The sequence below is a fragment of the Lepidochelys olivacea genome (genome assembly GCF_965140295.1).
Source record: "Lepidochelys olivacea isolate rLepOli2 genome assembly, chromosome: 3".
In the NCBI taxonomy this organism is placed as follows: Eukaryota; Metazoa; Chordata; order Testudines; family Cheloniidae; genus Lepidochelys; species Lepidochelys olivacea.
Genome location: NC_140413.1, coordinates 158,485,015 through 158,629,193, shown reverse-complemented (window position 1 = coordinate 158,629,193; position 144,179 = coordinate 158,485,015). Strand labels below are relative to the sequence as shown.

Here is a 144,179-nt window from a genome sequence, read left to right as displayed (position 1 = left end):
TCCAGTAACTGGACACTTCAGGGGACACTTCAACAGGACTGTGGGTTTGGGGTGCATCGACTGTTAACCTGCAAGGCAAAGTAAAGGTTGGCAGAGCCCTTAGGAGGTTGTCTGGGTAGTAAACAGACTGATGGCCTCAGGGAGCTGACCACCCAGTTAAGCATCAGCAAGTCTTATTCTTGCTGGAGGCAGGGTGAGTAACAAAGTGACTCACCGGCCTGAGAAAACGTCACAATCCCCACTGCATTATTTGCAACACTTGCACTTCAACTCCCCCCTACCCCCTCGATAGGCCAGCCAGCTGGAGCTTGCAGCACCATATAACTCAAACTAGAGATTTTTGTGTGCGGATGGGAGTCATGTTGAGGCAAAATGTGAGTTATACTTTGAGTTAACACTGTAGTGAAGATGAAGACAAGGCCTAAGGTACTTATATTGCACCCATTATAACAATGTCTGAGCACCTCACAGTTTTTAATGTATTTATTCTCAAATCGCCCTATGAGGTAGGGCAGAGCTATTATCCCCATGTTACAGATGAGGAACTGAGGCACAGACTTGCTCAAGGTCACATAGGAAGTCCACGCTGGAGCAAGGACTTGAATCTAGGTCTTCCAAATGCTACACTAGTGCCCTAAATAAACCCTTACCTACCCTTTGTATCTAACACTCGCAGTGTAAAACAATGGCAAATATGAAGCTGTGAAATCATTTGATTGCTATTATAGCAAGTGAAAGATCACAGTTCATTTCTATACATTGTAATGCCATGGGGCCAGATTCTGTTCTCCTTTATGCCAGAGAAACTCAATGGATTTACACTGGTGTGTTTAAACTAGACAGAGGCTCAAGTTTGGAGACAGAGCAAGATGCGACTCAAAATCCAAACTTCAGCAAAGTTTTAGGGATATTTGGGTCTGAAGAATTGGCTGGACCATTACAGTGGTGGGGGTAGCAAAATGAATTTGCTCCTTCTTGCTTTAGAGTCTGAAAGCCATTTCCCCACTTATTTAGACACATAAAAGTTGTTGCTGACACCATCTGCAGTGGCTGATAGAGTTGCAGTCATACTATTTTAATTATATATCCAGTACCAATCCCAGGCAATTCATCGTTTATTGAGCACCAACACTGTGCTAGGCACTGTACAGACTAGGAATATAGCCAATGAATATTAGTCCCTGTGTAAATCCTTAATTCGAGCGCTTGGAGAATTGCTTAAAACATTACCCAAATATATGCTTGAATACAAATGTAAATTAGATTTGGTTGCATTCATGACTCATTCTTTTACCATAAATATTCTAGGAAACAAGCTTCCTGTCTGGTGTTTTCATGGAAACAGAAATTTTAAATTAATATTAGAGAATATTTACAGTAAATTAATTTTGAATCAGCAAATGAAATAACTTGCACCAGAATCCTGATTCCTAGTGTTATGCTTATCTAGATAGGGAACAAAAATGCTATGTGACCTCTGCATCCTGTCAGAGCTAACTAGCTCATCTGAATTTCAAATATTGAATACTTGCTAAGAATTGCTTACAAGCAATCTCTACACCAAGAATCATTCTAAGAAATAATGAGTGAATAAGTCGCAACAACCTCCCCACCACTTTTCTCAAATGTAATTGTTGTTCAATTCATGAACAAAAGAGGCAAAACATCATCAAATTATCCACTTTCAGTGATTTACTTGGCTCTTGCTAATACAATATTCCTGATGTCAATAGTTTACAGAAGTAAACAGGAAGAAAACACCCGCCTTAAGTGTAGGGGAAAAGAAATTTTGATCCAAAATGTGAGACCTGCCTTATTACAAGGTATAGCTATATACTATAATCTGCTCTGAACTGGTATATCCTTCAGTTAAACTTTGTTTTCCAACAACCTGTAATCCCACAACTACAACCCATATTTTTCTGTTATTTAAAATTATAACTGCAATCAAAATTCATGGAGCTGCACAATAATCACTGGGAGAGAAAAGGAGAGCAGAAATGTGCGTATTTGCAGACTGCACAATTTTATCATTTTGTCCCCTTATTTCCCCCCGTCACATTTTGTATTTCTGGGTAAAAGTCACAACTAACGGTTAATACATTTTAAGAAGAAAATCACTGGGTTAAAATGGATCAGCCAAGTACATGAGTGCCTGTCATTATAGTATGGTACCCGATACCTGTGAAGTACAGGACTCGGTAGGCTTTACCTTTCTATGCCTATACATTAGGGGCATCATTTTGTTATAGACTCATCACCTGGGCTGAGAGACTCCAACTCCTTTCACAAAAGCCACCCAACTACCATCAGAAGGTAACATTCAGTGACTGCCATCCTAGGTGGCAGGCTGGCGGTGAAGGAATTCAAATCCCATTACTAATCCCCATTAGATGGTTAGTTTGAAAGAGAACTAGACCAGATGGATGCTTAGAGAAAATCCATTTTGCAGTGTAATAACCAATCACAAATAATCTCGGTTTCCTCAGAACCAATTTTTTCCCCCCAAAGGAAAAACTCATTGAGGTAGGAATTAGAAAGAACAGGAAACCTATTTGTGCATGTCTCAGCTTTTGGGTCATTGGGCTCCATATGTACTTGCTAATGGGGTTACTTCTCTGACAAGTAATTGTTTGTGAGGTTTCTGCAAATATGTTATTTGTGTAAGGCATAGCTTGCTGCAGAGACCATTTGTTCTTTTGAGAAGTCACCTTGTTATTATTGCAGTTAAATTATTCGCATACTGGTATTGTAATGGCTGTTAAAAACTTGCTATTAGAATTTCTATAGGCGCCCTCGGTGCCACAAAAGTACATTCATTTATAAGCTGTGTGTTTCCATCAAAGACTTTCACCTCCTGGAAGTGGGTTTCCACAGTGTTTATCCAAAACAGCTTGTTTTAGCCAGATAGTTGCTAGGAAGAAAGGGTTTAGATATGGCAGTAGTTATCATGAAATTATAACCTGGTGGCAGCTGGATCCATCTACAACCTCTGTTTTATAATGTTAGGAGGGTCACCCCACCTGAAGATTTCTTACTGCAACTATGGAAAGAAATCTTCACTGGTAGGGGAAAAAAGTAGAGCTGAATCAGTCCGTCTATAGTATTTAGACAGTGATGTCTACCTTTATCTGGATTGCAGAGAGAAAGGACAGTCTTGTGATTACATTAAGCCACTGGACCAGCATTCAGGTGGACTAATTTCTATTCCTGCCTCTGCCACAGATTTGCTGTGTGATCCTGGATAAGTCGCTTAATTGGTGTACCTCAGTTTCCCCAACAGTAACATGGGAATAATAATATAACCCTACCTCACAAAGGTATTGTGAGGCTCAATTAATTAGTGGTAATAGACACCATAGAAAAATCTCTCCATAAATGACCAGCTACACAAAGACTGTCAGGACTCCCGGGTTCTGTTCCTGCCACTGCTGCTTCCTAACTGTGTGACCTTGGGCAAATCACTTCTGTCTCTTGGTGGTTTGGTTTATCCATCCGTAAAACGGGGGGTAATATATTTTACCTGCTTCAGAGGAGTGTTGGTTGGGAGGCTTAACTAAAATTTGTGAAGTGCATTGATATTCTCAGAGAGGGATGCTATATATGGATGTATGAATTATTAATTATTATGATAACTCAGGTTTTGCTAAAATTGCCCTGCGATTATATTTTTCGGGGATGTATTCAAGCATACTTTTAACATACAATCTGGATTTATTCCCTACCTCTCCTACTTACATTATATTGTTGAAAAAGCCAAAGGGTTAGTAAGAAATCTGAATATTGCCAGTATATTTTATATGGAGTGGGAGGTCTGGCAAATGTAAATAAATGCCATACTTTTTATTTATTTATTTTTACAGCCTAGGGCTGCCAGATCTTAGAAGCTAGGCAAGGGCAATCCCTGGATGGAGGCCTTAGAAGAATATCTACATGCTGTGTGACATAATCTTTTGCCTACTGAATCCCCACTCTTCTCCCAAATCCTTTCTGAAGCAGTGGCCTAGCTGGGTGTTCAGGATCATGTTGCTAATGGTTAACGTTTTAAAAGATGTTAAGCTGCAGCTCTTACTGTTGGTGGTCATTAAAGAGCCTATGGGTTTGTTTTTCCGCCCCACAAGAGTGGGAGCATTAACTCTGGTCTCTTGCCCATGTAATTAGCTCCATTTTGAGCTAATTACATTCTGAGGGTGGTTTCACTGGCCTCCCATATTCTTGTCCACTGCTTGCCCCGAACTGCTGTGTACTGTTAAAGGTTTCATTTCTCCCAGCTATTCTGGAAGGATGATTATTAACATAGGGCCAAATTCTCAACACCTGATGAGCTCCTGCCACTTCCATAGTATACAATGGGAGATACAGAGGCCCAACACATCTTTTGATTTGGCTCACAGGTGAGCTAGTGTTGGAAGTTGCTGAGTGCCTCTTACAACATTCACAGAACCTTCTGCTCCTAATAAGTTCAGTGAGATCAGCAGGATTGGAAGCAGGCCCGTGGTGTGGGACTAATTCTCAGAAGTGGCCTTCCAATTTGCACACGTATAGTGGTCCGCTTATGTTTGTGCGTTCACTTTTTGGCACCTAAATGTAGGCTTTGGTGTCTAACACACAGCCAGACAAGTCCCATACCCACAGCCAAGCTCCAGTGTGAACATAAGAGGTGCCAAGAGTGGGTGTACAAAAGCACAGCCGTACACTTCTAAATGCCCACCTTTGGAGACCAGGGTGAACCCCTTTGTAAATCTGGACCTGTAGGATTCCCATTGAACTGAAATAGGTGGGTCCACAGCTGGATCTAAAAGCTTCCATCTGAAGTTCAGGTGCTTTTGGATTCAGGATTTTAAATAAGGGTTGTTTCTATTTTTCCACATTACTAGTGTAAAGAGGCAAGGTTGCTGTTCCTTCTTGTCAACCAGTAAAGCTTAATTCAGCTAGAAATATTCCCTTGTTACTGCTTCAGCCAGACAAATGTTAACCTTCACTTTTTAAGTATCCATGTAAGCCATAGAAGCTATTCTGTCCTCTGTTCATTCAATGCTTTAATGGGAAGTATTACATTGTTCCTGTATGGTGCATTTATAATTTATTCTTTAATTTGTACGTATGACTCAGTTTTGTCTGGGGAGCCTGCTCTTGCAGCTCCTGTAATGTAATATTTCAGTGGGATTAGGATAAAACAATGGCTGAGAGAAAATATCTAACAGCTTCATTACTTGGCTATTACTGTAGCCATGAAAGTCAACCCTGGCCACTCTTCTCATGGGTTTTGTTTGTTTCTTACCCATTGGGGACATAGGCTTGTGACATGGATTTATACAGCTGTTTGGCTGATTGCTAGTAGAATAGTTTATCAGTGCTGAGATATAGCACAAGCCTTTCCTGGAAAACCGTGGTGATCAAACACACAGCTGAAAAAGTGACTATTTATCACTTTTTTCCTACAAACCCTCAAAGCCAGAGAATGAAAAGCCAGAAAAAGCAGCAGCACTGCATCATCAAAGTCTTGTGAGACTAGGCAAATATTATTTCTTATTTATATGTTAACTGTTTGTTGACTCCATCTTGCTGTCTGACAGGAATAATATTTGTGGTATTGGGTTCCTCAGCTTCGCTTGAGCATTTTAAATTGCTCACCAAGGATATTTACTGTCTTCTCTACTCATCTGACATGACTGCTGTCCCTTAAATATACTGTGAGAGGGAAGGTAGGGTGGAAAGTGGGGGACTGGAGGACTCAAAGGGTTGTCAATGCCATAAAGAGATGGAGAACCTTTTGTTTCTTCATCACTGGTTTAAATCAAGCCCAGGTCAGTAACTATTTAGATTGCAAGCTCTTAGCGGCCAGGACTATCTACCATTCTCAGTGCCTAGCACCATGGGGCCCTGATCTTAGTCGGTCCCTACGCACTACCATCATAAATCATAATAATGTCAGACCCATCTGTTCAATGGTCAATATGAAATAGCTTGGGGATCTCAGTCCAGTTCCTAGTGGACATATGTCCACATCACAAAAAAACACCATCACACATAGATACTCTTATCAGCACTCACAGCAGAGATGGCGAGGACTGATTTGACACAGACTAAATGCATACAGAACTTTATTGCGTTTGTTGCTTCTCACCCCTCTTCTGAATTTGTGAATTATCATCTGTGTAGGCCGCAAGCTTTTTCGGGCAACAATCTTATTATTAAACCTGTCAAAGCCCTTTCCCCCCCCCCCAACACTATATAAATAATAATAATAATGATTTGGAGGGTCTAAATATTCTAGATTAAGTATGACCTGCCTGCAATGGTGAGGAAATTATCCGGGGCTCCAAATGGACACACTTTTTGCCTGTCTTAATTGAGCCATGCGGAGACATTGGAAGACAAGCTCTGTAGCAAATGATTCCATCCTGAAGGGCCTATTAACACAAAAACTGAGAGTCACTCTGCTAAATGCATTTTCCTGCTCCAATTAAATGCTCCTTTGCTCCATGTGAGAACTGTACAAACTTCCACTCTTGGACACAAATTAAACCCAAATTAAACTAAGTCAAACAACCTTCTACCTTCAAATCTAACTCTGTCAGGGGGCCTGTATTCAGGGCTCCCTTGATTTATCGACTGTACAGCAAATTGTTATTAAATCGCCTCAGTGTTTCTATGGAAACAGCAAAGTGGCTGTTAAATTTAAAACACACCAAAGGTTATGCCTTCCAAGCATATAATTTTATATACTGATTGGGTGTTTTACCGGCTATACTATCCCCCTATACTTTTCCAATGTGGTTTTGTCTTTAGAGCTGGAACAATATTAACTGCCTCTGCCCTTGCAACTTGCTGGATTGGTCTTCTTAGTGAATTAGGTCAGAAAAGCTCAGAAGCCCCATACAGATATTAAACAACTGGAACTTCTGAGATCTGCCCCTGACTAAGCATCCAAACTCTCCAGCTCAGTTTCACAGGTTCTTGCGTTTCAGAACCTCAGTCCTGAACCTCTGAACTGAGCTTTCAAAATGGAGCTGGACAGCTTCTGGGAACAGGCTCTCCTGTGAATTCTGATGCTTCCTGCTTCTGGTCATGCTGGAAATAGAGCAAAGATAGCCTCTGTCAAGGCAGATTCCCCACTCTGGCACTTTGAGTGCAGAAGGTGGGGGCCCGCAAAGATTCTAAAAATGAATACTGGCCACTCCAGGCTGGTATTAAACTCCCAAGGTCAAAGCTTCTCTCTGACCTTGGATGGGTAGATGTTACCACTGCCCAAGTGCAAAAAAAAAAACCCTTTAGACACAGGAAGGCGTATTGGGAGTTCCTCCCTGTGGGGTACCCTCAAGCCTTTCACCGCCCCACCGGGAAGAGCTGAGAAAGAAAACAAAGGAAATCAGCTGTTGCCACCAGCTAATTAAACAACACGTGTACAAACCTCTTAGGATACAAAAACCCAGTCCTGTTCTTAAAAAAGGTAAATTTTATTAAAAACAAAAAGAAAGAAAATACATTTGGAACTTAGGCTATTGCTAGATATAAAAAGAGCAAATATAAAAATAAGCATCAAGAATGGTTTTCTTGAGGTCCAGCTTAATGGTTACAAGCAAAACAAAAGCATTCAGGGGTTAGCACAAGGAGTCCACAAGCTAATAAGAAATAAAAGAAATAACCCTAATTGCGTCTTTCTAGACATTCCCTGATTTACTTACATATCTGGGGTTTCAAATAAGTAGTTCTAGATATGATCTGATGATTTTCCATACCTGGCTTAAAGCTTCTTATAACATTGCTGCTATGTGTCTCCTCTCTCCAGAGAACAACCACAGACAGACAAAGGGAACGTCCCTCCCACCCCAATTTTAAAAAGTTCTAGCCCTCTCATTGGCTCTTTTGGTCAGGTGCCCACTCCCTTCCTTTTACCTGCAGGCTTGTTAACCCTTTACAGGTAAAGTAAGTAGAGAACAGCTACTAACAGGGATTTTATAGCTAACTGGCTGTCCATAAAAGGGAACGATCCTCCCTCCTCTCCTTCATTTATCACAGCCTCTCTCTTGGGATTTGGGTTCTTCCACTTCCCATTGTGCTAGTGCAGAAGAATTTTCAGTAAAGGAAAAAAATGGTTCATCTGTGCCTGTTCAGAGGACAATCTCTGCGGAGGAAGGGGAGGAGGTAGAAATTGGGGAGGGGAAGGGAGTAGGAAGGAGGAGAGAGTGAGAGGAGACCAGCACCACAGATCTCACCCAGCTATATGATGCTTTCTATACAAAGGGTCAAAGAATATTTGATTAGGAAGATGTACACTTAAGTAGCAGCACTTATGTAGTCTGAAGCTTTATTTTGTCTTTGGTTTATTACACTAACTTGTTAAGGAAAGCACGTTTTTGTGTCTGTACTTGACAAATCAGAACAGCTTGTCCTCCTTTGGGCACTCCATGTACAATAGCCAGTAGACATGTCCTCACGTTCTGCAAGGTCCCCTGCGCTACGTATGCCCTTCTTTCCTTGGGACAAAAATTTAGGATTCTAAGCAACTTAGATAAAGCATGTCAAATGCACTGCAACCATTTTGCAAAAGGACAGGGAACCAAGTCAGGCAAACTGGCAGTGGCAAAGAATTGCAGAGCATCTCAGCCCACTACTGTTAAAAAAAAAAAAATTATGAATCCATTTCCAGTTCATTGACCCTCTTGGCATTCCTATCAAATATGTGCATATATTTTTATGCAAACCCAATGAAAAGCAAAATATTCAGCTGTGCATTATTTATGTTTGATCGTCTACGGATGACTCTTAAATCTAAAGCTAAATTCCTTCCCCAATTAAAGCCCCAAGTCTTTGATTCTTGACTTTGCAAACCCCTTAGTGACGTTAATGGTCCCTGAAGGAGTACTGAATTATTGAACTATTGACTAGTTCTTTTTTAAAATACTTATGAAGGTTCAGATTCTATAGTGGCCATATAAACACCTGGATAGATGAATAGTTGAGAAAGCAGTCAGTGGGACTATTCCTGTGAATGGGGACTATTCATGAGAATATGGGTTGATAGGATCCAGTCCTTAATGATGTACCTATAATAAATGGGATATTCTGCATAAGAATCCACCCAGACGTTCCAAGTGAACATAGGATTTTTTTCACTTCCCGTTCTACATAGCATTGTAGCATACCTGCATAGCATTGCTGAAAACTATTAAACAGCTGTTGAATTCTACCCAAGATAAATGTTCCCTATATCCACTTACTCACCTCACATAGGTACTTTCAAGTTTAATTAATTAAAGTTCCTAGAGAGTCGTCTGAGCCTCAGATGAAAGGCCTTATAGCAGTACAAATGGAGTGGTATTCATGATTATAATAACTAGCCTGTGACAGCAAAAGGCAAGTTATAATTTGAAGGTGCGGGTAGAATTAATTGTGTGAAGGAGGGGCCTATGCAGAGCAATAAGGCGACTGGACAAAATAAGCCAGAGGTGTGACTCCAATGAAGTACTGGATTTAGCACACCAATTAATGTCAATAGGGTGTTATTATTGGTAGGGAAATAGAGTTTGACTTTTCTGGTTGGCGTTTGGCTGAAATCCTTACAGTAACAGAATCCTGTATAGTCAAAAGCTGCCGAGTGAAGACTGAAGGTCCAAATGCTGATGGAGCCATGTTTTTATGTTTAGAAAAAGTTGCTTTTCTTTTGGCATTACACCTTCAAAAGAAAACGATGCCTAATCAAAATAATTTGACATGGGCAAACAGCCAAGTCAGACAAAGAAAAGGTCAGTGTCTAAAAAGGTGATGTTTAATAGTACAGAAGAATGGAGAGTTACAAAATAGGTTTTCCATCTAATGGAGCAAGTTAAACATGACAAAACTGGAGTTAACCATCTTCCATCTACGGTTCATAGACTTTCATATGAGAAAGTGTGGCAAGTCTAATTGTAGGCAAGTATTGGCATTCCATGTGCTCAGGAATACGAACCAACACAAAGATGATGGTTGTACAGGTTTCAGAGTGGTAGCCGTGTTAGTCTGTATCAGCAAAAAGAAAAGGAGTACTTGTGGCACCTCAGAGACTAACAAATTTATCTGAGCATAAGCATGAGTCGGAATATTTCCGACACACCTCTGAATAGCATACTAACCCACAGAGACCTTCCTTCCAACACTTCAAAAAGAAAGATTCTGGGTGGACTCCTCCTGAAGGTCGAAACAGACTGGACTTCTACGTAGAGTACTTCCGCCGACGTGCACAGGCTGAAATTGTGGAAAAGCAGCATCACTTGCCCCATAACCTCAGCCGTGCAGAACACAATGCCATCCACAGCCTCAGAAACAACTCTGACATCATAATCGAAAAGGCTGACAAAGGAGGTGCTGTCATCATCATGAATAGGTCAGAATATGAACAAGAGGCTGCTAGGCAGCTCTCCAACATCACTTTCCACAAGCCATTACCTTCTGATTCCACTGAGGGTTACCAAAAGAAACTACAGCATTTGTTCAAGAAACTCCCTGAAAAAGCACAAGAACAAATCCTCACAGACACACCCCTGGAGCCCCAACCTGGGGTATTCTATCTGCTACCCAAGATCCATAAACCTGGAAATCCTGGATGCCCCATCACCTCAGGCATTGGCACCCTGACAGCAGGATTGTCTGGCTATGTAGACTCTCTCCTCAGGTCCTACGCTGCCAGCATTCCTAGCTATCTTCAAGACACCACTGAGTTCCTGAGGGAAACTACAATCCATCGGTGATCTTCCAGAACACATCATCCTAGCCACTATGGATGTAGAAGCCCTCTACACCAACATTCCACACAAAGATGGACTACAAGCCGTCAGGAACAGTATCCCCGATAATGTCACGGCAAACCTGGTGACTGAACTTTGTGACTTTGTCCTCACCCATAACTATTTCACATTTGGGGACAATGTATACCTTCAAATCAGCGGCACTGCTATGGGTACCCACATGGCCCCACAGTATGCCAACATTTTTATGGCTGACTTAGAACAATGCTTCCTTGGCTTTCGTCCCCTAACGCCCCTACTCTACTTGTGCTACATTGATGACATCTTCATCATCTGGATCCATTGAAAAGAAGCTCTTGAGGAATTCCACCATGATTTCAACAATTTACATCCCACCATCAACCTCAGCCTGGACCAGTCCACACAAGAGATCCACTTCCTGGACACTACGGTGCTAATAAGCGATGGTCACATAAACACCACCCTATACCGGAAACCTACTGACCGCTATACTTACATGCCTTCAGCTTTCACCTAGACCACACTATATGATCCATCATCTACAGCCAAGCTCTACGATACAACCGCATTTGCTCCAACCCCTCAGACAGAGACAAACACCTACAAGATCTCTATCAAGCATTCTTACAACTACAATACCCACCTGCTGAAGTGAAGAAACAGATTGACAGAGCCAGAAGAGTACCTACTACAGGACAGGCCCAACAAAGAAAGTAACAGAACGCCACTAGCCGTCACCTTCAGCCCCCAACTAAAACCTCTCCAGTGCATCATCAGGGATCTACAACCTATCCTGAAGGACGACCCATCACTCTCACAGATCTTGGGAGAGAGGCCAGTCCTTGCTTAAAGACAGCCCCCCAACCTGAAGCAAATACTTACCAGCAACCACAGAACAAAAACACTAACCCAGGAACCTATCCTTGCAACAAAGCCTGTTGCCAACTGTGTCCACATATCTATCCAGGGGACACCATCATAGGACCTAATCACATCAGCCACACTTTCAAAGGCTCGTTCACCTGCACATCTACCAATGTGATATATGCCATCATGTGCCAGCAATGCCCCTCTGCCGTGTACATTGGCCAAACCGGACAGTCTCTACGTAAAAAAACAAATGGTCACAGATCAGACATCAAGAATTACAACATTCAAAAACCAGTTGGAGAACACGTCAATCTCCCTGGTCACTCAATTACAGACCTAAAAGTCACAATACTAGAACAAAAAAACTTCAAAAACAGACTCCAACGAGAAACTGCTGAATTGGAATTAATTTGCAAACTGGACACCATTAAATTAGGCTTGAATAAAGACTGGGAGAGCATGGGTCATTACACAAAGTAAAACTATTTCCCCGTGCTTATTTCCCCCCCCCCCACACACACGGTTACTCACACCTTGTTGTCAACTGTTGGAAATGGGCCATCCTGATTATCACTACAAAAGGTATTTTGTTGTTGTTTTTTCTCTCCTGTTGATAATAGCTCACCTTAACTGATCACTCTCATTATAGTGGGTATGGCAACACGCATTTTTTCATGTTCTCTGTGTGTATATATATATATATATATATCTTCCCACTGTATTTTCCACTGCATGCATCTGATGAAGTGGGGTTTAAACCATGAAGGCTTATGCTCAAATAAATTTGTTAGTCTAAGGTGCCACAAGTACTCCTTGTTCTTTTTATTGTTGTACAGGCTACTTCACTTTCACCAGTAGCCTAGTCATTGGCTCAGTGTGCAAGGACAAATTATGCTTTGTTTAACTTGGGTATTTAGAAGAAAGGGAGTGTGGTGACCAGGTGTCAGGATCCTGGCGTTTGGGCCCACATTCTCTCTCCAATATCCTGGGACCAACATGACTACAACAACATTGCATGCTACTTCTTCTGTCATTCCAACCATGCGTATTTAAAATCATGTTTCAGGCAATGATCCAGTAGCTGCCAGTTCCTCAGATCAGAATCAACTAACTGGGAAAACCACAGCCTGTTTCACTGATGAAAGAGTTGCTGAAACTTCAATAAATTCACCTCATCTCTGTGTGTGATTCAGGGAATGACAACTCTGAGGAACATTCATGTGGGTACAGGAATAGTATAGTTGGGGTTGCCTGACACTTTCCATTGTAAGACCCTGTTTTCAGTTGCTTATAACTTTGTCAAACTTAAGTGTTTGGGCTGGAGTTTTCTATGCCAGGTGTCTGCCTGCAGCTGAATTTTTTTGAAAAGTTTCAGCTAATATGGTTCAGACATTTCCAAGAATGAGATTAGAGAAAGATACATTGTTTTGTCCATGTAATTTTTTTTTACAGCCCTTTCAGTGAGAAGCTCTATTGCCTGCATGCTACCTGTGTCACCTATAATAAAGATTATGGGTAAGACCCTGAGCCCATTGAAGTCAAGGCAAAACTCCCATTGACTTCGATAGGGTCAGGATTTCAACATATAGGCATAAGTAGAGAACATAATTCTGTGCTAGACAGGTTTGTCACAATGAGACTTGATTTCATTAACAAGAAAATTAACAATAAATGGTGTTAAATTCAGCTCAAGACTTCTCAGCTAGGCACACACATTCCTATGGTGTGGCCCTTGGGACTGCTCACTAGATTCCATTGAAATATACCAATGATTTTTTTTTTTAATTCCTCCCTAAATTTTTCATGAAAAGCCAAATCCCCAAACTGTACATGGAACATGTTTTGGTTTTTAAAAAGTATTTTTGGTAAAAGTTTTAGTTTTTCAATAGCCAATAAAGAACATTTTTACCAAAATCCAAAAAAAATTTACTGAAAAATTTCAGCTTCCATTTTCAAAATAAATTAGATTTAAAAAAAATCAAAATGAAAATGTCAAAAAAAAGTTTTCAGTTTGGTCAAAAAAGCCATTTTTTCAATCAAAAAAGTGTTCTGATGGAAAAATTTCAACCAGCTGTATTGCTCTGCTCATAGCCCAGTTCCTGCTCCCTTTTCTATCCAGGTGAGGTAATGAGTTACCTGCCTCAGTAAGTCAGCACAACCCATGTAACTCGTTCCCTATCGGATCAGACCCTACTCACAGGGTGTGTGCTCACTACAGGCGAAACAATGACAATTTGTTACAACAGCACATGAACACTAACGTTTGTCTTGTGCACAGCCTCTAAACATACCCAGGTTTCAGAGTAACAGCCGTGTTAGGCTGTATTCGCAAAAAGAAAAGGAGTACTTGTACTTGTGGCACCTTAGAGACTCTAAGGTGCCACAAGTACTCCTTTTCTTTAAACATTCCCAGTATTGCTTGTCATCTCCTCATGCATGCAGAGATATGTCCTGATGAAATGAGATCTTTCCAACTTTGTTGCAAAAATACCAAATGTAACACTTTTACATCCCTACCGCTTTCCTCCAGAAGGATACAGAGAAGAAACTATCTGTATTGGGGAGAGGAAATGTTGTATCATCTCTTAGAACTTCCTACTCCTTTTGCCATTAGGATAATTTGTCTCCCCTTCAGAAGCAGCACAAAGTCCTCTCCACTAACCTAGATGCCTGGAGATCTGCATAAAGGGCACTTGTGCCACCGAATGAAAGTTGCAGTGGGGGAGGTTTAGGTTGGATATTAGGAAAAACTTTTTCACTAAGAGGGTGGTGAAACACTGGAATGCGTTACCTAGGGAGGTGGTAGAATCTCCTTCCTTAGAGGTTTTTAAGGTCAGGCTTGACAAAGCCCTGGCTGGGATGATTTAACTGGGAATTGGTCCTGCTTCAAGCAGGGGCTTGGACTAGATGACCTTCTGGGGTCCCTTCCAACTCTGATATTCTATGATTCTATGAATGCCACTTGTGTTAACTTGTGCTCCTTCCCCTCCTTGACTCTGGGGGAGTGGTTCTGGAGCAACCTCTTCCAGCAGCAACCTCCTCCAGCTCCATAGAACAGATATGGAGTCCCCATGAATGGGAGCAGGTTGGGGCAAAAAAAGGCTCGTGCCAAAGTGGCAGAATTCTCCCCTTCCTCAGCTGCAGGCTCCCTTCCATGTGAAATCCATGGAGTCTTCAGAGCCTGCAGTCATATTTTCCCCACCATTATCAATTTTATTTTAAAATACTTCCCAGACAAATTGCATTCACTTGATGAATTGTTCATTTCAGGACAGGTCTGAGACCATGCAAGATACTGCTGTTGAGTTAAAAAGAAAAAATAAACTAGTCTTGTGAAACCTCATAGTAGAGAATCATAAGCCACTGCTGTCCTTTAATCTTCTGGGTTTTGGGGAGTGAGCCAAAGAGTGTTTAAAAAGCAGATTGGTCTCAGCATGGTCCTTTTAATGTACCTTGTATGTGTAGTGTTTGAGCAAATGCCTACCAGCACTGTGGGTGTTAACATACTGCTGCTATCTAGATTAAACACTGCTGCAGTGTCGGTATTTTAAAGGGTAAAAAGTGTTTTTGTTGTATTTAAAAAGAGACTAAGTCAAATTGTTGTGTTCCTCATTTAAAAAGGAGGAAATGCTATGTTAAAATTACCTTTTTTTAAAGGAGAACAAAATTAGGAGCAACTCAAGGCTTCCAGATTGACAATAATAATGCAGACGACAGAGCACTATGTGTAAGAGGAGACAATACAAAGGACTGCTTGCATTTCTTAGCAATGTATTACATGGCAACAGACAGTTTTGGAGATGTTGCGAGGCTGAATCTATGGCCAAGGCTTGAAAGAAGATGAGAAACACAGCTGTACATTATGTAGTTGCATCCACTTTGTGACCTTAGAAGCTAATGAAGGTGTACTATGGGGGAATGCCAGATGCAACGTGCAGAGCTGAATCCAGGTTTGGATTTTACACCTCTTCAAATTTCTGGGGTGTGCAGAAAGATTCAGAGTTCTGGTTCAGACCCATGCCCAATTTAAAGGGGACCATCTCAGATCATTTCAGTGCATCACAATGTGAAAATTGCAACTCTAGCTGTGATAAGGAAACTCGGCTTAGGGTCTGAAGCTGGTCTATGGAAAGTTACATCACTGTGAAGAGAGGTCCTTTGTGTTCCTTGCAGCAGAACTTACTCAGACTTCAGTAAGACTTCTGCCCGAGTGTGGACTCCAGGGTTAGACCCAGTGGGTGTTGAATTTAAATAAAAGGTCATTTTCCCTCTTGGTATTAATTTACTTTATATTCATTAGGTATTAGTTAGATCTCACATTCTCTTATGAATAGATTGGATTACATCAGAGAAATTCCCCTTTGCTCATGGAAACAATATAGAGAACCTTTTCTCTGACTGGTTTCAGAGTAACAGCCGTGTTAGTCTGTATTTGCAAAAAGAAATCTTGGGAGACAGGCCAGTCCTTGCCTACAGACAGCCCCCCAACCTGAAGCAAATACTCACCAACAACCACATACCACACAACAGAACCACTAACCCAGGAACCTATCCTTGCAACAAAGCCCGTTGCCAACTGTGCCCACATATCTATTCAGGCGACACCATCAAAGGGCCTAATAACATCAGCCACACTATCAGAGGCTCGTTCACCTGCACATCCACCAATGTGATATATGCCATCATGTGCCAGCAATGCCCCTCTGCCATGTACATTGATCAAACTGGACAATCTCTACGTAAAAGAATAAATGGACACAAATCAGATGTCAAGAATTATAACATTCATAAACCAGTCGGAGAACACTTCAATCTCTCTGGTCACGCAATCACAGACATGAAGGTTGCTATCTTACAACAAAAAAACTTCAAATCCAGACTCCAGCGAGAAACTGCTGAATTGGAATTCATTTGCAAATTGGATACTATTAATTTAGGCTTAAATAGAGACTGGGAGTGGCTAAGTCATTATGCAAGGTAGCCTATTTTCCCTTGTTTTTTTCTACACTCCCCCCCCCCCCCGACATTCTGGTTAAACTTGGATTTATGCTGGAAATGGCCCACCCTGATTATCATGCACATTGTAAGGAGAGTGGTCAGTTTGGATGAGCTATCGCCAGCAGGAGAGTGAGTTTGTGTGTGTATGGGGGTGGGGGGGGTGAGAAAACCTGGATTTGTGCTGGAAATGGCCCACCTTGATTATCATACACATTTTAAAGAGAGTGGTCACTTTGGATAGGCTATTACCAGCAGGAGAGGGAGTTTGTGTGTGTGTGGGGGGGGGGGGGCAGAGGGTGAGAAAACCTGGATTTGTGCTGGAAATGGCCTAACTTGATGATCACTTTAGATAAGCTATTACCAGCAGGAGAGTGGGGTGGGAGGAGGTATTGTTTCATGGTCTCTGTGTATATAATGTCTTCTGCAGTTTCCACAATATGCATCCGATGAAGTGAGCTGTAGCTCATGAAAGCTTATGCTCAGATAAATTGGTTAGTCTCTAAGGTGCCACAAGTACTCCTTTTCTTTTTTCTCTGACTGTTTCCTGCACAGTACTCTTAACTACTAAAAGCTACTGTAACTACTGAGAGCTCACTAGAGTTCCCGTAAAGTGCAAGTCAGAAATCTGAGAATATAAAAACAATTTAATGCCAAATATATGCTCCATGTGTTTCTTTTAATCATCTCTACTATCTCTGCTACCAACGAAAGAGAAGCTGCAGGAGAGAGGTAGATTCTATTCTCTCTCATGAATCATCAGTACAATTGTCGCTTAAGCTCTAGTTGCAGATTCTCTCTTACAAGTGGTGGTGTAAGAGGCAGAACGCAGCTGGATTCTCAGAAAGTGAGTTGAGGCTGTGGGCCAAATTCTCTGTTGTATAAACTGACACAGCCCCATTGACTTCAGGTTGCAGAGGAAGCATTAAAGTGCAGTTATGCTCTGAATAGTGTCTGCAAAACAGACATTGTGAGGCTCCATATTCCTTCCCTCACAGCGGTTTTCAGATCAGGTTCTCAATTTACAACATTTTGTTAAACTGTCAGAGCTTCAGGCTTCTGTCAGAGCCAAATTCTCTGCTGATGCAATGTGGAGCTGCACCAATTTACAATGAGTTAGAAGCAGGATTCTTTCCTCCTTGCTGTTTTCCCACTCTCATATCTTGTTCAGCTCAGTGTTTTGTCATTCAGTATTTAATTAGTATCCCAACCACTTTGTCTGTTAGTGAAGTAAGCCTTATGGGTGTGTAATTCCCAGGATCACCCCGAGAGCCTTTAAAAGGACATTTGCTGTTTTTCAGCACAGTAGCTGATTTTAATGACAGGCTGCACATCTAGTTAGCAGCTCAGCCTCTTGCATGAATACTCCTTTGTCCTGGTGACTTGTTGCTCTTTAAATTTATCATTTTGTTTCTGTGCCTTCTTTTGACACCCCAGCCTCTGACCGTGGCTCACGTTTGTTGCCTGAAAAGAATACCTATCTCCCAAACACCCTTTCTTGTGAAGACTGATGCAAAGAAATCCTTTTGCTTCTTTGTAGTATGCTTATCATTAAGGCTACGATTTTGTCACAGAGGTCGTGGAAGTCATGGAATCTGTGACTTCCAGGAGAACTCTGTGACTTCAGCCCGCAGTGGCTGGGAGCTGCAGGGTCCCCCCACGACTGTGGGGAACTCCGAGCTGCTGTGGATGGCAGGGGTACCCCACAGCTCTTGCCCACTGCAGAGCCTCCTCACAGCTCCCAGCTGCTGCGAGCAGTGAGGGCCCCTAGAGCTCCAAGCTGCGGTGTGAACCTGGAGCTCTGGGCAGCGGGGGGACCCTAGAGCTCCAAGCCACCTTGGATAGTGGGGGCCCTTGGGCTCTCAGCCAGGCCCCCATAGCTGCCCAGCCACCATGGTTTGTGTGGGGACTCTGCAGCTCCCCATTTTGTCATGGATATATTTAGTAAAAATTAGGGACACATCACAAGCATCTGAATTTTTCTTTTACTAAAGATATCGGTGAGAGAATCTTAGCCTGACTTAGAATCATAGAATATCAGAGTTGGAAGGGACCTCAGGAGGTCATCTAGTCCAACCCCCTGCTCAAAGCAGGAGCAATTCCCAATTTTTGGCCCAGATCCCTAAATGGCCCCCTCAAGGATTGAACTCACAACCCTGGGTTTAGCAGGCCAAAGCTCAAACCACACTTATCATCACTCCTACTATTACCCAAAGTTCCACTGGCCCCGCTATTCTCTGACAGTGCCGTTAAGTCACAGGATCAACAGACCAAAGGAAAATTTAAATCTGAAACCTGGTAGTGAGCTCTATTCGGCTGGCACAAGCTACCCAGGGGAGCACCGAAAGCTTCATCACTGGATTGTGAACTGGCCAAGGCATTTGGGATTTTACTGCAAGGACTGATCCACCATTGCTCAGGGAGAGCCTGGATTAGAGGACCTAATACAATAGGTCTTTTCCCATCTCATTTCAGTCGGCCAGATTCTACCCTCAGTTACACTGAAACAATTCCCACTAATGTCAGTGGTGGCTGCAGACACAGATGGTGGGCAATGGAGAATGTATCCCATAGACACTGATTTGGGAAAGGCTTAGGCTATGGCTACATGACAGAGCTGACAGCGGGGTGCAGCTGCCCCAATACAGCTGCCCCACTGTAGCACGGCTAGTACAGAAGCTTCAAGTCAATGGGACAGAGCTCTCCTGTCGACTTAATTACACCAGCCCCTGCGAGCGGTGGTAGCTGTGTCGGCAGGAGATGCGCTCCTGCCAACATAGTGCCATCCACACCGGCATGTAGGTCAGTATAACTTATGTCGCTCGGGGCTGGCTTATTCACCCCCCAGAGGTGACAGAAGTTATACCATCTTAAGCTATAGTGCGTACACAGCCTTCATGTACCAAGTCATCTAGCTCATTGTTAAGGGTAAAATTTTGTCATGGTTATTTGCAAATAAAAAAAGTCACAGACAGGGCAATAAACAAAAATTCACAAGAGCCCGCAACCTATCTGTGGGCAGGAGGGGAACTGACTGCAGCGGGGAGGCTGAAACTTGAGCCCTGCCATGGGGACTGGAGGGGAAGGACTGACAGCTCCAGCCCTGCCGCCCAGGGGCCGACAGCTCCCGCTGAAGAGGTCATGGAGGTTCATTAAAGTCATGGAATCTGTGACGAAATCGTATCATTACTCATCGTCTCCACTGACCAGCGAGAGCAGAATTATTCCCTATAGTCTTATACTAAGTGCATTATCCAGTCACTGAAAAAATGTTTTAGGGAATTTTTTTTTGGGGGGGGGGGTGGAGTGGTGAGGACAGGGGATGGTCATATACTAACTTTGGTCCTAAGACAAGCATCAGCATGTTGAGTAAGAAATCTGATGGCAAGAGAGGGAGAGCTCAGATCTAGAACTGGATTAGATCTAGGAGAGAGTTCAAGGCTCAAGTCTGAATCAAAGCTAAGGTTTGGGTTTGACAGTGCCAAATTATATGAGCAAGAATTGAATCCAGCTCTTTGAAATTCAAAAAGGAATCGACTTCAAGGTTCTGGTTTTGGCTCACCTAACACTTTACATACCATTACTCCTAATGGGAGAGCCAGTTGCTGAGTCTAGTGATGTATTAGAAGACATCAAGAATACTTTTCTCCCCCTATTCTACGTGTTAATGTAGCAGTAGAAGAAAGAGCTTTGAAAACATGGTGGGGAATAAGACCTTCCATTACAAAGATGCTTTAATTTATTGTCAGCCTGGCTGTTGTGAAATAGACGCTCCTCAGCCGCACGGTGCTGCTTTTGTGCCATCATCATTTGTAATGTTTCATAATGGCTTAACACAATGCCTTACCAGCTATAAAGATTCACATGGCACATATTCAGAGGCAAGAACATGCCAATTTATTCCAGTTAGAGGAAAGAGTTTAAGCAGAACCTTTTAACTCACATCTCTCATCTATTTTTTTCAGCTCAATTTACCTTTGAGATTTCTGGACATTGTAAACAGGTGAAGGGGAAAAACAGTCTACTTGTTAGACAGAATGTTTAACTGTGTTACAATTTCTTAGAAAATAGATAGAGGTTGGAAGTGGCTGATGGTGGTCTGCAAACGTGAGCCTCAGTACATTTTCTAGCAGCCGTGATGGCATCACAAAAGTCACAACTGTAGTCCGAACACTTCGCACTCAGGGTGATGGCTGCTACAGAAACTGAGGCACACAGAGATGAAATTACCTGCTCTGGGTCCCACAAGCAACCAGTAAAAAAGCTGGGCTCAGTTCATTAGAACATGCTCTATGTCAGGATTATGGCACATTGGCAGGGCAGTAGATGTGGGAAGCTTGCACTGCCATTGCCCATCCTGTACCTGTTCTGTGGTTAAACGGGAGACTTGTATCACTAGGGCTGTTAATCTGGCAACTTTCACCAGCACTAAATTCACTAAAAAAAGTTAAACAAACCCAAAGCACACTAATCAGAGTACAGGGTGCATGATCTCAGCCGGGACAAGCACTGTGTTTCTGGGGCCAGTCAAATAGTGGCTTTGATATTAATTAATGATCTCTACCTATGGCAAAAGCTTTAGTTGGAAGCAATAGGAAAGGTTGGGAATCTTTCCCATAGAGAGGCAACCAGTATATTGCACACATGTATTTCCTCAAGAAAGCCCATGATTCCTTTTCTAAAATGCATCCCACAGCTAATAAAATAATTTGTCATTGAGGATTAAGAAAAACATCTTTTGTAACTGCCTTTGGACTTTTCTCCTGGGACTCTGTTCCTGAGTTAAAGGTTCATGGGTTTGTTAACTTTTCCCTTCCCCTTAATCTCTTTCACTCTTCCTTGTCTCATAATAAGGAGTTGTACACATTCAGTAGTTTTATACCCATCTGTCACAATTGCTCCCAAGACAGAAAGACCCTGTCCATCATGGTTCCTTCTCTCCCCTAACAAATTTCTGACATTGGTACTTCCAGATCTCACTTGGTTGAGCAGATCATGCAGTTCTGGCACCATCAAATCCAAATTTTAGCTCTGAATCAACCATAAACTTTATTCAAAATCTAATTCAGCTTTGGATGTAAGTGCTGCCTTCTTCATTATTCAGTCACACTGTTTGTTCATGGCCTCCCATTCCCCCTTCTTATGCTTGTACACGGTTTAGATTGTAAACTCTGCCGGGCAGGGATCTTGTTTTTATTCTTGTCACTAGAGTGCCTGGTACTGTGGCACTAACAAGTTAATAAATAATAATAATAAAACCCAGGGAGAGCCAGGAAAAAAAACTGTAAATGTTGTTTTTTTTCAGTCTAAGGGTGTGTCTACACTGCAATCAAAGGTGTGACTGCAGCTTGTTTAGACTTACCTGCATTAGATTTAATCTAGCTAGCATGGCTACAGATTGCAGTGAAGACGCAGTGGGACTGGCTTCAGCGTGGGCTGTACAAGCCCACCTAGAACTCTGAGTATGTGTTCATGACCCTAACCCACCCTCAGGTCTGTGCCCCCACATCTTGGTTGCGATTTTTAGCAATGCTAGCTTGATTAAAAACTAGTGCTCGTATGTCTCCCTGAGCTGCAACTGCACCTCTGATTGCTCTGTAGACAAATCTTAAATATGTTCCCCATCACACCAGGGGCTGAAGCCGCATGTTTAGGATCATTTAAAAGTGAACTGGAAACATTTCTGAATAATATACTGTAGGGAAAGGAGGACTTGTGGCACCATAGAGACTAACCAATTTATTTGACCATAAGCTTTCGTGAGCTACAGCTCACTTCATCCTGTCTTGGCAAAAGGATGGATAGATGTGACTGTAATGGAATGTTAAGCTGTATTATACTGTTCAGCCGCTAGGTGGCACTAGGTATAAATACTGTATCTAATAAGCTTACAGCCATTCCAGGCAGAGCATTAAAGGATCTTATAGTGCAGTGGTTCTCAAACTTTTGTACTGGTAATCCCTTTCACATATCAAGTCTCTGAGTGTGACCTCCCCCTTATAAATTAAAACACTTTTTAATATATTTAACACCATTATAAATGCTGGAGGCAAAGTGCGGTTTGGGGTGGAGGCTGAAAGTTCATGACCCCCAATGTAATAACCTTGCGACCCCCAGTTTGGGAACCCTTGTCAAAGTGAACACATCTGGTGTGTCTCTGAGAAGTGTGCTCTGTAGTCAGTCCATATCTGATGCAGAAGCTTGACCTGCTGGTAGCAGCCCTGCAACCAACCGTGTACAAGTACATGATAGCGACTTATAAGGGCTTTTCCATCTTTAACTTCAGTGAGTCTGTGATGCGGAGACACAATTGCTTGGAAATGGGATGAGATGCTGGGCATGCAGCTGTAAAAGCCATTTAAAAAAAACCTTACCTCTCCTCCCCCATAAAAATGGATGCCTATGAACAAATACTAACAAATTATCCCATAGGGACTGGGTAAGGGCTATACTGGTCCTAGATCATTTCAGACACCGAAGAAGGCTTTCCTTGTAAGAAATAACTGTTCAGAATATTTTTGATGAAAGATTTGCTGTTGTTGAAAAATAGGATTTCAGCAAAATGATTTTCTGTGAAGAATCAATCTTCACTTAAAATAGTCAGGTTTTTGTTGAAAACCTCCAACTTTTCCCCCTCCCTTATGAAAACCCAAATTGTGTGTGTGTGTGTGTGTGTGTGTGAGAGAATCCCTTCCTGGTCAGCTCTAGTGATAAGCCTTGGCATGTGGCGAGCACTACAATAGTGGGTATGTCACTAGGGGAATATTGGTGACCCACTTCTGAATAATTCTCCCTTCTGTGAGAAATCAGTAGAGTCAGAACAGACATAGGATCTTGGCACAAAACTAGCAGGCCTGGCATGGGCCAACTGTAACATTCATACAACTATACCTGGAAAGCAGGGCCTAGAATCTGTTTGTTACAAGTCCCGACTTGTAGGGGGATGGAATAAGTGATCTATTACTGTACTGTAGAGGCCCTGTCAAATAATTATGATTTTATTTCAGCCCCATCCCTTTGAGTGGATCCGCCCTTCAGGCCTCATATCCATTCCTTTCCACTTCCCTCACCAATCCCATTACACACATAGGAGTTTAGTCCCACCAAGACCTTGCTGAAATCTTCACCAGGCTGGTAGGATATAACCAGCTGATTGAAACCAGGTGGACAATAAATGTGAAGGGGCAGAGAGGACTTTGGCATGATCTCAGGAAGGGCCAAGGATTACAAAAGAGAACAACACTGAGAAAAGAAAATCTCCAGGCCTGAGTATAAATCCTAGAGAATAAGTGAAGCAAATAGCTTGTAGAGTAAGATCAAATGAGCCTAAATGTGCCCAGAGCATTCTGTGAAGTAATAGAAGCTGCATGAAAGCAGATACTGATGTACTGCAAGTAAGCAGAAGTTACATAGATTGGAATGCTGATTCTAATAGTAGCTCATCTTAATCCTCAAGAAAGAAAGTGGAGGAATGTGTCAGTGGATGTTATGAGAATCATATTGCGAAGGAAGAATATTATTGTTTTTGCATAAAAAGGACTCTGGGTGTATTTGCAATTCAAACCATAGTTGCATGTGATCTGCTTTGTTTTTAAAGAAAAAGGGGATTTATTTAATTCACACAACAAGAAAACACCCTTTAAAACAGGTTTAATAATTAAAAAAACACTCTCATCTGTCTGTAGTTCATTATGCACAAAATACCACACTTTGGTCATTTGTCGTACACTGCTGGAATCATGCACTGGCAGGTTTTAAGGGTCAGAGATATGCCTGAAAGTTAGGGCTGGTCTACACTGAAAACTTACATCAGCATGGCTACGTCTCTCAGGAGTGTGAAAAATCCTCATCCCTGATAAACATAGTTGTGCTAATCCAGCACACGGTGTAGACAGTGCTGGGTTGATGGATTAACCACAGTGACAGAAGGAACCCCTCCTGTTGCTATGGTGAGTGTCTACACTTTAAAAGGTTCAGCGGCACAGCTGCTGCAATTAGGGTTGCCAACCCTCTAGGGTTGTCCTGGAATCTCCAGGAATTAAAGATTAATCTTTAATTAGGGTTTATGTCACATGCTGAAACCTCCAGGAATACTTCCAATCAAAATCAGCAATCCTATGCACTGTGGCCTAAAACTTTGTGAGTAAAATAGAGCACCTATGTTAATTTTGCCTTTCCAGGGGGTGAATAAGGGGAACAGACCAAAATTAATTTCTCCACAGATGACAATGATACACTAGAACTGAAATCCAAAGTGAATCATGGCTGTGCTTTAAAAATGCAGGCCGTGTCAGCAAAGCAACTAGCCCTGCCATGAACTGGCTGAGAGGATAAGCAGCCAGAAGAAGTGGGGAGATAATGTAATGAATGCGCAGGCAACAAATGCTATAAAATAAATACCAGTCTGAGTGAACAGCCCTATCTTACCTTCACAGGGCCTGATCCTAGGAGCTGAGGGAGCTCAGTACTTCATAGGATTGGCCCACATAGGGCCTCTTATCCCAGAGCTCTTCACGGATACATATGGCTTCACTTCAGAGATGCCGCATCTGTGGTTTGAAGGGCAGAATCTGAACAGCATATGTCATATGGCACAACAAGGGGGGTGTTGGTGGGGTGAGGGGGAATGGAGGAAGGAGCATTTTTGGTCATGGACACAGCAGTACTCTTACAGGAGGTAGTTTAATGTCCCCACAGAACCTCAGGTCTTGAAGCCTCAGTGGACAACATGAAATTGCCTGAGAATCTTTCCAACCTATGGCTCATCTACACTGGCACTTTACAGCACTGCAACTTTCTTGCTCAGGGGTGTGAAAAAACACACCCCTGAGCGCAGCAAGTTTCAGCACTGTAAAGCGCCAGGACAGACAGTGCACCAGCACCAGTAGCTACGCCCCTCATGGAGGTGGTTTTTTTTTTTTTTTTTTTTTTTAAAAAGCGCTGGAAGAACTCTCTCCCAGCGCTCTGCTGTGACCACACAAGCCACATTAAAGCGTTACCGCAGCAGTGCTTTAGCGTTGCCCATGTAGGCTAGCCCCTAGATGCATTAAGGAGTAAATCCACCATGCTGGAGTTGGTATCACAGGAAGACTAGTTATTGCAAAACTAGAAACCACTAGCCCACCTCTCCACTTTTCATGTGGCAGCAGGTAATCTGGGCCTATGGGAAGTGTCACAGTTCAAGACAACTGCATCTGTATTCTCCCTCTGTGGGACACCCACTTTTAGGCTTCTGGCTCCAAACCATAACCTCTCTTGGCTGAGAGAGGGTTTCTCCAGGCTGCCCAGTACATTGTGAGTTCCCCATTATGCCAGACTGCCTAGACAGCCAGCACCTATGCTTTGCTTTCTCCTCAGAGTCTATAAACAGCTTAATTCTACAGTTAAGTTACCACACAGCTCTTTCTAAGCAAGCACGTGTAGTCTTAAGGTGAAAGCATTACAGAGAAAACATATTAAAAACAATAAAAATCTACACACATGCTAAAAAGCTTACCAGAGGTCATCTCAACTCCAGCCTCAGGCTCTGGTAGGTGTTGGTCTTTTCAACCCTTCCCTAAAGATTGGGGCCTCCTTGTGGACAGAAGGTTCTGTCTGTTGGCTGGATCAGAAGGAAGGTCTTGAGTCTATTTAAACTCCAGCTACTTATTCAAATGTCCTTTTTTTGTCAGTTGGTCTCTAGTGAATCCAGCCTGAACTAGTATATGTGAGCCTCTCCAGATGTGGGTAGTTATCTAGAAGTGTTACAACCTGAGTGAATTTGTCTAATCACTTCCCACTGTTCTTGGTTCCTGGAGGTCTGTGGTCACCATACCCCCATGTAATTACACACTACCCCAGGCCCACAATGATACATAAACTTAACACAGTAAGAACTCCCAAAGATATCGCAGGAAATGGCCATATCTGTCATATGAGGTACTGCAGAAAACATGAAAGGCAGGAGAAGACTGCAAGAAAGACAAAGAAACTGAAAGTGATTGAAAGGATGATGAGAGAAGCAAGGGTGGAAACTAACCAAAAGAATGTGCAAACAATCTAAATGGAGGAGAAAGGTTCCAGTTACACAGAGAACAAGAGTTCATTTAAGGAGACAGGCAGGAGATAAATGGGTCAATTATAATAGACAAAGAAGAAGCAGACTACTTAGTAAAAAATCATTTGCCTTGTGTTTACAAGGAGGGATGGAGGCCATGCCAAAAACAGCCATACTTTTTCTAAGGGAGACAGTAGAAATACTGTCAGTAGTTGAGCTCATGCCAGAAGTAATGATCAAGAAATTCAGAATGTCACAAAGCTGACACAACATCAGGACCAGGTGGGATCTATCTCAGAAAAATCAAGCAATTAACTAAAAAATTACAGCAGATGGTTAAGCAAAGGAACTCAGGAGACCAGAAAGACCAAAGTTCACCCATTCCTAACCCTGACGATTGCACACGCTACCTGATCAGAGTAATGACTCTGATCAATGTTTCAGAGGCAGGTAAAACTCCCAAAGTTCCTGGTAATATATCTCAGGGAAAAACTTTTGACTAAGTCTGGCAGTTAGCTGAAACCTGTGCATGTGAGCTAGTCACCATAAAAAAAGAAAGAAAAGAAAGAAAGAAGAAGAAGAAGAAAGGATCTAATCCAGAAGTGAACAAATTACAGCCCACATCTGGCCCACGGGTCCGTCCTGCCCAGCCTCTGAGCTCCTGGCCCCTCCCCCACTGTCCACCCTTCCCCGCAGCCTCAGCTCACTGTGCCACCAGCGCTCTGGCCCACCGCTCCTGCCGGGCAGCGTGGGCAGTGTGGCTGGCTCTGGCCGGGCGGCTGGGCTGCGAGCTCCTGCTGCTCTGAGCGGCATGGTAAAGGGGCAGGGCTGGGGTTGGATAAGGGGCAGGGAGTCCTGGGGGGCAGTCAGGGGACGGGGAACAGGGGGCGGTTGGCTAGGCATGGGAGTGGATAGGGGTCGGGGCAGTCAGGGGACAGGGAGCAGGGGGATTGGATAGGGGGTGGGGTCCTGCGGGGAGGTGATTAGGGGCGGGGTCCTGGGAGGGGGTCATCAGGGGACAAGGAGCAGGGGGGTTGGGATGGGTCGGAGGTTCTGAGGGGGGTAGTCAGGGGATGGGAAATGGGAGGGGGCGGATAGGGGGCAGGGGCCAGGCTGTTTGGGGAGGCACAGCCTTCCCTACCCGGCCCTCCATACAGTTTCGCAATGCCAATGTGGCCCTCAGGCCCACCCCAATCTAATCTCATGTATACGCCATGGGAACACTGGTGTCCGCTGTCCACAATATTGCCTATTACCTCTTGAAGCCTCATAAGAGGGTTTCTGATATCTCAGTGGCAAGAGCAGTTTAAAAACTCCCAAAGGAAACAGGGGAGAAGAGAAGTTAACGGGCCGGAGAGAAGTTAGTGTTATGCCTAGATTTATGAAGGGATCTAAAAAAGAACCAGAAAGCCACAGCTTGACTTCCACAATGAGGGGGTAGATGCATAGAAGAGGTAAATAAGTATCACTCAGGAAATTATGACTTCATTAAGGATAATGAATAGATGGAGAATTATACCTAACAAATCTGATGATAATGGATTTTCCAATTTAATTGGACTTTAGGGAAGCTTTTTCAAATGCATAGAGTCTAATATAAAAAGGTTATGCCATAAGATAAGCCTGGCAGGGGTCTGAGTGTTGCTCAATGGGCTAGCGAATGGGTTTGGATACAGGAGAAGAGGAATTGTGAGAACTGTAAGCAACTTCTGGAGATAAACCACTAATGCTTTGGGTGAGATTGAGACTGTCTGTCCCTGGCGGTCAGCTTGAGCAGGGCAGCACGGCCTTTACGAGCAGGTCATTGGTGGCAGTCGCAGGAAGAATTCCAGCTGGCTTAGGCTGGATGCCAGTGAGGCAGCATGGAAGTGTATGCTGGAGTGACCGCTTTTGTGGTACCAAGTCCAGCACAGATCCCCTGTGAGGAATCCAGTTCCACAGCCCACAGGAGGTGCTTTTTAGCACAGGAAAAGCCTCTTTGCGCATGGGTATTTGTTTTAAAAGGGCCAGTGTGCAGTGGTTATAGAATTTCCTGGTTAGGGAGTTCTTTAGTTGCTGCTGAAAGCATGGCCCTTTGTGTTCATGTCCTCACACTACACAGGGTCAGAAGTGACGTGAGTGACTCCCTCTCCCTAAAGAAGGAGGAAAGGAAAGGAAAGAGACCCCCAGACTGCAAGACTGGTGAGTGAGTGGACAAAGTGGAAAATCAGGGAGGAGACCTGTGAAAGCAACAACAGGAAGGAGGTGCCCAGCCCTGTCTTAGCAAGGCAATGGAGCCCACAGTGCAAATGGTTCTGTTACAGATGTTTGGTTTTGGCAGCTCAGGCAGCTGACCTTGCTGGATCCATAGATTTGAGCAGTTCTGGATGGCTTTTGATTTAGCAGAGAATGCACAAGAATAGCAGATAAATGCCCTGATATTTGTCACTGGTGATGCTGCTGATGATATTGTATGTGCCCTACCCCTCACTGATGCGGAAAAGAAAGAATACTCCAAAGTGAAAGAGACTGCTAATGCCCATTTCACAGGCAGACAGAATATTATACATAAAAGGGCCAAATTTAAGAAGAGATTCCAGGAACAAGAGGAAACAGCCGAGACTTTTATTACTGCAGTTCATAGTCTTGCTGAACATTGCAAATATGGAATGTTAAAAGAAGAACTAATAAGAGACAGATTAGTTGTCGGTATAAGAGAATTTATCTGTATAGCTTCAGCTAGATCAGATCTAACACGAGCAAAAGAAAGAATGTAACTGTGTGACTTGCATGCTTGCAGCACAGGGGAGACCTCCTCAAACAATACTGACACAGTAGCAAAGAGAAAAAACACAAATGTGAAAGGATCAGTCAGACCAAATTTACACCATAACACTGCACAACTAGAGAGTGGGAGACCAAAGAACCTGAGTTGGAAAGAAGGTTGGAAAAGCTGTGGAAGATGTGTCAAGACACTAAGACACCAAGACCAGCAAAAGAGGCAGAATGTAGGAGATGGCAGAAAATATGACATTTTGCAATAGCATGCTGGTCACCAAGAGCAGTGGAAACACTCCAAGAGGGAGTGTAATCATCAGATGACAATGAGTGCATATTTCTAGGGACTATATTCTCAGTAGACCAGAAGCATGGATCTAAATGGTAGGAAACTTAAATTAAAAATGGATACAGGGGCAACAGGGGCTGAAATACCAAGAAAATATTCTAATGGAGTGTTAGACTTCCTCTGGCAGATGTGACCATGTTGCCCTCTACTAACTGGAGGCTGAGCATACAAGTCTTACTACCACACCCAACTGACATGCTCCTTTAGTTCACGGGGCAAAAGGTTCCTGAGTTTTATTCAGACTGAAAACCATCAAGTCCATTGGGCCACAGCATAGGTGGCTGTGAAATCATTCCACACACTGTGCTGTCAGCGACCTGTAGAAGCCACCTTTCAGGCAAGAGCCTTCATCCTTCCTTAGTATCTCTACTAAACATGCCCATAGAGGTACCAGTCGAGATGATTCTATTTGTCATGTGGAGTCCCTGTCCCTAGGAACAGAGATCCAGCAACCTATGTCACTGACATCATTAAACAGCCGTTGGGCTAGATCCCAGCCAGTTACAAAACAGTGAAAAGGCTCCATATCCCAGTCTGAATCCCCTGAGACATCCAGCCCCCCTTGCAGTGTTTAATATTTAGATTTAAGGGTATCCTTGCTGGTAGTACATAATTCTGCAGGATCTACCCTACTGGTTTGAACACAGTAGAGCATATTCTATCATTGTGGATTACAGCAGCAGGGACTGAACGGAGAGGTTTTAGCTCTTCTGCCTGTGGGTGAAATACGTCTGAGAGTGTTTGCCCATTTTTTTTTTTTTTTTTTTTAAGATTAGAAAGACATACAAGCAGGTTACCCAGTCTCCTTACCGACGGGGACGAGATGGCTCAGAAGATTGCTAATGCACTACAGGTACTTTTATTTCTAGGTAGCCGGGTGAAATCCAGCCCAGGTTGTTTGTCACCAAATGCCACCAATTGAGGCCTGTTCAGCGCCTTATATAAAATTAGCTGGTGGTCGCAGTCCAACAGGCCCTACAAACCTGTAGGCAGTCTCAGCAGAGAAACGCGGATTGATTCCTGGTTATTAAACATCTCCCTCATTCCTTAGACCAGTCCCTCCAGATTAGGGGTGAAGCAGCATAAGGGAAATGGGCGCTGCGGCAGTTCCTGTGGTGATAAACAGAGGACTTCAGTCCCCCTACCAGGCATTCAGACTGGCAGCTTCCACCAGCATTACACATTCACATCTACAGACAATGACTGAACTGTGGTTCAAGTTCAAAAAGAGAGCAACACATTCTTTTTTCAGTTTCCCAACTTTCTGAGAGAGCTGCCATATAAAATAGAACATTTTGTCTTGTCTGGAACACGGTATATTGAGCACGTAATTTGTAAGTGGCAATCAATTTGGACTGAAACAGTTTCATTTAATGTAGGGTATAAGGCTCTCTAATAACGTACCTCATAGCTAGACCTCGGTTCTGTTGCTATCAAGCCACCAGGGCTGGATTTAGGGGCAGGTGACTCAGGCGACCACCTGGGGTGCCAGGCTTGGAGGGCACCGAGCTTGGGGTGCTGTTTTTGTTGTTAGCAGCAAAAGGAAAAATAGAATGTTTGAAGTAAAATGTTTCAGGTATTCTGTATATGGGTTCATTTTGCACAACCACCTAGAATGTTCTGGACCTTTATAGACCTTTCTTTGATGCAGTGCTTCAGCTCGCAAGGGCAAAGGCGAGAAAAGCAACCTTTTGAATTAAAGAACTAGTGTTAACATTCTAAGGCTGTCACCTACCGTAACACTATTTAATACTGCACCACCCAATGTTGGTGCACGGTTCAATTTCTTGATGTTAGTACATTTCAGTTATTCTTAAATTTAAGAAGTTTCTGTAAGCTTATTTGATTATATATGGCATGAATCAATAAAGATTTACAGATCCCAGTGTGCAAATTTATTGCCTGATATGACAGGGATAAATCATGCGTGCAAATCGTGCATCAAAGTTGTAAAATGGTCTACAAATGCAATAAAAAATAAGGTATTCAAAAGTTTAACAAATGGGCAGCAGGGCACTGAAGATGCTCCTTGCCAAGGGCACCATTTGGTCTAGGGCTGGCTGTGCAAGCCCCAGCCTGTAGCTTGGCTAATTCAGATGTGATCCTGAGAGAAATGGCTCATAGTGTAATTTTGAAAGGTTTCCATTTCACCTCATAGTCACACCTGCAACCAGATAGCCAGCAGCTCCTAGCACAACAACATTCTTCAGTGGATCATCCTAAATCTACAAACCATTATTAACAAAACAGTTAAGAACTAGCTCTTGTGAAGGAGTGGATGGCTGAGGGAATTGGTAATGGGACATACAGCCATTTATCTAAAAGACACCTGCTTGATTTCAGCCTAAGGAGAGAGCAATTAATAGTTGTGAACCTGTGATGCCTTTTTGGTGTCTGATGTGAAATGAGTTTGGGATCTCAGTTTAGTTTGTAGTGGACAGGTGCTCATGTCACAACTGTCAATAGTTGGTTCTCTCACTGGCAAAGAGGCTAAGAATGTAGTGCAATAATGGTAGAGGGCTCCAACTGAGATTGGGCCCCACCATGCTAAACACAATACAAATGCATAGTAAGGGATAATCTCTGGCTTATCTAAAGAATTTGCAATCTATGCAAGGCAGACAAAAGATGAGGGGAGAGCAGCAGGACAGAGAAATGAAGTGACTTGCCCATGGTGTCACAGTCAAACAATGGCTGAGATGGAGTCCCAGCAGGCCAGCATCCTACCCACAAGACCAATATGCCTATAGACTATTATTTATAGGCAAAGCTGATACCCTTAATAATAGGTGGTGTTATCTGACACATCCCATTATAAGACCCTGTTTGCGGGTGCTTATTACTTTGCCAAACTCTATCTGTTCTGGCTGAAATTTTACATGTCAGGTGTCTTCTTCACACTGTGGTTTTTGGAAAATTTCAGCCATAACAGATCAGCTGTTTCCAAGGACAAGGCTAGGGAAAATGATGTTATGTGACCTATTCTTTGAGAAGCTCTAGTGTCCTCATGTTTTGGGGTGGGAACTTGCAATTTTGTGGGAGTGAGGGTGGCCTTTGTGTCAGTGTCATGCCTTTTGCCATCCTTCTGAAAATCTGCCCAAATTTGGCCAAGGTATAAACCTTTGAAAAATTGCAGTACACACATGCTGAGTAGAGACTAGCTAGAGCTTCACAGCTTAATCCCCTGTAGATTCCATCAGCAATGGGCATGCTCCAGCCCGGGTCTGAGCAGGACTTTTTTTGTTCTTGCAGCTCTGGGCTGCTATGAGCTGTGCCAGGTCTAGGCACCTGAAATGCGAGAAGGGAGACTGTGTCTCATGTGCTCTTAAAGCTCATCCTGCTGGGGCCAGGCTGTGTGGAGGAGGAAGCTGCCTGAATCAATTCAGAGGGGACAAGAGCCAGGCATGGGAGGGGAAAAGAGACTGGGACAAGGAGCCAGGGAGGTGGGCTGGAGACTGAACTGGAGGCTGATAGGAAGGAGAGAGGAAAATTGACTGGGGGGTGGGGTTACGGGAGACTGGGACTGGCTGGAAAGGGAGAGTAGGAACCAAGGGGTGGTGGGAAAGAGGTTGGGAAAGCAGCAAGACAGATTTGATGGGAAGCTCCTGTAAGAAACAAACTGTTTAGAGAAAGAGAGTCTCAGGACACTTCCAAATACAGCAGCTGCTTTTCCTGAAGAAAAACCGCAACCAAACTGTGGTGTAAAGAGAACTAAATGATTCAGGAAACAAATAATTAAAGCATCTAGCCCCTAGTACCCTGGTATTTTCCATACTTCCAAGCAAATGAATACTTGGGAGGACCATATAATACGGTCTGTAATCTCAGAAGGATTCATACTAGGCTTGGCAGAAAGGAGAAGATTGCTTAAAGCAAGTGGCATGAAAAGAGAATCTAGGAATGTCAGCTGAGGGACAAAATGGTTTGTGAAGTGCTGTAATAGATACACTTCCCTGAATAGTGCAGGCAATTAGAGGGGAGAGGAGGTGGTTAGGTGCAGCGAAAAGGGTTAAAGGGCCTTTTCAACACTGTCAACAAGAATATCTAAATCACTCCCTCTACACTCCATTGTCATCCAAGCATCAGATGGCAAGAGTCCTAATAAGGGATGAAGATGTCCAAGGCTACTGGAAAATAAGCAAGTGGCAATGAGAATGACCCATACCTCAATAGAACCCAGTGATCAGCTGTGCAGACAAGAATCTTTGTGCAAGGCAGTGGCAGCTGCATGTGTCACATACAAAAATCTTTAATCCCAGTGATATTCCCCATGTGCTCTTGAAAGAAGTCAGACATTGTCACGCAATCACAGACATGAAGGTCGCTATCTTAAAACAAAAAACCTTCAAATCCAGACTCCAGCGAGAAACTGCTGAATTGGAATTCATTTGCAAATTGGATACTATTAATTTAGGCTTAAATAGAGACTGGGAGTGGCTAAGTCATTATGCAAGGTAGCCTATTTCCTCTTTTGTTTTTTCCTAACCCCCCCCCCCAGATGTTCTGGTTTAACTTGGATTTAAACTTGGAGAGTGGTCAGTTTGGATGAGCTATTACCAGCAGGAGAGTGAGTTTGTGTGTGCATGGGGGTGGGGGGGATGTGAGAAAACCTGGATTTGTGCTGGAAATGGCCCACCTTAATTATGCACATTGTAGGGAGAATGGTCACTTTGGATGAGCTATTACCAGCAGGATAGTGAGTTTGTGTGTGTGGTTTTTGGGAGGGGGGTGAGGGGGTGAGAGAACCTGGATTTGTGCAGGAAATGGCCCAACTTTATTATCATGCACATTGTGTAAAGAGTTGTCACTTTGGATGGGCTATCACCAGCAGGAGAGTGAATTTGTGTGGGTGGGTGGAGGGTGAGAAAACCTGGATTTGTGCTGGAAATGGCCCACCTGATGATCACTTTAGATAAGCTATTACCAGCAGGACAGTGGGGTGGGAGGAGGTATTGGTTCATATTCTCTGTGTATAAATAAAGTCTGCTGCAGTTTCCACGGCATGCATCCGATGAAGTGAGCTGTAGCTCACGAAAGCTCATGCTCAAATAAATTGGTGAGTCTCTAAGGTGCCACAAGTCCTCCTTTTCTTTTTGCGAATACAGACTAACACGGCTGTTACTCTGAAACTTTTAATCCCAGTGATATTCCCCATGTGCTCTTGAAAGAAGTCAGACATTGTGTGTGATATAGTGATAGTTACACGGGAATGGAGAAGAGATCTGGGTAGGGTGAAATTGCAGACTTTTGCAGCTGGAGTAGAAATGGACCCAAACTGCTGGGTTGCTGAACCTGAGCTTGGAGTAGTTTAGAACTGGATCAAGAGCAGCACTGAATTTTTTGACTCAGGCTCATCTCTAATAAAAAGCTGCCTGAAAAGGGAGAACAAAAGGAGTAGAGAACCAGGATCTTAATCCTGTGGACAGAGGCTGTGCTGGTGTCGGATGGCTCACACTGACTCCGTTGTCACAAACAAACAGCAGTGAAGCCGCAGCTGCACAGGCTCGACCCAGCCACCCGGGACTCTCGGTACCACTTGCGTGGCTAACCCATGCTGCTGCCTGTGTTACCACAGCTTTACTGCCATTGTTCCTCTCAAGCTAGCTTTGATGTAGCTAGCTCAAAGCTGTTCTGGATCTATATACACGTGCTGCAATCACATCTCCCAGCTGCAGCGTGGACCTTAGAGGTGGCTGTTTGGCAAGCAAGAGCAATGAGTAGACAACATCGGTAAAGATAGATATCCAGTGCAGGTTATTCTCTCTATTCTGAGTGATTCTTCTCCCTGACACTTATGTAGGTTTCATTAGCTAACCTCTTTGTTAGTCTGTAACAGTGACAGGTAAATTATAGAGTGGATCTGTTTGAGCATTTGGAGATCAGGCTAAATGCACTAAATCGGTCATTTAGAGTAGCACAGGCTGTCAACAAGTCTCTGTGTATCTCAATAGCCTGAACTTGTGATTTGTGGGTAAGTCAGAAAAGCGTTTGAACTAGAGACAGCCTAAGATTTAAGCACGTCTGGACTGTGGGTGAGGGAACCAGAATCTGAACCCTGATCTGCACCTGTGTTTCACAAAGGGACTCTTATCCTTTGACTAAACCAAAACCCTAGGTCTGAACAGCTCCGGTGTGGAGAGTTTAAAATCTAGAACCTGATCCAAATGCTCTGGCTTGTGCTTAGCTCTCACCTCAAACTCTGAACCTCTTGACCTTCAGCTATCACTAATATGAAGGTGTTCTTCATCCCAAAGAATGCTTGACATGTGTAAAATTCTTATATGAGATGAACTGCCTAGGGCTGGTACTAGAATCTGTGCAAAGTGAAGAAAGGCAGGATGGGCCCGGGAAACCATCACTGGCTGACCTCACATGTTTGTAGGATGCAATGTCATTTGGGCAGTTAGGTGGGGAATCAGAGTGGTGGTTACTGGGGTGCTTGTCACTGTGGGTTCATCTTTCAAGGCAAGTGTGGATCACCCCCATAACTAGGGGAGGGCATAGCCACAGAGGTTTGGGCTAGGAGAAATTGCTGAGCAGCGTGCCTACACGTGAACTATTATCTGCATAGTTCTCCACTGTGACACCAGACCTGCCAGCTAGAATAGCATCTCTGATTCTCCCTCCATAGTGCCAAGGTCAGTAGAGATTGAATTTCCTAGCTGTCCTCTCCCATTCCCTGCTTGGACAGTTTTGCTTTGTCTCCCTTTCTCTCTGGGCTTTCTGGTCCACATAGGGGGACATAACAGGCCACAGAGCCTGACAAACAGATGAAGAGGGGATTTGCCACAGCCAGAAGCTGTTGTGGGTAAGAGGGAGCAGTGGATACCCAGAGATAGCAGGACCCTGTCACAGGTACAGAGGACAGCTAGATGCATGAATTCAGGAAGACCCCATTAAACCTAGGGTCTGCCTTGTGACAAGAGCCTACAGCTTCCTTTAACTGCTTGGATATGTACAGGAATTGAAGGTGAAGTGATAATTCAAAATCGTAGACCTGAGGATTTAACTGGCTGAGAACAGACAGCAGAAATCTGAAGCTTAGTGGCACTCGCACCATTCACTCTTAGAACAGAGATGAACACATCCACAAATGCCACCATTAAATCACGTAGGCCAGCTGGCACTGAGGCGGAAACCAGTGTTTTCTGTCATAATGATGGAAACAAACCATGTGACACAAGAGTAGGTTACAAATATAGGGCCAAATCCTGGCCCCACTTGAAGTCAATGGAGGTCTTGCTGATAACTTTGGGGAGACCAAGATTTGGTCCAAAGGGCCAAGTTCTGCCAGAAGTTTTTTATGTACGACTCCCATTGCTGTTTATTACATGGACTCCACAATGACCAGAATTTGCCCCTGTATTGAAGTCAGTGGGCCAACTCCTGTTTTCAGTTGCACCAATGTGAGCCCATGGGCATCAGTGGAAAGGCTCTAGTCTTACACTGGGGTGACTGGGTGAGATTCACCCCTGTGCAGACAGCTCACATCTAGGCCCCATTTAAGTCAAGTTAACATAGAGCTGAAGTGGTGCTTAGGCCGGAGGCTGGTTTTCTGCACAGGAGTGAGGCAGGTTTTGGCACAAGGAGAATAACACCTGTGTAAGTCAGGGCAAATTGGGGGCCCTGTGCTTAGTTTCTCTGTTGACCAGCCTGATTATCTGACAATATTGTAATGTTTGTGTACTATGAATATAATCCCCTCCATTGTAGTAATTAATTGACTTTTTATATTAGGAGCAAACTGGACTCCTGGTGCCAAATTCTGCCCCCAGCCACACTGGTGTAAATCCAGAGAAACTATTCAAATCCATGGAGTAACTCTGGATTTTTGGCAGTGTAACTGAGGGCAGAATGGGGTTGTGGCTGTTTTCCTGCCCCCAGGGGTTTGTTAGTGAGCAGGAATTCTGCTGGGTCCCTTCGTGTCCCTGTTAATAACATTCTTCTTTTGATTTGTCTTTGGGCCTATTTTTGTATCTCTCCCTTAAAATGTTTCTATAGTATGTAAGACTGACGTGGAAAGAATTCAAGCTCTGTGGTGTGTGGGGGGTGTATTTTAAAGGAACAGTGCCCTGTTCACTTCAGATTTGCTAAGCAGTGGGTATTAGGATTTGACACTTGCCTTGGCTTAGACGGAGAAGACAAACTGCACTACTTTCACTATTAATAATAGTACAACATACAGTGCCTTTCATTCTCAAGGATCCCAGAATGCTTCACGGACTGGCTGCATAGGTACATCTGAACTAGAGCAATCAATGTGGTGGAAGGTAGCACAAGGGTGGAATGGAAAACATTTGGGCAAAAACGATAGGGCAAACACCTGCACTTCAGCTATTAGATCTTTAAAGTCCATCCTGGGCTCAAAGGACCATTTTTTAAATTGAGCTCTCACTGAAAAGGTCCATGCAGTACAATGTATGGGGTTCAGTTTATCTTCCTTTCCGAGTCTCAAAAGGATGGGAAAGAGGGGGTGGGGGAACAGTTGTCAGAGTAGTGCAAAGTCCTGTAGAAATTCTAGACTCATCGTTGCTCCTTGAGAGCCAGGTAATGACTGTAACAATTAATGCCTTCTCCTGCCTTCACTTACGTAGGAGACTACAGACTGCAATAATGATCCACATGTCAGACACCTCAAGACGTGATTAACGCACATTCCTTAGGTTGTTGATCAAGGTCAACCACAAGCTCCAGCTTGCCACTGGAACAAATGGGACTAACCACAAAAAGATCATTGCAATGCTCTGTGCCCTGCGCTACCTCCCTGTCTACCAGCAAGTCCAATTCAAATCTTAATCCTTAAAACGCTTAATGGACTCAGACCAAGCTACCCTTAGGGATGGTCTCTCCATTCACAGCCCTTTGAGACTGCTGTGCTCATCAAGGACACAGAAGCAAAGGTATGGCTACACCTGCAGGTCTCCACATGCTTAAGCCTGACATCTCCCCCCCCTGCCCCGCTGCCAACATATACCCCATCCACACATAAAGCCCTCGGACATGTGCCTGTATGTCCTCAGAACATGCGCTTGCTGGCTTGTCTGAGTGTAGAAGTACAAGCTTGTGACCCACTGTAGTGCATGTCTCCACCCGCCCACTTTGCAGTAGGCCCTACCACTACAGAAGCCTTGTCTCTGGCTCCTATTGGTCTCATCTTAGGCACAGCACCACTACCAACCCGGCCTAGTGCCTTTAACAACTGTCTGCCCACACAAACAGAAGTCAAGAAGAACACAGAGAACAGGTATCTTAAGACTGATGCTTAGACTGCTAAGTCATGCCCTCTAGTAAAGCTATAATCCTGACCTTCATTTTTGATTGTTTGCCTTCTACAGCACTGCTGCCGTAAAGTCTGGGGATGGGGAGGGTTTAGGGAAGATGTAGTCCCAGTCAGGGACAGATTAAGAGATCTACACTGATACAGGGATGTTTGTGCTGCAATGCACAATGGAAGTAATGCTGTCAGCTGGGGGCCCCTTTGAAACACGGGCCTGTTTCCGCCTCCAGTCTGTTTGTGATTATAGTGCAATGGTTTTGTGTGTAACTAAACCAAATCTGAGGGCTGTTTCCATGCTAAGAGGATGAAGTGAGACTTCTATTTATTATTAATCTGAGTAAAATTTTTGGCGATTAAAAATCCCACCTTTTGTCTGAGTAAGAATGTTCACCCATTATCCTGGCCAAATTCCAGCTCTAATAATTACACTCTTCTTAGATTCCTGCTGTAGGTTTTCACTTTAATACTGTGTCCTTCCTCATTTTAAACCCTTCAGGGCAGGGAGCTTTTTTCCTAAACATCCATAAAGCACCTACACGCTGGTGCTACATGAATAAATAATCTGTTGTGTAGTGTTGCTGGGTGTTACTAAATTAATGATTCGTTCCACTCCAGAAGTGGCTGCATTTCAATGGTGTGTAAAGTAATCCCTACAGATTCCTTACCCACCTCAAAGGAATATTATGAAATTTAATTAATTTCTGTTTGTAAAGCACTTCAAGACTCTCCAAGGAAATCTTCCATAGAAGCACAAACATATTATTAATAAAATATTTTTTAAATTGATCTCTGCTCCTGTTGTTGTATTTTATCTAGTCTCTTTCATGAAACACAATGGTTTACTATTTGTCTATTTTTAGTCTACATAATGTAAACTCACCCTCCCACAAATACCAGAAATGTTAGCAGTTTATCACTTGGTTGAGAATGAAGAGAATGATACTACTATTATTAATTATTATTATTATTGACTGAGTTCCAAGAATGCACTTAGCCTAGTGTACAACCTAGCTAGACAATCTTCTTGGCCTGAGGATCTTACAGTGTAAATGTAATCTTATTGCCCAGACACTGGAGAGATTGATAGATCCAAAAATCATTTCCAGTAGATCCTTCTAAAAACAGGTGCATACCTGAGATAGCCTTCTAATCTACAGCATTTAAAGTCCTGTGGGGTGTCAAGCTCTACTGTGATACGAATAAATGATGTCACCATAAGTATTCTAGATGCCTAAAGAATGTCAATTACTGTAGTCCAGAAAAATGTCCAGATTAGCTACTTAATCAAAAGAAATGAGAGAAATTTGCAGATCAAATACACTTCCCGAAGCAAGAGCTAACAAACGTGGTTATAATGTCAGAGTTTACATTGGATGTCTACATTTTGGGGGGATTGTTGCCCATGTAGTTGAAAAATAACACCCAAACTTGAAATTTACACAGTTACTAGAAAATACAGTGTAGGGAACAATCCTGCTCTGGCAATGGGATTACTTAGATTAACAGTCTTCTCCACACTAATTTCTGTGATCCTCATCATATCGTTAAACTGTATGTTTACATTAGATGGGGTTCCGATTACACATACAAACCACTTAAGCTTTGCTGTCATGGTTAAAATTCTTAAGAACCCTTAAGGCAAATGCAGCTTTGAACTGTATAGTGGCACAAAGGTTATTCTCTATTGATCATTGCCATAGAAATATAACATGCATGTCACGCTTACACTTTGTACTGTGATTATTGCCGCTGATCTTTCCCCTGGTGTCTTCACTCAAGACTGTCTGCAATGATCAGCATTGTCATCACTTCCAACAACAGATACCTTCAAGTTCTATTACCGATTCATCCATCAAACTGCATACTGAATGGTAATCACCAGCCATACAAAAGGCCTTATGCTAATGATATAAACTAAGATATATTTTCACTCCGTTCGAAACCCAGATTAACTTCTAAGGGGCATATATTTGGGTTTTTTTTACATTTTCAGAATCACTTTTTTCCCCCTAAAGCAACATTTTGCAGACAATAAATGAGTGTATGAGTGGGTTTAACTTTCAGCTCTACCTACACCCCCAAGAACAACTTTTTTCTAATATGAAAAGCTATCAGTTTTTGTTATTTTTGTGCTTTTTTGCAATGGATTTCCCCCTCAGAATGATCAAATCAAATACCTTTCTGCCCTGCCTTTCTCTTATCTCCATTTGCCAGCTGTGCAGCGTCTGAGAGACGGTCTTGAAGCGTTTATGTATGTGCAGCATATATTTGAGATTGGGGGAGAGCATGTGTGACAGTGGGCCTGCTTTTCTCACCACGAGCCATTTCACACCAGTGGGGCTCTATTGATTTCACTAGAATTACTCTTGGTTTATGCGAGTAGAAGCGCTTTCTCTCTCTCTCTCTGTGTATGAGAGACAGAGTGCGTTGTAGAAGTGTAAGGGTATGTCTACACTACAGCAGCACAGCTAGGGTGGTGCTGCTGTAGCACGATAGCATAGATGCTTCCTGCACTGATGAAAGGGGGGTTTCCACCAATATACCTAATCCACCTCTCTGAGAGGTGGTAGCTAGGTTCATGGTAGCTAGGCTTCTATGGACCTAGCCACATCGATGGTGGTGGTGTAGGTTAGGTTTTCACAGCCCTGAGCAACATAGATAAGTGAATCTAATTTTTAAGTGTAGACCAGGCCAAAGAGAGCCACAGGTAGGTAATGTGCGTACATGACGAGGTGTATGTCGGTATGCGGATGTCTGTGAGTGTAGATGGACATGCAGGAGGCTATGTGGGTGGGTTTCAGAGAATGTGTGCGTGAGACTGTGAGCATATGGAGATTAGGAAAAAGGGGCATGTTTTAAAACATTAGTTAACATGCCCATCTGACTCCCTTCAGTGTTGACCAGGATCAATTAACCTGTTTTAACTAATATGATTTTAAACAGGACTTTGCACCCAGTCTACAAAGGGCAAGTCATGTCTGAAAATATGAGCTGGCCCTGCTCAACCTTGGGGGGGTCAGCCTAGGCTTGTCTACACAGGCAAGACCATATAACTATATCACTTTGGTTTTACCACTCTAAGGCCTTGTCTACACTGGCAAGTTTCTGCACAGTAAAGCAGCTTTTTGTGGTGTAATTCCCGAGGTGTACACACTGCCAAGCCACGTAGTGTGCAGAAACTGCACAGCTGCAGTGCTGTAAAAAAAAAAACAACAACACCCCGACAAGAGGCGTACCAGCTCTCTGCGCTGGGGCTACAGCGCCATGGTGCCAGTGTAGACACCCTGGTCGATTACACCGCTACAACTGTTCTCTGGGAAGTGTCCCACAATGCCTGTTCTCGCCTCTCTGGTCATCAGTTTGAACTCTACTGCCCTGCCCTCAGGTGACCAACCGTGAGTCCCACCCCTTAAATTCCTTGGGAATTTTGAAAGTCCTCTTCCTGTTTGCTTGGTGACGCATGCAGTGGTCTCAGCACATCTTTCCGGGTGACCATGCCTGCTCCATGCACCAGGCAATCCCCCGCTGGACCTCATCACCATTTGGGGGGAGGAGGCTGTCCAGTCCCAGCTGTGCTCCAGACATAGGAATTATGATACCTACAGACAGATTTCACAATGCATGACAGAAAGGGGCCATGACTGAAACACATTGCAGTGCAGGGTCAAAGTGACGGAGCTACAGAATGCCAACCACAGGGCACGGGAGGCAAACCACCGCTCTAGTGCTGCACCAACGAGCTGCCGGTTCTACAAAGAGCTGCACATGATACTCGGTGGCGACCCCACCTCCACTGAGAAGGCCACTGTGGATACTTCGGTGGCTCACGTGACAGTTGAGAGTGGATTGAGCCAGGAGGAGGAAATCTTGGACAAGGATGTGGAGGGGGACCCAGAGCCAGAGGATGACTCAGAGGTCAGAGATGCATGCAGCCAGGAGCTATTCTCTATCCCGGAGGAGGCTAGCCAGTCACAGCTATTGGAGCTTGCCAAAGCGCAAACAGGAGAGGAGGCCCCTGGTAAGTGGCTTTGATTTTGGGAATAGCTAAAGCGAGTTGTTGGGGGCAGGAGAATTGCAGAAAGCAGGCTTGTGTCTGGATGATGCACCTACCACCACATGCCTAGTCTAGCGGCAGAACAGAAACTCTCATGGAGATACTGGGCAATCCGCTGCTGCAGATTCTTTGGCAGAGCTGCTTTGTTTCTTGCCCGATTAACGGTACCTTTCCTGTACCACTCTGTCGTCATGGGGCAGGGGGAAGGGACCACTGCTGCACACAGGCGAGCCGCAAAAGGTCCAGGGCGGAAGCTGCAGTCTTGGAGAAGACCCTCCCTTGATTCCCTGCTCACCCTCAGCAGCGAGATATCTTCCATAATGAACACAACCTGTGGAAGATGTGGGGACAGGAATGATTATAAGACCCCACCTACAGTGCTGGCTCTCCCCAAGAGCCACATGCCCAGTGTACAGTACAGTCCTGGAACACTGATTTCCCCTGCCCCTGTGGTTACTCACTATTTTGGGGGTCTTGTGGTTCATATGTGCTTGCCCGGGGTCAGCCAGTTAGTGACAGGTATGTGAATAGTGACTGTCTTTTAAATCACTGAATCAGTGGTCTGTGCATTGCAAACAACACTGCTTCTGTAAAATGTTGCATTCTGGCTTCATAGATATGACCTTGGGAGCCCAGCCTCCCTCTTTGTTATCGCAGGCTGAATGGCTGCGCAGAATTAGAAAGCGGCCATGAAAAACTAAAGAGGACTTCCTGCATGACGTCATGATGCACTCCGCGGCCGAAAAACAAGAATCGAAGGAGTGGCGGGACAGCGAGAAGAGGGACCAAAAGGAGAACGCGGCACGCCAGAATGAAGCCACCGAGCGGCTCTTAAACGTTACGGAGCGCCAAGCAGACACGCTCCAGGTGCTACTAGCACTGCAAACTGAGCAGCTCCGCGCCCGCCCTCCCCTGCAGCCACTGTCACAATACTCTTTCCCATGTGCCCCCCATTCATGGCCAGCACACTCTTATCAACCTCCTGGTTCCAGTCTGTACCTGCTGCATTCCACTCCTGCCCCGTCACAGTCGAGCCCTGCAGACGCCCAGTACCCACTGCACTCAACACCCGTCCCTCTGCAGTTTAGCCCTGCTGAAGTACAGTACCTGCTGCACTGCACTCCAAAGGACAAGGTTGCATCGGGTACCTGGACATACACAAACCTTTAACCATCCCAGGAACCCACCTCCTCCTGGGACCGTTCCTTCCCCCATCCCCCATGGTGCTGATTTGGTTTTTTGGGCTTTTTTTTTAATAAAAGAATTGTTTTGGGTTGAAAGCAATCTTTATTCCATTCACTGAAAGCAAACAGAGCCCTGCAAAGCAACAAGCAATTTTCTTAAACCTTCACAGTGCATCGTCTGCACCAAGCACAATCACCTCCTAGCATTACAAGCACTGCACTCCTGAGCATAGCGACAAATATCAGTGGCTTTCAGCTTCAAATTGCTGCCTCAAGGCATCCCTGATCCTTATGGCCCCACGCTGAGCCCCTCTAATAGCCCTAGTCTCTGGCTGTTCGAATTCAGCCTCCAGGCACTGAGCCTCAGCAGTCCACCCCTGAGTGAAGCTTTCACCCTTCCCTTCACAAATATTTTGAAGCATGAGGCATGTGGCTATAAGCATAGGAATATTGTCATTGGCCAGGTCCAGCCTCCCATACAGGCAGCGCCAGTGGGCCTTTAAATGGCCAAAAGCACACTCAGCAGTCATTCTGCACTTGCTCAGCCTGTTGTTGAACTGCTCCTTGCTGCTGTCAAGGTGCTCCATGTATGGCTTCATAAGCCACGGCATTAAGGGATAGGCAGGATCTCCCAGGATCACAATGGGCATTTCAATTCCCCTACGGTGATCTTCTGGTCCGGGAAGAAAGTCCCTGCTTGCAGCTTCCTGACAGGCCAGTGTTATGAAAGATGCATGCGTCAAGCACCTTTCCGGACCAGCCTGTGTTAATGTCCGTGAAACGCCCAGGGTGATCCACAAGTGCCTGGAGAACCATAGAGAAATACCCCTTCTGATTAATGTACTCAGTGGCTTGGTGGTCTGGTGTCAGAATTGGAACATACGTGCCATCTATCGCCCCTCCGCAGTTAGGGAAGCCCATTTGTGCAAAGCCATCCACAATGTAACGCACATTGCCCAGAGTCACGGTCTTTCAGAGCAGGATGTGATTAATGACCCTGCACACTTCCGTCAACACAAGTCCAACGGTCGACTTTCCCACTACGAACTGGTTAGCGACCAATCAGTAGCAGTCTGGAGTAGCCAGCTTGCACAGTGCAATCACCATGCGCTTCTCCAACAACAGGGCAACTCTCATTCTTGTGTCCTTGCGCTGCAGGGCTGGGGCGAGCTCATCACACAGTCCCATGAATGTGGCTTTCCACATCTGAAAATTCTGCAGCCACTGTTCGTCATCCCAGACTTGCATCAAGATGTGATCCCACCACACAGTGCTTGTTTCCTGAGCCCAAAACTGGTGTTCCACTGTGGTCAGCACCTCCATGAATGCCACAAGCAATCTCGTGTCATAGCTACTACACGTGGTGAGATCAATGTCAAACTCCTCTTGCCTTTGTAGTTTAAGGAATAACTCCACTGCCATTCATGATGTGTTAGTGAGAGCAAGCAGCATATTGGTCAACAGTACGGGATCCATTCCTGCCGACCGAAGGGGCAGAGTGTGCAGTACATAAACCATTGAAAGATAGCGCCAAATGCGGACAGAAGCACAGGGATTGCTAAGATGCGAAGCAATGCATCACAGGACATTAGGACAGGACCCAGGATGCCCCATGACCCCCTCCACCTTCTCACAACTCTTAGCAGCAGAAGAGGAAGAAATGCTCTGTGGGATAGCTGCCCAGAGTGCACCGCTCCAAATACTGCTGTAAGAGCCACAAGTGTGAACATGCTATTGCTCAGGCAGCTCACAGTGTGAACACACAACAGCGGTTTCCCTTCAGTGCTCTCTGAGTGGCGCTGTAACTGCCGGCGAGGTAACTCTGCCAGTGTAGACAAACCCTAAATCCCTATGCAGACCTGTATTTCAGAATCAGAATGCCCTTTTCCAGCTTAGTTAATAAATTTTAAACATGACCATCTATCTTAGTCTAGAGAGAGAAACTGAGGAGTGAGATTAGATGTAGGTGTGAGGGGGAGTTTGTGAGAGAGAGAAAGAGAGTGTGTGTTGGAAGGAGTGTGTGAAGAAGACTTTGTGTGTGTGAGAGAGAGAGAGGCTATGTGGGGGGAGTGTATGGGAGAGAGAAAGAGGGTGTGTGTTGGTGAGAGCATGAGGGAGACTCTGTGTGTGTGTGTGTGTGAGTGTGTGTGTTGGAGGAAGTGTGTGGAGAGATTTTGTGTTGGAGAGTGTATCTGAGAGATTGTGTATGAGAGAAAAGGTGTGTGTTGGAGGAGAGTGTGTGTGAGCAACTGTGTGTGTGAGAAAGAGAGAGAGAAAGGGCATGTGTGGGAAAGGGACTGTGTGTTGGGGTAGAGTGTGTGTGAGCAACTGTGTGTGTGAGAAAGAGAGAGAGAGAGAGAGAGAAAGGGCGTGAGTGGGAAAGGGACTGTGTGTTGGGGGAGAGTGTGTGTGAGCGACTGTGTATGTGTGTGTGCGTGGGAGAGAAAGGGCGTGTGTGGGAGAGAGAGTGTGCGTTGGGGAGTGTGTGTGTGTGTGGGGGGGAGACTGTGTGTGCCTGAGTGCGTGTGGCAGCGCACTGTCTCTTTAAACCGAGCACTCAGGAGCCGGAGCGCTAGTTCAGTACAGCAGCCGCCGCGGCTCCCAGCACAGACAGGCTCCCCGTGCCCCCAGCCCCGGGCGCGGCCGCCTCTAGCAGCGGGCGAGCTCCGCCAGCGCCGCGCCAGCCATGGATCCGCTTCCCAAAGAAGGGGAGCCTGCCCCGGCGGCGGCGGCGGCGGCCGCGGCCGGGGAGCCCAGCAGGGGCACTGCCTCCTCCAGCGGGGTGGTGGTGCAAGTCCGGGAGAAGAAGGGACCCCTGCGCGCTGCCATCCCCTACATGCCGTTCCCCGTGGCTGTCATCTGCTTGTTCCTCAACACCTTCGTGCCGGGGCTAGGTAAGGAGCCCCCCGAGCTGCCCTTGGTGCCCGGCCGGCGGGGGGGTCACTGCAAGGGCGCTTCTGTGCTTGCAGACCAGGGGCGGAGGGTCACTCGTGCTGGGGGGCGCGGAGAGAGCTAAGGGCTGCTGTGTGCACAGGTGGCGCCGGATAGATCTGTCCGGTACGGGGGCGCGTCTGTACCTAGCACGGAAGGGTTACGGGGTGTAACGGGGGTTACTGTGCAGCTGGGGGGGGGCTGCATGGAGGGGCTCGCGGCTACAAGGGCTCCGGGGTGAAGCCAGGGGATTTGCGGTCATTGTTATTGCTACTGGGGCGAGCCACCTTCCCTTCTAAGCGGACCAGAGCCAGGCCCCGTCCCTGATTCCCCCCAAGCTCCGGCTCCGGTCCGCTCCCTGCTGCTTGCAGATTTTGCAAGCGGTTAAGTGCACGGTGGGTGCTGAGAGTGGCCGCGGCGTGGTAATGAGGCGATCGCGGCCGGGGGAGCCGGGAGCGGGTTGGAGGACTGGACTGCACCCCGCTCCTCAGCCTGGCTGCTGCTACCGCTACTTTCCTACGACATCCCCCTCCCAACTTTTCCTGACCCGATCGAACAGGGAAATCGGGAATAGTGCCCTGCCCTCCCTCCTCCTGGGGCAGCCGCTTCCCTCGCTCCGTAACCCCAGGCGGATTTCGCTGAGCTCGGATCAGGGCGGCTGATGCCAGGTGAGGCCGCCCCTCTTTTGGCACTTCACACGGCTTCCCCTCTCCAGCTGGCCACCTTCTCGCCCGAAGCAGTGCGGGAGATCGCCCCAGGCTGGGCTGGGGGCGGAGCTGCTCCGGGCACTTAGTCTAGTGTGTGTCACTTCTGCTTTAGTTTTGCAAGAGGGGAAGCCGGGGGTAGGAGCTGTCTAGACCCCCTGGCTCTTAGGGGGCCGCCTGCCTCTCCCTCTCTCTCGGACCCCGCGAAGATCTGCACCTTGGCTGGCCCTGGTGTGTTTTTCTGCTCAGTGCTAGCTTCGGATTGTGCAGCGCTGCAACCCGCTCGGGAGAGAGGCAGGTCTGGGGCTCACGCAATACTCCGCGGACCCCCCCCACCCCGGGATGTGGCAGACAGGGCCCTGCTGAGCGCAGGAAAGGACCAGCTGGCTCCAGAGGCGCCAGCCCTCGATTCCACCCATGCACCAGCGTCTGTGCCGCGGGGATGGCACAAGGTGGGGGGTGTTCGCGCTTTTAGAAGGTCCTTCCCTATTGCACGTCACCCTCTGCAAAATGCCTTTGCAGAGATGGCGAATCGGGGGGTGGGGGGCAGGAGTCCTGAGGAACCCCTGTGCCGCTGAGCCCTGAGGGCCTAAATCCCTTCCCCTGGCTTCCAAGGGCTTTGGATCAGGCACCCTGGAAATTTTGCCAACCTGCTGGGCTTTGGTAGAGAAAGTGCTTATAGATCGGTCTCCTGAGGTCACTACTTTTCCTGGCAGAAAGTTCTTCTTAAAGGGGTAGAACTAAAGATCAATATTTTGTTGTAGATTGGGGGTGAGGACAGCATCAGAGAACCCTCTCCAGCCCCAGCTCTGGCTGAAATCTTGGCTCCACTGAAGTGAGTGGCAAGACTCCCCTTGTTTTCAAGGGGGTCAGGATTTCACCTTCTGTTGCCTGTTCCTAGTTAGGGAATGTATTTATCCCTTTCTCCTTTCTTTGTATTCTTGTCTGCTTGGCATTGTTCTACATGATGACACACAGGAGCCTGTGGCTTCCCCCATCCGCTTTAAGAAGTGGCACAAAAATGAACTGTTGCTTTTTTTAATACTCAAAAGAACTGCCTTCTGAAAAATCAGTGTGTTCGAACAAGTGACATTCAACTGGGTCTCACTTCCTGCAGCTCTGAGCACAGACAAGGCCTAGACACAGGAAGCAGGAGAATGTCATTTTAGTCACAGCAGAATTTTCCACCTGCTAGAATTAAAGCATATTTTTTTCTTCATCTGTTAAAACAGGAATTAATAGCATCCACTCTACTACATTTATATTTCATTTATTTTTTAAAAGTAAAGATGGAAATGCCAAAATATGAATTTTTACAGCAGCCAGGAAATGATGCCAAGACTGAGATGACATCCTTCTGGCTCCCCTACTCTGTGCTCACTCTGTGGGGTTCACAGCTGAAGTGGTGGCTGCACAGAGACCCAGCAATGTAGTAATTATTCTTAACAGAAAGCTCTCAGGAATTTCTACCCCTTTGGGCCAGTTAATGTGCCCTTTAGGCAGGGATTTTCCACAGACTGTTTGGAAGCTGTGCAGTCTAGTGCTTAGAGCAGAGGACTGGGACTTAGAACTCCTAGGTTCTAATATCCTCACTTTGATAGTGACTACACTAAGTGACCATGGTCAAGCCACTGAGGTCAACATTTCTGGAAACTCCCATTAATTTCGTTGGCCTCTATTTTTAGGTACTCCCTTTGAGGCACATTGGTGCTTATTCCACTTCAATCAACAATGTCCATGGAAGATGTGGACGCTAATGTCTTTGAATATCAGATGTCTGGTTACTCTAGTACTAGGACAGTCCCCAACTGAGGCCGCTCTTGAAAATGTTAGCTTTAACCCTCATTTCCTCATTTGTAAAATGGGGATACTTGCCTACTGCAATGCAGAGCCATATGGATCCCTAAGCCTTAGCAGTACAAGGATTCAAGGAATGCAAGGCCAAATCACAGTTTAACAAAACCAAAAACCAGGAACAACCCATACCTCAGAATTCCCATTCTGGGCTGTAGACTCCTTACTGCTGTTCCTGCTGATCTTTCCTTCATCAAAGCCTCCCCTCTGGAGATTATTTTATATCCTAGAAAGTTTTCCCACCTTGCCCTGCTCTTAAAGGGATAGCACCCTGCCACACGTATTTTGCAGGTGTGTTTGTATGGTTTAATGCATGCATAATGACTGAGTTCCTGAGATGAAAGTAGATACCTTAAGTGCAACACCATATACAAACTAATGTCTTTACAACACGTACAATATTTTAAAAAACCCAGGGATCTATTTCAAGGGAAAACATTCAATTTTTTAAAGTTTTGTTATATAACTATGACACTGGGGTATATGCTTCCATATCACACCCTTCAGGTATGTTACGTTAGTGTTCCTTGTACTCAGCCACTTCAAGAACATAGATTAATGGACCACGTAGAAGTACTCCAGTTGAGTGCCTCTGTATCTTTATCACATGACCCTTTATCATGTAACATTTTCTCCACCTCTCCCCCCCCCCAAATATTTTGAAAACCAAAGTTTTCCTTCTATCTTTCTGAAGATATCTTTCTATCACAGGAGAAAATACCCCCTCCCCCTCTCTGTAGAATTATAAGAAAATCTGGCAAGGGAGAGGCTGTCAGTACCCTTTCCGCTATTTATTAGACTACATTATTTGGGGACTACAAGCTACTCAGAACCCTAAAAATTGCCTCATCATTTTCCCTGGGCCACCATGGGAGGGCATAGGGGAGCTTTCTTTATGGATCTTTCATTTTTTGTATAGGGTTTCCCCCCTGACCAAACCCTGTAGAAAGCCCTCTGTAGTTCATCAGTGCCATTCTTTGCAGAAGGCACTCCCTCCCTTCTAAGGTCCGAGGCTTCTACCTGCACAATACTTCCAGTCTTTGCCAGGCTGGGAGCTTTAGGCTTGGACTTGGATCTCTGCATCTGTGCCTATTATATTACCATGAGATTGCTAGGCCAACCCAAAGTCCTTTTTTCTTAAAAGCCTTAGATTATTCAGACCCCTCTTCACATTGATCTGCTCATTTCAATGGTACTTTATGGCTGGACCACTTTCCACTTGGATTTTCAGCTGTAAAAGCAACAGCAAAGAAAAAATACCAGCCTTCTATGTCTGTGCATGGGGTTCTGTGAAGGGGTTGTTCGTCTCTAAGGTGCCACAAGTACTCCTTTTCTTTTTAAGGGGAATTGAGTTCACAAGTAAAAGGGATTGATTCCTTCTCAAAGTCCATTAGCATTTGGCCCTCCCTTTTCTGAGGAGGGGACACCGGTCAACTGTCAGCTAGGGAGTGCCTACCTTCAGTCAGCCCTCTCTTCAGTAGCTTAGCACTGAAGATTTGCTCTCCTCCTTGGTCTGCCATCAGCTGAGCAGGGGCTTTTCCTCTTAAGTGTCTCCCTCCGGTCCTGTCATTTCTCACAGATGCAACAGATTGGAACCACCTGAGCCCTCTTTAGCTCATTAAGCCCACATTGTGCCATGTGGGGTTTGTAGAACCCATCACAGGTTCCTGTTGACTTTGGTCAGAATAGTACATTTGTATCTGAGGCAGATTTTGGCTCTGAATTTGACTAATTTACATACAGTCTGTCTTGTGATGAAGCTGGTAAAATCCTACACATTTCAATGGGAATTTACCCAGGGGGCATAAGGTCACTAAGAATGTGACTTTTGACTGTCCTGGCCAAATCCTGGCAATATGTCTCAGGCTACACATGATGTGAAGCAGTAGGTGCCTAAATGTGTTGCAAGGGGCATCCAGTACAAGAGATCCCACCATCTCATCCCACTATAACATCCTAAGCCATCTCTACTTACTGTTGGGTATTTGTTACTGCTTCCTCTTCAAGTGTTTCCTCACTACTAGTGTTGCCCTTTTATCTCTTGCCTAGGCACTCAGACTTATGGCTTGAGGAATTAAGGGCATGGCTGGCCCTATTTCTTGTGTGCATGGTACATTTCCAGTCATGTGTGCTTGCTTCAGCTCTCATGCCTCATGATGCGCTACCATTTGGGATGCTAGCTCATTGACTATGCAATCTTAATATCTTCCTGTGTTATCCAACAGACCTTGCATTTTGGTCCCATTGATCCACATGGGGACTGTTGTTTTGGTGGGTCCTTTTGTCCACCAGGGGACAGTCTCTTCAGATGTGTCTCAGTAGCCCACCTGAGAAACCCTGTAGTGCTTTGAGCCTATTGTCTCATCTGGCTGGCTTCACATCAGGCTGGGTTAGCTTCTTAGCCCCAGGTTGTCCCTTCCCCCTAGTTCAGGGGGTTCCCCAGAGGCCATAAAGTTTTCTCATCAGCTGCACGGCCTTTGATAGAGACCCTGGGTGACGTCTCAGTATCCACCAGTGGGGAGTATTTGTATGAACTGTTCAACCAGTACTAACTCAGCCACTTGGGCTGCAGTCTGCTCGGCTGGCCGTAACCATCAGCAGCAACATTCCTTCTGGTTTTGGGCCACCCCCCGCCAAGCAGGGCTCCCATTTCCATCCAGAAGCGGCAGCAGTGCATCTCTTGTCAGATATTGAGAAAGTTCAGGGTGGCACCCTTAACCTGCATAATCCCACAGGGTCAAACACTCAGTCGGCTGCCTAGGCTGCACCAGTCAGGTAGGCGGCCAGCACAAGGGCTCAGGGTTCTGAAGGCCATTGGGAGGCCACTGCCACTCACTCAAAAATGGTCCAGAAAGCCTCAGGGAGTCGCCAGGCTCCATCTTAGTCAGCGTCATTGGTACTGGTGGGAGCACAGGCCCCAGGCTCCCACTCTGGCTGCCAGACTCCGGCTGCCCCGGCAGGCTCTAGCTCTGTCAGTCGTAGTGGTAGCAAGTTTGGTTGCAGGTCCTTCTGCTGGTTGCCATCTCACCTAGCAGCTGCTGCTGGTGGGCTGTTTGTAGCTGTTGTTGAGTGGCCCACTGTTGTAACAGTTGCTGCGGAAACTGCTGTGGCTGGGCTGCCTGTTGTCACAGGCTCTCTGTCAGCCATTTGCATCCCTGCTCTGGATCAGTGCTGCTTGGATTTTCTGTCTCTCCTGTGCATGGGTTTCCCAGCTCCCACTGATTTACTCGTGTGTCTGGGTTGGGAAGCGCTCACCTGCATTCACTGCCATTTGTAGCAGGCTATACCTCTCTACTGCCCCCTTGTGGAGAGGGTGGGCACCGCTCCTGTCAGAGTCAGGTCAGGGCAGGGCCCTCTGGCTGTGCTGCTGAAAAGTACTGACCCTTTTGCAGGGGATGGGGGGGCAAAGGGGAAGAAGCGGGGAGTTAAAGTTGTCCACACCAAAAGTCAGTGTGATTCCTCAGGCCACAAAAAGCAGAGTCCTAGGCCCGTGGGAAGCCAATGACAAAAGAGGTATCAGCTCTTCACCTTTCTGAGAGGGCCAGGGCCGCCCAGGCTCACGAGCTGTTTTGCAGGTCCGCATCCCCTGCTTCAAGGAGCTGTGGAGCTCTGAGTTACAGTCCTGCTCCTCTCAGTGTCACACTATGCTGAGATCCTCTCCTTTAAGGACCTGCCCATTTCCAGGCTTGACAAGTCTGCCAGGTGCACCAGGTTGAGGCTGATTAAGTGCAGAGGAGCTCTTTAACCATTTCCTGACTGGGGTAGGGCTGTGGCCCACCACAACATGTACTCAACCAAACTTGATCACCTTAGATTGTGAAATCTGAGAATTTTTAAACATCTAATTTACTTTTCACTGTTAATGCTAATTGCTCCATTTGGGGCAATGAAAATAGGTTCGTCACTTCCCCTTGCTTTGCCATAACTTCGGGCCACATACGACCTTTAGGATCATCACATTGTATTCTGGCATGGCAGAACATGAGGTACTTACCTTCCTACACTGCTCGGATTCATCTGCGATATTTAGACATAAAAGCTTGTGGAGGTGCTGGGTCAGAATTTTCCATCTGCCTTAGCTGCATCTCTCCTAGCTCTGCCTTTCTGAACATGGAAGGAACAATCATAGAAATAATGGAGGTGTCACAAGTTCAAGGTCAGAACAGGGGAAGATTTAGGCTGAGAGAGAGAGAGAGAGAGAGAGAGAGAGAAAAGGGAGAGCCAGAGTCCAGGCACAGGACTGAGCATCAGAAGATCTGGCTTTTGTTTCTGGCTCTGCTTGTGGCCTGTTGGGTGACCATGGGCAAGTCACTTCCTAGCCCTGTGCCTCAGTTTCCCCATCTGTAAGTGGGGGTAATGATAGTGCTGTGCTATGTATAGTGCTTTGAGATCTACTGCTGAAAAACATTATCTAAGAACTAGTTGTTATTTCTAGTTGTGTCACAGGCACTTTGAACTGAAGTCAATGGGAGTTAGCTGTATCCTGCAGTAAGAACCTCAGGAAGAGAGGCTGTTTTTAAGCCTCAGTACCAAATCCTGCTCTGGTGAGCCCTGAAAGTGGCAGCCAGAGGAGCCAGAGACACTCCTCAGGTGCATCTTCTGCTCCACAGATCCTGTAGGTGCTGGAACTAGGGATGCGGGGAGTGCTGCTGCACGCTCTGGCTTGAAGTGGTTTCCATTATATATAGGGTTTACAGTTTGGTTCAATGGCTCTCAGCACCCCCACTATACAAGTTGTTCCAGTACCTGACAGATCCTGCTGGATTTCACAGTGCAAGCCTCCAGCTAGCATGTGCTGCAGATGGCAGCTGAGATGAGGGGTTGGCCAGGCCCTTTTGCTGGCAGACTGTGTTCCCTTGGAGCTGCCATGTGCCAGCCAGCGTGGGAGTGGATATGGCTCCCTAGCATTCCCCCTGAGCCAATACACTGAAGTCATGGCCCCCTCCCTACACATATCTCCTCCACTAAAACACATGGTGCTGTGAGGGGCGTTGGAGGAAATATGAAAAGTGAGTGGAATGATCTGAAAGTGTAAGATATTCTCTGGTATGAAAACCCCCTTTCAGATTGGGGGCGGAGGTTTGGACCACATCCTGTATTGTTCAGACTTGGTGGTTTTAAAGAGAGCATCTTTGTGCATTAACTGAAAGAAATGGCTTGAAATAATGTGAGGACAAGATGGGGGAGCCACCATCAGGTAACCACTGAAGGTCCCAGTTGAAGGATGTGCAGTCCATGGCCTCCCACAGATATGCAGAGAGGCAGGGAATGATTCTCATCCCACTGAATGTTTTTCATTAGTGCTGTGCAATTCTTGTTTATCCTGAATGTTTCCACTCTTGATCACAACTCTTCTCTTCTTCTCCAACTGTTTATTCAGTTTACAGTCTCCTTGTTGAAGTTTAAGGGCCGGATACTTAGCTGGCATAAATTTGTGTAGTACCATTGACTTTAATGGAGCTACATCCATTTATTCAAATGGATGATCTGCCTGAGGGCTCTAATTACAACTCTGTGGCAGAGAGCCCCGTTGAGTTCTCTATGCATAAACTGAATAAGGGCACAAATCATCACCTGCAACAGTCAGAAGAATGAAATCTGCATGATGATATCAATATCCTATTTATTTCTGCTGTCATATTAATTAAATGGACGTCTCAAGGCAAAGTCTCCTCCCTTTGTTACCAATACTAGGGTGACCAGATAGCAAGTATGAAAAATTAGGACCGGGAGTTGGGTAGGGTTACTAGGTTCCTATACAAGACAAAGCCCCTAATATTGAGATGTCTGGTCACCCCATTACCAACAACACTTCAGTTTATTAAATTGAAGAATTTTAAAACATTCTCATTGTCACATCTAGTATCTGGCAAATAATACAAGAAGAAAAAAGGACTTTCAAACCTCTGTGCACTAAACTCAGGAACTCATTGTGGTATTTTTTCCCTTTTTGTCCACAAATGTGGAAATGAGTGATTTTGTTTAGTCTGTTTGCAAGCAAGTTTGTGGAAAGCAAACACCTGTGCACGTTTGGGTTCATGTGAAGGTTCATAGTGGAACTCTCAGTACAGAACTCTGGCTGAATTTGCACTGTCAAAAAAGAAGACCTGTAATTCATCATTGGTGCCATCAATGGTGGAAGGTGTAGTATAGCTGGATCGCACGGTTAGTTTAACACAGTGACAGTAGTAAGAACTTCTGAGTCTCGTATACACTACAGCTTCCACCATTGCAGGTCCCATTTTTTCCAGTGTAGAGAAGGCCTTGGATTTCTCTCCTCCTGTTTACAAAAGTTTCAGTCAGATCAGAAAGAATACCATGTGTCTAAGGGCTTGTCTACATTTACTGATGGAATTGACCAGCAGCAATCGATGCATCGACAGTCGATTTAGCAGGTCTACTGAAGACCCGCTAAATCGACCACAGATTGCTCTCCTGGCGACTCCTGTACTCCACTGGATCAAGAAGAGTAAGAGGAGTTGACGGGAGAGCGTCTCCTGTCAACATCATGTAGTCAGACCCCCCGGTTAATAGATCTAAGCTATGTCAACTTGAGTTACGCTATTCACGTAACTCAAATTGCGTAGCTTAGATCGACTGTTCCCTGTTGTGTAGACGAGACCTTAGGCTGCTGATTGCAAATAATGACTGATCGAAGATCTGGTCAAATGGGTCTGGAATATGTTTGTAGCAATGAAGAGTTTGGACGATGTGGAATAACAAGCAAACTCATAAAATCAATGTCTGTTCAGATAATTTGTGTACAGAAGAAAGGGCAACATTCATCCAATAAATGATTTGTTACAGAGTCCTCCTGGCTCCAGCCATGTCTCAGGTCAGAAAGGGCTGAGGTTTTAGATGTGCTGTGCGCTAGATGGAATTCACTTCCCATTGATAGCCACCTCCATCCATCTCTCCCCATGTCTAAGAAACATCTCAAAGCTGTTTTCCACCCCATTGATGTATTTCATTATGGCCACTGCTGCCCCAATACTTATTACCTTCCTCTTTCCCACTTTTTATTTATTGGACTCCTTCAGTTGGGTTTATCTGTTTGGCTTTAAGAGATTATAAATTTATTGTGTATTATAGGGCACAACACTCCAAGCACTTGAACAAGGACAGGCATATACAGTTCTCAGGTCCCTGGGACAGGGACATGGCTGTCTATGTATGGTGCCTAGCTGAAGGAGGTCCTGATCGGGGGCATGTAATCGGGCAAGACTCACCACCCGCAATGCCTCCTGCTGGCTGTGCTGGGAATTAGCTCTTGGGTTGCCGGTGCGCCTTCCCCTAATGGTCTCTCACCGCCATCGCTTCTGCTCCACCTCTAAGATCCACATCACTCCCCAGACCACAGCATCCTCTTCTGGGCACAGCCCACCAGTTGTGCCCCGCTCCCTTTTTCCCCCTTCCAGGGGGACCGGCTGTCTCTAGTCCATCCACCTGCTGCTGTGGCCTACTGCAGCCTTCAGTCTAGCCCCTCACCTCAACGGGTAAACTGTAGTCCGAATACTGGACACCCCCCTCTGTGGCAAGTGGGCCTAGCTCCCTACTCCAGGCCCTGACCCAGGGACCCGCTAGCCGGCAGCCACGTGCTGCCATTCCTCCAACTCTTGCCGCCTATTTCCCTGGGCCACTTCCCCATAGCTCTAGCATCTTCCCAGCCCTTTGTACCAGGAGCCTCAGTCTGGCAGTCCTCAAGCTGGAGCTCCCTATTGCTCCCCTGACACTGCTCTAGCTAAAGTACTCCTCTAAAGCAGCCAGTCCATCTCCTTTGCATTCCTGGGGGAAACTCCCCTTGCTCTGTTGAGCAGCCCTTTTTATGTGGCCCTCCCTGGCCCTGATTGGCTGCTCCAACAAGCCTTTTCCTGATTGGCTCTCTACAAGCCTTCCTCCCATTGGTTGGGTTTTGTGCAGCCTCCTTGAGGGCTGCTTTAACCCTCCATCTACCTGTCTAGGGCAGCTGCCCCACCACAGAGCATTATCACAATACAAATAATGATATTTTTATTTATGTTGTTTATTTTTTTCACTGACCAGTGAAAGTAGTCTGGACAGTTTTACTCTTGATTATAGTGACTCTCTAGTCAGTTGCATTTTCAGGCTATCAAGCACTAGCCCAGTACCACAGTATTTGGAGTGTAGCCACTCAGGGCTGGATTTACACCTGCGGTACCCCAGGTGCATGGGCTTGGAGCACCCCCTGGCCATCCACAGCAGCTTGGAGCACCCCCTGCCACCTTCAGCAGCTCACAGCCCCACCCTTCCACACTCGCTGTGGTGGCCGGGAGCTGTGAGGTGCCCCCTGCTGCCCATGATGGCTCGGAGCACCCCCCGCATAGCCCCACTACAACTTCCCAGTGCCCCCCCACAGAACTCCCACTGCCCAGAGCCACCCACAACCCCCGCCACTGCCAAGCGCCCCCCACCGCCTTACTGCCCAAAGGCCCCCCCCAAAGCCCTCCAGAGACCCACTCTCGCAAGCCCTGCCCCCCAGCCACACTCATGAGCCCCACTGGGAGGTGGTGACTGTCCACCGGGCTGAGTGAGGAGCACTCCAGCAGGGCTGCATGGGGCTGTCTCCCCCTCAGCCGGCCCTGCCCCTGCCCCTGCTGGACCCAGGAGTGGCAAAATTTGAATGTTTAGGCACCCCTAGAATGCCAGCACCCTGAGGCATGTACCTACTGCCTAATGGGTAATCTGGCCCTGCAGCCACTGAAGGGTCTGGTTAAATCCAAACAACCCCTCCTCCCATTTTCATCAAAATGGGAAAAGAAAAAAAGGAGCGAATAAAAGTACGTCTGTTCACTGCTGTTGTCTATACAATAGCATAGGTGTACATTGCACTTAAACAACCAAGAAGACAGAGTTTGCTGAACATCTCTTGCAATCCAATTCATTCTCTAATGTAATTTAGACAGATACTTTAGGAAGATTAAAGGTGAAGGTGGGAGCAGACAGCAGGAAGAGGAGATTGGTGATACATGGCTACATGAATAAAGTGAATTTGAAGGAGGCTATTCCAGTCACAAGATGTGATATGAAGGAAAGCACAAAGTCAAGTGTGGGAGGAGAAAGGAACATGCAGGGGAGAGGACTGGGCCTGAGGGGGCTTTATACAAGGAAATGAGAGTTGATCTGTTTGCCGGGGCCAGAGATGTGCAGAGCCTTGAAGGGCAGAATAACGAGCTTGAGCTCTGTGCAGAAGGAGTGGGGAAGCCAGTGAAAGCATCTGAAGAGGGAAGTGACTTGGACAAGGAAGGTACTTTTAGCTGGAGCATTTTGGCTAGATGGGAAGTCAGACAGGAGGAGGCAATACTCCTATATCCTCCATCCACAGATCTCAGAGAGCCTGACAGACATTGACAAAGGACCCATGCGTGAAGCCGGTTAGTATGATCATCTCCATGTTTACAGACGGTGAAAATGGAGACACAGAGAGGTTGTGGACTTGCTTGAGAGAGTCAGTGGGTAAGCTGGGAATAGAACCCAAGTTCAGTGGATGAGAAGCTGGATACGAGTCAGCACTGTGCCCTTGTTGTCAAGAAAGCGAACGGCATATTGGGCTGCATTAGTAGGAGCATTGCCAGCAGATCGAGGGAAGTGATTATTCCCCTCTATTCGGCACTGGTGATGCCACATCCAATTTTGGGCCCCCCATTGCAGAAAGGATGTGGACAAATTGGAGAGAGTCCAGCGGAGGGCAATGAAAATGATCAGGGTACATGGCTTACGAGGAGAAGCTGAGGGAATTGGGCTAGTTTAGTTGCAGAAGAGAAGAGTGAGGGGGGATTTGATAGTAGCCTTCAACTACCTGAAGGGGGGTTCCAAAAAGGATGGAGTTCGGCTGTTCTCAGTGGTGGCAGATGATGGAACAAGAAGCAATGGTCTCAATTTGCAGTGGGGGAGGTCTAGGTTGGATATTAGGAATCACTATTTCACTAGGAGGATGGTGAAGCACTGGAATGGGTTACCTAGGGAGGTGGTGGAATCTCCATCCTTAGAGGTTTTTAAGGCCCGGCTTGACAAAGCCCTGGCTGGAATGATTTAGTTGGTGTTGGTCCTGCTTTGAGTAGGGGGTTGGACTAGATGACGTCCTGAGGTCTCTTCCACCCCTAATATTCTATGATTCCTGATACCTAGATAAATATCCCTGACCAACATATCTGTGCTGGCAAAAGACCTGGCCTAAGCTATACCAGTATAAGTACATTTACACCACTAAACATGCCTCCAACACTAGGGGTAATATTGGTGTAACTATATTGGTAAAAGATCTCACCCCTAACTGACATCATTTTACCAGAACAAAAAATGTGTGCAGACCAGGCATTAGAGATAGCAGGAGTGCGAAGTCTGGATTTCCCTGGTTTTGCTGAAGGTTCCTGATGCAGACTGGACGCTTTTTCATTCATTTATCAGGGCAAGGGTGCCAAATTTTTAACAAAGAGATTTTCCCCATATGTTTTTTGAGAGTTTGAGTTAAATAAGTGTTAAAAAACCAAAGTGATTTGAAGTCTGAATAAGAATCACTTCCCCTCTCATTTAATTGGTTTCCTCTTGTTGGTATATCTAACGTTATACACTTACTAGGTTTTGCAGTCTGCGGAATCTTTCAGGAAAAAATGCTGATTTTGGGGACTTGGGATTGGCAAAACTGCGCTAGAGTTTTTAAACTCAAGTTAACTGATTGCTAGTTAACGTACTAACATGTTTGTACAAGCTATTCTGCACAAACCCACAAACGTTTGTGTCCTGGAACAAACTCTTTTTCAAGTATCCAGACTAGCGTTTACTAAAGCATTAGTTAACTAAACTTAATTGGCAATCTGTTAACTCGAGCTAAAAATTCTAGTGCAGACATACTCGAGTCTAGGCATAGCCGCTGGGTTTTTGCCCCTGTTGTAACCCGAGCCAGTTGTTTGACAATTGACCCAAGTTAGCTTATCTACACACAAAAGGTTGTACTGCTTTACTGAGGCCAGGTTTAAACCACACAGTTTTGTTGGTATAGTTATGTCAGTCAGGGTGTAAATCCCCTCGCTGACACAGCTATGCTGGCAAAATACCTCACGCAGACGCAGCTATACCAACAGAAGAGTGCTTTGAATAGCTAATGTCATTTGGGAAGGTGGTGTTACTAAGCCAACACAGAGTTTTTCTTTTGGCATAAGCTGTGTCTACATTAGGGGCTTCTGTGGTATAGCTGTACTGGTATATCTCGGCAAAGGCCCTGTTGTATAGGCAAAGCCTGAGATTTGTATAGTTAAAGTGGTACAAACCCCCTAATGTGGACTCGATATAAGGGTGCTTTTTTACTGCTTTAGCTATTCTTGTACGGGAAGGGAATAAGCTATAGCAGTATAAGGAACCTTTACACTGATATAACGGCATCCACTCTAGGGGTTATAGCAGTACAACTATTTCAGTAAAAAGAAATCACACCCCTCACTAAAATAGTGATACTGGTACAAAATCTGTGTGTAGGCCAGGCCAGGCCAAACACCTAAGGAAATGCTAATTCAGACATATCATAAAGATTCACAGAGTCCAAGGCCAGAAGGGACTCTTGTGATCATCTTGTCTGATCTCCTGTACATCACAGGCCACAGAACTTACCCAAAAGAATTCCTAGAGTAGAGCTTTTAGAAAAACATCGCATCTTGCTTTAAAAATTGCCAGTGATGGAGAATCCACCATGACCCTTCGTAAGTTGTTCCAATGATTATTACTCTTACTGTTAAAAATATGCACCTTATTTCCAGTCTGAATTTGTCTAGCTTCATCTTCCAGCTGTTGAATCATGTTATACCTTTCTCTGCTAGATTGAAGAGTCCATTGTCAAATATTTGTTTTCCATATAGGTACTTACAGACTGTAATCAAGTCATTCCTTTCTCTTTGTTAAGCTAAATAGATTGAGCTCCTTGAGTCTATCACTATAAGATATATTTTCTAATCATTCTCATGACTTTTCTCTGAACCCTCTCCAATTTATCAACATCCCTCTTGAATTATGGAAACCAGACCGGGACACAATATTCCAGTAGCAGTTACACCAGTGCCAATTACAGAGGTAAAATAACCTCTCTACTGCTACTCAAGATGCTCCTGTTTATGCATCCAAGGATTGCATTAGCCCTTTTGGCCAAAGTGTCACACTGGGAGTTCATATTCAGCTGATTATCCACCACAACCCTCAAATCATGTTCAGAGTCACTGCTTCCCAGGATAGAGTCCCCCATCCATTTAAGTATAGCCTATGTTCTTTATTTCTAGATGTGTACATTTATATTTAGCTGTATTAAAATGCATATTGCTTGCTTGCGTTCAGCTTACCAAGCAAACCAAATTGTGCTGTATCAGTGACCTGTTCTCTTCATTACCACTCCCCACAGTCTTTGTGTCATTTGAAAACTTTATCAGTGATGATTTAATGTTTTCTTCCAGGTCATTGATTAAAAATGTTAAATAGCATAGAGCAAAGAACCGATTCCTACTGGACCCCGCTAGAAACACACCTGATCAATGATGATTTCCCATTTACAGTTGCATTTTGAGAGCTATCAGTCAGCCAGCTTTTAATCCATTTAATGTGTACCATGTTAATTGTATATGTTCTAGTTTTTTAATTAAAATGTGCAGTACCAAGTCAAATGCCATACAGAAGTCTAAGTGTATTACATCAACACTATTACCTTTATCAACAAAACTTGTAATCTTATAAAAAAAGACATCAAATTAATTTGACAGGATTTATTTTCTATAAACCCAAGTTGATTGGCATTAATTTTATTCCCCTACTTTAATTCTTTATTAATCAAATCTCATATCAGCCATTCCATTATCTTGCCTAGGATTAATGTCAAATTGGCAGGTCTATAATTACCTGGGTGATCCCATTTACCCTTTTTAAACATTGGCACAATATTCAATTTCTTCCACTCTTATGGAACTTCCCCAGTGTTCTAAGATTTATTGAAAGTCAACATTAACAGTGCAGCAAACTCCTCAGACAGCTCTTTTAAAACTCTTGGGTACAGTATGTGGACCTGCTGATTTAAAATGTCTGATTTTAGTAGCTTCTGTTTACATACTCCTGAGATACTAATGGAATGGAAAGACTGTTATCATCATTGAATGATAACAATCTTTCCCCTCCAAATACAGAACAGAAATATTTATTTAACTTGTCTTCCTTTTCTGCATTATTATTGATCATTCTACCATTTCCATCATGTAATGGACCAATACCATTGCTAGGATTCTTTCTGTTCCTAATATACTTTTAAAAAAGGTTTGTCCAAAGACACAAATATTTGTTATTTACTCTAGGATGAGCTTTCAGCAAACCACAAACATTATGCATGTCTATGCTGAAGTTCATAGGGTAATTAACACAGGTTCATTGGCAAGCAATAAGCTTGAGTTACACCATGACCAATAGTCTAGCAAAGGCAAAGCCTAAATGGCCACACTGATTTTATTGAAAATTTATAAAAGAAAACAACCCTGTAACCCTGGAGCCAAGTACATTTTCAGAGCAGTGTTATAAACCCCTGAGAAACTGGGTTTTTATATGGAGATTCACAAAATCATAGACACACCAGGATTAAACACTGTTATAAATGTATTAGGTTAAAAAACAGAATAATCTTACTGAGTATGAATCATAATATTATTTGTGTGACAATATTTTACCTGGTGAGAAACTAATAAGCCCTAAAGTGTTCTGAATAATGATCACCCTGAAACTGAGCTCTGCTTTTCTAAATTAAAAAAAAAAATCCACCAATATCAGAAGGCAAAATCTCCAGTTTATATGATTTCTTTATTGTGTAGATAGGAAACCATTTTTTAAAATCTGTTTTTAAATGTATTCATAAAAGAATGGATTTTGGATTTCATAAATGGGTTTTGTTAATTTGCTATTTTTAAAATACTGGTGAGACCTTTGCTGTTGCCATGACAATTTCATTTCCATAAACATAATTTTGTGTGTGAGTGCATATTCAACATTTTAGTTGGTATGCAGTATTGGGAAAAGTAGGTGGCAACTTGGCATGGGAACATAGGAATTTACCATTCCAAATCACACCAGTGGCCCATCTAGTCTAGTATCCGGTCACTGACAGTTGCCAGTACCAGATGCTTCATAGTAAGTTGCAAATAACCTCGTAATGGGCAATTATATAGCTTGCCCAATAAGGGAAATTCTTTCCTATATCCAGGTAGTTAGTGGTTAGTTTAGGTGCTAGAATCATGAGGGTTTAGATCTCTGTATGTAACATAGCGGTGGAAATTTGCATTATCCATGTAACTGACTAGCTTTTTTCTGAATCTCAAGCAAAGGCTGAAAGCACAAATGGACCCCAAATGGTTGCATACCTACAAAGCAGTCACAAGAACTGCACCTGTGAACTACTGAGTACCCTCAGCTCCCATTGCCTTATAATCCTCTCTGTGGCTTCTGTCATGGCTTTGGGATAGGACTTAGAATGATAGGACTGGAAGAGACCTCGAGAGGTCATTTAGTACAGTTCCCTGCATGGTGGAGCCAGTGGTGTAATGATTATGAGACTCCACTGGTCACATATTCATGTGTCTGTGAGGGAAGCATATAGTATTCCAAGTTTCCCCATGCCATGCCTGTGTAGGTTACAACTCCCTCTGAAGCCCTGTGTAGTGCAAGCCCTGATTCTGATCTCATTTACACCAGATTTCTTCTCCAGTTATTCAGTGTGAATGATGGCTCATTGGCTTTGCTGTAGGAAGACTACTCAGTGAAGTAAGAATTTTCAGGATGGGGCCTTACATTAGCTCTCACATTCCAAATAAATCTGAAAATGCTGCCAGCTCCGCCCATATTAATGGCAATGATTGTATATGTTTTTATCATGTGTATTTGGAATAAAAGGAGTGAAGGCGTTTCTGAGCTCTGAGTTTGACAAACAAACTATGATTAATGTCTGAGGAGGCAAAAGGGGATTGAGAGAGAGAAATTCAAAGTAAATAATATTTTGGTCTCAGTATTGGGAAAGACATCAGCTTTTTTCTCCTGCTGACAGTTCTTTATGGTTACAGAGGACATTGCTCGTGTGACTGAAAAGGACAAGGAGCTGCTTGAAGACACTTGTATCATACAAAAGAGCAAACAGATAGCGGGGTCCATAGATACTGACTGGTGTGAGCACAAAACCTTTTCCTTCTTTTTATTTTAAAACATTAAGTGATAGTGGTCATGTGCTTACCTAATTTGGCTGTCAGTTACACCCAGATGTCCCACTGAAGCCAACAGGATGGCACAGATGTAGCCGAGCAGATTGGGTCCCCCTGACTCTTAGGGTATGTCTACCCTACAGGCTCTAGAGCGGCACAGCTGTAGTTAGACACGCACTAGACAGACAGAAGGGGTTTTTCTATTGCTGAAGTAAGTCCACCTGTGACGTTTTGGGATCACCCAGACCAGTAAGGGGTTCTGTCACCACCTGCCCTCTGACCTTGGGTGCCTTCATGCTGTGCAGCTGTGGTTCAGAGCCCTGACACCAGTAGCCTGCCCACAAGCACAACGTCTCACCCTGGCTTCCACCAACCCAGTTACTCCTTGCAGGGTGACCCCAACAGCCCTTCCCGTCCCAAGTCTCCCCAAATCCATCTGCCCCAAGCTCTTAACTACCAGACGCTCGGACTTTTCTCCTCTGGTTCATCACCCCCAAAGATGTAACACCAGTCATCCAGACAGCACTTCCTTTGGCACATGCACTCCACAGTTTGCACAACAGAGACCTGTTTGGGGTAAAAAATAAACAAAAACAGGTATTTAAATAGAAAAACCACAGATTCAAAAGTGAAATAATGAGGCAAAGCAAACATATACAAGTTACACTGAAAAATCAACAAAAAGATACAGTCTGAGGCTTTGGACTTTCAAATTAGATAACTTGTATTCGAAAAGGGAAGGTACCTATTGCCTTGGACCAGTTTCCCAGCATGCCCCCTCCCATAGAGGGACCTAAAATTTCACAGACAGCACCCACCCAGTGACTGTCCCGAAGGGCAAGTCTACGCTACACAATTAAGTCGACCTAAGTTACATCTTACAGCTACCGCAGTAATTGAGTCACTTTTGCATATCCAGACTACACTCCTTGCGACAGTGTTGTGCATCCTTCCCCCCGCACAAGTGCTTGCACTGATTAAACTGTCAGTGTGGGGCATTGTGGGATGGCTTCTGAAAGGCAGCAACAGTCGATGTAAGCAACACAGTGTCTATAGTGACTCTGTGTTGACCTAACTACATCAACCAAAGCACTACGCCTCTCGTGGCAGTGGAGTTATTAAGTCAGTGTAGTGTGCGAGTTACATCGCTGGGAGCAACATTTTAGTGGAGACGCTTACAGAGTTAGGTTGACATAAGTGTAAGCTGCTTTATGTTGACCTAACTTTATAGCATAGACCAGGCCTCAGTTTCTAGATGAAGACCTCAGGTTCAAGCCTCCTTTTAAAGGATTTTTCCCTCCCCCACCATTTTCAGGCTACAGTGACTCATGGCTATTCAGATTGGAGAAATTCCCAGTAGTCTCAATGTCTTTCCATTAACTTCAGTGGTCCACCATTATCCTTTCCTGGGCTGGACAGTGGATAATTGCTTGGGGGCGGTTTTGTGTAAACATCTGGTGAGAGGCCTAGCTGCTCACTGCCCAGCTGTGAGGTGTAGCTGAATGTTGAAGCACAAATTATGAGCACAGTTTTATATATACACACAAATACATAAAGTCATGACCACAATCTGTCTCCATCTCATAATGACCATCAAGTTCAGAACATTACAAGCCTTCATAAAAGACATTACTCATGATACTTTTATATTACAGTAATACTTAGAATCATAGAATCACAGGGTTGGAAGGGACCTCAGGGGGTCATCTAGTCCAACCCCCTGCTCAAAGCAGGACCAATCCCCAACTAAATCATCCCAGCCAGGGCTTTGTCAAGCCTGACCTTAAAACCCTCTAAGGATGGAGATTCCACCACCTTCCTAGGTAACCCATTCCAGGTCACCACCCTCCTAGTGAAAAATTTTTCCCCAATATCCAACCTAAACCTCCCCCACTGCAACTTGAGACCATTACTCCTTGTTCTGTCATCTGCTACCACTGAGAACAGTCTAGATCCATCCTCTTTGGAACTCCCTTTCAGAGAGTTGAAAGCAGCTATCAAATCCCCCCTCATTCTTCTCTTCCGCAGACTAAACAATCCCAGTTCCCTCAGCCTCTCCTCATAAGTCATGTGCTCAAGTCCCCTAATTATTTTTGTTGCCCTCCACTGGACTCTTTCCAATTTTTCTACATCCTTCTTGTAGTGTGGGGCCCAAAACCAGACACAGTACTCCAGATGAGGCCTCACCAATGCCGAATAGAGGGGAACGATCATGTCCCTGGATCTGCTGGCAATGCTCCTACTTATACAGCCCAAAATGCTGTTAGCCTTCTTGGCAAGGAGGGCCTACTGTTGACTCATTTCCAGCTTCTCGTCCACTGTAACCCCTAGGTCCTTTTCTGCAGAACTGCTGCCTAGCCACTGGGTCTCTAGTCTGTAGCAGTGCAATCTGCACTTGCCTTGTGGAACCTCATCCGATTTCTTTTGGCCCAATCCTCTAATTTGTCTAGGTCCCTCTGTATCCTATCCCTACCCTCCAGCATATCTACCACTCCTCCCAGTTTAGTGTAATCTGCAAACTTGCTGAGGGTGCAATCCACGTCATCTTCCAGATCATTAATGGAGATATTGAACAAAACCAGCCCCAGGACCGACCCTTGGGGCACTCCGCTTGATACCGGCTGCCAACTAGACATGGAGCCATTGATCACTACCTGTTAAGCCGAGATGATCTAGCCAGCTTTCTATCCACCTTGTAGTCCATTCATCCAGCCCATACTTCTTTAACTTGCTGGCAAGAATACTGTGAGAGACCATACCAAAACTTTGCTAAAGTCAAGGAATTCCTGCAATCAGTTGGTTTAGCTGCTTATTCTGGGGGGAGGTTAAACCTGCTGTTCTCCCCTTGGTAAGTTTGGACCCCGTTTTTCACACCACTTTCTGAGAGGTGGTAGCTAGGTCGACAGAAGAATTGTTGTCAACCTAGCTGCACCTACAGTGGGGATTAGGTCGGCCTAACTATGTCGCACAGGGTGTGCCATTTTTAACCGCCCAAGCTATGTAGATAGGTGGACCTAAGTTTTGGGCGTAGACCAGGCCTTTGTGAAGTGGACATTCAGCTGCGGTGGAACTGATTTTTACACAAACCTCAAGTACCCTGAGGCGGCCTCGCTCATACATCTCAAGGGCTAGCTCCTCAGTTAGTGCAAATGAGCAGAGCTCCATCGAACGGTGGCATTTTACATCCCCTTTGCACTGCTGTAAGTAGCTGTTCAAGGTGCAGGGCAATGCTGAAACAAGCCCTTCATGTGCTGAGAAGGAACGGATTCTGTGAGTGTGTCTACACTCTAACAAAACACCCGTGGCTGGCCTGCGCCAGCTGGCTTGGGCTCAAGTTGTGGGGCTATGAAATTGCAGTGTAGTCATTTGGGCTGGGCTGGAGTCTGGGCTCTTGGACCCTGCAAGGGGTGACTGAGAAGAGAATTTGCCACCTTACAGCATGTACATTAAATGGAGGTCTGCTGATTTACAACAGCGGATGATCTGCCCATAAGGCCTACTCACTCACAATACTTTAAATCCACGGAAGACATTTTCACTGCTTCTTTAATACGTTGGCGTCCAGGTAATCAGGCAGGTGACCAGGCCCATAGAATCCTTTACTTCTAATTGCACTAAGGGCTTAATCCAGCATCCCCTGCACTTGTGCAGTAATTTACACCAGAGTAAAGTGGATGTAAGATGGTACCTTTCAGAACTGACAGCGTTCTGCACCCTCAGAGCAAGGCTGTGGCTGCATAAGGTGCAGGGTAATATTGAATCAAACCCATAGGACCGGATTCTGCAACTTCTGCTCACCTTGGGTCCGATTCTTTTCTCACACTGGTGAAAATCAGGGATAGCTTCACCGATATCAATGAAGTTACACCAGTGTAAAAACAGAGAGAGAAAATCAGGCCCACAGAGTTGTACTTACGTGAGCAGCCCTATTGAAATAAATGGGTTTGCTCATGTAAGTAAATACTACTCACAGTGAGAAAAGATTGCAGAATGCGGCCCTTAAGTTGCACACCAAACAATAGAGTAGACCCTGGTTATTTGCACTAATGACTAGGAAATCCATTGGGAATTATTCTGTTTTCCAAATGAGCAAACAACCAAGATTAAAAATCCCAGAGTAATGCCTCACAAAGTGTACTGTACTTATTATTTATGGGGCTTCACAATGTAGTCAATGTTTGGTAGTATATTTTGTAAAAGTAATGAAGTCTTAATAAAAGGAGGCGTCACTCCAGTGACTTATATTAAATCTTTGCTAAGAACTGAGCATAGACTGGCAATTACTGTGTTTGAAGTATAGAGTAGGCAGATTAGCAAGGTTTGGCTGTATTATTATTTTTATTCCAGTAGCACTTAAAGGCCTCAACCAAGATCAGGGCCCCATTGTGTCAGGTGCTGTACAAACACATACTAAAAGACAATCCCTGCATCCAAACTGCTGACAATCTAAATAGATAAGTGTAGAGAGGGTTCGTCGGGGTCGTCCCTCTCTGGGCCGGCAGGGAACCACACCGCCTCCCTTAGTCCTTGCACGGCCCCTTCGGGAATCAGTTGGGCCGCAGGAGTCCTGGCTCAAGCTGTCGGGCAGGGGCTGAACACACACAGGTAACAATTAACAGATAACTAGCCCAGGCCCTGGGTCAGGGCGGGACAATAAAGACTCGCAGCTCAGGCCCTCAGGCAGAGGCTGAGCAAACACAGATAAATAGCACACCCAGGCTTCAGGCTTCGAGTGGCCTGGGAGAGGGGGAGACTGCCACCCATGTGTTGGGGGTTGGGGGACGGGACGCAGGCCCTCCCACTCCACTGTGTCCCAGCCTGGGGCCCTAGCAGCGGCCCAAGGCCCGCTGCTGTGTCAGTGGGGATCCTGGCCGCAACACACTGACATGGGTTCTGGCTGCGTTGCAGCCAGATTCAGGTTGGCTGCCCCCGGGCTACTTCCCAGTTCCCCCTCTGGAGCTACCTGGGTCAAGGTGGTGTCCTCAGGGGGGTCGATCACCATTGGATCCTCGGGGTAGCTAGTGAGGGGTAGGCTCAGCAACTCTCCCATACGCTGGTCCGTATTGAATATCAGCCGGTCAGGCCAGTCTCCAGGTCTGCTGCTGGTTGCTGGAGTCTCCCCGGCGGGAGCTGTGCCTGGGATGTCTGGCCTCTCCAGCAGCTGCCTCTCGAGTGAGCTCTGGGGTTGAGCTCTTATACTTCCCGTCCGGCCTCTCACCCTCAGAGGGGGAGGGGGGGCTTAGAGTGCTCTGACTCCGCCCACTCTGGTGTCTGGCAGAACTCGTCCCTCTCTGGGGCACCGGGGAACCACACTGCCTCCCTACAATAAGCCAGACAAAAGTCATCTTCCTTGCATTAATCCCATCAAATGGGTCACTTGGTGATTGCCTGTTCTGTTCATTTCCTCTGGGGCACCTGGCATTGGCCACGGTCAGAAGACAGGATACTGGGCTAGACGGACCTTTGGTCTGACCCAGTAAGGTTGTTCTTATGTTCTGTATTCTGAGTACTCTCTCTCCAAAGTGCTCTGTTCAATGCCATTTCCTCCATCACACCTCATGCTAACATATCATCTTTCATGACATCCGAACACTTCTTCTTGGGTTGGCCTCTCTCTTTTTCTTTCAGTCTCGATCTTTTGGACTCTTACCCACTTAGTTGTCAAGACTGTGCTTTACATGACCTTTTTACAGGCTTTACATCTGAGCCTGCACTCCCTCATTCTTTCATTTTTGAGCATGTCCCTAACATACAGATTCCTCACATGTCTTGCTTATGCCACTCATCCATCTCAATCATTGCTTTTCTGTGGAACAGTCATTTGCTCATGTTTCCTCTTTGTTGCTCAACACTCAGAGCCATACCTTAAAACTGGATGGACTACCACTTTATAGACTTTCCCTTTTAATCTTATGTGTATTTTCCTGTCACACACTACATCACTTCTCTCTCTCTCTCTCTCTCTCTCCCCATTTGAGCCAGGCATTCATTCTCCTAACTCTAATTTTGTCCTGCATTTCCCCAGATTCTGGAATCTAGATACTTTACACAAAGCCTTCGTGTGTGCCCATCAGATGCTAGGCACCTACTTGGTGTGGCTAGCCCATCCAATGGCTCGTTTGACTGTGGCTATACTCTATATTTAGCACACTAGCTGGATGAGAGCTAGCGTGGGATGTCACCCCTTTGAGCTGGGGAGGAGATTCCCAGCTCAAGGTATGTCTACACTGCAGCTGGGAGTTGTGATTCCTTGCCTGGGAAGATGTACACATGCCAGCTTTGCTTGAGTTCATGAGCTCAATATAGCAGTATGGCCACAGTAGCATGGGTGGTGGGGTGGTTTGGGCTAGTTGCCCAAGTATGTACCTAGGATCTCAACGGGATCATACTCAGGGGGCTAGCATGAGCTTCCAGCCAGGCCACTGTGGCCACACAACTACATTTAGCACGCTAGCTTGAACAGAGTTAGCACATGTATGTGTATCCGAGCTGGACATCATACCTTTAGGGTGTGTACACTGGAGGCAGGAGGAGTGTAGACATAGCTGAGCTACCTTTGATCTAGCTAGATCAAGCCTAGTAAAAAGAAATCTATAATAAAAACACACACAATGCAATCACATGAAAAGACAAATATTTTCCTGAGTTTTCTGTTTAAACGCAGAGTTTTAAAGGCACAGTTGGGACTTGTTTCTTAGCAACAGTGCTCATCTAAGCCATGCAAACCCTGTCATGTTGTGAAAAGATGCCCGCTAGAAAAATGCAGTATAAAAGGATTAGAAACAGCCACATTTGGGCAATGTCTTCCTGAACATGTAGGAGCATTTCGTCAGCATTACAAAGCCTTCAGGCAGTGGTCAAGGGCATTTTGGTGAAGACTCTGATCACAGCAGATAGACGTGGGAAAGAACTTGCTTTCACCTGACTTGCTTTAAAGGGAAGAATGATGAAAGTATTAAAAAAAAAAAAAAGTAATAGGTTTTTCAGTTCAGATCCTCCCCTCCCCTCCACATCCACAATAAGTTCATATTTTACATCAGGGCTATAAGAGTCACTACCCTGGATCAAACCCATGGTCCATCTAGTCCAGTGTCCTATCCAGTCCTAGATGCTTCAGAGGAAGGTAAAATGATGAACAGTTGTACAATAACCTGCCCACGGTGGAAATTTATTTCTAACGTAAGTAATTATTGGTTCACTTATGCACTGAAACATGAGTTCATATAGCTTATCAATTAGTTTAATGGTGAATGTTCTTGTTATTCATACACATTAAGTACTGTGTAATAGGAATATTACCTTTGATCAACATTAAATGCATTGCCTGTTCATCTTATTGGTTGCCCTCTTGTTCTTGTCATTATGAGAAAGAATAAATTGGACTGACCTTCTCTAACATCCCATACTATTTATCTCTTCTCTAAACTAAACCATCCTAACCTTTGTAATCATGCCTCACATAACGACCTTTCCGTGCCTATAATGATCATCATTGTCCTTCTCTGGACCTTTTGTGTTTCTGCTACATCCTTTTGGAAATGGGGTGACCATACCAAACAGTATTCAAGAGGAGGGCATGCCACTGATTTCTATAACACATTATAATCTCTTCCCTATTTCTAATGCTGTCTTGATCTTGTTAGCCTTATATGGCAGAAAGGAGCCTGCTTCCCCTCCAAAGCACTTGTTAGCCAAGAGGAAACAAAAACAAGGGAGAAAGAGCCACCAGGGACCCAGCTGGGAGAGAAGGGGAGTCACCAGGGAATGAGAAGAGGCATGTGCCACCAGGAGTAGGAGCGATATGGGAGTGGGGAGGGTCAAGAAGCACTTGCAGACTTTTTCCCCAGCTGATGCGTTTTCATGACAGTTGTGCGTGGCTGGATTATACAAGCAGCAGTTCCATACGTTGCTTCAGCTGGAGCAAAGTATATGGCAGCCTTTCAATAACACAAATTCTGCATTGTGCATGGTAGATTGGGGATAAGCATCTAAAGACTGCCTGTGTCTGGCTGTATTAGAACAGCTGCACATCGCCAAGGTACAATGGGGGGAACTTGCATTAAAAGGAGGGTGCCGCTGACAGGAGAGGGCTTTGTATTTGTAGGCATTTATGTTAGTCTGTTCTTGGAAACGGGTCCCTTCTCAGGAAGGGTTGTCGGGAATGAAAGGTGGCTAATCCTTCAAATGAAGTGCTAAAACTGTGTGGGCTCCTTTCATTTTTCTTCCTCTGACATCAAGCCTCAAGGTAGCATCACCTACCTCGTAACACCATGGCTGTTCTCTTTTGAGTTCAGGATTGAGGTGACCTTTACTAGATGTTGAGGGAGTGTAGTCTAGCAGAAAAACGGGGGGATTGGGAGGCAGAACTTGTATGTTCTAGTCTCACCTCTGCTTTTGACTTGTTGTGGAACCTTGGATAAGTCACTTCACTGCCGTAAGACTTCTGTGAGTTTACCCATCTGTATGAGGATAACAATCCTATGCTACCTCAGATGGGATTATGAGGCTCAACTGTTTAACAGTTATAAGGTGCTTAGAGGTCCTTGGATGAAAGTGCAAAGCATCATTGCTATGAAGTATTAGAAACAATTACATCTTTCTGCTTAATTCAGTAGAATAAGAGGAGCCTTCTACAACTAACAGGGGCTTGCCCAGGAATGGCTTACACCTTGTGTGAGTGACAGTTCATCGCAAACATGCCATAGAGCTCACATGGTGGAGAATGGCAGACATCAATAGTTACCTGCTGAGGACAGGTTTCTGATTTGGTAACTGATCTTGACATACTTGGCAGATCACGTAAGTAACACCACAAAGCAGTTTGTAAAGCTTAAGGAGTTTCTCCTGTAGTGTTAAGGCCAGAACAACAAGTTACAATTAATTTAGTCCTATAAATATAGCTGGTCAGAAACGTAGTTTCATCGGGAAATGCAGATTCATTGGCCCAAAAAGTTTAGCTGAATCTATTGCAGATTTGACAAAACTTTGACAAAGCTCTGTGGCAGGGAATATATCATTCCCTGAAGCCCTGGCTAGAGCCAGGTCTCTCAGGACTGGTAGGGTCCCTGCTCTAAGGCTCCAGGGCAGATCCTCCAGGCAGACTACCCCAGACATGGGGACCCCAGTGCTTCTGGTGCAATGCAGCCCCTGAACCAACCCCCGCTCCAAAATACATCAATTATTTGCTCAGCTGTACTTACAAACCCTCATCCTGATTGCTATGAAGAGTTAAAGAATTTCTGGAACTGACAAGGCAATGAGATAATATATTTTACTGGACCAGCCATCTTGTCTCTCTAATATCCTGGAACCAACATGGCTACCACACTTGAAGTAACAAGACTGATGGTAAACTTCACCTCTCTCTCACTATTTGAGTTGCATCGCATCTGTCATCTGTACAATGTCTATTTAGATTGCAGACTCTTTGGGCCAAGGATCTTGTTTGCTTGCTTGCCTTGACAGTAAAGGGCCTAGCATAATTGCTGGTTTAAAGAAGATCTAATACTAATTGTAATAGTTTAGCTCACAGTGATCTGCTGGGCAAATGTGGCCTTCAGAGTTCTACAATTTGTAGATCTTTAATAGAGAGGAGATTACTGGCCCCAGCACATATGCTCCATTTTCATCACAGCAGAAGGCCTTGCGGAGGAGGGTAGTTTAAACCAGGAACTTCTGAATTTCAGTCTAGCTCTTATACTGACTCCCACTGGGGCCTTTGGCAAGTCACTTAATCACTCTGCCTCAGTTTCCCCTGAGGTAAAACAAGGGATAATGCAGACCTACCTGTGAAGTGTGTACGAAATACCAAAGATGAAAAGTGCTACTTTCAGTCAGGCCACTTAACTGAGTTAGAAGAGAAGCAGCAGTGTGTTCAAATCAGAACAAAACAGGATATGAGCAGAGTTATTTGCATATGTTTAAAAAAAATATCCATGCATTATAAATAGTTCTGAGCCAGACATTTGAGAAATATGAGAGCTATGTTGGTAGGGTCGCCTCGGGAAGGCATTTGGTTTGGCTGCTAATATTCTGCAATAACTGGAAAATAAAAGACACTTTGGAAAAAGGAGTTTTGTATTGGGGGGAATCTTAAATTTTGTGGTTATATTTGGATCACGATTGTGATATGGAGTTGTGCCCATCGAACACCGATTGCCCTGAGGCTAACAATGCTGATACTTAGCACCTAAATAGCACTGTACAGACATTATGGACGCTGTCACTTCTCTCTTAACTCTCCTACATATTCGTACAGCCAGAGATGTATTAGGGGGTACAGAGGGTGTAAGCAGTACTGGGACATGTTAGGGCAGCAAGGAAAGTTCAGGTAGTGATGGCTGGGGGTATTATGTCTGCATTATGCAGGAATCATGCCTACAAGGCACAAGAGAAAGCATACATAAAAATGCCAACTTTAAACATGCTAGTAGTGCCCTTGCAATGCTCCAACCCACCCGCTGATAGTCTTTGGAGAGCAGAGTGTCATCAGCCGTCCCTGGAGGAATTGCTTACGTGGAAAGTAACCTTAAGAAATTATTTCTATCTTCATTGATCTGTCTTAGTGCAATACATGTTCTGACCATTGTGAAAAGTGTTGCTCATGCTGCCTGCTGTTTCTCTCCATTTCTTCTTCCCAGCCACATCCTTCTCTCTGTCATGAGACCAATAAAGGCAGTCAGGGCCAAGGGTCAGAGCAGGGGCAAACCTGAGGCTAGGAATAGCCAAGCAGTTCTTAATCACGTCCAGGCCAAGGTCAATACTTAGGGTCAGAGTCCAAGTCAAGAGGCAAAGACCAAGTCAAGCCATGAATTCAAGAGCAAGGAACAGTCATGGCAGCTACAAAAGTTCCACACCATTGCTTGGATGCTTCCTGGAATGCCCCCTGGGTTTATATAGGGCAGGGAGCCAGTCAGGAGCCATGGGGCTACTGTCTGTCAACCACTTGAGGCGGAACTTCACACAGTCTGTGTCCAGAGTGGGTCAAGGGAAGTGGAGCACAAGGTGGTTATAACTGCTGCTGGGTGGCAGGCTGGAGAGGTCAGCTACCTAGAAGCACCCCAGGCCTGGGTTCTAGACCCATGGGGCCTTATACTCTTAGCTAGATACACAGAACAGAGCTTGTTCCATGTGACTAGTCAGCTCTGAATGGACTCCCAGCAAGTGGTCAACAAATCAGTTGGGAAACTCCTGCTGTAGACCATAAAGCCTTGAGGGCTTGTTACAGTCTTTGTATCAACCATGTTCCAAAAATGCAGCCAAAAGATCAAATGGCATCCATGGAATCATATACAGCACCTCATATCTGCCTGCTGGGCAAGGGGACCTTAAACAAACAGCAATTTTTGGTCATCTATCACAGTGGTTCTCAACTTTTCCAGACGACTATACCCCTTTCAGGAGTATGATTTGTCTTGAGTACCCCCAGTATCACCTCACTATAAAACTACTTGCAAGCAAAATCAGACATAAATACAAAAGCCTCACAGCACACTATTACTGAAAAATTGCTCACTTTCTCATTTTTACCATATAATTATAAAATGAATCCATTGGAATATAAGTATTGTTCTTACATTTCACTGTGATACTGAGCCTGTTTTTCACTTGTGAGCTTTGTCTGAAGCCCAAGCCCTGCTGCCCAGGGCTGGAGACCAAGCCCCGCTGCCTGGGGCTGAAGCAGGTAACTTAGCTTTGCGTGGGGCCCATATGGCATGGGGCTCCAGGCAATTGCCCTGCTTGCCATCTCCTAATGCCAGCCCTGCATTTGCGACCCCCCTAAACCTGTCCCATGACCACCCTTGGGGCTGCAAGCCCCAGGTAGAGAAACACTGATCTAGATGAGTTGAGTACCCCGTGGAAGACCTCTGAGTACCCTCAGGGGTCCACAAATCCCTGGTCGAGAACCACTGATCTATCAAACAAGATACAAACAACAGCAGCTGTGATAATTGTAGCAGCTGGTAGAATGCTCTAAACCTTGAGCTCGACACATCCAGACCTAGGTCTTCCACTGTGGCTGAAGAAAGCATAGTGTAATTTAGAAAGGAGGACACAAAGGTGACTTTAAGTCACGCTTCTGCTCTCCTGAACCTGAATTTAGTATGTGCTGCCGCAGATCCAGTTGGGCTCTCCCTGCCAGCAACCCACGAGATTTCCCCTCACTCTAGCTCCCGCTTCCCTTGGGAGATGTAGGCAGCATTCCTCCTCCTCTCCCCTGCCCACCTCATCCAGCTCCTGCAGCAGCTTCCCTCGTCTTAAGCTGGTAAAAAATTGCCAAAGAGAGAGAGCAACAAGAGCAGCTTCTGCCCTTTATAATCTTCTCATCCCTCAATCAGGAGACTTCCTGGTGTCAACCTCAACAGGGGACCACAGAGTCCTACCAGGTGATTTCGTTGTTGGTGACCTTTCCCTGCTAAAACTAGTTCTCCTAGTTGGCAGCCAGTCTCTTGTTAAGAGTGATTACATTTCAATGGGAGAGCCATTAAGTCAACTACCCTCTCTTGTTAGCCCTTGCCACCCAACCTTGGAATTCCTGTCTAACGTGGAGGCAAATGGACAATGAAGAAGGTAAAGTTCTGCATATTGAAAATGGAACTCACCACTTGGTAAAGATACATACAGAGAGTTCAGAATCTCACATAGAATTCATAAATTGCACAGACTGATTCCCCAAATCATCCCAGGGCCACACTGGAGATGGCTGGAGCACCTTAAGACTTCAAGTAGATCCAAAAGTTCTAGCTGTGCCTAAATTCTGCTAGCCGCCACCTCCTTTTGCCAGTTACAGGACGAGTGGTGGAATAAAAGCTGCTATGGCATCTGTGCATCCTCACGATCAGCCTGCTCTGGGGTGATCTTTCATTAACTAGTTACTCTAGCTTTAGGGCTGCTTTTCACCACCACTGCTCCAAAAAGCAACCACAGCCTAGCCCATGATTCAAATCCTTCTAGTGTCAGTGCAGCTCTTCATTCGTCCAAGGCAGAGATACTGCATAGGTTATTGTGCAAGAGTAGTTTGGATGAGACCTTACATTCTGAGATTGGCTGCACGTGGTCATTAAAGATTCCATGGTGCTTTTCATAAGAGCAAGTGTTTGCTCCATCATTCTTGGCCCTAAAGTTCCCATCCCTCACTACTGAGATATGTGCCAATTTGCTGCGTCTACCCCAGCAGAAAGAGGTGCATTTCAGGATAGTACATGTACAGTACTGTACAGGGTTATACAGTGGCTATGACATTCTCTCCTGTTGAGGTTCTTACGCTGTGCTCATCACTGTGATAGCTGAGTGACGTCAGTGCAAGTTTTGTATATGATTTTTCCCATGTGGCCATGCATGTCTCAGTGTCTGGTTGATCCTGTTCTAACTGATCTCAGAGGAAAGAACAGTATGTGGCATGGGCCTGGTACTCTGCTATCTCTGGATTTCACTTGTTACCAGCAAACTTTATCTATAAAACATTATGATCATAAAAATGAAGGTAATTTTTTTATGACTGCATCTGGTTAAGCAAATGTTCTTTTGAAGACAAGCTTCTGCAATCAGACTGTTCCATGTAGCACAGTCAGCTAAAAATACTTGCTTATTTTTTTGGAGCATGCACAATAAAAGAGGGCAAAATGGCTCCATCTAATGTGGCAGAGAGCTGTTTTTGAATGATACTGAACTTAGAAAATTCTTTTTTGTAAAAGCCTAATGGGAGAAAAATGCCACATTCCTATCTTCAAAGAGAAAGAAAAAGGAATTGTGTTAGCTAGAAATGTGGGGTTATTTAATGCTTATGTGTAGGCTATAATGACTACATAATTATGCCATAGACACCTAAATGAGTTAAAATAGTAGAGTTAGGGATCTGCATAGGAAGATAATACTGATATACTGCAACATACCAATGGTCTGTCTAGCTCTGTAGCCTGCCTTGGAGAGCACACTTTGCCTGTTACTTCAGTTTCTGTCACTGGTTAATAGTACAATGGTGGAGGGACATTTCTTCCTGACCTTAGTTCATGCCTAAGGCATGAGAATGTAGAGCCTTTGTCATTTTATTTCAGCTTGTTAGAACTGCAGGTGCATTTCTTATTCATACAGATTTCTAATCCATTGCTTGGTCTTACATTTCCGTGACAGCAAGTTGCCTGACACCACCTGTCTGTTAGCTACCCAAACAATCTCTTCAGGGCTCTGCCAGCTCTTTTTTGCCCTGCAGGCTAACAGCAGATGCACCCAGCCCCTGAGCCTTTCTGGAAGCACCCCCCTGTAATAGCCAGCCCCTCTCCCGGGACATTCACAGAAATTACCAGGATTGCTGTCCCCCAGGAAACAGCGGGCATTCAGCTTGGTAGTCCAACTCAGGATCAGGTTCTTTATAAGATCACAGCACTGAGATTTAGGTATAGTGGAAATAATCATAAGCGTATCAGAGATAAAGGTTGACGAGATTGCGAATAAGGATAATATGTGGAAACTAAATGGTTGCATGTAAAACAAAAGTGTAACATGCTTCTTATAGACTAAACTTCACTTCAGCAGGCTAACCATCTGTCTGCCAGCCGTCTGATCTCACCCAGAGCTTTCTTGCAGCATTGCCAGCCAGAACAGGTTGGGATCCCGTTTTCATGGGTGTAATCACAGATTGTTTCTTCAGATGCAGGCTAACAGGGTGCTGTCCCTGTCCTCCAGTTATAATCCCACCAACCTTTGAAGTTCACCCTCAAGACAAAGCTCCCCCACTCCCCCTTGCTGTTCTTCTCTTCCTGTTAAAGCTCATCTGCATTTAGCTCAGATTAGTGATTATGAAGGAGACACTAACTGACATTTCATCAGATAGATGGCTAAACATCTCTGGTCTGGCAGGAGACCAGTTTTTCACCTCTGCTGGGGAGTAACACCATCATACACACTATGAGGCCCTGTTTTCAGCACATAGACACACCTCCTCAAATATCATCTGTATGAAGCCGCACCCACTCACAGCGATGATCAGAATCAGTATGACATACGCTTTTATTGGATACTTTACATTATATTCTTGATGGATAAATAGTATGAAAGTGGTGTGTTGGTGTAGTGAGTTTGTCAGGCCTTTTAGGAGTTGCTGACCCTGAGTAATGAACCCTTTGCCTACTGGCACCAATGGGTTTCTGGGTCACAGCATGGGCTAAAGGAGAGGACAAATTAACAAAATTAATCGGCCCAATTGTAGGCCTGCATGACGGGGAGAATGATGGTGGTGTCACCAGTGAGGGAAAACGGGGGAAGTGGCTTGGGAGGGAAGATAAGAAGTTTGATTTTGGGCTACGTTCAGTTTTACACAAGAAGAGGACATCCAAGAGGAGATGGCAGAGAGACAGGGTGAGATGTGGGGCTGGGCAGAAGGAGACAAGCCAGGGATAAAGAAGTAGATTTGTGAGTCAGCAGCACAGAGATGGTAGTTGAAACTTTGTGAGTGGCTAAGATTGGCCAGAGATAGGGTGTAAAGTGAGAAGAGAATGGGGCCATAGACATATCCCTGGGGTACCACCCCCCTCCCCCGCCAGGGTACATCTACAATTCGAGCTGGAGGTGTAATTTCCAGCTTGAGGAGACATACCCATGCCAGCTGTGACTGAGCTAGTGCACTAAAAATAGAGTATAGCTGTGAGAGGCAGGAGGGGCCAGTTGCCCTGGATACAATCCCTTCTGAGACACTGGGTATGTACTCAAGGTGGCGAGCCTCTCCTGCTGCTTGCGCTGACACAGCTTGATCAGAGTTAGCACGAGCATGTCTCCTTGCCAGCCCCCAGCTCCAATATACCCACAGTGAGAGAGGAGAGGCTGACGACCCACTGAAAGAGATACTGAAGAGACTGGAAGAGAAACAGGAGAGGACAGTATCCCCACAGCCCACTCATAGAGAGAGGGAGAGAATGACGGACAGTGTCAAAAGCAGCTGAGAGGTTCAGGAGGCAGAGGATGGAGTAGAGGCCCTGAGATGTGACCAGGAAGAGGGCTTTAGAGACATTAGCAAGAGCAGTTTCAGTAGAGTACAGAGAGCGGAAGTCAGATTTGAAGAGAACCATGATGGAATGGAGGACATGAAGTTGAAGCAATGACTGTGATCAGCCCACTCAATGAGTTTAGAGATGAGGGGGAGGAGGTAGACTGGGAGGTGGGCTGGAGAAGCAGGTAAAGTTAAAGGACTCTGTTGAAGTCAGTAGATTTACACCAGGGATCCTTTTTTTTTTTTTTTTTATTTTGCTGTGAGTGTGTGCCAATTCTGTCCTCAGTTCCACCTGTGCAACCCCAATGGACTATAAGTGGTGCAGCTTCTCTGAAGCCATGTCAGAATTTGGCCCCTGGATTTCAGTGCAGCTGCAACATTTGGTACCTGTGAGCCCATTATTTTCTTAGCACTACAGCAGGGCTACAGAAGTTAGCACAAATGTACGTGTCATCCAAACTGCCACAGCCTTTCTGCACAAATTGGGCCTGGAGGGCTGCAGAATCGCCAAGGCCTGTGGTTCAGATTGTTATAACGTGACAATGACACCAGCCAGTATCTTGAGCTGAATCCATCCCTGGTGTCATGTCTCAGAAATCAATGACATTACACCAAAGTTACGTTGGGCCCCTTATGAATGTGGTGTTATTAATCCTCTCTAAAAGCGAGCTAATCCTAACTAAACCTCACAGACACATACTCATGTCTGCCCTGCTCAGGATTATGTTTGTATTTGATTTGTCAGCCACACGCTGAGAAGTAGAACTCCAATCTGACATTGTTTGTCGTGGTCTGCGAACATAGTTCCTTTGACTCATCTTCCTGGCGTTTGCACTGCTGAATTGCTGCCAAGCAGTGGTGCGCCAAATTCATCCTTGGTGTAACTCCACTGCAATCAGTGGATTTATGTGAGGGATGAATGTGGGTCCAGTATAATTTTTTGGGGGTAGAAGTAGAACAACAATAGAAAAAGCACATAAAGGAGCTGAAAACGTGCCCTTTCAGCTAGAGTGGTCCCTATACACCAGGCCATAAAGATGTGCATTTGGCTAGGAGAGACTTCCCCCAGCCTCACACTGTCCCCTTCATAGCCCTCAGCATACGGGGAGTCTTCACAGAGATTTTGGACTGTGCCATAGCCTGCAGCAGCCCCTAAGTGGTCCTTCTGAGGCACAGCAGAGAATCTGTCCCCACAATAGTTTAAAGGGATGCTGTCAGGGACGGTGGGCCCAAAATGTAGGTGTTGAAAAAAATGACAAACCCCCAATATTAATATAAGCTCTTTGGGGTAGGGACAGTCGTTATGTTCTGTGTTTGTACAGGGCCTAACACAATAGGGTCCTGGTCCATGACTCTGGCTCCTAGGCGCTACAGCAAAACAATCACAGAATAATAATGAACTAAATCTAATCAAAACGCTGGCTTTTTAGTTTGTTTTCCTTTGTATCAGCGGTTCTCAACCAGGGGTACATGCACTGCTGGGGGTACACAGAGGTCTTCCAGGGAGTACATCAACCCATCTAGATATTTGCCTAGTTTTACAGCAGGCTACATAAAAAGCACTAGCGAAGTCAGTACAAACTAAAATTTCATACAGACAAATGACTTCTTTATACTGCTCTATATACTATACACTGAAATGTAAGTATAATATTTATATTCCAACTGATTTATCTTATAATTATATGGTAAAAGTGAGAAAGTAAGCAATGTTTCAGTAATAGTGTGCTGTGGCACTTTTATATTTTTATGTCTGATTTTGTAAGCAAGTAGTTTTTAAGTGAGGTGAAACTTGGGGGTACGCAAGACAAATCAAACTCCTCAAAGGGATACAGTAGTCTGGAAAGGTTGAGAACCACTGCTTTGTAGTGTTGGAAACCCAAACACAACAGCACTTTCCAAGACTATAGAACCAGAAAGAGAAACTGGCCAGGTACAGACTGTAAACCAGTCCTCTTTCCCAAGCTAAGGCAACTACAGAAAAGTAAACACAATCTATCCTTTTCTGCTTAGGTGGTCGCATTCTGCCTATCACTGTGGTATCTGCCATCCCAGTGTCAATGCTGATTTTCAGAATGTTTTCTTTTAATAATTTAAGGCGATCTTATACCCAGGAGAGGAAATTTATACAAAATGTGAGATTTATGTTGACATTGTCCCTTTAATATTAAGGCCAGTATTTCCAGAACTCTTCCAGTAGAGATTTAAACTATTTCAATCCACCCCCAAAGCCCAATTTATCCTTTTATAATTCTCAGATAAAATAAAGAACCACAGATAGTATGAAATCCTGATAACTTCTGGTTTACCTTTTTATAGCACTTTCCCTAGTACTTCACAATCCCACATGTATCTCTGCTCTAATCTTTAAAGCAAGGCTTTCTTGAATCTTTGCATAATAGAGTTATTCTTCTACTTGCTACACACACAATGTACGTGATGCTAGGAATACAGTTCTCTGAGATATATATATACACACACATATGCATATACATTTACACCTACAAAGACAAATATGTATTTAAATGCATGTGAGTGTATAACATATCCATCTATAGATGGTCAAAACATGTGACACTCAAAACAAGGGTAGATGAAATACAATTTCCTGTAAATTGGAAACCCAAGAATTCCCAGAGGCAGTGGTGGGTGTGGGATATTCAGATAAACGTTTCTGGTTTGGGCCATCTCTAGTAAGTACAACAGATGAGATCTCATGTGCACATACCCGATCAGGTCTCAGTGCAGATACAGCTGTATGAAAGAGTAAAAAGGGATGAGATGGTGCCTAAAGAATCTTAACAGGATTCAAACCACTCATATGCTGAATGCGGGGCAATGCAGAGCTATTTCTCTGACTCATCTTGGCAGCTATATGAGGTGGGTTCCTTTAGCCCCCATTTGGAGATATAAAAGGCTAAGTGGCTCTCTGGGGAAGAGAATTTTGGCTGAGCTAAACCTTTTTACATGTGAAAGCAGAGTCCTGCTTTTTAGGGCTTTGCTATTAAAGGCAAACTCCAGAAAGTGGGGAGAGTGCTTGGACAACAGTGTGTGTGTGGCAGTAGTAGTGAGGAATGTTGTGGGACTCTGCCTTTACACAGTTACATTTCACACATTATTGGGCATGTGGTTCCTTGTGAAAGTATTTCCCATTCAGATATTAATTCCTAGGAGAGTAACCGGACCCATATGTTCAGGTATCAGACAGCTGAATATGGCTTGGCCCCACATCCATGAGGGTCTTGTGTTCAAGGGCGGTCCATGACATAGTGGCATGAGAATGTTGCACAGTAGAAAGAAGCTGAATTTTGATGCTGATCATGCCAGGTAGAGCATATTTTACTTTGGTTTTTATACACAGGGACAAGGGAAGGGAAGACAAACTCCCCATAGAGATTACACAGGGTGGTCTTTATCAGCAGTTTATTTTTCAGTATGTAAAACACAGACGCTTCACAAGGTTTGGGAGTCCCTATTAGGTTTCCCATTAATCAACCTCTATTTATATCAGCTAAAGCCCAGAAGAGACTGGCTGGAATTCCTGAAATATCACAGGATATTTACTAACTGCTGGGTAGTGCTGGTACAGTGCATCAGCCTCCATAGTCTCTGCATTTTGTTAGCCCTAATAGGAAACCTTCCATTCAGAACACTGTGTGTGTGAGCTGTAGCTGAGTTTACATTGCTTGGCTTATTCCTAAAATGAACTCTTGTCTAGTTTGATGCAGTATCTGCTGTGCACATAGATGTGAAATTCATCTCATCTCCTCAAAGCTGGAGCTCTGGCTTTGTAAGAGGGTGATCAGTGTGTGAAATAATAACAGCCCCTATCGTTCTACATCCCCTGTGCACACAGAGGTCCTAGGTTGCAGAATCTGTGCAGCCATGGACCCGCCCTGGTCTAGAGTCTCTAGGTATTTATAAAGTGCCCATTCAGTGTGGTATCAAGGCACAGGCATCATGGTCCCGCCTTCAGCCTGTCATCATACCTCCCCTATATGCTGGGCTGTTTGGGGCTACTGTATAGCACCTCTCCATAGCATGTAGGGAGGGACGTCGTTGTATCTCTGCACTCGTGATCCTCCCACAGTCCTTCACTAAGAAGCTAAATTGCAGGGCATACGTTGTGTGGAGGGCCTTGCATTGAATTTCACCTATCACAATTCTAAAATGAATAGGCTGAAAAAGGATCCAGCCAATCAGACCCATCCTGATTGCAGTCTGAATGCATGGGGACTCTTGTCTTCCTCACTACCTGCTATTCCTTTCTAGAAACAATCCTGCTTTGAGAGGTATCATTCAAAGGGTGTTAGTGTCTGCTCTGACTCCTGGGCAGTTATCTAGATGCCTCTGATTAAAGGTAGGACTGGTTATGCCCCAGAAACCTTCCCCTATTTTTCCCCGAACAGGACAATTGGCTTGTTTTCTGTACAGGTTTTAAGTGGCATATGTTGAATTCTTGTGCCCGTTCATCCATCCAAGCCACTAAAGAGCATGATAGTAAGTTTCATGGAGTAAGTCACCTTCTCCTAAGCTGAGAATCACTCATCAAAATAAGTGACTTTGCTGATAGCTTGGTAGCAGCACGGGGTTGTCCACAGAAACAAGAACCTGAAGCTACAGTTCTCTTCTGTATAGAGAGAGTGATGGTCATTATTTGTATTACTGTTGCACCACTGAGACCATTCTCTACTGAGGAACTATACAAACACATAATAAGAGACAGTCCCCTTCCCCAAAGTGTTTACAAAAAACAAACAAAGGAAGTATTATTATCCTTGTTCTATTGACGGGAAACTGAGGCACAGAGAGATTAAAGTGATCACATAATGACTCTGCAGCAGAGCTGGGAACTGAAGCCAGATTTCCCAAATCACAGTCCAGTGGCTTTATCGCAAGGCCACCCTGCCTTGCCTCACACTAATTCTTTAAATGTTGTACTATGGCTCCTCTTAATTCCGTGTTTCAAAAATGTTGGCTTCATATAAACTTTCATACAGATTTTTTAAAGAATTATTTCTGCCTTCATAAGAAACTGTTCTTTGCCTACCATCAGTGTAGATTACCAATATGCTTGGGAGCTGGTTGCAAATATTGCTCCAGAACCCAAAAGTGCCGCAGCTTTGTGTTGTATTCCTATTTAGCTGCAGTGCTGGGGGCTGGGGCACTTACACTCAGGTTATTTTGGTCTGTATCCAGTCTAGTTGCTCTATGTCCCCAGACCACATCTAACTTTTTAATACAGTTGATTCTGTCTTGTGTCTCTGTGTAGCCCTGAATTAATGTAATTTGTCTCTATGATAAAAGGACCGTAGGGCATCTCCATAAACCCAGATTCAAACCACCATGCACTGAGGAGTGAATCTGGGAAGTATTTGATCTGTTTCTCCATAAATGAGACAATGTTATTAGGTAGTTAAAAGGGCCAGATTAGATTAACAACTCAGTTGGAGATGATAGCTGAAGAGACAGAGTGAGAGGCATATAGGATCTGGCAGGGTCGTAGTTATAGGTGTTAGGGGGCTTATTCCTTCACCCGCTTACTTCCCTGGTCCTTCTCACATGAAGAGAGAGCAACAATACTGGCAGTCCAAAGGTGCAAACAATTTGATGTTTATTGGGGTGAACTTCCAGCAAGCATGATTCCAGTTTCCTTCCTTAGTGTCCCCCTTCCCAGCTCTGACACCACAGAGCCTTACCTTTGTCCCTGTTCCCATTCCCCCCCTTAGCAAAACATGATTCCAATTCTCCCCCCCCCCCACTTCCTGATTGACTGCAGACTATATAGTAAAACTTGAGTTCTGCTTAGTGTGACAAAGCTCTGTCCTTGCCTCCGTGGGTCCCGCGTTTCCTGGCGGATTTTGCTAGCCTCAGAGGCTCACTGTTACCCTCCACATAACCCTTCTCTCTCTAGGGAGAAGGGTCACAGTCTACTGAGCCATTTTCATCATAAGCCACCAAGGGAGGTGAGGAGAAGTGATCCTTCCTTGCACAGTCTCTGTTGTCTCCCAGTCTCAGTGATTAATCAGGGGACAAAGGTGGGGGGGAGCCCAGGCCCACCGTCTACTCCAGGCTCCAGCCCAGGGACCCTAATAGTATCAGCTATGGCAGCTGACCTTTTAGAAACATGACATGTACAATTCCCTGGGCTACTTCCCCCACAGCAGCCCTCACTTCCTCAAGCTCCACTTCACCCTTACCTCAGGGCCTCCTGCCTTGTGCCTGATATGGTGTGTACTGCTCAGCCTCTCCAGCAGCACAACTTCCTTCCACAGCTCCTGACATACACACCCACCTGACTGGCTGGGAGGCTTTTAACTAGTTTCAGCCAGCCCCTGATTGGCTTCAGGTGTCCCAATCAACCTAGCATTCTCCCTGCCTTCTGGAAAGTACTTAATTGGCCCCAGGTGTGTTAATTGACCTGGAGCAGCTTCCATTTCGCTTAACCTGGTACCAGGGATTTGTTTAGCCTGGAGCTAATATATCTAGCTCCCACTACTTTTCTATAGCCATCTGGCCTTGTCCCGTCACATTAGCTATACCTTAACCAATCATTTTACTGAAATTTAACTAACCAATCCTAACATATTATAACATGATTTAAGCAATTATATCCCACCACCTTAATTAGTTTACACCCAGCAAAATTAATTATACAGCCGACAGAAACAATCACAGAACCAGACAGAAATTATACAGACAAACAATAGGGAAATGGGGACTACAGTGATAGAGCAACACAGAAATGAAGATTTCACATCCCAGCTATTTTTATTAAGTGAGTTCTTGCCAGACAGGATGCTATCAAACTAAGTTTCTTTTTACATCTTCTAGGCACTTCCCTTTCTCTGGAGGTGACAGGCATTATCAGGACAGGATTGTATTCCTAACAGCCCAATAGCACCTTATTTCAATGTGACTAGTTTGGAATGTGAAGATGTGACCATATGTTTCCCAGCTTATGGCTGTCTCTGCTGCTTAGCCAAAGGCCTTAGCCTAAGAACAGGGCCCCAGACTGTCACAGTAAGAGAAGGCCCTTACACCAGCAGACAGTGATTTTGATTCTTTCTTTTATACCTCTGTAACTAGCTAAGTGATAAGAATACGCCTAAATTAGAGTATAGGCCTTTACAGACAGGCCTGCATATCTGTATCCTAACAATAGGCCTTAATCCTTGGCTATTGTTGGACTGCACACAGAGCATAGGTGTGGGTGGCTTAAAGGTCAACTTTATACTTCCTTGCTCCTGCTGCTGCTGAGTGTGCAGTCTGATCTTCTTGTGTTGAATTAGAGCAGCCTGAGGGCTGCTGTAACTTACACCAGCTGCTAATTTACACCGGTCCCAAGGAGCTTAAACCATAGCGGGCATTGGTGTGGAACACGGGCATTCTAACCATGCCTCTTTTCCTCTGGCCACACCCTCTTTTCCCTACCATGCTGGCAGCAGATAGAGGGAGTGGTGCAAGAACCCCCAGGCCTGCTTGACACCGGTGGATGATCCCCCTTTCACTCTCAGGGCTAGACACTGGTTTTAGGGCCTGAATGAGTAGCCAGGGTATTGCAAAGCACAACGTTGACTTTTAGGGCTACCCTACACTAGCACATTTTGAGGGTTTAACTATATCAGTATCGTTAAACTAGCAAGACCCTTCTAGTGTGGATTCAGGTAAAAGTGCATATTATACCTGTATAGCTTATGCTAGTTCAGGGACTGGGATAAACTATGTCAGTACAAGGCACAGATAAACCAGTATAACTGCATCCACACAAGGGCTTATACCGGTAGAGCTATATTAGTTAAAAAAATATCACACACTCCTGACCAGCATAGCATACCTTTTCTAGGCCAGGTCTACACTACAGTCTTTTGCTGGCTGGCATGGCTGTGTCAATCAGGGGTGCGATCCCCGACTGACAGCTGTGCAGGCAAAAGCCTTTAGGGTAGATGCAGCTATTCCATCAAAGCTGAGCTTTTGTCATTACAGCTTGTCTCACATTGGGAAGGGCAGGGCCTGAAATAAGCTATTCCAGCAAAAGTGCTGAGTTTTGCTGGTATAAAAACTGCACCCACATGAGGAGTGCTCTGCTGGTATCGTGTACCTGTCTACTTATATTGGCAATGTGCTGCTCACGTAGACATAGATCAGCCTTAAGTCCTGTCATTTTCCAACAAATGGAATGCTTGTATGGCTGACTGTACCAGCCAGGAATAAAACAGAATGTGATGTGTGCTCTGCACCAGCTAGTATGCCACCGTAATATTTGTTACAAATGTTTAATTATTGCATTTTAGTGTATTTTTGTATTGCACTTTGTCTATAGCTCATATTTCTAGTCCATCCTCATGGTTTCTAGGTATCATCACACAGATTAAATCATGTATAAACAAGCCTTCAGAAGAAAGCCAATTCTCCTGTCTAATTACAAGTAGTTAGCCATGCCTGTTTTGCTCCAAGGGTACTTTGATTGGCCTACTCTGTAACGTGGCTGTTAAGGGGATCTCTGACAAAAGGAAACAGTCTTCCTCTGATCTGAAGATTGCAAGATCTGGACTCAGCATTGTCTTGAAATTTACAGATTGCAACACAAAACTTAATGCACAGATGGCTGGCTATTTCAAAAACTAGCCCTGAGACTATACAGACCCTTATGCCCTTCCCATTCTATTCCAGCACCAATCGCTGACCCTGGCTATCAGATTATTTATTCATATGGAGGCTGAAGACGTGGGATAAAAAACAAAAAAAAACCAACAAAAAACCACGTAGAAGTAGTGAGTTTCATCACAACTTTGACCTGCTTGGACTCTTGAATCTGCATCTTTTGCATGTCAGGCTTGACAAAGCCCTGGCTGGGATGATTTAACTGGGAATTGGTCCTGCTTCGAGCAGGGGGTTGGACTAGATGACCTTCTGGGGTCCCTTCCAACCCTGATATTCTATGATTCTATGATTCTTCTGCATGTTGACAGAACGCAATGCTCCACCATGGGATTTTAATGTAAACTGTGATGGGGTTTGGTCACAGAGACCCCCCCGGGACTGTCACATGGTATGCTGGAATTACCTCTGAGCCCGTTTTCCCTGTCAGCTTGGGACTCCAGAACCCTGTCTTATTGAGCCAGACATGCAAGCCTGATGTAACACAGACCCAGGGTCTGAGCCACGTCCCCAAAGCTGCAGGCTTTAACTGAAAACCACTCAGCAGGTATTCCTGTCTCCAGCACCCAGACACCCAGCTCCCAATGGGATCCAAACTCCAAATAAATCAGTTTTTACTCTATATAAAGCTTACACAGGGTAAACTCATAAATTGTCCACCCTCTATAACACTGACAGAGTGATATGCATATATGTTTGCTCCCCCAAGTATTAATCACTTACTCTGGGTTCATTAATAAACAAAAGTGATTTTATTAAGAATAAAAAATAGGATTTAAGTGGTTCCAAGTAATAAAAAAGACAGAACAAAGTCACCAAGTAAAATAAAACAAAACACGCAAGTCTAAGCCTAATACATTAAGAAACTGAATACAGGTAAATCTCACCCTCAGAGGTGTTCCAATAAACTTCTTTCACAGTCTAGACAATAGGACTTCAGAGTAATACTTCATATTTCTAGCTTCAGATACAAGAATGATACATTCATACAAATAGGATGACCACACTCAGTAGATTATAAGCTTTGTAATAATACCTTACAAGAGACCTTTTGCATAAAGCATATTCCAGTTACATTATATTCACATTCCAAGCATATTTCCATAAAGCATATGTAGTGCAATGTCACAAACTATAGCATGAAGGAGTCAATCTTCACCTTAAGAACATAATTGTCAGGAGAAGGAGTCTAAGGAGAATGAAAGGATAATGAGGAAGGGAATGGATATAAAAACCAGAATAGACTAGAACAGAACTGCTGGAGCATGAGGGGCAATGAAGGCCATGAAGCAGAAGGGGATGGGGTCACTGGGACAGTTATAGGGTACAGAGGAAAAAAATAAGAAAGCACTAATTTAACTGGCATGTCAAGGCAGGTCCTTAGTTCCTAAAAGTCCTTACCACCTGATGGTTGTGTTCGGTGGTCTGTTAAAAGAGTTCAGTTGTCTCAGCCCAATTCCTACTGGCAGGTGTCCATACCGCAAAAACCAAGAACACAATCGCCACCCTTGCTGGTCATCTCAGGAGGTCTAGCTTTTTGCTGGTTAAAATAAAGATCTGGGACTCCTGGGTTCTATCCCTGCATCTCCCACTGACTCACTGTGTGCCCATGCAGATCTCATTGCAGGACTGGGGCCTTAAGCTGCAATTCAACAAAGTACTCAAATACTTGCTTAACTTTCAGCATGAAGTCAGTGGAATTTAAACATGTGCTTAAAGGCTTTGCTGAACTGGGGCCTTAGGCAGAGAGGTGGGGGGAGGGAGGGTTAGATCCCTAACTCTGAAAATTATTAGGAAACATTGGCAGGAGAACATGCCATACTGTGGTCTAACTATATATCAATAGTTGTTGTGTGTTTGTTTTCCGGTTGTGGTTTTTTTATGTACAAAATATAGCAGAGTTACAGGATAAAAATAATGCTACGGGATCTGTGGGTAACTGAGGCTTCAATAAATTACTTTACTGTCACAAAAATCTGTACAACCTGAAATTTTTGCTGTCTGTATTTTCACAGATTTGAAAATGTCAGTGAAATTCATTTTACAGTCAAAATTTTGACCTTCATAGCAAACATTTTGAAATTTACAGCAAAACTTGAACTTTTCAAAATTAATAGTTTTTTCCATACAACAAAAATAACCTCAACTTTTTGAGGCAGGAACGGCATCTTCTTCCTGTGTGTGGGGACAGCACTTAGTACTTTGTGGGTGCTACCACAGAGCAAATAATAATAAGGCAGGTCATGCTGAATGCATGAAACAAACCAAACTATAATGTAAACAACTGTAGCTCTTTATCTGAGCACTAATGACATATTTGGAGCTGTTCCAATCTATCTTGACTCAGTAAATTATGTGTTTTGTAAACATCTTTTAAAGACATGTTTAATTTAATGGGGCAACTAATAAGATAATTCAATATCAAAAAAATGCTTCTTAAAGGGACATTGAAGTTGTGACAAACCCAACCGAGATGGGAGACAAAAGTGCAAATCTGACTCTTCAGCTTTCACTCATCAAGCTGTTGTGTATTTTTGTTCACAGTGAGTCAAGAAGAATTGGACAGTCAGGCTTCACATAGAATTTCCTTGCTTTGCTTCACTTCTGCTGTAACCTTTTAATGTTATTTTAAACATAGCTGTTTTCATGGCAGTCAAAAAAAAATCACAAGAGATTCACTCAGTGGCAATGGCTGGATTCCATCACATTTGCTTAGCATTTTTTCCTCTAGTCTTTTCCATCTCCTCTTCCTATCCCCACTACTCCCATTTGTGTCACCTGGATCCTGTGTGCATTCCCACCTACTGGGATGAGCTTTGAAATCTGTGGTAGTTAATAATTGGTCTCATTGCTGCAGGTGTCCACCAGTATCGCCCACTGATTTTTAGTCCATTCCACCCCAAACACATTGTTTTGTCTGACACGTTGAAGGTCATCTTGCTTGGTGATCGATGTTGACCCATGGATCTGCAATTCAAACTCCCCACTCTAAAGTATGTTCTTTGGGACTGAATAAACCTTTGTTTACTGAGCCTTCTCTCTTTCTCTTCATCTGTTGAAGCCACATATCCATCCTAGCCTGTTTTCACCTTTATGGGAGAAGAGTGAGTAGGCCTTGTGAGATTAGCAAGATGGATGATGAAGCTTGCACAGCTATCCAATAAAATTTGATCTGAAAAGGGAAACTTGTCAGGATATTCGGTTTAGGAGACCAGTTCTTCAAGAAGAGAGGCAGCTAACTGTGGAGATTGAGTCTCAATATAATTCCAGCATTTAGGTTAACTGGGTAATTAAGTGCTGCATGTTGCGTTTCATTGACCTATATATCTCCTTATAGGTGTAATTCTACAGCTTGCCAAGTAATGTGTTGCCTTATTTCTAGAGCGAAGAAAATAACTGGATCATTAACTGATTTGTTCTCTCATTTGATTACAGCTGTAGAGCTAGAAAATGATCACCTGCTCATTTGAGACAGGCCAGTTCTGCACTAGAAGCTTTACCTGGTACAGCAATATTGGCTAAGGGTGTGATTAAAAAGACAGTTTTCTACTGGCAGAAGCCCTACTGTAGATGCAGTTGTACCAGCATAAAACTGCTTTTGCGGGTATACCTTATTCCATCTGGAGAATCTGTATAAGCTATACTGGCAAAAGCACTATTTTGCATAGGAGAGTTTACTGGTATAACTATACCCGCAAACCTTTTCTAGTATAGATTAGGCCCTCATTAGAGCCAGATCATAGCACCTGAAGATGGAAGGGACACATTCATTCTATTCTTCTGGCCAATGAAGCTCTGTCCCTAACAGTATATTTGAGGGCTTTAACTAGTGTCTGCCATCTCAAGCAAAGAGAAACTTGCTTTGAGAAACTATTCCAAAGTATTAGGCATCTCACGCTCAGGAGATGTTCCCAGATCATCAGCCTGAATTTTATTATTTTGCAATTTCAGTCCAGGACTTGTAAGTAGTGCCCCTTGGACAGCGCTCTGTTTACCCGAAAGGTGGAAAATCCAAGGAAGGAGCAAGGAATTGTTTAGACAGTTAACAGACATCCTTCTTGTTTGGCTAAGCATTTCCGTAGTTATTTTTATCTCCCCTCAAGAGTGTGACAATTACCATCTTGACTGACTCTGGAGATTGAACTGAAAATGTCCAAAGCCAGAAAAAAAAAAAAAAAGTCTCTACAGCTACACCTAAAGATCCAAGACCTGTAACAGACTCACATCCTCTGTGGATCATGCCCAGAGGGGATGCATAACACACACTGACTAGTGGGTTACAGGCGCACATGTACACGCGCACATGTACACACACACACACACACCTGGAATAAACTCAATCCTCACACACATTTTCTCCCTCTTTTTTCCTGTCAGATGCTCTGATCAGGGCTTGGATTCACTACACATTTCCACAATACAGCCACAGTTACCGTGCATCCCACGCCTCACACCATCATCCTTATCCTCTGGCTGTCACTCCTACTTTGACCAGTGTCCCCCACTCCTCTCTCAGGCTAGGAACTGGAAGGGTGTGTTGGGTGAGAAGGCTGAGAGTGTGGGAAGACCAGCTGGCAATGGAGAGAATGAGCCAGCAGTTTGAAGCCATCAGCATGTTTGGGGTGGAGTGGAGGGCTGTATCTAGGATGGTCATCAGGGAAGAGCACGAGGACTTGTTTGGTAGCGGAGAGAGGGAGCAGGAACATGGAAGGGGAGGAGTTGGCAGACTAGCTCAGTCTACACAGTGGGCAGCAGCCTGTCCCAGGGCCCAGGTTGACACCCTCAGGCTTGTGGGGCTCAGGCTACTTCACTAAAAATAGCTGTGTGGCTGTTCCGGCTCAGGCCAGAGCTCGGGCTCTGAAGCCTAGGTAGGGATGGGGGGGGGAAGCTTCAAACCTTGAGCTCCAGCCTGGGCAGGAATGGGCACACAGCTGTTTTTAGAGCCATTGTGCGAGCCCCATGAGCGCAAGTTTGCCAATCCAGGCTCAGAGCCTCACTGCTGCAGGCTGCTGCTGGCTGTGTAGCAGTACCCGTAAAGTCCCCTCAGGGTGAATATACCCCTTACCAGGTTCAAAGGGCCAAACTGCTGAAATTGAAGCCTTTCCAAATTTGTTTGTATAATTAGAAATTGTCAGATTCTGTTGATAGCAAAAGCAAATGCAGCTTCTCAAAGGTTGTTTCCCATTTCTCCTGCAGACTCTTTCCTTGCTTGCCTATTACCAGTCGCGGTGCCTACATCCTACTGACGCCTCTGGTGCAAACAGAGTCATGGTAGTGTCACAGGCTTCCTGCTTCTGCCCATCACTGCTGCATCTGGTACTTTCACAGCTGCTGTAGAGAGGCAAAATTCTACCCCAATCCACCCTGCGGTTTCTTCCCACTATCCCAGGGCTTAGTCCCTGAGAGCTCCAACCAGATCCCAAGCTGAGGGCGTAAAACAAACACGCCCAATCAGCACCTGTGAGGATCATTCAGGGGGTTGTGATAGGCCTTGATGAGCTGAAGTGCCATAATCATTAGGCAGAGCTGACAAATTAGTTGACACAGTCTGTCTTTATTTTTGGCAATTTGTCTACACAGGGATCACATGTATTCACTATTCCATATTATTACAAAATATTTGAAGCAGATAATTCTTGGATGCTTAGTTCTTTCCTGAGAAACTTGTTGGGAATATTCACAGTCTGTGTTTTATTGCCTAGCACAAATTTTTCTTGGTACAGTAGGGCCCTTGATTTGGCAATCCCCTTAGGCAACTAAGGGCTCAGTTCTGCTACCCTTAGGCTTGATCTACACTACATACTTCAGTATAAGTAGTCACTCAGGGTGTGAAAAATCCACACCCCTGAGTGACGTAGTTATACCAACCTAACCCCCCGCCCCTATGTAGACAGCGCGATGTTGGCAGGAGAGCGTCTCCTGCTGATATGGCTACTGCCTCTGATGGAGGGGAATTATTAAGCCAACGGGAGCGCTCTCTCCCGTCCGCTTAGAATATCTTCACTGCACGCACCAGCAGCGTACGTTTGTAAATTTGTAGTGTAGTCCTGTCCTTAGACACATTGAGCGATACTTTAATCCTTCAGTAGTCCCATTGACTTCAATGGAACTGCCTGTGGAGTAAAAGAACCATGAGACCAGGGTCACACAGAGGTTTGTGGGGGTCCAGGGCAATATCTAAAATGGAGGCCCCCTCACCCTTCCAAAAAAAAAAAAAAAGTTACCACTGAGGGGAAGCAGGGGAAGGAAGTCGGAGAACAAGCCTGCCCCACACTCATCCCCCCATGGCGGCTCATGTCCTGCAGGACTGGGCCCAGCTCCCCGCTCAGAGCATTGCAACCTGGCATGTAGGGTTGCAGAACTCCTCAAGTTTGGCCCAACTGCCTCTCCATCATGAGAGAGGAGCTGTGAGGCCAAATTTCAGATAGTGGCACTCTGACCCCTGCATGGCAGTCTCAATCCCATGTGGTTTGGGGGCCCCTCTCAAAGGGGCAGAGTGGGGCAAAATGCCCTTTTGTCCCCCCGCCTTTGGGCAGCCCTCCATGAGCTACTCTTGGAGTAAAGGCTTGTCTACATGAATACTTAGTATGTGGCAAGCTGGGGTGTAAATCCCTGCACCTGCTGCACACTAAGTGTGCATGTGGACCCTGCTGATGTCCACTAAAAGTTCTGTAGGGTGCGTTGATATATAGTGCTTTGAAAAGGGACCAGATCAAAGTGCACCAGAGGAACTGTTCATGCATGTTAGCAGGGTCTAGGGCAGTTACTGCATGGCAGACTAGTGCGGGTTAGATTCATGCCCCAGCTTGCCAGGAGCTAAATGTCAGCAAAAATACTACTCAGTGCAAGAAAAGGAACCAGGATCATGCTCCATGTATGCATCTGTATTTAGATTAACCTCAGTGTTTGCAGTTTTGAAGGTATTTCTTATACTAACTATAGGGTAGTACAAGGAAATACTGCAGATATTCAAAGAAGTTCATCTGTTTACATTAGGTTAAAATAGCAGGGTTTTCAGGGCCATCAGTGTATATTCAATTGTAATTTTAGCAGCTTACACCAATCTACTAGAATTCTTTGAGGGGGTCAACAAGCATGCGGACAAAGGAGATCCAGTGGATATAGTATATTTAGATTTTCAGAAAGCCTTTGACAAGGTTCCTCACCAAAGGCTCTTCAGCAAAATAAGCAGTCATGGGGTAAGAGGGAAGGTTCTCTCATGGATTGGTAACTGGTTAAATGATAGGAAACAAAGGGTAGGAATAAATGGTCAGTTTTCAGAATGGAGAGAGGTAAATAGTGGTGTCCCCCAGGCATCTGTACTGAGCCCAGTCCTATTTAACATTCATAAACAATCTGGAAAAAGGGATAAACAGTGAGGTGGCAAAATTTGCAGATGATACAAAACTACTGAAGATAGTTAAGTCCCAGGCAGACTGTGAAGAGCTACAAAAGGATCTCAGAAAACTGGGTGACTGGGCAACAAAATGGCAGATAAAATTTAATGTTGATAAATGCAAAGTAATGCACATTGGAAAACATCATCCTATCTAAATTAGCTGTTACCACTCAAGAAAGATCTTGAAGTCATTGTGGATAGTTCTCTGAAATCATCCACTCAATGTGCAGCAGCAGTCAAAAAAAGTGAACAGAATGTTGGGAATCATCAAGAAAGGGATAGATAATAAGACAGAAAATATCATATTGCCTCTATATAAATCCATGGTACACCCACACCTTGAATATTGTGTGCAGATGTGGTCGCCCCATCTCAAAAAGGATATATTGGAATTGGAAAAGGTTCAGAAAAGAGCAACAAAAATTATTAGGGGTATACAACAGCTTCCGTATGAGGAGTGATTAATAAGACTGGGACTTTTCAGCTTGGAAAAGAGGCGACTAAGAGGGGATATGATAGAGGCCTATAAAATCATGAATGGTATAGAGAAAGTAAATAAGAATGTGTTATTTACTCCTTCTCATAATACAAGAACAAGGGGCCACCAAATGAAATTAATGGGTAGCAGGTTTAAAACAAACACAAGAAAGTATTTTTTCACGCAACGCACTGTCAACCTGTGGAACCCCTTGCTAGAGGGTGTTGTGAAGGCCAATACTATAACAGGGTTCAAAAGGGAGCTAGATAGATTCATGGAAGATAGGTCCATCAGTGGCTATAAGCCAGGATGGGCAGGAATGGTGTCCCTAGTCTCTATTTGCCAGAAGCTGGGATTGGGTGACAGGACATGGATCACTTGATGATAACCTGTCTGTTCATTCCCTTTGGGGCACCTGCCATTGGCCCTGTCAGAGGACAGGATACTGGGCTTGATGGACCTTTGGTCTGACCCAGTATGGCTGTTCTTATGTGTTGGTTAGTTACATCAGTCCTCCAATCAGGGAACAGAAAAAATATCACATGACCAACTTAACTAACCAGCACAGTGCAAGTTGCAAATTTAACAATCAAATAAACATGAAATTCTCATTTGAACCAGTATCCGAGTTTGTGAATCACACTTTGTGAGTATTCACCCTAGGGAAGCTTACATGCTTCAGGGAAATGCAAACACTCAGAGGTCCCAGGCATGGTCAAGTTAATTTGCTTTAGAATTAAAATAAATATTCACTGGTGATTTTCCCACCCAACTATTCACTCAGCTCTATTAGACTTCTGTAGCTAAGCGAGGACTCACCAGCACAGTACCTCCTGCTGGTCATCTTGGGAATTAGCTCTCCAGCATACAGAGTGCCTCCTCCTGGTCAATGTCTCGCCTGCCACTGGCCCCGTGTCCCTCCCAGACCTCGGTGCCCCTTACCCTGGGGTTCTGCCCACCACAGTACCCCCACATTCTGGGTCTCCCCTCCCAGGGGAATCCCAACCCTCTACACCCACATTGCCTCAGTGTCTTCTGCCAGTCATCATCTAGCCCCCTTTCTCTGGGGCAGACTGCAGTCTATAATGGCCAGTCATCATTGGCAAGGGGTTAGGACCTGCTGCCTTTGCCTGTCCTCAGGCTGACCCTCTGCAGCCCCAGTACCTTTCGTAGACCTTAAACAAGGCCTGCAGCCTGGGGATTTACCAGGCTGGAGCTCCCCAGCTCCCTTTGCCCTTCCCCAGCACTGCTCCACTTCAGGCACCTTGCTTCCAGGCAACTAGCCCCTCCCACTCCAGGGCTGGAGTGAGACCCCTCCAGCTTCTGGCCCCCCAGCCAGCGGTGAGCTGCAGCCGGTTCGCACCGGTTCGCGCGAACCAGTTGTTAAATTTTGAAGCCGTTTTAGAACCGGTTGTTAACCCGCTTCCCTGCAGGGGGCGCTGAGGCTTTGATGGGCTCCGGCCGGGAAGGGATGTAATTCCTCCTCTGGCCGCTGGGGGCACTGCACTGCAGGAGCCATGTGGGCTGCTGCCTGGCCCTGGGCACGAGCCCTGGTGCTGCTGCTGCTCCCCTGACTCCTGGCCCTGGGGCTCCCGATGCTGCCTGGTGGGTCCCCGGCTGCTCTGCTGGGCCTGGGCTGCATCCTGCTGCTCTCCCCATGAGTACCCACCACCCTGCCCGCAGCCAGCCCCTACCTCCAGCCACCCCTGCACCACCTGCCTGCAGCCAGCCCCTGCAGCAACCCCTGCCCTGCCACCAGCTGCCCCCCCGTCCTCTGCCTCCAGCCACCCCCCGTCTCCAGCCACCCCCTGCCCTGCCTCCAGCCACCCCCGCACCCTCTGCCCGCAACCAGCCCCGGCCGCACGCACCCCCTGCCCTGCCTGCAGCCAGCCCCTGTCTCCAGGCACCCCTGCACCCCCTGCCCACAACCAGCCCTGGCTGCACGCACCGCCTGCAGCCAGCCCCTGTCTCCAGCCACCCCCACACATCGTGCCCGCAGCCAGCCCCTGTTTCCAGCCACCCCTGCACCCCCTGCCTGCAGCCAGCCCCTGTCTCCAGCCACCCCTGCACCTCCTGCCTGCAGCCGGCCCCTGCTACACACACCCCCTACCCTACCTGCAGCCAGCCCCTGTCTCCAGCCACCCCAGCACCCCCTGCCCTGCCTGCAGCCAGCCCCTGTCGCACCCCCTGCCCTGCCCGCAGCCAGTCCCTGTCTCCAGCCGCCCCAGCACCCCCTGCCCTGCCCGCAGCCAGCCCTGCACCCCCTGCCTCCAGCTAACCCTGCCCCATGCCCCTGCCTGCAGCTGACTCCACGTCCACTGGTGCCCTGCAGTTCCCAGGGCAGTAACCCTGCACACCTGCTTCAACGAGGGGGGCAAGGAGCAGCTGAGACCCACACATGTGCACACCCTAGGGTGACCAGACAGCAAGTATGAAAAATCAGGACGGGGGTGGGGGGTCAATAGGAGCCTATATAAGAAAAAGACCCCAAAATCGAGACTGTCCCTATAAAATCGGAACATCTGGTCACCCTAGCACACCCCCAGGGAGTGGCAGGGACCCACACATGTGAAACGGAGCTCATTTCTAGTTCAGGCCCATCTTTTTAACAAAGAACTTTAAGCAGGATTAACATACATCCGTGTTTTCCCGGACAGGTCAGGCTTTTTGGTTCTTAAATCACCGTCCGGGAGGAATTTTTAAATTTTAAATTGGTACAAAAAATACATACTGGGGCACATCCCTTAAATCAGAACTTTTTATAGGGAACCGAATGGCATTTTGGGATGCATAAGTAGGGGCATAGCGAGCAGATCGAGGGACGTGATCGTCCCCCTCTATTCGACATTGGTGAGGCCTCATCTGGAGTACTGTGTCCAGTTTTGGGCCCCACACTACAAGAAGGATGTGGATAAATTGGAGAAAGTCCAGCGAAGGGCAACAAAAATGATTAGGGGACTGGAACACATGACTTATGAGGAGAGGCTGAGGGAACTGGGATTGTTTAGTCTGCAGAAGAGAAGAATATGGGGGGATTTGATAGCTGCTTTCAACTACCTGAGAGGTGGTTCCAGAGAGGATGGTTCTAGACTGTTCTCAGTGGTAGCAGATGAGAGAACAAGGAGTAATGGTCTCAAGTTGCAGTGGGGGAGGTTTAGGTTGGATATTAGGAAAAACTTTTTCACTAGGAGGGTGGTGAAACACTGGAATGCGTTACCTAGGGAGGTGGTAGAATCTCCTTCCTTAGAAGTTTTTAAGGTCAGGCTTGACAAAGCTCTGGCTGGGATGATTTAATTGGGGATTGGTCCTGCTTTGAGCAGGGGGTTGGACTAGATGATCTCCTGAGGTCCCTTCCAACCCTGATATTCTATGATTCTATGATTGTTAAGATTTTGGCACTGCCCCCAGCCCTCTGAGCAGGGCCAGCTGTGCCCTAACTGAGCTGGCCACACCTGTGGTCAGCTACTCAGTCAGCTTCCCGCAGCTGTTCTCACCTCTTTTCCCAGCTGCAGCCCTTTCCAGGGCTGCTTTTAACCCCTGTTCTGCGGGAGTAGGGCTGGTGCCCCACTACAACTTCTCACTGGGGCTTGTAGTTGCAGACTGAGTGTCACTGGGAGGCATAGTGTTACCATATTTCAGGTTCCCAAAAGGAGGACACTGCCAGAGCAGGGGAAGCTGGGGGAGGGGGAGGAGTAGGAGAGGGGAGGGGTGCTGGGGGAAAGGGGAGGAGCAGGAAGGGGAGCTGGAGGGGGTGTGGCTCCAGCTGTCATCCCGGAGGTCAGAGTAGAGATCACAATGGCTCCTTGTGGCTTTACAATCTATGAATCTACATAACCTAGTTTATAAACAAATTCTCTCTCTAGGCTTGGGCATGTCCCACTTCTCTGTGTGCTGCCCCATCTTGTGAATGGGAACAAACATGCTTCTGTACGGTACAGGGCTGTTTGGGAAGGTTAATTAGCTAATGCAGTACAGCAGTCTGCCAGTATGAAGTGTTGAATAAAAACATCATTGGAAGGGTCTGTATAACAGAGCCCCAAGTATTGAGAATTATTTTTCATTTACAAACTATTTCATAAGCTTGAAGAATCAGGTGGGGGAGAGAGGGTGGAGGGTTATTTTAAATGTAGACTAAGCATACGGATGTCCACTGTAATAGAAACATCCATCCATCCTCTTAGCTATCCCTGATCCAAGTTTGATCTCAGGGTGCATAGCTTCTCCTAATCCAGTTTTTACAAGATCTGGGGGATATTCCAACTCCTTTTCTTGCCTTTCCAAACATACGGTGTAGGGAAAGTAGGGAGGGAGACATCAGGCTATTTCCTCTGGAATGATAGCAAAGCCACTGTGTCAGAGCGGGTTGCCTCTGATAACAAGCAAGGGTGAGGCTGTTGCAATACCCAGAGGGTTTTAAATAATTACCCCCATCTCCCGTTTCCTGCCCAGTCCAACCAGCCATTGGCTCAGGCATCTGTCCCAGAAAACAATCTGCCTTATCCCATGTCACAGATTACACATAGCCAGGTGGCACCAGGCTGGTTAATGTTACTTGCCCTTGCCTCCCAAAGGAGGATCCCCCTCCCCACCCTCTCCTAGTTAGAGAGACAAGGTGGGTGAAGTAATATCTTTTAGTGGACCAACTTCTGTTGGTGAGAGAGACAGGCTTTCAAGCTTACACAGGTTCCTAGTTGTAAACTGCAACTGTAAAATGACAGTTCATTCGGGGGTGGGAGCACCTCAGCTGCATCTCAAAGGGTTTTTTAAAAGGCCTTTCCACCATGGGGATTTTTAAAAGACATCATAGCTAGATTCCTACCTTCTCATCTCCCCGTCCTCTGCCTCAGACGCCTCTCACATTAACTCAGCTTTCTTGGCATACTACTGTAATTACACTCCTTGCCTGTCCGCCAGCCTCTGCAAAAAAGCCCTCAGGATGAATAAAGCAAGTCCAGATAACCAGTGGTAGTCACAGGCAATTGCATGGGCTGCACCAACATGCATGCAAACATCTGATCTGAATATGCAAACCATGTGCACGTTACATACAGATCTAACTGGAAAAAAACAGTGTAGCTGATAAGCATAGAGGCAATATAGGTGATGTGCATCTGTATGCAATATACCTGATACGTGCATGTACATCTGACATTTGAGTGCATGTACATTTGCACACATCTCTTTTATGCCATCCTGGGTTGCCAATGAGGACTCAACCTGGGACCCCAAAAGCTGGTGGCAGCAGTGGAGCAGCCTCTAGACAGGAGCACCCAGCACAAGCTGAGCCATGGGTAATATATGTTCACAACTGCACGCCCCCACCTTTAAAACGCTGGGAAGACCTGGAAGATTTGCCTGTCCATCCCCACTACTCTGGACTCCTCAGATCCCTCTCTGCCAGGTACATGGCACGCTGCCCCCCCAGGAAGAGAACACATGGCTGATAGAGGAAGTGCTGTTTCCAAAGACCAGCACAGGGCACAGTTGCTGTTTACCAGGAAACCGAGATGAGGCTTTGGTTGCCCTGGGCTGACAACGGGAGTTTTCCCACCCTGTGTACCTGGCACTGAAAGTACATTTTGTCTTGGTGGACACGAGGCAGCAATAAAGGGGTTAATTACACAGGTGACACTTCAGGCTTCAGCCGCTCCAAATATAAAACCCTGGATATCAGAGCCTGAGCAGTAGGAGGCTAAAACCCTGAGGGGATTTCTCACATGGGGGAAGAACTCCCATCTCCCCTCCCTGTAATATTCCAATGCGGGGCTGCCTCCCACTGCTTCAGCCGTTCCCACCTACTCCATTTCTCTGTGTTGCCTCTAAACTGTTTCTCCACTCCCATCTTCAAGCTGCTGTAAAGGAAATGAGGTGGGAGTATGAAATCAGTTCAGAGCAGCAGCAAGAAGAGAAGTGGGGGCTTTACGAGCTCGGGAAGCCCAGGGTATGCCCAGCAGCTGGACTGTGTCCCCTAGAGAGCTGGCTGATCTCTAAAATCAAGGTGCAGTCTCAGTTTGATTGGGCCTTTGTTTCTCAGAAGGAGTCAGCACCTCTTGAGATGTCTGGGCAAATACTGTGATGCATTTTGTGAACAGTTTCATGCTTGTAGCATTTCTATAGCGGCAACAATAAAAAGAGGGATGCTGTGAACACCAGATCTAAAACAAGAGTTTGGGGGGGGGGCAGTCTGGATGGAGCTTCGCTGTTTTCTGGGGAGGCACTAACATCCCAGCTCCTGCTGTTTCTATGTCAGGCTCTCCACTGAGTGTTTACTGTTGCTGTTTCCACAGGGACATTCGTGTCTGCCTTCACTGTGCTGTGCGGAGCCCGGACTGACCTCCCCGACAGGCACATGTGCTGCGTCTTCTGGCTGAACATCGCTGCGGCGCTGATTCAGATTCTGACGGCTATCGTGATGGTTGGCTGGATCATGAGTATATTTTGGGGGATGGACATGGTCATTCTTGCTAGTAAGTACAGTGCAATCATTGTCTCCACCCCCACGTTGTTAGGGCTCAGCTAGCGTCCTGGAACCCAGCCGAGAAATGAGGAAAGTGGAAACAGTACCAGGCAGCTTTTATTAAATGGGGACATTCACACTGAAACAGAGGGAAAAGAGACATAAAGAGTGGATCTGCCCCAGCACTATGGGGAGGTTAGTGATGAACATTTGCTTGATTTCTTCCCATGATATCAAGCTCTGCTCCCAGTAGTTGAATGTTTCTGTAAGATGCCTAACAAAGTTCACCTTTCACTTGGCATCATTATGCTTCAGAGTGAACAGTGTTCCACTCAACAGGAGTAGCCCCCACTTCCCTGAGCGATTGTTCCACAGTCTCTCTGCAGACTCAAGAGGACAGGACGGTGTTGATTCACTTTGGGAAAGTTTTTTTCCCCCCACAACCATTAAGTCTAGGAATGTGATATTCCATTTTAGAATGAAAGCTGCAGAAATGAATGGGGCCACCAGAGAAGTGCTGGCACAAAATACTGCCCCCTTCCACTTCAGCCCAACCCCTGCTTTACAGGGCCCCATTTCCTGATGTTGCATCAATCGGTGTTCGAATAAGCACTCTCGCCCTCAGCAGTCCCACAGCATCCTCCCATTTAACCGTACTCCAGCTAACTGAGGTGAACCCAAGTTTAGTTAGACTCTCTGGTGTTGTACTTTAAGGCTTGGTCTACACTAGAGGGGGATCGACCTAAGATACGCAACTTCAGCTACGAGAATAGCGTAGCTGAAGTTGATGTATCTTAGATCGACTTACCTCGCATCCTCATGACACGGGGTCAACTGCTGCCACTCCCCCTGTCAACTCTGCTTCCAGGAGTTGACGGCAGAGCAATCGGGGATCGATTTATCGTGTCTACACTAAACACGATAAATCGATCCCCGATAGATTGATCACTACCCACCAATCTGGGTACGTATGTACTCTTAGACTACATCTACATTCTGAACAGCTCAACTGTGCTCATAGTGTAGACAAAACCTCAGGTAGCTACCTCCACAGATGCCCTGAATCCTCCTCATTCTGTGAGTGGCTGGCTCCCCACTTTCTCATAAACCCCATTTATCCAAAGGTTTCTTAAGATCAATTTGTAGGCAAACGAGGTTATCAATGCATCTTAAAGCTTTCTCCAATGTAAAAGTCCCCTTTTGGGACCTTGAAACTCCAAGAAAGACCTCAGTCTTAGGGGAAGAAAGAGACAAATGCATCTCTAAAAGGCCTGGTCTACACTACAAAGTTAGGTCGACGTAAGCGCATGTGTCTACACTGAAATTTGTCTCCAGCCGACATAAGTGTCCCTTTACAGCGACGCAGTCAAACCACCTCCCTGAACAGCATGGAACCATGGTCAAGCTACTGAGGTCAGTGCGGTGCAAATACAGACACTGTGTGGCCTGTGCCAACCTCAACAGTCTTCCAGCAGCTGTTCCATAATGCCCCATGCCCTGCAGTACTGACCACTCTGGTCACCATTGTAACCTCCACTTCCCAGGGGTCACGGAGCCTGGAAGCATCCCCCTTTAAAGACCTCTGCATGTTTTTGAAATGCCTTTTCCACATCGCTCACCTTTGTGAGCACACCAAGTAGTTCACCCTTGATGCATGCAACTCCCCAACCGACCGTGCTGGCTCCATGAGCTAAACTTGCTCTTGCCAGGAGCAGAAAGGAGGTATTGGATCTCCTGGGCCTGTGGGAAGAAGAGGCTGTGCAAGCGTAGCTACGGACCAGGTAGGAACATAGATATCTATGAACAGGGGATGCAGGAAAAGGGGTATGACAGGGATCTGCAGCAGCACCATGTGCAAGCAAAGGAACTTGGCCAAGCATAGCACAAGACCAAGAAGGCCAGCAATAGATCTGGTGGTACCCCATAGATCTATTGCTTTTACAACGAGCCGCATGTCAGACATGTCAGACCCAGCAGACCATTGAGGATACCTTGGAGGCTAAATTCCCTCTAAGCTGTGCAGGCACATGGCTGCGCAGCAGGCTATCAAGGGCCACGCAGGCATGCAGAGGGGAGAGGCACCTCTCCCTCAGTCTCGGACCTGGAGCTGCTGCGGCTGGGAGAGGTGCCTCTCCCCCAGCCCAAGCCCTGGAGCTTCCCTGGCCGGTGAGAGGCACCTCTCTCCCGGCCCCAGGCTGCTGCGGCAGAGAGAGGGCTGGGGGGAGTCCTTCTCCCCACCACAGCTCCAGAGAAGCCTCCACCCCAATCCCCTCATCTCCAGCCCCACCCCAGAGCCTGCATCCCCAGTCAGAGCCCTCACCCCACTAGTCCCCAACCCTCTGCCCCATCCCTAAGCCCCCTCCTGCACCCCAAACCCCTCATCTCCAGCTGCACCCCAGAGCCCTCACTCCCAGCTCAAGTCCCCCTGCACTCCAACCCTCTGCCCCAGCCCTGAGCTGCCTCCCACACTCCGAACCCCTTGGCCCCACCCCCTCCACACATCACCTCCATATTGGTGCACATAGGAAAATTCATTCCGCACGTGGATGTAAAAAATTTGAGGGAACATTGCTTGGAGGACCCCAAGACAGAGACCCCCTGCAGTGACCAGCGAGGACGAGAAGGTGTGGGAGGAGGGTGACACAGGAAGGAGCTCCAACCATGCAACAAGCCAGGACCTGATCTAGACACCACCACAGTCTAGCCAATTCCAACAGGTGAGCATAGATGAGCCTGGTGGAGGGGAAGGGAACTCGGGTAAGTGTGTGCATGCATTTTTCCTTCGAGTTTTTAAATGTAAAGATGGCACCCAGCCCATCCCAAGTTAACAAGACACAGGTATTGACTTTTCATAGTTGTACTCCTACGAGATAAGATAGAGGTACAACTAACAGAGGTAGAGTTGGCCTCTGTTTTTCATTCCCTGTAGGTTAGGTGGGAGGGCCAGCGGAGCAGTTTGTTTATGTACACAGGGATGTCCCTTGTATCCTCCTGAGAGATCTCAATGAAACTTTCACGGAGACACTCTGCAGTCGTCTCATGACGGTTTCTAGGGATGGCTGCCTTATTTCTTCGTCCTTGGTAGGACAGTTTCCCACGCCATTCTGCTATGAGTTCAGCAGGCACCGTGGCAGTACGCAGGCTAGCAGCATACAGGCCTGGGCAGCTTCGGGACGCCAGGGATAGCTGTGCTCTCTGTGCCTTTGTTACCCTCAGGAATGAGATAGCAGCTAAAATCCCCACTGCCTGTGGACAATGGCACCAGCATTCAGTGTCATTGCCCTAGACGCATCCCCGTGGAACAGGGACTGAAATATTATTGCTTCATGCAACAAAAAATCCTTCACCCTCTCCTCACCCCGGCAGGCCAAACTCCCCATGGCTGGGCCTGGAGAGTGGTGCTGGGCACTCCAAAGCTGAAGAGTCCATAAGCATGTCTCATTAGAAGTGTCTATGGGAATAAGGGAAGGGAGTTTTGAAACTTATCTTTCCCTTTCTGCTGTGACTGTAAATCCAGAGGTACATCTCTCTGCTTTTAATAGCAGCTTCTGGCATGGTGGCCTTCAGGGTGCCCCCTCCACACCTGCAAAATGCCTGATCTGATGAGGAGGAGACAGAAGAGGACACAGGAGGACATACTCAGCAAGATCCTGCAAGCTGGTGCTGCATCGGGCACTGAACAAAGGACCTGCAGGGCCAACATGGCAGACGGCACAGAGAAGGAAAGAGATCAGGAGAAAGGCCCAGGAGTCCCAGCATGAAAAGTAGATGAAAATACACCAGGACATAATGGGTCTTCTCAGGCAGCAAACCCAAATGCTGTAGACCCTGGTTGGCCTACAGGTTCAAAAATCCTGGCCTCCCCACCCTTTTCAGTCCTTGGAGAACTCCATGGTCTCTGCTTTGTGCACCCCTCAACATATTATGTGGCATCACAGGCCATATCCTTACCCTACCACTCAATGCTGGAGGAAACAAGGAAAACTACAGCTGCACGTACACGGACCTGCAAGAACCACGGTCTACATCGGTCTACGTTTGTGCCCTGAAATGGAGAGAAATATTTGCTGCCTCTCCAGTTTTAAAGTTCCACGCCATTAATTTGTCAAAAGGTTGTATTGTATTGCCTGGGGAACGGGCAGCTCACATTGATTTTCTGCACTGTTTCTCCTACTCAATAACATATTATTTTTGGAGAATAAAATTATCTTTATTCATTGACAATGCATACTGCAGAATGCACAGTGGCACTCAAAGGGAATGGTACTTGTAAATGTACAGCAAGTACCACGTAATTCGGAGCGTCAGGAAAACACTGGGTCCTCTTTATAAATGCAGAGCAATTCTTAGCGGCACCCAAAGAGAGCATGCCAGCAGAGAACACTACTGTGGCTGACCGTTAAATTGTTCTTTCAAAGCCTCCCTCAACCGTATATCTCCCCGCTGGGTTCTTGTAATGGCCTCTGGCTTCTCAAAGGCCGCAGGCAGCCGCTCACCCTCCACCCTGGTGGCAGCTTGTCCCTCTTTGCCTCACAGATATTACGCAAGACACAACAAGCAGCTATAACCATTGGGCTGTTGTTCTCAATGAGCTCCAGTCTAAGTGAGTAAACACTGCAGGCTACTAAAAGCACATTCAACTGTCATTGTGCACTTGCTGAGCAGGGAGTTGAATCTTTTCTTGTCAAGTGGCTGGTGTACGGCTTCATGAGCCAGGGGCAGGGTGGGTTCCCCACAATCACTATAGGCATTTCGATATTGTCAGTGCTAATCCACCAGTCAGGAAAGAATGACTATGGTTGGAGCTTTCTGAACAGTCCAGTTTTCTTAAAGATGCGAGCATCATGCACCTTCCCTGACCAGCCCACACTGCTTGTGGAGAAGCATCTCTGGTGATCCACCAATGCTTGCACAACCATAGAAAAATAGCCTTTTCTGTTGATGAACTCTATGGCCAGGTGGGCTAGTGCCAAAATAGGGGTATGTGTGCCGTCTACTGCCCCACACCAGTTCAGGAACCCCATTCCAGCAAATCCATCCATTATGTCCTGCTCATTGCTGAGAGTCCTGGTCCTGCATAGCTGGATATGATTAATGGCCCTACACCATAATTAATCATGATGACGGCCGCCACTGTGAATTTTCCAGCTTCAAAATGAAAATGATTTCTCACTGACTGGCAGCAATCTGACATTGCAAGATTCTGGAGTTAGATGGCCACTTGCTTCTCCACTGTCAGTGCAGCTCTCATTCTGGTGTCCCTGCGCTGGAGGGCTGGAGCAAGCTCGGCCCAGATCTAGGAAAATGGCCTTTCATGTCTGAAAGTTCTGCAACCACTGCTTGTCGACCCAAACCTGCATTACAATGCATTCCCCCCAGTCCGTACTCATTTCTCAGGCCCAGAAGTGGTGTTACACCATCAGCAGCTGCTCCATTAATGCCACCAACAACCTTCTATTGGCTTTTGCTATGTCCCTTAGCAAACTGTCCTCGAAGAAATCGTGTCCTCTGTTGCTGCGGTACTTACTGTAGGGCTGCAAATACAGGAGGTTCATGCCTCCTGCACTTGCAATGTTCGTGAGAATAGTGCAGAGCTCTGCAGGCTCCATCCGAGATGACGGACTCCAAAAACTGCTTGATGGGTTTGCAGGATTTTTTTTAAAAGGCACAAAAATGATGGGATATGTATGGCATCATGGGATGAAGGAAGTTGAATGCTGGGAACTTGACCTCTATCTCCCAGAGATCCATGGATGAGTCATTTCCACCCTACAACACACTGTGAAAATTTCCCTAAAAGTATTGCACCAGATGGTAGTGCATGGCACACTGCGATACCTACTGGTGACGCACTGCACTTTGCCTTGACGCAAGCACTCCTGGTGAGTTGGCACAGTGTCGATGCAAGAAGCAAATTATGCATGCACCTGAGTGATATACAAACTTTGGCAGCTGCATGATGATGTCACTTGCATTGACCAAAGTTTGTAGTGTAGACATAGCCCAAAGAAAACGAATTAGAACGTCCAGTTAGCTAACCATGTATTATCTCTTTATTTTCAACCTAGGCTATAACTTGACCTGCTAAAAATCAAGCTAAAGGTGTTAAACTATGTCTAATACTGGTGCTAAGTGGAGTTTTCAATCAAGTTAAACTAGATCAGTTGAACTAACTTCATCAAAAAAGCACCTTTTCCCATAGTCTAGGATCTGGCCACGGCCCAACTATGCCTCTCTAATTTACTGTAGCTATGCCAGCCTAATCCCTGGGGTAGACACAGCTAGGTCAATGGAAGAATGCCTCTGTCAACCTATCTACTGCTGTTCAGGGAGGTGGAGTTCCTATAGCGATGGAAAACCCCCTTCCATTGCTGTAGGACGCGTCTGCACTGCGGGGTTACAGTGGCATAGTTCTGTCACTGCAGCTGTAGAGCTATAACCCCGTAGTGAAGATGAGCCCTGAGTCCCTATTGGTGAGTGGATAATGCAATGCCAATCATCTGGGCAGCAGGCAGAAAGGCTCTGAGTAATTTTCCAGCCTGGTTGCTAGAAAGGAAGGTGCAGCTGGGAAGTATCTGTCACAAGTGCCTCCTGTTGTCAGTGTAGTTACCACTGATGAATTTGAAAGCTGGCAGATACCATTTCCAAGAGCAACACACATCTGCCAAGGAGAAGGATGGGGGGTGATTAAGTTCAGGCCAAGAGGTGCCAGAACATAACAACAGGATTTAGCGAGCGCTGCTCTGTTTGTTCTGCACAGGGAGGGCGAGAAATGTCAAAAGGACATTTTATTCTCCAAGGAAATACGCGTGACAACAACTAGTGACAATCTGGCAGCTGGAGCTTGGGTTAGCCCCCGAGCTGGCATAAGGACCTATAGATGTGCCATTATATGGATCATAGCGAGTTTTTGAGGGGAAGGGGCAAAGGCATCAGAAAGTGCATCATATCTAAGGGTAATGGGGCCAGCAATGAAAAAAGGGGCCAGGAAGAGGGAGAGTCCTAGGTCCTTGGTTTGGGCCACCATTTTGCTTTTGGTTTTTGTGTGTGAGGGTCAAGAGCCAGTTTTACTGGCTAGATGCAGGTGTGGGGCACTGTGTGCTGAAAAATGCTTTGGCCACCTAATGGTAGCTTTGTAGTTGCGGTTGTATGCTAAACAGTGACTCCCCCTGCCGCTCTGGGCCTGAGTAGAACTGGGCACATTTTTTCAGACAAATAGTTCATTGGTCAAAAAAAAGCAGCTTTGGCTGACCCACCCCCATTTTACAAGTTCGACATGAATTTGCCAAATAGTTTTGGCAATACATCTTTTTTCAGGCTACTCTTACGAAATGGCTGGAGGAAGAGGTAGTGCCCGGCTTGTAGCCAGGTGGTTTGAGCGAGGAAGGGCCATCACAGACTAGCCTACAGGCTGCTGATTAGGGTACTTACCTGACCAGGGAGAGCTGCACCAGAGAGGGGATTCCAACTTGGATCTCCCACATCCCATTTGAGTGTCCTAACCACACCACTGTACAAAACATTATAAGGATGGCAGTGACAGCCCTACCTCCTCCTCTGGCCATTTTGTGAATTTGCCCCTTTAAAGATGCCCAGAAACAAAACATTTTGCATCAAACACCACGTTGTGTTCAACGCAAAATGGACTTTTTGGACTCACCAAAACTCTTTGGAATTTTTAGATTTGGTTTGACTCCAACCACATTCCCCCCCCGCCCCAATGTTTCTGAATGGTCAATGAACTGAAAAATCAGTTATTCACCCAGACCTACTTCTGAGCCACCCTATAGCCAATGTACCTCAGTCCTGATCAATAGCTCTGAGATTCCAGCTCTGAACCCCACTACAGCTCTGCTAAACTTAATTACTAGAAAGTGGTCTGGTGAGTTATTGACTACATCAGTCCCAGTCTTATTTGAGGGACGGATTAGGCAGTTTATGCTTACTGCTGACCCTGGAAAGGAGCCAGAAGAGCAGCTACCTTTCTCATGAGAGCTATGTACTTAAAATGAGATGCTGATGTCTCTTCTCTATATACCTGCAAAGATTCCTCAAGAACCCCGAGAGTGTGGGTGAAGCTATAAATCCTGTGTGTAAACTCCTAGAGAGAGAAGCTTAGGTTAAGGTCACTTTGCAAAGTCTCTCGCGGTAAGAGCCTGGTAGACTCTAACATTTTGTATGGGAATTGTTGCTGGAATCTTTACTGAGTTTGCCTGTTGCCCAGATCTCTTCAGCTCACTAAGATAAAGGGTATGGGTTGAGACAGTTCAATGAAGAGGGCTTGGAGGATGCTCTAGTATTTCGCACGTTGCCCTTTTGTCAGGGATCCAACCTAGGAGAAACAATAATTGAACTCAGTTTTATTATCACAGGTAATTAGTTTTTGACTGTCCAATTTTAAGGGACATTTCCCATCTCTTTCCTAATGTAAATGAATTGCCAGCTGGCCTCATTAGCTACCAAACAGATATCTTCTCTAACCAACTATATATGGCTTTTGAAACAGCTTCTTGTTTCATTTGGGGCCTGAAAGCAAAAAGAGCTCACTGGCAGTAGAGGTGGGGGACTCGTCACCAGAGTGCCTCCTTGTGGTCAGGTGTGGCAGAGTAGCTCTCTCCCGATCTAGTGCTCCCTGCCGCCAGTCACTCTGGCACTGCAGTGATCTCTGTTCCTGTAATTCAGCCCCCTGGCCAGGGCACAATTTAATTTAATCCTTCCAGGGTAACAGAATGTCCAGCAAATAAAGGATCCAAACATCCTCACCCAAAGGTCTTTGGCCCCAACTCCAGACCTTTTTGTCATCACACCCTCGCAGAGCTCTTTGTTGGTCGTTATGCCCTTCTCAGGGGTTTCACACCATCTTCTCTGCTGGCTGGCAGGGGAACCTAGGCCTTCCATTCTGCACCAGGTATCAGCCCAGGGACCCTATAACCAGCGTCCAAGGGCTGCTCCGTCCTATCCTTGTTGCTGTTTCCCGGGGCTTCTTCCTACCCAGCCTTTCTCAGGCCTTCTCACCCCTCCCGCAACTTCTCTAGATTCAACCTTGTTTCAGGGGGCAGGACTCTCAGGTGCGCCTCCCACCCCGAATCCCCTAACAAAGTCCCAACATAAAAGTATAAACAAAAACCCACTTCCTCCCTCCTTGGGCTTGACTGTACATCCCTCTCAACTAGATGCATCCCTCTCCCTGAAAGTCCAGTTCCTGCCCTTTCGTCAGGGCTTCCCACCAGAGCCAGCTCCTCTCCAATTCCTCTTCTGTGTCACCTGTGGCCATTTGCCAGCCTCTTGCACTTAGGCAAGGATCCCAGGACTTGCTCTCCCCTTTGGCCTCCCTAATGTCTAATCCCAGAGAGTGACTGCTGACTCTCCCTCGGCAGCGCTCTTCTGCTCTAAAGCTTCCTGACTTTATGATCACCACCCAGCCCCTCCCCAGCTGCTAGCTGCTGAGCAGTGTTTAGAGACTAAAGTCTCTCTAGCCACGTCTACACTACCCGCCGGATTGGCGGGTAGTGATCAATCTATTGGGGATCGATTTATCGCATCTAGTGTAGACGCGATAAATCGATCCTCGATCGCTCTGCCATCGACTCCGGAACTCCACCGCTGCAAGAGGCGGAAGCGGAGTCGATGGGGGAGCAGTGGCCGTCGATCCCGCACCACGAGGACGCAAAGTAAGTGATTCTAAGTCGATCTAAGATAAGTCAACTTCAGCTACCCTATTCTCGTAGCTGAAGTTGCGTATCTTAGATCAATCCCCACCCCCAGTGTAGACCAGGCCTGTGAATCTTTGATTGCATCTATGTGGAGGCTGCGAAGAGCTACAGTGAAATGGAGCTAATTTTTTGTTACCTGGCCAATGACACATGTTTTTGTGCGAGTTCCCCCTCCACTCCCACATAAATCAGTCCTTGGGGTATGTTCCCACCATCCCAAATGTTAGCCAAATGAGTGTCAGATAGTTTGAACAAAATTGCCCTTCTTAGAAGCTCACCCATTTGCGTCAGCAGTGCCTCATTGTAAAAAAAATTATGCTAATTGTTGAAAGCAATCTACAAAATAATCAATACCATATCTAGGTAGTGAGGATAGTAGAAGTAAGGGACCGCCTGGCTCGGGGGTTGGTAATGGTCGTGGGGGAGCCTTTCACCTCTAGGTTGAACCCTACTTGAGACTGTTTACCACCTCACCATCATTGTCTGTGAAATGAGCTGGGATTAAGTCTCAGACCAAGTCCTAGGGCCGCAGACAAGTGTCCGCAGCAGAAAGGCCCTCCACGTAAGTGGTCTCAACAGAAAATGACAGATCCTGGATAGTAAGCTCGCCACACACTGCCAGAGATGTCTGTTCAGGTCACACATGAGGCATTTTCTGGAGAAGGTTGCCCTCCTGTTGACTGTGCTTTACCTGCCTGAGCCTTTGGCCCACAGGGTTGTCAATCTAGCGCCTCTCAACAACACTGAATTCACATTACAAAAAAAAAAAAATCCTGCTCTCTGACGTACCAGAGACTCTGACCATAAAAGCCACTTAAATTATATCAGAGCAAAGGGGTCAATTCACACCTTTTCCCCTTTAAATAAGCCATCTGATATAGGGGTATGGTTTTTAAAGAGTCCCTAGCTTAGCCTCTTGTTTTCTACTTGCAATGTGTGTGTCTGTGCCCACAAATAACTGCAGCCATAAGTACTCTGGGTTCAAGGAACACTTGGTTTTCATGGGCTACAGCAGACTCTCACAGTCACATCTCAGAAGGTTAACAGGTCATGATGCTGGCTGTCAAGGCTTCATTACCAACTGGTAATAAGAAATTACCTGTAATCATGCTGTCCACTTGTCACTCGTTTGCTAATTACAGTGCTCAGAACCTACTAGCGGCACAGAATGATAATGTGGCTACTGTACTTTTAGATTGTAGGGGCCTTTAGAAAGGCATATCCAGCATTCTTTTCCTCATGCTGCAGCTGCCAAGCCAGACTTCAGTGGCTGGGTGGGAGGGTAGCAAGTGTTGCTAAAACACACAATAAAAGCAAAGCCAGAACCAATTCTTTGACTGAGAAAGCCTTCCTGGGATGAAAGAAATTTGGAGGAGAAAGTGATTGCTTACCTCTATTTATTTTTTTTACCCCCTAAAGCTGCACTTCACCTCTGCCAGAGAAAAGTATGTAAAAGTAGTCTTTTCTGCACTTTCAGACCCAATACGGATCTACTTTGTAATAGGATAAGAATCTCAAAGCATTTTACAAACATTATAACTAACCATTGCAACACTTGACCAAAAGGTAGGCATTATCCCCATTTCATAAACAGGGAAACTGAGACACAGAGTGGCTGCTGTGACTTATCCATGGGCACAGATCAAATCAGTAGCAAAAGAACCCAGGACTTTTGTTTCCGGTCCCCTATGCTAACAAATAGGATACACCTCTTCCTGTGTGATAATGTCCTGCTTCCTATATACCCTAATTTCAACAGTTCCCCTTAACCAACACACATGAAATGGCTACATTGCTAATGTAGGTTTTGTGGGGTAATAATTTTGATCATGAAGTGTCAAAGTTTGTTATTGGCCTAGGTCCAGTTATGTAAGAGCAAGTAGGGATTTCCCCTTCACAAAATGAAATAAGCTTCTTGAAATTGATGGATATTAATAAAGAAAGCCTGGTTAGCTGTGTGTGAATGTTTAATTGTAGTGGAGCTGTTCTCTGTTTACTATGTAGCCTCAATTTATTTATTCTTTTCTAGTTCTTTATAAGTTTTGGATGTTACCTGTATTGTTATATTTTTCTCTTCTCTCTTTCTTTTATGCTTCCTTTGCCTCTGTTTGTTCATCTTCAAAGTTTCACAAGGTAAGTTTTTCTTCTAAGTCTTCTCTTAACTTCCAGTGACTAAAATCCTGCTTTACCTACTCCGGCAAATTTCCACTGAAATCAATGAATGTTTGCCCCAGTTAAAGACCTTAGGATTCAGTTCAGCGTGTTTTACTCATTTTCAGTCAAAATCTGACTTTGCATGTGTGCTCCCAGTCCCCTAAGTAGGAGATCTCTACAAGCACAGCTGAGGGAGAGTTTGTCCCTGTGCATTTTTTCATAGGCCCAGTCTATACACAAAGCTGTCTCAGTTTACTTAAAGGTGTGGTGTTAAATTGATTTAGTTAAATCGGTGCAGTTTTGTGTGTGACTCAATTTAATCCTAAAAGCTCTCGACACTAGAAACTTATACCACTTTAACTATACCGGTATGGTGAAGGGGTACAATCCCCCTAGTGTGGATGCAGTTATATTGGTATAAAGGTGCTTTATAATAGGATTGCTAGTTCTGTATGGGAAGGGGAATAGCTATATCAATATAAGGCAACTTTTTATAGGTATAACTGCTTCCACACTAGGTCCATGCTGAAAACTTCTGTATTGGCATAGCTATATCAGGCAGGGGTGTGAAAAAAAGAAGAGGGTTTTTGTTAACCTAGATCACTGCATTCAGGGAGGTGGTGTTCCTGAACTGACAGAAGAACCTCTGGCTGTGTGTACACTACTGGGCTATGGCAGCATAGCTATACCAGTATAGTCTCCAGAATGTAGACACAACCTAGGGTTTTTACTGGTATAACTACTTCCTTAAAAAAAAAAAATCACACCCCTAACCAAAATAATTATACTAGGGTAGACCAGGCCTTATATTGGTTTACCTTGCACCTGTAAATTTAGAAGTGTAAGCTAAACTGATATAACCAAGAGTATCCACAAAGGAGTTTGTATTAGTCTAACTAAGTTGGTTTTTAAACTGATTTAAGTTAAATCAGTGCAATTTCTGTGCATAGAGAGGCCCTTAGTTTTTAGGATTTTTTGTCTTTTAATCTTGCCTTCAAACCTAATTCCCATGTTCTAGCTAAGAAATGCAGAGGAAACCTTCCTTATGTACTTTGAAAGTGCTGTTTGGAAAAGCAGAATGTATTTCTGGTGTCTATTTATCCACACAACATGTAGAACAAAACTGAAAATGGACGCAGAAATAGTAAAGAGTGCCAATCTCTTTTCTTTGCATCCCTTTATTACCTGAGATAGACCCAGGCTCCATGATTTGCACCTGGATCTGAATTTTTCTGATGTGCAGGGATGTTTCTATTGGGTTTCGTTTTTTAAATATCTCTCTCTGGCTATTACTTGTCATAAAAGTTCCTCAAAGATACAGATTGGGACACTTTCCAGTAGTTTTCATTCACATTTGTATTCAAAGGGTTTTACGAACAGTGGAGTAAAGAAAATGAGAGTGGAAAGCTGTTTTAGGATTTAAATATTCCTCTGCAATGTTGGACATTTAAAAATTGCTTGAGATTCAAGAAGTTATATTGACCAGTCTAGTTTCACTGCCCAAGCTGGGGGGGAGGTGAAAAGGAAACGGCATTTTTAATTGTTTCATTTTAAACATTTCCATTGTTACTGGTGACACAGATAAGGACAATTATTTTCTTAAATAGATGAGCTCCACACTGATGCCATTATAATAACCATTGGCTCAATTGGAAAAGCCAGGTGGTAATTCTGGTAAAGACTTTGTGACCACCTGGATAAAGTTAAAAGAACTAATACCGCCATGGTCACGTGCCATCATGAGAAACAGGTGGAGAGAGGTTTTCCTGCCCCTCTCCCCTGACCGTAACCATCTGGGGAGTAGTCACGGGGAATGGAGTTCTACCTGCAACTGTGCCCCAAATAGACGCCCAACTCAACCACCAGGTGTTGAAAAATAGCTACAAAGGTCCAAGCTCATGAGCACGTGTCAATGGCATCATCCAGGAGGGCAAATTCTGTGTTCCCAGGGGAATGAGACACAGGAACCCACGACACCATCTGGGAGGGCAGTTCTTGTGTTCCCAGGAAAAGGTGGAAGAGAAGACGAGAAGCACGGAAGAATAGGGGATTGGGTCCCAGCTCTTGGAGTGTCTAAAGCTGGGCACTGAAGTCCCCTGGTTGGACCCCTACATTTCTATAGACCATTTGCGAGCACAATAGGGAAAAGCCACTAGTGCATTGCTTCCTTGATGATGACATGAGCAAACAGTGACTGGTTACCTTTATCTGAGTAGGGTGGGCAAGGCCTGGGACGTAATGAGAGAAGCCTTTCCTACTCCCCTGTCTTATATCAGAATCCAGAAGCCACCCAGTGCAACTGATTTCTCCACTCCAACACCTTGCACGCTTACAAATCCATCAGCACAGCTGTGCCCTGATTATAATGCATGAGATTCTGATGTGCTAGTTCAGCAAGAGCACGGAAACATGGATGTCGAGGAAGGGAGCATGAAGGGATGAGCTCGCTGGTGGGGGCCTGAGATTTGTGTTCCAATCCTGGCCTATTAGCCCCATAACCTAGGTCTCATCCTAACCTCGAGTGGATGTTTGTCCCCATCACCAGACCACCCTCCAATCTGGCATTGCTGGGGAGCTCTATGAGAGAGGGCCATGCCTGGAAAAAGCCAGGGGTATTTCAGCTAAGCCTGGAAGAGCAGCTGTCTAAGGGAGATTGCACACAGCTCCTGTATGGTTCTTGTTAGCAGGCTCTAGTGAGCACTAGCTTCATACAAGTTTAAATAAAAGAACATGCAAACTTTCCTTTAGCATCTCAGATGAAAGTATCACAAAAGTTATTAAGCCAGCCAGCAGTGTCTGAATACTGCAGCTGCTGAAACGCCTTGGGAGTAATATTGACGTTTTCATTCCCTTAACTCTGTCTTCCTCCTGAAAAATAATATACATGCATTCAATAATGTAGGCAGAAAAGTTCACATTTACAGGAAGGGGTGTGTGGATCACTGAATTTTGTCCCCATAGGCTCATCCATTATTACCCCTGCCCCATATGCACTTCTGCAGTCTCTCCAGGATCTCTCAAGGCAGACCTGCCACTGCAGACTCTACAGTTACTAACACAGCAGGTGCAGTTAGACAGAGAGCCAGCAGTGGGGAAGACCGAAAAAGCCAGTCATCTGCCAGAAGAAATGTTGCCTCCAGGAAGTTGTGTGCCCTGTGACGCCCAGGACACATGCCTCCAGATGGAGCAGGACAGCCATACCTAGGATGATGCTTGTCACCGCAGGGGAAACCTGCCGAAAAAATTGCTGTATTAAAACTAGTGCTGTGGAAATCCTTCATTGTGAAAGCAGGGGAAAGTCACCTCTTTTCATTTTTGATGCAGGCCCTCTGCTTCCCTTCCAGAGAGTCACAGACCATTCAGCAAGCTGCTTGGAGCCAAATTTCAACCAAGACCTGGGCTGATTTATGGCTTTGGATGGAAACCAGTCAAAATGGGGCCATTTTGCTTAAGCTTTGCTGGGGGCTGTAGGATGGGTTTGATTCCCCAATTTCAAAGCAAGGCTCATGGCGACGTAAACCCACATGCTCTGAATCTGGGGAAAATGTTTGGGAGCCCCCTGTGAACCAGAAGGGCTGAGGAAATCTGTGTTAGGGACACGGGGACCCTGTGGGCCAGTGTGGTTGCTGTTACAAGGGCAGGTTGTGGGGGGCAGGGCATGCAGAAGGCAGCCAGAACGTTAACATTTGTGCTCCCTGAGTGCAATGGCACGTGGGCAAGGCCAGGGAAGCAAGGCGCTCTGTTATTACTGTGCTGTGCTAGCTCCTACAGGCCCCAATCAGGACCCCACTGTGCTAGGTGCCGTACACACAGCTAACAAAAGACAGGCCCTCCCCCCAAGAGCGTACACTCTACGTTTATGCTGAGGCAACAGGTGGATACAAGAAGCAGACGGGGGAGCATGAGGTAACCGTGAGATGGTTACAGTCAGAACAATAAGCTGCAGTCCCAGCACGCCACTTGCCCAGGTTGCTGTCAAGTGTTTGTAGGCATCACATCAGAGGTGAGTTTTAAGGGGAGATTTGAAGGATAATAAAAACACATCCCAAAGGGGAGTCTGGCTGCGCAGGATGGGGGCATTGCCAGTTGCCCTCGCCCTGTCTGCCCCCCAAACACTCTGAGGCCAGCCCGAGGGGAGGGAGCTGCAGCCACTGCTCCCCAGTGTACTTTGCACAATGTCCTAAGAGGCACTCTGAATCGGCTGGCTCTGCGTCCTGCAAACCATGCCTGCCAGCCAGCCCCACTGTACATATGGCTGCAAAAGCTATAACCCAGAGCCCATTTCCTGTCAGAACTGTGCATCAGAAAGGGCAATGACCAAGCTACCCCAAAATGGGCTAAGTCAGCAATGATTACCCCAAAACAAGTCCCCCACTACACATGCCCTTGCACAGGGGAAATAAATGAAAGAGAAAATTCTCTCTCTCCCCCTTCTTGGCTGACCAGTGGGATGGGTCCTGTTAAACCTGACCCATTGCTGATTGCTTGTTTGCAGCTCACCAAGGCTGTGGGCCATGAAACAACATTTTAATCATGTTCCCTTCCCACCCCACCCCACAGGCTACAAGGAACAGGGGATCCCACAGCAGCTGTAATGGCTGGGACAAGGGTGTTCCACGGAACGTGGTGTGTCCGTCAGCTGTGGGCACAAGGACCTTTCCACTTTCATTTTTCTTTTCTTTTGTTTTTTTTGTTTTTTTTTTAAACCAATGCGTGCGTCTGTTCAGCGGAGCGGAGGTGCAGAGCAGCAGATGGAGACCTTCACTGATCCCTTTTAGAACCGGCGATGAGGCAAACATGACGTGGGTTAGGACTGGCACAGCCAGCACGTCGTGATCGGCGGCCAATCCCGAGGAGGGAGGAAAACACTGGTAGAATGAGACGCTGCTGTGGAAGATGGCACTTGGGCTGGCGGTGAGAAGAGTGGGGATGCTGCTTTCTCCAGCTGCAGGGTGTGAAGCAGCTGGAGACATTTGCCCTCCTTGTAGTTGACCATTAAAGGAGCCCAGCGGTGAACATCAAGATGAAGGAGATATTTATAGATATATGTCCAGTATGTAAAAGCCAAAGCTGAGTGATACCTTGTTTCCTGAGAGTCCTTTCTTGACTGCTTCGTGATAACAGGGGTTCAGCTCAGCCTCTTCTGCTGTGTGTGTTTATGATGCTCACTGAACCTCTGTCGTTGCAGATCCTCTGACGTTTTGCTTGTGGCTGCTCTAAATCATACTTTACTGGTGACCCAGGCTGTGAATATGCCCTGCCTGCTTCTACCTGCTGAAAGAAGAGAAAAGACTTGACCTGCCACGAGCCAGTAACAAACTGGTTCTTACAAAGAACTGGGTCGCCATGGTGTGACGTGTGCTTTGTGCGGGGGGGTGGGGGGGTGGAGTGAGGTTTGTACTGTCTAATGCTTCCGGTTTAAACTGGTATTTTACAGAGACTAAAACGCCAGTGAAAGAGACTTGTGGATAAATAGCACCATACTGTGGGAGTTAATATAATTATTGTGTGTGTTTTGTTGCCTGTGTTGCATGATACAGTGGTCTTGATCCTCTTCCAAGGGGTCAAGTGCCCATATTTCAAAGACCACTGCAACAGATGGCACTAACTGGACACCATGTTAGCAGTCTTGGCCACTCACTGGAGCATGGAAAATTAACTACCCTTTGAAGCCTAGAGTGGTGGTCCCTCCAGGTCGGGGTTGAGCCATACTGATATTGTGAAACACTGCCACTGACTAGCCTTCAAATAGATGCAGCATAAAGAAAGGACTTCATTCTCCAGGCCCCTCCATCCAGCACACCGGAATGAAATTCATGGGAAGATTGATGGCCTGACATTCAGAGGTGTGTGGGTGCTCAGTACTTCTGAATATCAGGCTCATAGTGCACTGTGAACAATGGACAGAACCGTGTTTGCCAGTCACTTCCCCTCTATGAGAAGATGATGAGAGGAGCCATTCAGAAACAAAATCATACTGCCATTCTCACCCTCTGGGAACTATTCTTTCAGCAAACTAGTTAAAAATCCCCACAGCCTTAATCGAGACACATCAAAAGAGAGACATGTCCAAGTACAAGACTCTTCAGTAACTCTCTCTCTCATACACACCCCTCTTTGTTTCATAGTTAAGAGAACCAGTGGGAGAGGGGCTAGGGCATGAAATCCCACCTCCACATAGCTTTCTATCCAGATCTCCCTCTCCATGTTTGCTTTTAGATCATGCTGTGGTTTTTCAGAGCCAACAGATCCGTTCAATTAGAATGACCTTTGTTCTAGTTTAAAGAGAACAAAGAACAAAAGTAAAGTCTCTATGATGGAGCACCTGTGGCAGATGTGGGTGCCCTCTATAAAAGTCTGCACTGGACTGAACACAAAAATGGCTGCCTGGCTCTGCAAAGAGTCAAGTCCTTCCAGATTTAAAGTGGTAGGGCTCAGAAAACCAAGAAATAACAGTTACATAGTTAGATACACCACAGCCACAGCCCCTCTCTCCAGACTGAGATGTGTCCTGCATTTTGTAGACCTGTATGTAAATAACTACCACAGGTAGCATGGATGGGACAGTAACTAATTTCAACACTATTGTCACTACAAAGCAGGTAGCTCAGACCATCTCTAATCTCAAATGCTCTTCTCCCAACTGTAACTGGGCAGCTTGTCTTCATTGAAGGCTGTGTCCATTCTTCTTCTCAGAAGCCAGGGTTTCCTCCCTCCCCTGCCCATCACCCTCACATCCTCCTGCTCCTATCAGGGTTTCACCAGTGCATTTCATTAATCTTTTTCTGGATTTCAGAAATAACGAAGACAGCTCCTCAGTGCATGCATCAGAAAGCTTTCAGGAGGGGAGACACCCGTGTACTCGCTGTACTTCTCTATACTCAGAAAAAAGCACTTCTCCCATGGTCATGGTCATGGGGCAGGCATAATTTAAGGTCCTGCTCCCATTGACTTCAACAGAAGCTGGAGCCAGATTATTATTCTTTTAGTACCAGTCAAAATAATTCAGGCTTACCCATCATCTACATAAAAACCTTCCTATCCCACCGAGCTGATCCAACTCTCCTTCAGTCCACCCTCTCACGGCAGGTCTACACTGGTTTCTAAAACCCACAGCAGCCATTCTCAGAGCCCAGGTCCACAGACTCATGTTTACACTACAGTGCTAAAAACAGCTGTGTAGACATTCAGGCTGGAGCTTAAGATCTGAAGCCCATCTCCCTCCCAGCCTGAGTGGCAATGTCTACACGGCTGTTCTTAGTGCCATAGCACGAGCCCAAATCATAGACTTTAAGGCCAGAAGGAAGCATTATGATCAGCTAGTCTGACCTCCTGCACAGCACAGTCCACAGAACCCCTACCCATCCACTCCTGTAATAGGTCCCTAACCTCTGGCTGAGTCACTGGAGTCCTCAAATCTTGATGTAAAGACTTCAAGTTACAGCACATGCCCCATTTACTCTCATTCAAACCAGCAAGTGACCCGTGCTGCAGAGGAAGGTGACCTCCCTCCCTGAGTCCTTCACAACTCCAAATATAGCGATCAGTTTGACCCACCAGCCAAACACCTGGGAAAGAATCGTCTCTAGTAACTCAGAGCCCTCCCCATCTAATGTCCCATTTCCAGCCACTGGAGATATTTGCTGCTAGCAGTCGCAGGTAGGCCATATGCCATTGTAGGTAACCTCATTGTACCGCCCCCTCTATAAACATGTGAAGCCCAGTCTTGAAACAAGTTAGGTTTCGTTGCCCCCCAGTGCTCCCCTTGGAAGGCTGTGTCAGCACTTCACTCCTTTGATGGTTAGTAACCTTTGCTTAATTTCAAGCCTAAACTTATTGATAGCCAGTTTATACCCATTTGTTCTTGTACCAGCATTGGCCCTTAACTTAAATAACTGTTCTCTCTCCCTGCTATTTATTCCTCTGGTGTATTTATAGAATATCTCCACTCAGCCTTTGTTTTGTTAGGCTAAACAAGCCAAGCTCCTTAAGTCTCCTCTCATAAGGCAGGTTCTCCATCCCTCTGATCATCCTAGGAGCCTCTCTCTGTGCCTGTTCCAGTTTGAATTCATCTTTCTTAAACATAGGAGACAAAAATTGCACACAGTATTCCAGATGAGGCCTCACCAGTGCGCTGTGTAATGGTAAGAAGACTTTTCTGTCTCTACTAGCAATACCTCGCCTAGATCTGGCCTCTGAGACTTGCTGCAGTGAGTGTAGACAGTGTAGATGTACTCAGAGACCAGGCATGGGAAATAGATCAGCATTTCAGACAACAAACTGCACCAATGGGCAATAGGTTGAGGATCTGTCAGACATGGAAAGGAAGGAGAGTGAGTTCAAGAGTCCAGGAACCTTCTCTGAAATTTTCTAAGTCTCTTACATTTAAACCTGGAGGCTGTTAGCTCAAGTACTTTAGCTGATCTCAACTGCCTTGATATCACACATGGAGACTGCAAAAGAGACTATCTATCAGGAGCCAAATCCTTAATATAAACAATGGATTTTATGTAGTTATATATTTATTAGGCCCAATTTTTGCTGGGTCTGTATTTTAGGCATACACAGACACTACCTGGTGTGTAAACACCAAGCTAGGAAGACCTCTAACCAGCCAACGTGCTCACACAAATGCAGGGTTTACATGTGAAAATGTAGATGTTTGGCTGAAAATGCATCCCCCGATGTCTGTATCACATGGGGAAGGGGGACGCAGCATTTGATTAGTTTGGGAGGGTGGAAAGCCTGTTTCATCTGGTTCTTCAAGCACAACTGGCACAAATTCATAAAAAGGAGTGGTATTGGGGACAGCTCCCTCAGGAGAAGATCAAACAGCACTAGACTGGCAGAAGATCAACCAACAGATTAGCTTTGCTTGCTATAACGGAGCTCCCTGAGTTAGCCCTTCATGTGGCCTGGCTGAATGCTAACAATAACACTTTTTGCCTGTAGATCTCAGAGCACTTTATGAATGTAGGAATCATTACCTCCAATTTACCAATGAGAAACTGAGGCACAGGGAAGTCAAAAGAGTTGACCAAGATTATACAACAAGCCCATGGCCTTGGCCTGATGTCCTATGCATTGGACCACATTGCTAAGCTAAATACCTAGTATTTTATACTCTTTATTAAAGATAAATAAATATCCTTTATTAAAATGTGGCTGCTGTGCATGGCTAGAATTCGCCTCTCAGCTCTGCACTGCAGAGAAGAGATCTGCAGAGTGGAGCAGAGAGGAAAGTTTTGCCCTTAAAATTTTGGAGGAAGGTAGCTTTAAAAAACAAAACACCAACTCTGGAGGGTTTTTTTTTAAAAATCACACAATACAGACAGCAGCAAAGTGGGTTTGTTTGAGTGATAGGTGCCAGTTTTTGCTTCTCCTTAACGTGCTGCTAGGAGTGATTAACAAAGAAAACTGCTATCGTTGTCATTATGCAACACTCAGGCGGAGAGATGGTTACTTCGCTTTGCCCCTTAGAAAGTTCCACAACGGCAGCATGTTAAAAATCAAGGCCCAGTTAATCATTGGCGAATTATACTGGAAATGTTACCAAAGTATCATGTGAATCACCTGTATTAATGCCAAGTGATAAAATCATCAAGATTACTATTACTACAGGAATTACCCACAGGAATTCTCCTCAGAATTTAAGTCTTTCTGGTAATTTATACCAACTAGAATACATTACTGCATGGCTGCTCATTATTCACTGATCAGTACTATAATAGTCCCGTGCACTTCTTAGCTTCTTCAGTCTCAAAGAACTCTACAAATATTAAAGAATTAAGCTTCAAAACCCCCTGACAGATAGGTGTAACATTGTGGATTTAGGGCTTGTCTTCACATACAGCGCTGCAGCAATGCAGCTGCACCGCTGTAATATTTCAACAAAGACAGTACTACGCTGAGCTATTTAATCCACGTCCCTGAGAGGTGGTAGCTATGTCGGCCGAAGAAGCTCTCCCATTGACATAGCGCTGTCTACACGGGGGGTAGAGAAGTATAACTGTGTCGCCCAGGAGTGTGGATTTTTCACACCCCTGAGCGCTGTAGTTATACTGATATAGGTGTGTAGTGTCAACCTGGCCTTAGTCCTCACCTACCGTCCTATAGAATATGATCCCCCTTTTACAGCAGGGGAAACTGAGGCATAGACCTCACCACGGTCAGAGAGTGAATCTATGGTGCACCCAAGAACAACTCCACTGTCGTGCTCTGGCTACTGGGAATTGCTCTTGGTCTGGGTACCTAGCTTCATTGCAACTAGTGGTTGACCCAATTCAAAGGGCTCAGTGATTCATCCGAGGTGAGGGTGTAACTTAGAGCCCTCTGATTCTCAATAGTTTCAGTAGCTCAGAGATGAGGCAATAGTACAAACCCTCTAGATGCTGCTCTTACCTTTGGAGTCTGAACATTTGCATATGCTTTCTTTGGAAATCAGTTTGGAAAACCTCAGTGTTGTAAACAGACCAGTGCTGCCACAGGACACTAAATTGCCCACAGACATGTCTCCTGTGACACCAGATACAAGACTCTAGATCCAGCCAACAGATGCCTCTGGCACAACTGTTGGGTCTGACATGCTGGAATTCAGGACGCCTCAGAAAGTCTCTTGGTACCAAAAGGTGATAAAGGATTTAGCAGCTTGTCTGCATTGCTGAGGTTTTGCCGGTCTCTTTTTTGTCTAATGTTCGGTGTTTTCCATCGTGCATTCTAGCAAGGACAGGAAAATGGGATTAATCAGGGGATAGTTGCTATGGAAATGTTGAACTCGGAGGGGCTGCCTTGTATCTTCTGAGACTGCAGTGTTTTAATTATGCCTGTGTCTTGGCTGCTTTTATTGCGTTAGTGATGTTGGCATAGACAGCATCATGCATTGCATAAACAGGCTATAGGATGTATAATTTACATGCAAGTTCTGGTGTTTTGTTAAAAATTCCATAGCCATTGAGCTGTTTTATCAGATTGACTGAGGCAGAAAAGCAGCCAACTTGCCATTCAAGAAGTTCTGAAATATTTAAGATGAAGCGATGTTGAGCCCTGCTTGTGACACACAAAAGGCAATTTTTTTGCCTGGCACCTTATATTTGCTTAATCAATTTTAATTAGTGACAAACAAGATCATTCCAGCTGGTGCCGTTTATTGTTGATGCACTTTATTGGCTAGCGATTCTCAACGGCGACTGGAGAACAAGCACAGAATTGGATTTTCCTCAAAGTACCACCGTTCAAATAAATAATCGCTTCATTCCCATCTAATTGCTCTGACTAAAAAGTGAGTCTGTCTGGTTTTGGAGACAGTACAACCTGAAGAAATGCAGCCAGGACTGGGAGTGAGGACACCCTGAATTCTGCTACCGATTAATTATGTGGCCTTGGGAAAATTGCTTCACTTCTCTGTCTCATTGTCTCCCTCAGCTGTAAAGTGGGGGTAATACCTCATTGAGCACTTGTGAAGATTGACTAGGTAGGGCCAAATCCTGCTCTCAGTTATACAGTTCCAATTCCCATTGCACCATTAACCCTCCAGATCTGAACTTTCCCAAAGTTGAGATCTGAGGTTTTAGTCTGGGCCACTGTATAGGGCAGGGCCAGCCATGAAGTTTGGGTCTGGATCAAGATGTCCCAGTGTTTAGAGTTGAGGGTTCTGTTCATTCCCATCTCCCACCCTGCCCTCCCCCACAAATAAAACACGAGAAGAATGAGCCTGACAAAGTAGCACAATTCTCCCTTAAATCTGGAAGCAGGAGACAGGATCTGAAGGATCCCCAATGGCCTCCCTGTCCTGTCCAGCTAATTGCAGCATTGTGACTTTCCCATTTGAGCTGAGGTAGGGACTAGGCTGCTTGTTCTGCCATATAAACAAGGGTCTTTGTAATCACAGCGCTATCCCTTCAACTCCCTTCTGAACTGGGCTGCTTTGGTTTGCGACTGATATTTACCCAATGTGAGACCAGGAGGGACAACCTTCCCTTCCAGCATAGGACTATTGGAACAAGGAGAAACACTGCTTCCTAAGAATCTGAGCAAGGAACAGAGCCTAGCAGAACCAACCCTACTGTATGTAGGTCATTGGAAAGAGCTGAATACCACTCCCTTTTTGGATGGCACTCAAAACCCTCCCATAGGCCAGGAGGCCTCACTGGACCCCACAACTTCTAAGTATTCGGCTCTCATCAAAGTCCTAAAGTTGCTCATAAACAAGAGAATTTCAAGTACTTACAGAAGGGAAGCTAGTGTCAACTCATAAATGAAAGCTAAATATTGGTCCTGGATTCAATTCCTGTAATGAAAAGAATCATACAGGGAAAACTCATAAGTGCTCATTTGGAGGGTGATTTTTTCCCTCCGTATGAGTGGAGAGGGTTTGCTGGTTGTGGGTTTGTTTTTGTTTTTTTTTGGGGGGGGGGGCGGGAAGAGGGTTGGATTCATCACCCGGAGCTTTTATGCCTCCTTCTGAAAAAACTGCCGCAGAGGAAGGCTGCCTCCCCCAACATGCCAGCAGGCAATGTGGGTTTGATCATTCGCCTGTTGTCAGTGGGAGAAATACAAATGCTTCATTTCACTAACTCCTGCCACACCATGTTACTCAGGTTACCTGCAAAATGCCCAGTTCCTTGTGAGAAAACCTAGGAAACAGGAACCTCCGTCAAATTTTTAGTGCTTCCACCAAAACGCTGCCAGTCAAATATTTCCTAATTTCATAGTCTCAGTAAAGAAAACCCCTAAAGCCTGTGACTTTGTCTGCTGTTGATCTCTGTATAATCTACTGTTTATCTGATCTACATTTCTAATGTGCACAGCGCCAGGGTAGATAGATGTCATTTTCCCCTTTATAAATATGAATGTGTTTGAGATAAAAGTTTTACAAGGGGGACAGTACTTGTCTCTTCTGCATCACCATTTGCTTGAAGGCATGAGACTGCACCGAAATGTTACCTGTGATATTTCTCAACATAAAAACAAGGGCTTTCAAAGGGGCTTTATTGTGGTGGTTCCTTCGTGCTTGTAACTCCAGTTTCTTTCTTCCTATCCCAATGGTCCTGTCTACTAGGGATCAGAGTGCCACCACTGCCCACCTCCCATTCAGTGACGAGTGCTCGGACCGGACATGGATATTGGGGTGTTCCAGGCTGCCATCTCAGAGTGCTCTCACATTTGAATGGGAGGTGGCAGACACTGACCAAGAACTTGGTTGATCTGGACATCTGGCAAATCAATCCATTTGCCTGAAAAGGTTGAGGAGTGCTGTTCAAGCACACAGGAAAATTAGATCAATGATTATAAGTATAGGATCCTTTTGTCTGTGCTACGTCCTGTACTTTCTTTAAAAAAAACGCATGCGCCTTAAGTTTGTGAAAGGGAATGCACAACTGAATAAAAAACCCTCTAGGTGCTGATGTAAATTGTCCCTGTGCTCATCTCTCTCTGCTGCATGAAGCATGCAAGATCTTTTGGGAGAACTTCTGTTTTAATGCACTGCACAGATCATATGTATTTAAGCTGGAGAACCACAAACGAGTCAAAAAAGCTAGGTTTTACCCTCACTCCATTTCCACCATATTTATTTTGGGCATTGCAGCTGCATATCAAAATACACTGTGCCACTCCATTATAGTGACATAGAATATCATAGCAAGCGACAGCGAGGGTAGAAGTCAGAACAAGTCTTTTCCCATTTTAGCCAAAAGAACGCATCTGTTGGATGTACAGCAGCAATAAGAGCTTAGAGACACTTAGGATCCAGCCACGAGAAGACATAACCTTAAGACTCAAATAGGTGCGACATTCCATCCTGGAGAAAGCAGTGCTTTCTTACTCATGCCCCCACCAGCCAGTATTGACAATATTTCAGTAAACTTGTACATCCAGCTTTCCTCCATGTTCAAGCAGACACCTATACATGTCCAGGTAATGCTGCAATTCATTGTCCCAATCAGGACCACATTATGTGTTATCTCCCCTTATGTGCAACTGATCTGATGTGAAATCAGATTATACCCACAAGTCAGTTTTAAATGATTTCTAATGACCTCCACTGTACACCTAGGACCCATACCTTTTCCTCTTGATCATCTGTATTTATTGCTAGGGCTAAGCTAGGATTAACTGATCGGTAGTCCTGTGTATCAGTGAACAAGCCAAAGGAAAACTATGTTTCCTAATTTCTTCCCAGGATGAAAGAGTAAAATGTGGGGGAATCTACAGTGAAGACAAGCAAATAACTATTAGGAAGGTCTCCACACAGGTGCAAATTGTGCTTTCATTTAACACTGGTAAATCCAAAGTAATTCACTGAACCAAATTCTTCTCTCAGTTACAAGGATGCTATTCTCGTTGAGTTAATCAAGAATAGTATGCTTGCAACTCAGAGAAGGATTTTGTCCATCGACTTCACTGGAGTTGTTCTGGAATTACACTAATATAACAAGCTGCAGAACATGGCCTATACTGGGTCTCCTGAAAGGTTAGCAACAGCTCCTGAAGTGAACTTCTTCAGCAAATATTTACACAAGTGCTACATAGGATAGGCTAAAATTCTTTGCTACCAAACAAAAGTTGGATGCTGCTCAAGGAACATCAGGAAATATTCTTTTCATCTGCTGTATCATGTGTTACATCCCAAAAGGCAATGGCTGTGTATGTCTGGTTTCCCTTCCCTATCACCCTAAGGAAGCTAAGAGGTTTGCAATGCAATGGTTAGTCTTGATTTTAACTCATATATATATATATATATATACACACACACACACACTCATATACTCTTTATATATATATATATAAGAGTCCAAACTGATTGCGTAGAGTGCCAAACTGTTTGAAAAAAAATTGTATGCCTATTTATATCACAAAGTATGTTACTGTGACTTGCTGTGTTTTGATACTGTGGATTTTTTTTTAGTTAAATATATTCTCTTGCTGTACAGTTTGAGTGGAGTGGAAGAGATTCTCTCTACAGCCTTGAGACAGTGTATTCTTATTGGGTGGAAGTTAACATGTGCGCTCTCTTCCTACCCACCAGTTGTATATGTGGTAGCTCTGAGTAAACATAAGCACACACCCATGATGTCTGAAGGGAGACTGGGGACATGGCCCAGCGTTCTCAAGGATTAATGAATTGAGGCCATTGGGCAAATGCAGACTTGAATGATGAGTGGCCAAAACTGCCACACAGAGATATTTTTGCTGTTTCCCTCCCATCTAACATTACCTGAGTCCACAGCCTAGAAATCAAAGATTGAGCAAGACCCATTAGCTCACGTGGTCTATCCCCTAATAAAGGCAGAATTGTTCCTTATTGTGGTTTCCTTGTTGTTTCGTCCAGCTTTGAAATAACTCCAGCAATGGAGCTCCCTTCCCTTGGGAGATCAGTCCACAGTCTTACTGAGCCATCTCATCTGTAGGACGATTTTCCTACTAGCCAACCTAAGTGTACAGTTGCTCAGCAAACACAAGACACAGGCAGGGGGCTGTTAGATTGGGGATTATCACAGTTTAATGAATCTGTATATAGGGAATGTTCAGCTATCGGAGTTGTCCATGACAACTCCTTATAAAAGATTCCTGTCCTCAGTAATGTCCATATTAACATACAGTGTTTATTAGGCATGCTCCAGAGAGGCAGCAAGGAATTCACCTTCCATTAAAGAAAAATCCACCGAGGAGCCTAAATAGTTTGACATGGACCTTTCATACATAATTCACCTTTTGATCTGTGAAACTGATTTTCATGGTCATGGACAAAGAGTAGTGTCTTTGGGCCTAGCTCTCAACTCACTTGTGTCTTGCATAGTCACTTACGTGTGTGCAAAATGAGGGCAAAGTGGATGTAAAATGCTGATTTGGTACCACCTGGCACTCCTTTTGCACGGTTATAAATGACTACACAGGCTACAAGGCAGTGGAGAATCAGGGCCTCTATGGCTAAATATAAACATGGAAGATGGAAAGGGCCGAGGTCCACTAATGCCTTGCACTCACACAGAAAAACAGTCAGGTGTGATCTCCCTGTTTATACTAACGAATTATCCTTATTCAATGCATAGAGGAAAGGGAGTAAAAACCTAGAAGATATATTGGCAGGGATCTAAGACCTCGCAAATGTTTTGGCTCTTAAATACCCACACACGATGTCTCTTGGCTGACAGTTCTCATGTGGCTGTTTGGATGGCCTTGAGCCTGCTCATAACTTTGGCTGTCTCTTGCCCTTGGATATAGGTGCCATGTGACCATGGGTTTAAACAAGCTGTTTGCATAACAAAGAAGGCACTGACTTTGCAAGAAGTATCCCCACCTCCTAGCCGCAATTCCTGCATGGGAGCAGGAATTGCTATAGTTCAGTGTATCATCCCATTTATACCCCCACGCCAAAACTTACGGAAACGTCTCTCTCGACAGTGTTGCTGCATCACTTCCAGTTGTTTGGAGTGCTTTTGTGAATCGATGGGTCTCTTCTGGCAGTTTTGCATTTCTCCAAGGGCTTAGGTTTCTAATCACAGAAATGATTCTTGTCTGTGTGATGGGAAAGAGCGTGCGACTGACACATACACTGTCATATACAATATCCCATTCAACAATACTACATTAAAAGAATGCTAAGGTTGCAAGTAAAGCACTCAAAGCAGCCCCTGCAACCTTAACTCAGCCCCCTTGTGTGTATGCATTATGATAACCTCTTTAATCATACTATCCTGTATTATTTTTCCCAAAGAAACCCTGCCTTGTTTGGTTTGTAGGATGGCTGGTGTTCAGGGAACAAGGGAGCTAGTTGATAGCTCCTTTTGTCCTCATTGGTGAATGTGTGGTCCCATGCCTCATTTACTGCACAACACTGCTTCATCTACCACAGGAATGTCCACTATCCATGGCTGTGAAATTGGAGTCTCAAGAAATTAAGGTTTAAAAAAACATATTCACAATAGCCAGTCAAACAGAATACAGAACACACAGCGCTTGCTTCGCCAGGGTTCTGTTGTTATAATTGTATAATTTAGCAACCACAGAGCAATCTCTCTGTTGGCTAAAAAATAAAAAGCAATAAATATATAAACAAGTACAAAAACCATAGCATAAGTGATATAAATTTTGGACTTGGACATACATTGTCTGCTATTAAACAATCTTTACAAAAATAATAATTTGATTAGGCTAATCAATATGGCAAAAATCGATTCCAGTGCTTATTCTGAAGAAATTATCTTTATTAGAAATTAATTTGTTGGGAAATTCTTCCTGTGCAAATGCATACATTCTAGCTTTAACAACATTACACATCTTCAATGTCTGCGTCAGAATCGGCAAGAAAACATGCTTTCTCTCTCCCAACACATGCTATATATAGCCAACAGGAGTCTGCCATATGTGATTGTTACTTCAGGATACAAAGACTGTATGGTAGAACATAGAATCATTCTTTATTCCTCATGACAGCAACAGAACATTAAAATGTTTGCAGACAAATCAACACAAATATAGTGCCGCTCCAAAACTCTGATCTGCTAAGCTACAGCAGGATTTGGGGACAGATCCTGCAACTTTCATGAGTTTAATGGGATTAAGCATATGAGTAAGGACTCCTTGCAGAGTAAAGGTTTCAGGATCAAATTTTTGGCTCCTGCTGATAGGTTTCTGCATGCTCCCAAGAGTAAAATAAGGGAAGGAGAAAACCCAGGCAGACAGAGGGGAAGATGGACCCATCTTGTGCCAGTGCAGAGAACCTGAGAGATGGTAGTCACTGATAAAATTGAATGTGATTTCAGGCATCAAATCTGAGATGTATGTCTGAAATTATTTGTAAAATACACAATAACAATACTCCCCTAACCCCTGCACTCCTCTCCTGTGCCCCCTTCCCCCTTAAGCCCTCCTATGCCCATGTGGGGGCAGAGGAATGTTCGGGGGGGCAGGAGCGAGCAGCAATGCTGGGTGCTCTGAGTCACCACTCCCCCCCCACCGAAACTCTGCTCATGTGCGGCACTCATGTTTGTATATCTCTGTGCTGCACCTGGCATCCCCCTGACCATGTCACCCACCCCTAAGGCCAGCCCTGCTGGCTACGGACAGAGACAGGTAAGGAGTGACTCAGACCTGTGGTCCATCTATTGTCCTAGGACGTAGGGACTAAATGTTAGATTTTAAAAAGGTATTTAGGCCCCTAAGGATGCAGATAGCTCCTGAAGATGCTAAATGCTTTTGAAAAATCGAGCTAGTAGCTAATTACCTTTAAAAAGCTGGCCCCAAGTGCCTGCCAAGTTTTCTGTTTATATTATCCCAACGTGTTAGAGCTGTTACTACAAAACACGGCCACAAATATTTTCTTAGCAGAAATTATTTTTCACTCCTTATATGCTTGAAAATGGTTCAACCATTTTCAGTAAAACTCTCTGAAAAAGCTCACTCCCTGACTGACAGAAAGTGTGTCAAAGTTCAGGCCAAAAAGGTGAAACTTTGAGAAAGTTATAAGCCACAAAGTGACCCTTCATAATGGAAGCCCAGAAGCAACTTTAACAATAGGCATTGCTCAAGAGTCATTTGTTACAGAGCTACATGTGTGCCCACACATACCTGTGTAACATGTTTCAGAGTAACAGCCGTGTTAGTCTGTATTCACAAAAAGAAAAGGAGTACTTGTGGCACCTTAGAGACTAACCAATTTATTTGAGCATGAGCTTTCGTGAGCTACAGCTCACTTCATCGGATGCATACTGTGGAAACTGCAGAAGACATTATATACACACAGAGACCATGAAACAATACCTCCTCCCACCCCACTGTCCTGCTGGTAATAGCTTATCTAAAGTGATCATCAGGTGGGCCATTTCCAGCACAAATCCAGGTTTTCTCACCCTCCACCCCCCCACACAAATTCACTCTGTTGCTGTGTAACATGCATAACATTTCTTGTAGGGGTCTGAATTGGTGAGTATTTTTTTAACACGAATGTTTCAATACCTTTCTCTTTGCCTTCTCCACATTTATATGTAGCAAGCATTAATGTGACATTTTGGCCAGGGCAGCAGTTTGTGGCAGTTTTATGAGCCTTCTAGGGGTGTCTGATGTGGGTTATTTAAAAAAAAAAAATCTATTCCTTTGAAAGTGCCTCAGCTTGATCTCACCTGCAGCTTCTCTTCCACCTACCTGTCAATGTTCTCAGGCAAAGCCATACAGATGAATAGAAATTTGCATACATTTGGAATTAGAGTAGTTGCTGATTGGACTGGCAGCTCAGCACAGTGAGAGTGGAGGGAGAGTACTCTAGTTCTGATTTGTGCGAATAAGATGGGGTCATTGCAAGGGATCCTGGCCCCCGCTCCTCTAGGGCGATAGCCTCCCTATCTCCATTCATCCCTTCCAAACTTCTGCTTCATGTTATTAAACAGGGGGTACGGTGGAAAAAGTGGCCTGGGTAAAGCAATAAAGGGAAAATCTGGATAGGGAGGAAAGAGTGGATTTGGGGAGAGAGGCAACTGGATTTTAAAGGATTTCCTTTCTCCCTCCCTCCCCCTTCTTTGCTCCCGAGTCAAATTCTTCCCCCACCACCAAACACCCTGATGACACACCACTCCCTCCGAAAAGGACCATACTGATCCTCTCCTCAATTACTGATACGGCCTCCCCATACAGAGCCCCTCCCACTGGTCATTATTGGTGCCCCCCAGAAACACAGATCCTCTGTCTCCATCAATACTGGTGTCCCTCCCACATACACACTGATCCCTCTCCTCTCAGTTAATATGGGTATCTCCCACTCTGTTAATCTTGGGGTCCCTCCCATTCAAATACCCGTGCTCAATTCCCCCATTAATACTGGGGGACCAGTTGTGGGGGGCCCCCCAACCCCCTCAAAAACCCCCACCTTCAGCATCTGCTTCAGCTCCCTGCGCTTCAGGTTCCTCTCCAGTTGCTCTTTTCCCCGACTCCCCTCTTAGTTCTGTCTGAGGTCAAGGAGGGTGGCAGCTCAGAAGAACATAAGAACGGCCATATTGGGCCAGACCAAGGGTCCACCTAGCCCAGTATCCTGTCTTCCGACAGTGGCCAGTACCACGTAATTCAGAGGGAGTGAACAGAACGGGTAATCACCAAGTGATCCATCCTCAGTCATCCATTCCCAGCTCTTCACTCCCACCCCAGGCCTGAGGTCATTGCAGACTTTCTTACATCCGGCACTGAGCGTTGGAGAGGAGAGAATAAGACCAAGTACTCCCGGAGTGCTCCCATCCCAGCCCTTTACCCAGGAAAGAGAGCTCTGCCTGCTCCATGAGCTGAAGGAGCAAGACATCTCTCAGCTCAGGCAGCAGCTCTGATTGGCAGCCTTTCCCCAGGAGACAGGGGAGAGGAGAAGGCATCCCTACCGCCCCATGCCTTGAGGAGGCTCTGGAGATCCCGTCGAGTTGGCAGCCCTGCTTTTGTAATGCCAGGGGTGACTCAGCCTTGCCTGCAGGGCTGGCTGTTTCCCCCACTTTAGTCCGTAACAGTTTCCATGCTGAGCTCTTGGGTCGTCAGCTGCTGGGTTGTTTCTTCTCAAATTGTCATTGATTGTATTTATTTGCCATAAGGGCAGGAAGCTGCTGGCAAGAGGCGGTATGTGGTTGTGGCACAGGCTAGGGGTTCAGGAACTTCCTGCCATGAGACCCAGAGCAGGTCCCTTCTGAAGAGCAGGTTGGGTGCTGCAGGCAGACAATTGGGACGCAGGAGGCTGGCTCAAATTTCTGGTGGAAATGCTCTTCAAACACAGTCGGGGGAGGGGCTAGAGAGGATGGGAGCATGGGGTGGGCTCATTCCGCAGAAGGAAGAGCTGTGCTAGTGTGGGCCACATGTGAGAAGGATTGGTGGGTGGTATGTAGGAAGTTTGCTCACCCTAGATACCTCCATGTAATTTAGTGAGGATATCTATATTCATCCTTAAGGTCCTACAGGAATCCTGCAAGTGAGGCTGAAAGATCGAAGATGGCCTAGTCTCAGCAGTGAGTCAGAGGTAGAGCAGCAGCCAGCACTGTGATGTGCATCTGCTTGCTGCCCACCAGCCACCTGCTTGCATGGACTCAGCTGAGAGGAAGATCAAACGGGAGAAAGACTGTCCCACTCTTCCAGCTGTGAGCTCTAAGAGTCCACCTGGGATGGGCTGGAAGTAAGACATTATCTGGCAGGCTCTGGAGTTTTTTGATGGTGCAGACCCCATTTAAATCAGACCTTGCAAGCAGCGCTGGAATGCAGACTTTTCAAAGAATGCTGTGCATTGCTGGTCACCAAGACAAGGCACCAGTGTGAAGACCAACAGAGGCTCAAAGACCACATAGAGTGGGCTGCTTAGGAAAAGGCTCCTTGGACAGCAAGTCTGATAGTTAGTGAAGAAGAGTAACAGAGGAGAGGGAGGTGCAGACTTTAGGCAACTCCAAGAGTTCCTATGAGGCAGAACCAATTCCAGCAAGCAAGTCAGAAAGCCAAATTGCCCACCTGGGATCAAAGTGTTTAGTAGAAAAGGTATGGTGTGACCTTGCAATGCTATAAGTGAAAGCAAATCCCACATTAGACAGAAGCCCCAGAACACAAGCTAACCTCTGACAAAGCCCAAAGTGCCCAATTCAGATCTGGTGTAAGTGAATGCACTTTCACCAGAACAGTCCTCTGGCTCTCTACTGCTTTAGGAGAGTTTTCTGTTCTTTGATTCCTATAGACTGTTCCCTCCACAAAGGGCTTTCGCCCAGGCCTTGCACAGGGATTCAGTAATTGCCCTTTAGTATCTAAAGCGCTTTGGGATCAAATTTGCTATATTAATATTATTGTACTTTTAAAACACCCCTAGAGAAACACAACAGAATTCATTGAAAAGAATAGGAATGGTTATCTTGAAAGAGATTTTTTAATGCAGTACCAGTTGATTATTTCCCCCTGAAGTCATAACATGCAGATGACATGCCGAACTAAAACCCAATGATGGTGGTTAAGTTGATACATATCTCCATCCTGTCAGTTTCATCCATGTGCCTTTGAAAAAAATCTTATACAAAATTCTTTGAAGAAAAAAAGATCCACTTTAGCAAGAAATTAGTGGCTGAGCTTGCAAGGCTGTACTCAACTTGATGACAGGTTTCAGAGTAGCAGCTGTGTTAGTCTGTATTCGCAAAAGAAAAGGAGTACTTGTGGCACCTTAGAGACTAACCAATTTATTTGAGCATAAGCGTTCGTGAGCTACAGCTCACTTCATCGGATGCATTCAGTGGAAAATACAGTGGGGAGATTTATATGCATAGAGAACATGAACATCAACTTGATGGTAGTTTTCTGTCTGTAATGCACCCTCATCCCTCCTTGATGGGAGTGGGTTCTCATTATCTTGAGACTACATGACATGTAACAGGGTCAGTCACCTCCCAAACACCCCCTCATGGCCTAGGGTGGCAGTGCAGTTTCCCCTTCCCTCAGGCTCCTTAATAACTCCACAAAGGAGTGTGTCCAACAACAACACCCCTTCTTGCAGTCTGGTTTATTAACATAAACTTAAAATAAAGTCTCTTCTCCCCCAGTCTTGCACTTGGCACAGCCCCTCCTCCCTGGGGTCTCTCCATCTTCAAGCTAGGCACAATTTTTCAGCCCTCTCCAGGCTCTGGTCAGCCTCTCCCCTCAGCCCACCCTGAGTTCCTTTGAACACTCCCTGCTTTCTTCTGAGTACCCACTCTTAGGCCTTCCTATCTGGAATCTTTCCCTGCTCCTTATCTCTGCAGGAACTCCTGGGCCTTTCTTACCTGGTGATTCCCGCTCCCGCTCATAGCGTCCAAGTAGGCCTCTGAGTCTAAACCCATATACCAAGCCAAAAATCTCATTTTCTCTGGAGCCTCTGCTACAACTTCCTCTCCCAGTTCCCAAAAAGAGAACAGCTGCCCTGTATCTGTCCCCCTTACAAGGCTATTAATGAGACACAGTTGAGCTAGACCAGCTGCCTCTTAAAGGGTCCAGTCTACCCGGTGACACCAGAGAGGAATGAAATGATATAAGAGGGGGCATATAGACCCCCTGGCACTGGGTAAGCAGAAGCTAACAGCTTCTGTAATTCTCTATAGACCAAAGAACCAGTTTATGGCAGAAATAATCACCTTCCAGCGTAACAGCACCCTTCATCTTAATTTTAAAAGGTTAACACCTGCAAAAAAGAAAGTGCCTCATCCCAGGGCATCCAATGAGGCATTAAGAGTATCCCTGGATATTTTTGCAAATAAAACCTGCTGATTCACCTTGTTGGCATTTGAGATCATTTTCTTTATGTATTCACCAACACTCGGGTGTGCAGATTTTATTTGCCAGAATAGGCAGGAAAAACAAAAGCATCATGCACGCTTGCAAGAATGAATGCTTGCGAGAGTATATGTGCTAGAAGCACTCACATGTAGCGCTGGGAGGTGGGGACAGAGAATGGTTTTCCCATCCTGCAAAGGCTTTTGAGATTTCAAACATTCTGCATCAGGACAACCTTTCAAACCTTTCATAGTTTCTTGTGAAAAAACAGAGAGGAACCCTGTCCTAGAATAGCCCACAGCCCAGTAGCTCAGGCACACTCCTGAAATGTGGGAGATCCAGGTTCAAGTCTCTGCTATGAATCAGTTAGAGTAGGGACTGAACCTAGGTCTCTCACCTCGTAGCTAATTGGTCTAGCACTGAACTATTGGCTATTCTCTTTCCCTTATACTCTGGCTTTGATCAGAAATTCCATCCCGGACCTGAGAACCCTTTCCCAATGAGAGTTTCATCAACATTGGTACGTTACCACCGAAAGCTTTGCTTTCATTGAATCAGCATTTCTGAGGGAAAAAAATGTTTAGTCAAAAAATTCCTGACCAGTTCTACTCACATCTCTGTTTTGCACAGTGGATTCAGACAGTTACCCATGCTCATGGATATTTTGTAAGCAGAAGAAGGGATTTCCAACTATTTCTACAACTGAAGTCATCCAGTCAGGGAACAGAACTATTGCTGTGTGACTACAGTAATCAATCATCTGGCTCAGATAATGAACAGCCAATGAACAGAGTGACCATTACTTCAAACAATGTTCAGTTAAAATTCATTCATGTTAATAATCCATCGACCAATTATGAACATTGAACAAACTTATACAAATCACGATCTGTTTGTGGATAATTTTCTAACAAAAAATTAGCTGTAATGATTGAATGTACCAAATTCTGCTTTGCATCTTGGCATCTGCTTCCTGTGTGATTTCATAGTTAAACTCCCTGTTTACTGACAAAAACAATTGTCTACTCCTGTTAGCCCTGTCGAGCCAGTGTATCTCTAGAGGAATGAGCTGGATTCTATTCTGATCTGCAAAGTGGTTCAACTACGTTCTGATTGCAGAGCTCTATTAGTGGTGATAATGCAGAAGTAGGAAAATACATAGCTTGATTTGCAAATCCCAGGTTGTATGTTTGCAGAACTGGAAATTAGAAAACTAATCATTTGACACAAACTGAGAAAAATTGATGCAGAAGCCATTAAATAAGCACCGGACGTCTTAATGGTTTTCTAAGATGGCTGCCCTTTGCAATTTGGTTTTCATGTTCCACACTCCCCAGCTTGAAGGACAGAAAAAATCACAACCTTAGTTCAAAAAGGAAAACACAAGGGACAACCCTAGGATGGGTGGGTCATCATCAGAATTTGAACCCAAGACCCTCAGCAGAGACTTCTACCATGTGAGTTAAAGGAGTAACTCCATTATCAGAGAGCAGAGGTAGACTATAGCTACAGTGGAGCTGGAAGTTGTAATTTCCTGGTTAGGTAGATTTATCCACAGTAGCTGTGATCAAGCTAGCTTGCTAAAAATAGAAGCGTAGCTGCAGCTGCATGAGGGGCAGCTGCCAAAATCTGTGCTTAGGGTTTCAGAGGATCATGCTTGTGCTGCCACAGCTATACTTCTATTTTCAGCATGTTCGCTTGTGAGACCTAGTGCAGGTACGTTTCCTGAAGCTGAAATTTACGCCTTCCAGCTATAGTGCAGACATGTCCTATGTGAACCAGCCGCTAGAGGAGGGACATCATACATGCTGTGTAAGTGTGCTACAGGAGCATAGACTTTCCCCACAGGCAACAAAACGGTGACCAAAAAATTGGTCAAACTAGCACTGTGTTGCGATGTTGCATTGCTAAATTGGGACCTTGCAATTTTTTGTCTCACATTCTTAGTATCCTAAAGGTGGCAGCTGTTAATGTTTCCTTCCCCAAATCAACAGGGATGTTTAAAAACAGAGGGCCCAACCCTGCAAGGTCTCCTTGCAGAGAACTCCTGTGGAAGACTCTAGGAGCTCAGCACACTGCGTGTTTGGAGGATGAGGCCCGCATATGGTATGGATGAATTATGGTGTGCCTAAATCACAGCAGTTGCCAGAATACCTGGGGGAGTGAGGGCAGAGATGTATTTAAATTCTAAATAAGGTGTTGTGCAAAAGTTATGAGCTGAGTTTATAGACCTAGTGCTGGCATTACAGTCACAGCGCACAGCCTGGCCTCGTAACGGCGAATTTTAGCTCCAACCATTTAGTATGTGAGGTGGTTATTGTTTACTGAAATGGAACGGTTGTCAGTTCAAATTACATTTATTGAGCACTGCCTGGTTTTATTATGTTATTAATTTCCCTCCGCTGCAGTCACATACAGGGCCTGCCTCTCTTTCACTGCCAGCCGGTCTTTATTTATTGTTTTAACTTTTTTTGTTTTCAATTTATGATTTTACTTTTCACCAAGACAAAGAGTTGGGCTCTTAATCACCTTTTGGGTGAGGACGTATGCACCAGTCTTCTACAAAAGGCACGTCTCAGAGCAAGGAGCTCTAGGGTACTTGTTTATGTGTATTACAACAGCACCTAGAGTCTCTGTCTGCGATCAGGGCCCCGGGAAGCTAGACACTGTACAAACACAGAGCAGGAGACAGCCTTTTCGCCAAAGAATCTAAATAGACAAGGCCGACAGGGGAAGGGGTATTACAGCCCCATTTTACAGGAAATGAGATGCAGAGACTTGTCCAAGCTCCCATAGGGAAATGTGGCAGAGCTGTGAATTGGACCCAGTGGTCCTGAGTCCCAGTTTATTGCCCTAACCACAGACTCACTATGCATACATGCAGTGATGAGCTGCCAGAAGCTGAAGAACCGGTTCTGTCAGTCGCTCCGGGTTTTCGGCAGCACTGAAGGACCCGCTGCCGAAGTGCTGCCGAAGGCCCGGAGCGAGTGAAGGACCCGCTGCCGAAGTGCCACTGAAGGCTTGGAGTGCCGCCAGGTGAAAATTCATAGGGGAGCCTCCCCAGGCGAGAGCTCAGGCAGGACGGACAGGACAGTCCCGGGGGCAGCATGTGGCCCGCAAGCCGGCGTTTGCCCACCCCTTTAGCAACCGGTTCTAAACTTGCTTCAAAATTTAACGACTGGTTCGCGCGAACCGGCTCCAGCTCACCACTGCATACATGTGCATGGTCCTTTTCGCCTCACCACAGGGCATTGTGTACAGCAGAGTCTTCCTCTAGGCCTTCGTTGATTTTATTTTTTAGTCCCTCTGTGACCCAGTTCCTTATTTTAACTTTCCTTTCTTCTGAGCTAGGCATCTCTGCTTCCTCAGCGACCAACACCCAGACCAGGATCTTTATCCCGAGATGCAGAACACTGATCCCAACCACTTGGGATCATTAAAGATCCCAGGGCATTTTTGCAACAGTAGGAGAGTTAGTTGTTGTATCCTTTTGGGCGATAATATTCTGCCTACCTGAATTCCCTCTACATGTTCCATAGGATGGGGCATTCTTCTTCATTCTCTCACCTAAACTGCTGTAGTTCATTGTTAAATAACTGCCTTGTTCCTTCCCACAGATGGCTATGTAACCCCAGTGGCAGACTGGATGTCATCTCCCTCCTCTCAGAGCTGGTCTACTAAAAGATACTGTAACAACCTATTACTGTAGCCTTTATCCCTGCAGCTCAAACACTGCTGGCAGCCTATGGGCAGAGCTGCTACAGCTCCATTTTCTGAAGACTAAAATGGCTGTAAGTTCACAGGCCCCCAGTCTAGGCTGCAGGACCCGTCCATTGGCATGTTGTTTGTGCTGTATGAGGAGCTAATGCTCATTTTTCTCCTCATGTTTCCTTAGCAGTCAAAACACAACTGCCACAAGCACTGGTGGACTAAGAGAGGACTTGGCCCTCAGCAAAGAAAGCCCCTAGCTTTGGAAAGGCAGGTTTGGAATAGACTGGACCCGCCCCTGTCCCTGGCTTTGACAGAAATAGAACCTAGGGTTCTCTGGAAGACACCATACAATCTTCTTCTCATCCCTTGGGACTGAGGCCCGAAGAGTGTCACACTTTTAGCCTTAAACCATCTGTAATCACAGTCATGACACTACAATGGGGGTCTGTTCCTTTTATTGCACTTATTCCAAGCACGGCCCCGTGCCAGGAAACTCAAACTAAATAGAAGAAACTGGAATTAAAAGTTCTGCATTCCTGGCCAATACCAAGACCTTTTCTATTCCTTCCCCCGAATGGAAAATGTTTGCTGTCTGCAAAGAACCTCCCCTCTGTCTAATTTTAGAGTATGTTTGTCCTGGCTTCCAGCTGTCTCATATTCAGTAAGTCTCACATGGGCAGGCCCTGTGAAAGTTTCAAACTCGCTGGCTTTCTTTCCTTCTCCGTTTTGAAATCCAGTACAAGACGTTTATTCAAAACAAATCTCACGGGAGCTTTATGTGAAAGGACATTTGATCATTAGCCATTTAAAACTGGTTGCACATTTATAAAGAAATTGTGTCTTGGCTCCAGTTCCACTAAACTGACATTAAATTCTGTTTTGTTGTGCTAGCTTTTAAATAGCTGCAACGTGAGTTCCAATAATACTAAGAACATAAACACGCCTAACTGGTACGAGTTGGAGAAAATGCATGCTCCATCTACACTGTCTGTCTAGCTACTTACCAATGGACTGGAGCTGGAAATCTTCTAGCCACAAGCATAAACCACTACCAGTATAGCATGGCTGGCCATGCACATTTATCACAGTGGCATGTGAATGCCTACAGAGTTAAGAATTCAGGTTTCCGAAAGCTAGATGTCTTGGAGTCACAGGCTCAGAGACTACAGGACCTTGTAACCTTCTGAGGCAGATCATTAGCATCTCATGCTGTTACTAATGAGGTGCCTTTCCAGCAATACCCTGAAACCAGAGGACCTGTCATCTCAGAACAAGCCTTGATACCTCTTTTTGCAGGAGTAGGCTTTTACTCTGGTGGCCAGAAATTTCCCCTCCTGCCCCTGGTGTGGCTGCCTATCTCCATTCCAGAAGAGGATATATTTATGGTTATGGAGCCAATTATGTCTCAGTTC

General features: G+C 45.4%; 1 protein-coding gene across 2 annotated transcripts; it reads left to right on the top strand.

Moving 5' to 3' along the window:
* The first annotated feature begins 46,336 nt into the window (after nucleotides 1-46,336).
* On the top strand, nucleotides 46,337-121,216 carry STUM (stum, mechanosensory transduction mediator homolog). Of its 2 annotated transcripts, none has more exons than XM_084622231.1 (3): nucleotides 46,337-47,164; nucleotides 103,788-103,967; nucleotides 115,795-121,216. In XM_084622231.1, exons 1-3 carry the CDS (start codon nucleotides 46,957-46,959, stop codon nucleotides 115,818-115,820), a joined length of 414 nt encoding a protein of 137 aa, XP_084478357.1. In that variant the 5' UTR covers nucleotides 46,337-46,956; the 3' UTR covers nucleotides 115,821-121,216. The 2 variants fall into 2 exon arrangements, with proteins under 2 accessions (XP_084478357.1, XP_084478356.1); XM_084622230.1 differs by having other exon boundaries at nucleotides 120,385-121,215.
* The last annotated feature ends 22,963 nt before the right edge of the window (nucleotides 121,217-144,179 follow it).

Excerpts from the sequence above, each read along its gene's own strand:
- STUM (XM_084622230.1), top strand. The coding sequence starts at position 46,957 with ATGGATCCGCTTCCCAAAGAAGGGGAGCCTGCCCCGGCGGCGGCGGCG. Across the intron at positions 47,165-103,787 it reads CACCTTCGTGCCGGGGCTAG|GGACATTCGTGTCTGCCTTC; the intron begins GTAAGGAGCCCC and ends CTGTTTCCACAG. Across the intron at positions 103,968-120,384 it reads GGACATGGTCATTCTTGCTA|GCTACAAGGAACAGGGGATC; the intron begins GTAAGTACAGTG and ends CCCACCCCACAG.